Source organism: Chenopodium album, chromosome 21, assembly GCF_948465745.1.
Source record: "Chenopodium album chromosome 21, dcCheAlbu1.1, whole genome shotgun sequence".
NCBI lineage: Eukaryota > Viridiplantae > Streptophyta > Magnoliopsida > Caryophyllales > Amaranthaceae > Chenopodium > Chenopodium album.
The window spans coordinates 31,617,904-31,762,082 of record NC_137854.1 but is presented as its reverse complement, the minus strand read 5'-3'; the positions used below and the strand labels follow the sequence as shown (position 1 = coordinate 31,762,082).

General features: G+C 36.9%; 9 protein-coding genes, 1 non-coding gene and 2 pseudogenes across 13 annotated transcripts; 8 read left to right on the top strand and 4 right to left on the bottom strand.

The window, feature by feature from the left end:
* Positions 1-41,546: 41,546 nt before the first annotated feature.
* Positions 41,547-52,232, top strand: LOC145601637 (protein STRICTOSIDINE SYNTHASE-LIKE 7-like). Its single transcript, XM_081657688.1, has 4 exons — positions 41,547-42,030; positions 50,770-51,077; positions 51,516-51,648; positions 51,853-52,232. Exons 1-4 carry the CDS (start codon positions 41,590-41,592, stop codon positions 52,120-52,122), a joined length of 1,152 nt encoding a protein of 383 aa, XP_081513814.1. The 5' UTR covers positions 41,547-41,589; the 3' UTR covers positions 52,123-52,232.
* Positions 52,233-53,231: 999 nt separating this feature from the next.
* Positions 53,232-55,642, top strand: LOC145601038 (protein STRICTOSIDINE SYNTHASE-LIKE 5-like). The gene is made up of 4 exons (XM_081656952.1): positions 53,232-53,767; positions 54,526-54,833; positions 55,005-55,137; positions 55,229-55,642. The coding sequence occupies exons 1-4, from the start codon at positions 53,318-53,320 to the stop codon at positions 55,511-55,513; spliced, it is 1,176 nt and encodes a 391-aa protein (XP_081513078.1). The 5' UTR covers positions 53,232-53,317; the 3' UTR covers positions 55,514-55,642.
* LOC145601036 (isovalerate--CoA ligase AAE2-like) lies at positions 55,607-60,964 on the bottom strand. 2 transcript variants are annotated; one of them, XM_081656950.1, is made up of 3 exons: positions 60,532-60,964; positions 56,363-57,317; positions 55,607-56,265 (listed from the first exon to the last, which is right to left on the bottom strand). In XM_081656950.1, exons 1-3 carry the CDS (start codon positions 60,910-60,912, stop codon positions 55,784-55,786), a joined length of 1,818 nt encoding a protein of 605 aa, XP_081513076.1. In that variant the 5' UTR covers positions 60,913-60,964; the 3' UTR covers positions 55,607-55,783. The 2 variants fall into 2 exon arrangements, with proteins under 2 accessions (XP_081513076.1, XP_081513077.1); XM_081656951.1 differs by having other exon boundaries at positions 60,528-60,661.
* Positions 60,965-64,531: 3,567 nt separating this feature from the next.
* LOC145601121 (isocitrate dehydrogenase [NAD] regulatory subunit 1, mitochondrial-like) lies at positions 64,532-73,680 on the bottom strand. Of its 2 annotated transcripts, none has more exons than XM_081657063.1 (4): positions 73,023-73,680; positions 71,496-71,723; positions 65,826-65,904; positions 64,532-65,272 (listed from the first exon to the last, which is right to left on the bottom strand). In XM_081657063.1, exons 1-4 carry the CDS (start codon positions 73,569-73,571, stop codon positions 64,998-65,000), a joined length of 1,131 nt encoding a protein of 376 aa, XP_081513189.1. In that variant the 5' UTR covers positions 73,572-73,680; the 3' UTR covers positions 64,532-64,997. The 2 variants fall into 2 exon arrangements, with proteins under 2 accessions (XP_081513189.1, XP_081513188.1); XM_081657062.1 differs by having other exon boundaries at positions 71,496-71,735; positions 73,023-73,673.
* A 7,654-nt stretch (positions 73,681-81,334) lies between these two features.
* Positions 81,335-82,903, bottom strand: LOC145600653 (CASP-like protein 1F2). Its single transcript, XM_081656534.1, has 3 exons — positions 82,695-82,903; positions 82,345-82,468; positions 81,335-81,553 (listed from the first exon to the last, which is right to left on the bottom strand). Exons 1-3 carry the CDS (start codon positions 82,901-82,903, stop codon positions 81,335-81,337), a joined length of 552 nt encoding a protein of 183 aa, XP_081512660.1.
* An 8,777-nt stretch (positions 82,904-91,680) lies between these two features.
* On the top strand, positions 91,681-95,777 carry LOC145600651 (CASP-like protein 1F2). The gene is made up of 4 exons (XM_081656533.1): positions 91,681-91,889; positions 92,345-92,468; positions 94,229-94,321; positions 95,721-95,777. The coding sequence occupies exons 1-4, from the start codon at positions 91,681-91,683 to the stop codon at positions 95,775-95,777; spliced, it is 483 nt and encodes a 160-aa protein (XP_081512659.1).
* A 340-nt stretch (positions 95,778-96,117) lies between these two features.
* Positions 96,118-99,487, top strand: LOC145600650 (beta-amyrin 6-beta-monooxygenase pseudogene; annotated as a pseudogene). Its single transcript, XR_014104305.1, has 3 exons — positions 96,118-97,086; positions 98,427-98,614; positions 99,179-99,487. The product of XR_014104305.1 is annotated as a beta-amyrin 6-beta-monooxygenase pseudogene (transcript).
* A 733-nt stretch (positions 99,488-100,220) lies between these two features.
* LOC145600649 (uncharacterized) lies at positions 100,221-100,841 on the top strand. Its single transcript, XM_081656532.1, has one exon. The coding sequence runs from the start codon at positions 100,221-100,223 to the stop codon at positions 100,839-100,841; it is 621 nt and encodes a 206-aa protein (XP_081512658.1).
* A 7,332-nt stretch (positions 100,842-108,173) lies between these two features.
* Positions 108,174-108,943, top strand: LOC145600648 (uncharacterized). Its single transcript, XM_081656531.1, has 2 exons — positions 108,174-108,189; positions 108,324-108,943. The coding sequence occupies exons 1-2, from the start codon at positions 108,174-108,176 to the stop codon at positions 108,941-108,943; spliced, it is 636 nt and encodes a 211-aa protein (XP_081512657.1).
* Positions 108,944-109,117: 174 nt separating this feature from the next.
* On the top strand, positions 109,118-112,200 carry LOC145600647 (uncharacterized). Its single transcript, XM_081656530.1, has 2 exons — positions 109,118-109,486; positions 110,689-112,200. Exons 1-2 carry the CDS (start codon positions 109,118-109,120, stop codon positions 112,198-112,200), a joined length of 1,881 nt encoding a protein of 626 aa, XP_081512656.1.
* A 6,363-nt stretch (positions 112,201-118,563) lies between these two features.
* Positions 118,564-119,700, bottom strand: LOC145600646 (MLP-like protein 31 pseudogene; annotated as a pseudogene).
* Positions 119,701-136,299: 16,599 nt separating this feature from the next.
* LOC145603249 (small nucleolar RNA R71) lies at positions 136,300-136,405 on the top strand. The gene has a single exon (XR_014104774.1). It is a non-coding gene; the product is annotated as a small nucleolar RNA R71 (small nucleolar RNA).
* Positions 136,406-144,179: the final 7,774 nt, after the last annotated feature.

Below are 144,179 nucleotides of genomic sequence, written 5' to 3'. Positions count from 1 at the left end.
CTGACTGGGACGAGCGTACGTTGTTTCACGCGCCGGTCCACCACCTGTCGGAGAGAGTCCGACGGGGCTTAGCGAGCGGGAGGACCCGTAGTCACGGCTCGGGTAACTCCACCATAGGCTCCTTGTACGACAGCTTTATCAGTCGTGACGAGGAGCTTCGTCATCTTTGGGAGTCATGTGGGTTGACTCCCTTGCTGCAGGCCACCCGGGCCATGTTCTCATACGACGGGGGCAACCTCGTCGTCCGAGCTTTGGTGGAGTTCTTTTGGGACACCACCAACACTTTCCATTTTCCCTGGGGTGAGATGACAGTCACTCCAGCTGACTTTAGCCTCATCACGGGGCTAGATTTTCAGTCCACTCCTCTTCCTTTCGATGCTGGCGTTACCGTTTATTCGCCAGAGGTGCTGGAGTTGTTGGGGCCGATCGTCATTCAGGCCCGGGCTGAGGTTCAGTCGGGACAGCTGAGTTCCTGCTGTATTCGTCGCTGTACACTGGCTGCAGCCTTTGAGGATGATGCGACCACCCGAGAGCAGCGGGTACGCATCTTTGTGCTGATTCTGCTGTCAGGGACATTTTCCCCTGATCGAGGTAGTAGGGTGCTGCTATACTACCTACCCGCCGTCCGCGACCTAGGATTGGTGGGGACATATGATTGGGCCAGCATGGCCTATGCTGATTTTTTACTGGGCTTACGGCGTTCCTGTCGCCACAAAGCCCTGTCTGGAGAGATCGCCCTGTCCAGCTTCTGGAGGGTCGTAGAGGTATGCCTCTGTTCTCATTATTTAGGTTTTGCCTCAGATGTTTAGGAATGTGTTTTCACCATTTCTGCTTTTGTGTAGATCTGGTTCTACGAGTACTTCCCCTCTCTTGCGCCAGCGAGGCCTTCTCCTCGCGGGCTCCCCATTGCTGCCAGTTGGGGAGGCCGCAGGGGTCCGCCAGAGGCGATTCGCCTTCGAGAGATGATTCTTTCGGTGAGATTTTGGCTTTAGCTTTCGCTTAAACTTTATTATTTTTGGCGTTGGTGTCTTACTTAGTGATATTTCAGGAGCCTAGCCCGGTATATTGACCTTGGGCTGGTTTCCCTATCTCTCCACTAGCGGCGCAGTACACAGCTGAGCGTCGCTATTTTCTGGGGACGTACGATGCGGTGGTCTACCTAGGGGAGCGGGTAGCCATCCAGCATTCCTCAGACTTCTTTGTGGTCCCAGCTCCTCCGCCCCGGCACATGTTTCATGATGCCTTGCAGCGGGATCGTGCTGGTGGTCCCTCGCGAGGTACTCATTGGAGGACCTTCATTCTCCTCGAGCAGAGCTATGAGGAGGATCTGTTGCCGCTGCTGGCGCCGGCTCCTGTTCCTACAGAGGAGGCAGCGGTATGTCATTATCTGTTCAGCTTTACTTGTTTTAGGTAGCCCCCAAGCATCTTTTTGACCTTCTGTTTTTTAGCAGGCTGGTCCTAGGGAGTTCATTCCTCCTAGGATGTCCATACGTTACCAGGGTACGTATGGACCGATTGAGGAGCTCATTCCTCCTGCTCCAGAGGGAGAGCGGTTCGTGGAGCGGTCCATCCCTCGTCACCAGACTCGAGTAAGTGCTTAGGCTATTTCATGTGGTTATTGTCCTGGCTTTATGTTTGTTATCTTGACTTGGTCGGTTTTTGGCAGTTTTCACGCGAGGTGGTGACGGCTATGGCTAGGTGCATTGACGCCTTTCGCAGCCAGCTTGTGAGGTTGCGGAACCGTGCTACCTGTCGTAGCAACGACGTCGAGGAGGTATTATTTTACTTTCAGTGTATTTGGGTTTTATTTTTGTTATATTGGCTAACTTTGGATTTATTCTTGCAGGGGAAGCCTATTCCTTCTCCACGCACTCGGTCGAGACCCGAGCCTAGGAGGGAGACTACTAGGTCCGACTCGAGGCGTCGCAGGACTACCTCTAGTGGGCGAGGTGGTCGTTCTGAGGCCGCGGCCGTAGAGGATTCGGCGTCGTCGCCGGAGGATGTTCCGACCGAGCCTACCGTTCGAGGTGGGATGGGTGGTGGGACATACGAGTTCGGGTCATCATCGCAGCAGCCTCAGCCTCTTACTATCGGATTTCAGGGTGAGGTTGGGTGGCCTGGCCCTGAGCTGCAGTTCGCGTCGTCCGGTGTTCGAGGGGATGATGATGGGCGTACTCCGCGGAGTAGAGCATTTTTCGATACATTCGGTATCCCTCGCGATCTGCGACCTCCGGCACCGTAGCTGTACCTGTATTTATTTTATTTGACTTTGTAGGACTTTGTTTTATGTATTTTGTAACTCAGACACTTGTATATATATGCATTTATTTTATTTATGCATTTATTTTATTTATTACTCATTTTGCTCAGTTTTATTTATGCATGCCTTGTGTATATTTGCGCGAAATTTATCCGTCATTTTTAATATTAATGGAGGGTATACCGACTCTCTCCCCCAAAAGAAAAAAGGAAAAATGAGAGCAAGGTTAAAGAAATGGGTTTTATACTTACAATATTGGCAATGATGGTCATAGCAATAATAATACTAATAACAATAATAATAATAATAATAATAATATAATATAATAATAGTAATAATAATGATATTAATAATAATAATAATATGAATAATAATAATAATAAGGGATAATAATAATAATAAAAAAGATAAGAATATAGGATAAAACAGTAAGTCAAGTCAAAGTCGAAGTCATATACGTAAAAACACAGTTTCCTACGCGTACTAGGTAATGCGGTTGAAGGAAAACACTGGCGCCACATCATGTAAGCTGTCGCCACGCGACAGACTCTGTCGCCAGGCGACAACCTCTGTCGCCACGCGACAGACTCTGTCGCCAGGCGACAAACTTGTCGCCTGGCGACAGACTTATTTTCCTATTTCCTTATGGAATGGAAGTCTGTCGTACAGAAAGCATTATAAATAGCCCCCGAATACTCTGTTTACTGCATAATTCGATCAGCTTATCAATTTATTAAATTAATTAGTTATCATGTCTTTAGCTAAGAAAACATTTTGTGGTTACATGGATGATTGGTGTCGTCGTTTGTCTGCTAAAGACAAAAAAGCATTAGAACTTTTGCATATGGGGGGTATATTTGGGATTAGGGGAGTAACTTTTGATACTGATTTTATATACTCTGCTGTAGAGTACTGGGATATTGATACCCATTGTTTTAGATTTTTTCATGATGAAGTTTGTCCTTTACCGGAAGAATTTGGAGCTATTATAGGTTATTATTCTACTGATCTTGCGGTAATGCCTAGAGTCAAAGAGTATTATTATAAAGATTTTGAACTCTTCTTTGATTTGAGAGGGACAGCTTTAAAGAATATAGTGCATGGTAATGTAGTTAATTTGACAGATTTTGCGCATTATTATCATGATAATCCTAATCCTGATTTTCGCACATATAAAAGAAGAGCCTTTCTCTTTTGTTTATTTAATCAATTGTTCTTAGTTAGCGGGAAAGATAACGAAGGACAATCAATAATTGTTTCTGTCATAGAGCAAGTTGAAGCGGGGAGAAATCCCATGCCATTAATTGTTGGAGAAACTATGTTATGGTTGGATTCATTGAGAAAGAACCCGAAAGCACCGTTTAGAGGTTCTCCGATCTTATTACAGGTATAACATAATACTACTATTATTTAATCATTAAAGCATATTATTATTTATACTTGTAACATTAATGCATACAAATATTTTGCAGATATGGCTCATGGAGAGGTTGAAGCTTATCAATCCTCCTGATGACATTCAAACTTATGCTCCTAACTACATCACCCGTCGGAAGAAGCGATTCTTAAAGATCGGCCGCCGTGAATGGAGTAAGGTGTTTGCCGCCGGTGACTTTACCATAAAGTGGGTTGTACCTTGGTGGAGGATTGACGCGATGATCGGTTGTAGTAACCAAGCATATTGTCGTCTCCCTAGTTTGTCAAAATTAACATTTTATTTCCCGTGTAGAGTCTTGAGGCAATATGGTCTTGCACAAACCATCCCTACCGGAGATCTTCGTCGCCCTTATGAATTTCCGGTGTCACAAGAACTTGAGCGTTTTGATATGTATTGGAGTGGTAGGCCCTTATGGGAGGTGATTGCCTATAAGGAACCGCCTCTTCTATCAAACAGAGTAAAACAGTGGCTCGGCGGAAAGTTTCAGAATTCTCAAGAGACCAATGTGAAGGACCGACTGGGTGACAAGAAAATTCCCGCCAAAGAACGTCTAGGGGCAAGAATTGAATTCAAAACACCTATTATGCCTAAGAAAAAGAGCTCTAAGAAAAATAAAGGAAAAAGAAAGGTGGACTCTACTGAAAAGGAAGTTTGGATGGAAAAGAAACATGGGGTCCTAGCAGAGGGAGAGACTGTTGATACCAAAGTAGAATGTAGATCTTCTAATGGTTGTCTCCTAGCAAAAGTAATGGACCAAGAGGAGAAGGAAGACACAAACTGGAAGAGAATGAAGAAAGAGAAAGAAGATTAGAACAAAGCTTGTTTTTGAAATTATTTAGACAAATTATGTTTTGATTAATTTATTTTCAGCTTTATTTCATCAATAATGTACTTTCTTTTATTAATTAATAAAATTCCAGCTTTTATTTTAATTAATCTTTTAATTAAAGCAATGAAAACAACTATAATACATATTTTCGGAAGATAAATTCGAGTACGAAAGTCGAAAAAATTTCCAGAATGTACGGAACTTGTCCAGATGTTTGCAGAAGAGTAGCGCTGCTATCCGGAGTACTGTCGCCGGCGACTGGGCTCTGTCGCCTGGCGACAGAAGCTATCTCCTGGCGCCAGTCTTGAAACTTGGCAGTCGTCGCTCTTTTGTTTCGGGGATACAGAATGTGAATAACTTAAAGGGGCCGCACCCGATTTGGGTTGCCTACGTATCCTTTATCTAAGGAATCAGGCCCAAACGTAGCTCTTTTGAGTGTTTACTCAAATTTTTCATGGGTAGTATTTCTTAAGTTGGTCAAGATTTGTCATATTTGAGAATTCATTACCATCCATGTCAGTTAACTTAGCCGCGCCTCCTGACAGGATTATTTTGACAATGTATGGTCCTGACCAGTTAGGGCGGAATTTGCCTCTTGGATCTAGAACATTTTTCCTTAAGGCTTTTAATACCAAGTCCCCTACCTTGATATTTCTTGTCTTGACTTTTTTATTGAAATGCCTAGCCATGCGGGTTTGATAGCACTGCGTGTGATGTAGAGCTTCTAGTCGTTTTTCATCGAGTAGGATTAGCTCCTCATATCGTGCTCTAGTCCACTCAACTTCATCGAGTTTACTTTCTAATGCAATGCGCAAAGAAGGTATTTCTAATTCTACAGGTTGTACAGCATCCATCCCATATACCAAATTGAATGGTGTATTTCCTGTTGATGTTCGGATCGACGTGCGATATCCCCACAGTGCAAAGTGGAGTTTGTCAGGCCAATCCTTATAATTTTCGGTCATTTTCTCGATGATTGTTTTTAAATTCTTGTTAGCTGCCTCAACTGCCCCATTTGCTTGAGGTCTATACGGAGAGGAATGGTGGTGTTGAACGCCATATTTTTGTAATAATTCTTCACATTCTCCCTGAAAGTGAGTACCATTGTCACTTATCATCTCATGTGGGACTCCATATCGGCAAATTATGTTTCTTTCGATGAAGAGTGCTACATGTTTGGCGGTGAGCTTGGCATATGATTGCGCTTCCACCCACTTTGTGAAATAATCTATAGCAACAAGGATGTATTCATGACCTCCTGTTCCTGGGGGTGTAATCTTTCCAATTATGTCTATTCCCCATGTAGAGAAAGGCCATGGGGAGGTGTAGGTGTAGAGGAGAGATGGTGGAATGTGTTGTAGGTTTGCATAAATTTGACACTTAGGGCATCTTTTTACATATTGATGGCAGTCTTTGTTCATGGTAGTCCAGTAATATCCTTCTCGCATTATCTTTTGGACTAGCATTTTACCATTAATATGCGTTCCGCATATGCCTTCATGGATAACCCTCATGGCCCTTTGGGCATCCTTTTTACCTACACATAATAGAGCTCGTCCATTAGGTACCCTTTTGTGTAGCTCATTTCCTATGAGTACGAATTGGGAAGCTAAAAGTCTTAGTGCCCTTTTTGCTCTTTTATCGGCGTGAGTAGGGTATTCTCCCTTAGTGACATAATTCAATATATCTATGAACCAAGGTTCCTCCTCTGGTTCTTCTTCTTGAATTATTTCATCATCCTCTATAGCTTGGATGTAGGCGGGTTTATGCCTTTTTTCTATGGTTAGAGGCATTTGTTCAATTTCTTTGGGTATTCTAACCATTGAGGCTAACCTTGCCAGGGCGTCGGCGAATTGGTTTTCTTCTCTAGGTAGATAAGTGTATTCTACCTTTTCCAGTTGATCGGTGAGGGTTTCCAAATATGATTGGTAAGGAGCTAAACTCTCACTCCTAACTTTCCATCTCTTGGAAATTTGGTTGATGATTAAAGATGAATCTCCGAATATTCGGAGCTTTTTTACACCTAAGGCTAAAGCGGTTTCGAGGCCCACAACACATGCTTCATATTCAGCTGCGTTGTTAGTGACGTCGAAATCTAACTTGATGGATATTGGAACATGTTCTTCTTTAGGTGATACCAACAAGACTCCTACACCGCACCCCTTTTGGTTCGAGGCTCCGTCAAAGTATAGAGTCCACGTGTCATCTTCTGTCATCATTAAATCTTCGTCTGGAAATTCGTTGTCCTCTAAAGGTGTTGAGTCTTCTATTGGAAATTCTGCTAGAAAATCCGACACCACTGACCCTTTGATCGCTTTTTGAGGCATAAATCTTATGTCGAATTGAGCTAAGTTCACTATCCATCTTGAAATTCGTCCATTAAGTGTAGATCTTTCGAATAGATATTTTAAGGGATCCATTCGTGAGACTACGTAGACCGTGTGCACGAGCATGTAATGTCTTAGTTTAGTTGTGGCCCACACCAAGGCGAGGCACAACTTTTCCAACGGCGTATATCGTGTTTCATACTCGAGCATTTTCTTACTTAGATAGTAAATGGCATTTTCTTTGCTTTCCACCTCTTGTGCGAGCATAGCCCCCATTGTTTCCTTTGTAACCGTTAAGTATAGCCTTAAGGGTATTCCGGGGAGTGCTGGAGCTAATACGGGAGGATTTGCAAGGTAAGCCTTGATCTTTTCAAAGGCTTTTTGGCACTCATCGTCCCATATGACTGGTACATTCTTTTTGAGTTTTTTAAATATTGGTTCACATATCGTAGTCAACTTAGATATGAACCTACTTATGTATTGCAACCGGCCAATAAATCCTCGGATTTGCTTTTCAGTTTTGGGCGGTGGCATGGACATGATTGCTTTTATCTTTGTGGGGTCTATTTCTATCCCTCGAGAACTTATGACATAGCCTAGGAGTTTTCCTGATGTAACACCAAAAGCACACTTAGAAGGGTTTAGCCTCATGTTGTATTTTCTTAGTCTTTCGAAGAATTTCCGTAAGGCTATTGGGTGCCCTTGACGATCTTTTGATTTTACAATCATATCATCTACATAGACTTCCACCTCTTTATGCATCATGTCGTGGAGTAGGGCAGTCGCTGCTCGTTGGTAAGTGGCACCCGCGTTTTTAAGTCCGAATGGCATTACCGTATAGCAATAAGTACCCCACGGTGTTATGAACGTCGTCTTCTCCATGTCTTCTTCGGCCATGAGGATTTGATTATACCCTGCGTACCCATCCATAAACGAGAGAAGTGCATGATTTGCTGTATTATTTACCAAAATATCGATGTGTGGTAAAGGGAAGTCGTCCTTTGGACTTGCCTTGTTTAAATCTCGATAGTCGACACACATTCGAACTCTACCATCTTTTTTTGGAACTGGGACTACATTAGCGACCCATTCGGGGTATTTGGATACCCGGATAAAACCTGCAGTTATTTGTTTTTGTACTTCTTCTTTTATTTTAAGGGCCACGTCGGGTTTCATTCGACGTAACTTTTGTTTTACAGGTTTCATTCCTGGAATTAATGGTATAGTGTGTTGAGCTATTTCTCTATTAATGCCTGGCATATCTTCATATGACCAAGCAAATACATCGATAAAATCTTTTAGTAGATTAATTAAATCGGTTCTTTCTTCTTTATTTAATGTTAGTCCGATTTTAACTTCTCTTTTAATGGTTGGATCTTTCGAGATATCAACCGTTTCTGTTTCCTCAATTATGGGTGTTTTGTTTTCAAGTGTTTCCATTGCTTTAATAATTTCTTTGTCATTTTCATCATTAGCCAAGCAATGTTCATCATCTTTAGATAGAGAAAAACAAGAGAGATAAGGGGAAGAAGACATATTATTGAATTCAGAAATCATTACATCAAACAAAGAAATGTCTGTTGGAACTTGACTACTAACTATCTTAGGAGTAAGAGTAGAAGGGGAAGACACTATAACTGAGGAATTTGAAGACTCGATAGGGGGTGACTCTAATTCAGACTCTGACTCAGACGACTCTTCGAAAATCGGTCCTTGTCTTGTGGTCACTGAGATTTCTTTTCCGCTTGTAGTGATGATTCTCACCGTCTTGCGCCATCCACGCTCTTGATCTTCTACCGGGGTGATAAGTTTGGAAGGATCGAAATTCTCGCTTTGGAGCACTGCTTGAATAAGCGATGAATTATCTTCCGTATATTTTGACTCGTTCTTTTCTCTTCCAAAGAGGAGTCCCATGACATTAAAGTCGAAGCAAGGAGGTGCTTTTTCTTTATATATTGGAACCGGGATCTCGTCTAGGAAATAACAATCCAGGAAGATTTCGAATCCAGGTTGCCTTATGCCATTTACGACGAAAGGTTCGGGAAATTCGAAACAAGGGTAATCCTCTCCTTCTTTTATGAATTGCCCATTTAGAGTGAGAGGGTATTGATCCATGGGTATTTCTCTTCTTTGTATACGGGCATCTCTTCGTGCCTTTAACTTTTTCTGAGCCCATTTGAGATCTTCACGAGTTGGTTCGAAACCAAGTCCGAATGTATCTAATTTAGGAAGGCCAGGAAAAGACATATGCTTGGCTATTCCCTTTTTCTTTCCTAGAGTCATTCCAGGAAAGTGTCCTTGTTTTCTTAAGATAGCATTCGTCACCATGTTTGAGTGGAGGTCATAATGAAGAAGGGTCCTTTCGTCTTCCTCTATTAAGGAGACCTCTTCGCTAAAGCCCCACAGATCTTCGTCGTTTTCGTCATGTTCCACATTAATTAGTGGATTCTCTATTGTTTTAATCCTCATAGACGAAGCGTCAATAGTGATTGGAATACCTCCCACTATAGCCTTTACTTGCTGATGAAGGGATGAAGGGACGGCCTTTAGATCATGTAGCCAAGGGCGTCCTAGCAGTAAGTTGAAGGAAGCTTTAATATCGACTACTTGAAATGTAGTGGCATGCTCAATTGCACCTGCAGTTATATTCATGGTGATTGTCCCCAATGCCTGTCGTCGCGAATTGTCGTAAGCTCTTATCCCTTGGGTTGATGGGGATAAATCCTCATCTCTTATACCCAGCATCCTGGCAGTTCTAAGAGGGCATACGTTAATCGCTGAACCGTTATCAACAAGGGTCATAGGGACGTTCATTCTTTTGCATATAACTGTGAGATTTAGAGCCTTGTTGTGTTTGTCACCTTCCGGGGGTAGATCCTTATCTGAAAAGGTGACTAAATTAATTGGACTTGGGAGGTCACTTGTGAGGAAGTTCGCGAGTCCCTCAGGAGTAGTGTCCGAATCTATGCCTACTTTAGCCAAAGCATCCATAACTGCTATTCTATGCTCTCGAGATGTGGCTAAGAGTTTCCATACATTCATTTCCACTTTAGTCTTCTTCAACTGTTTGACAACGTCGTTGTCTTCTATAATAGGTATGGGAATTTGCTGAATGGAAGGTATGGATTGTGTTGAAATGGGTGGTTGGATCCTCCCGGATCTAGTGAGGACATCTATGGGTGAATCTTCGTCGTCCCAAATCTCACTTACTGGGTAAATTGTCGATAGGGGAGTTTCTTCAATGTCTTTGAGATAAACATCCTCATCATCACTGTCCCACACTCCATTTATTGTGGCATCCTGTGGCAATTGAACTAGCTTTCCCTCATCAATGAAGCGTTGAACCAAATCTTTGAATCTAAAACATTGGTCAATTGTGTGTCCCCCGGATTGGTGATATGCGCAGTAATATTTGTCTGTCCTTTTCAATGATTCAAAGGGCTTTGGCTCTAGAGGTTTGACTCTTCCACTTTCAAAGAGCATCTTGAACATGTTGGTGTATGACATCCCAATTGGAGTGTATTTCCTAGTGCTCTTTTTAGGGGTGTCAATTACTTGGAAAGAGAAGGGTTTCTTTTTCTTGAGCAATTCGTTTTGCTCTTTTATGGCTTCAAAAGTTTGTGATATAAACTCCTTCAATTCCTCGAGTATAAGTGTTAGTGCCACTACTTCCTGTTTAGATGCATATTCTTGAATGGGAAGGTCGAGAGCATCTTCGAAGATTTCTTCTTCGATAGTCTCGATAGGTTCTATAAGATTAGAGGGATCCTCTTGGTTTTCTTCGTCAGAAATGGCTAAAGAATCCGACAGTGGTGCAGTGTTGATGCTTGGCTTTTTACTTGCAGGGGGTAATGGGAGCTTGTTGCTATCAATCAGATCTTGAATGGCTTCCTTTAACCTCCAACAATTTTCAGTGGGATGACCTCTACCCTGGTGATATTTGCAGTGCGCATTTGGGTTCCAGTTAGCGGTTCTCCTTTCGACGGGTGGATCTCCAAATGGTCCAATGGGAGTTATGAGACCTTTTGCATGTAGGCGATCGAACGCGGTGTCATAACTCATACCGATAGGAGTATAGTTCTTCCTAAATGGTTTCTTTTGTCCTTGATTGTTGTTCATGGCTAGTACTTCATTAAGGGGAAAAGTATTGACATTATTTGAGTGGGTAGATTTGGACGAAGAAGGATTGTCGTTCTTCTTGTTCTTCCAGCCACTACTTGTGCTACTATTAGCAAGCTTTTGTTTGGTGAGGTCGTCCTCAATGTTAATCCCAATGTCATATACTGCTTTAAACGTGTTTAGGTTGTTTTGGTATTTTAAGTGTTTGGAATATTTTTCTTGGAGGTTCTTGATGAACATCCTAACGGATTCCTTCTCACTAGGTACTTCAACCATTTTTGCAGTGGTTTCCCTCCATTTATTGAAGAAGGAGGTGAAACCCTCATTTTCTTTTTGTTTCAGCATTTCTAATTCTCTGTGATCGGTCTCAACTTGTATGTTGCATTTATATCTTTCAATGAAAGCGGTCACAATAGATTCCCAACTAGAAGTCTTTTCTTTATCAAGCGAAAAGTACCACTGTTGGCATACAGCTTCTAAAGACAATGAGAATACAGAATGGAAAGCTTTCCTATCTATTCCCTTAATACCCATTACAGTTTCAAAAGCCCTTAACTGAAAATAAGGATTGTCCATAGCCTTGAACTTAGGGATGTCGTTAGGATTGAATTTTTGTGGAAGGAGATCCTTATCCACCGAGACCCCTTGAGAGCTAATCTCTTGAAATCTGAAATCATTAGATAGCTTGCCCAAACTTTCCTGGATTAGGTCCATTTGTTTCTGTTTCTCAGGGTTGTTGATTTGCAGTGATAGGTTTTGCAGCATCTCAGCCAAGTTGGCTACCTGTCCCCTAACTTCATTAAGTTCTTCTTGACTAGCCATTGCCTTCTTAGCCTTTCTTTTTCTACCGATTGGTTTGTCGAAAAGTAAGACTTGAACGAAAGTGTTGTCTTTGATTAGACGCCCTTCCTTTCTTGACCACGCGCTGTAATTTAAACCATATTTGTTTTAATATTTGACTCTAATTGACTTGACTTTATGTTTTTAAAAAAATGATGGGGTACATATTATGTATGTATTATATATATGTTAAGGGAAATTGTATTGGAGGATTAATATCCGACTTACCCCCCCCAAAAAAATGACGGAAAACACGCATTCAAGACTCTCTAATCATGGTTATAATGTGACAATCATGGTATGTGTGTGCTTGATGTGAATGTAAGTGACATGCATTGACTACCAGTGTGTGACCATAAGACTTTTATATGCCTAAATTCAATTAAAAGCTTGAACATGGTTTAAATAACCAACAAATTAATTAACTCGATTAACAGATTTATTAATTCGACTCAAGGTGATGACTCGGGTAAGAAAACTGGACTGTCGCCAAAGCAACAGAACTGTCGCCGCTGTCTAAAGCCTGTCGCCAGACGACAAAATTGTCGCCAGGCGACAGTCACTAGACTGCAGCGCCACAGTCCAAACTCCTGCGCCATTGCTGGAACATTAATCTGGACTGTTTCCAATAATTTTACTCTAAGTGGACATGCCTAAAGTCGTACTAAGTCGAATTGATTAATTTATTAGTCTTTAATTAGTCCAAGATTAATTAATTAATTAGTTAAACAAAGTCCTTTTAGTCATTAGTTCATTTATTAGTCTTGGAAACAAGTCAAACAAACGGTTAGCACACATATAATACATTCAAACAAGAGGTACACATAGTTCACATAGTCACAAGATGAGTTTGCAACCTAACCATGGCTCTAGTTCTCTAAAGTTCGAGGATATGGGTTAAGTCATAAGAAGGTCCATGGTTAAGAATCCATATGCATTGCACACAAGCCTGCCAAGAGGGTTGGAGCGAATGGACAAGATTCCGCGAGCGCGGTAGGAGACCGGACTCGACGCCATGGTTGGATAGGTTCCAAGACATACACGTCCCCAAATCTGAGCGGTGCACAAAATAGTGGGATACTCCATTGGGCAGGCGAAGCAAGGAACCCCCAGAGGGTTATATCCATATGTAGAACACATATGGGTTTCGGAAAAGTGAGAAAATGATTCAATCAATAAGCAAAATCGAGCCAATAACACTAGAAAAGGTCAAAGAAAGAAGACGGAACCCTGGCTCAGTATTGGAAGAACTTGGCGCCAGACAACAGGGACTGTCGCCGCAAAAAAGCCTCTGTCGCCAGGCGACAGAAACTTTTTACGGGCGACAAGCCCTGCCTTCTAGACGCTAGTTCCTACATGCCTCGGCAAGTTCCTATGTTCTTCGAATTTTCCAGTTTTCGTATTACCTTTTCGATTCTAGTCATGAAAGATATTTCCCAAATTTCCTACGTGTAAAATTCCTATGGATTGACTCATGGGGTGCTCCCATGAGGACCTTTTAATGCATATGACAATAATGTTAATCAAATCACGCACATGAAATACTTAGAATTTTTCGAGTCTCATCCGCTCATTCTAAATAATTGCCAAAATTAAATAAATTTCAGGAATATTATTAGAAATCCTCCCCAGTGGAGTCGCCAAAAACTGTAGGGAATATTTCAAGCATTATGATAACCCCAAACTTGAACCCCACTGTGATCATACACTAAAGTACGGTGGCGTTCCAAAGGGAAAGACAAAGAGCTAAAACGAGTCGCCAACAAGTTTTAAGGAACTTGTACCCAAAAGACAATCCAAAGGACCGTCAAATACTCCATAAGGTCTTGAACCAAACAGGGTCCGGGGATGAGGGTACGAATCCAATCTACAAAAGAAAGGACCCGCCCTATAAAATAGGCCTCTACTTTGTTCTGCTCGTATTCATGCGCGCTTTTCGAATAACATACAAACATTATATTAAACCTACCCTGTTTATCTATGTTGGTTGAAATTAATGCACAAATAATACTATTATTGGCGATCACTTGTATTAAAATCACATTAGCCTAAACCAAATTATTAATTATCTTATTAAGCGTGATTTCAAGTACAAATTCCCTTTAAACCTGCATAAAAGGCGTGAACAAGCAATAACAATAATATAAATCAAGCAACAATAATAATAAATAAATAACGATAATAACATGATAAGACATAACAAAGCTTAATAATAGCAAGATCCTAGGCATGATACTAACAAGATTAATAACAATTCCTAGCATGTCACTAAGCAATAAAGATCAAAGCTTTAAACTAACATGGTACTAACATGATATTAGAAATAAGCAAAGGCACCCTAAACATGATACTAGGAAACATTAAAAGCATCCTAACATGATACTAGGAATTAAATACATCCTAACATGATACTAGGAATTATAAACAATAATAAGCATGCAATCTACATTGTGAAAGAAATAGGGAGTAAGCTAATTTACTTACTTTGAAGCCTCGTACCTCTTTCTAATAACAAAATACACAAGTTAGTAAACTTCAATGAAAATAAATAAAGAACTATTAAAGAATTAAATTAAAATCAAATTAAACAAAGTTTAGACTAGTTTTGGACCAAACCCTCAGAAATTATCAAACCTTTCACGTCTAGGGCGAAGGCAACTTCGAACTTGGTTAGATGACTCTAAGTCTAATGTATGCGGAATATTGTAAAACTAGAAAAGAGAGAATGAAAGCATAAAGTTGAAAGTTGATAGTAATTGATAATTGATGATAATTGTTGATTCTGAAAAACAGGAATACGGACGCTATTTATAATGAAAATAATCCGGAAAAACACGGAATTTGATAAGGAATAAAACTCCACGCTGTCGCCAGGACTGGACTCTGTCGCGAGGCGACAGGGTTTGTCGCGCGGCGACAGAGTCTGTCGCGTGGCGACAGACTTGTCGTCTGGCGACAGCCTGTATAAGCGCGTTTTTATCTTTTTACAGAATCCGATCTTTAATCAACTTGATCTACGGAATCCGTACAAAAGATGAAATACGTTTTTAAGATAATAAAATAATACTTTTATTCCAAATAAAAATCCCTTAAGATAATTAATTATTAATCCTATCAACATTAGAATTAAAAAGAACTTTCTAGAAACTTCTAGAAAACTATAATTAATCCTAATGACTTTAGGAATGATAATTAACATTGGGCCCTCCTCTAGATCATTGGGCCGTATTAAAACAAGACTCCGGGCCCAGTTTAGTATTTTGGCCATAACTTCCTCAATATTCATCGGAATTGGGCTTATAATATATCGTTGGAAAGGTCTTTTCAAGCCCCATCCAACTACACTATTATTGGACCTTAATCATGGACCAAAATAAACTGAAATGGACGTTTTCAAATAAATAAAGCCATTTTCGAAAACAGAGAGAAGAGAAATTAATTAAAACTAAACCGCGACACTTGACTTTCGAATCACTTTCACCTTATTCGATTACATCTCGACGTACAAGGCATTCATCACCGGGTTTGGTTTTGGGGAGACACAAATGGGTGTCTACAGAAGCCCCCACTTTGACTGAGTTTGAAGAAACTTATGTTTCGAAAAAACGATAGTCAAAGTATCGATAGGGACGGAGAATGATTCAAAATGCTCTGCAATTCCAAACCACTCTTATAACGCCGATACCTGCAAAACTAATCATTAGCTAAAACAGATAAAAGAGTTAAGAAACGCGTATCTTGCACCGTCGCGCACACGCCTCTGGGGTAACCGTTTTGCTGTTGCTTTTGCTGTTTGTGACAACCTCCACTGTGCCTCGTGAACGCCATCCTTGAAGATAACCATATGTCGCTGTCTTCAATATTCTTGATCCTCCACAGTATTTCGGGAACATCATCGAAAATGACTGTATATCGTCATCTCCTGGGTGTGGCCATACTTTGCCACAGCAGTATGTCGCCGCTATAGACTATCTCTTCTTTACCTTGAAGGATCGCCGAAGGTGACCTTACTTCGCCATCTCCAATTTTATGACATTACCTCGTCTTGACCGTACTTCGTCACTAAACAATCTCCCTCTATGTTGAGACATTGCCAAAGAATCACTTTACCTATCGACTCTTAATATCATTATATCAATGCCGGTACCTCGGTGCCTTTGCTTTTATAACCCATTACTTTGGTGTACTTATTGAACCAATACTTCGGTGCTCTGAACCAATACCTCGGTGCTCTATTTGCTGAACCATTATCTTGGTGCTTTATTATGAGCCAATACTTAGGCGCTTCAAATTAAATGAGACGATTTTTCATCAAATCGATCACTTAGTGTTTTGATCGAACTGACCAAATCATGTCAATTTTGCTTAAAGGGGCTAACTGGCGTACCAAGGAACCCAAATCACTAAACTGGACCCAAAAAATCATAAGGAAGAGCCCAGGACCTCGTCGCCGTACTGTCGCCAGGCAAAAAACGCCTGTCGCCGGCGTTTGGTTCTGTCGCCACGCGACAGAGCCTGTCGCCTCGCGACAAACCTGTCGTTTGGCGACAGAATCGGGGTTTTAAAACCCGATTCTTCTTCCTCATTTCATTTTGCTGCTCTGCTTCAGTTTTTTCACGAAAACTTCATTTGGTTCGTTCTTGCTCATTTCTCAACCGAATTTGCTCAAACTTGTTGCAAATCGAAGCTCTTCTCATCTATTTTCCCGATCTATGTAAGTTTTGCTCAAACTCTACTCGGTTTTTTATGAATTGTCCGTTCTTGTTCGCGTTTTTTCCGAAATTTCGGAACTTATATTGCTCAATTTGCTTTGTTTGTTAAATTTTATGCCTTGAATTTGTTTAATTATGTTTGTATATTGCCTTGGGAGTATTTTGAGACTTGTTTGACTCAATTTGGTGAAGAAATGAACAAATCACCATTGTTGGACCTCTTAAGGTCGTGAAGACAATGTGGGTCGTTCTTGGTGTTTTAACTGCTTTTTCTTGTGCAATTTGTCACAAATATTCATTATATGTTTGCAAGAAATTGTTTGTTTGCTTAAAAGATGATTCCATGCTTGTTTGAAATCTTACTCTGTTTTAGTACTACGTACATTTTTTTTTGCTTGAACATAGTATCATGCGGCTTAGGTGAACTGTAGAAATCATAGAAACCATAGAAACTTAAGTTTTAATCATTTTTACAAACTTTAGCATGGCTAGACGACGTGGTTCGAGTTCTCGGTCGAGGGACACGCGTCGAGAGGACGAGCCCACCAGTGAGGGCGAGGACGTTCCTTCTACTTCGGGGTTGGGCGACATGCCTGACTGGGACGAGCGTACGTTGTTTCACGCGCCGGTCCACCACCTGTCGGAGAGAGTCCGACGGGGCTTAGCGAGCGGGAGGACCCGTAGTCACGGCTCGGGTAACTCCACCATAGGCTCCTTGTACGACAGCTTTATCAGTCGTGACGAGGAGCTTCGTCATCTTTGGGAGTCATGTGGGTTGACTCCCTTGCTGCAGGCCACCCGGGCCATGTTCTCATACGACGGGGGCAACCTCGTCGTCCGAGCTTTGGTGGAGTTCTTTTGGGACACCACCAACACTTTCCATTTTCCCTGGGGTGAGATGACAGTCACTCCAGCTGACTTTAGCCTCATCACGGGGCTAGATTTTCAGTCCACTCCTCTTCCTTTCGATGCTGGCGTTACCGTTTATTCGCCAGAGGTGCTGGAGTTGTTGGGGCCGATCGTCATTCAGGCCCGGGCTGAGGTTCAGTCGGGACAGCTGAGTTCCTGCTGTATTCGTCGCTGTACACTGGCTGCAGCCTTTGAGGATGATGCGACCACCCGAGAGCAGCGGGTACGCATCTTTGTGCTGATTCTGCTGTCAGGGACATTTTCCCCTGATCGAGGTAGTAGGGTGCTGCTATACTACCTACCCGCCGTCCGCGACCTAGGATTGGTGGGGACATATGATTGGGCCAGCATGGCCTATGCTGATTTTTTACTGGGCTTACGGCGTTCCTGTCGCCACAAAGCCCTGTCTGGAGAGATCGCCCTGTCCAGCTTCTGGAGGGTCGTAGAGGTATGCCTCTGTTCTCATTATTTAGGTTTTGCCTCAGATGTTTAGGAATGTGTTTTCACCATTTCTGCTTTTGTGTAGATCTGGTTCTACGAGTACTTCCCCTCTCTTGCGCCAGCGAGGCCTTCTCCTCGCGGGCTCCCCATTGCTGCCAGTTGGGGAGGCCGCAGGGGTCCGCCAGAGGCGATTCGCCTTCGAGAGATGATTCTTTCGGTGAGATTTTGGCTTTAGCTTTCGCTTAAACTTTATTATTTTTGGCGTTGGTGTCTTACTTAGTGATATTTCAGGAGCCTAGCCCGGTATATTGACCTTGGGCTGGTTTCCCTATCTCTCCACTAGCGGCGCAGTACACAGCTGAGCGTCGCTATTTTCTGGGGACGTACGATGCGGTGGTCTACCTAGGGGAGCGGGTAGCCATCCAGCATTCCTCAGACTTCTTTGTGGTCCCAGCTCCTCCGCCCCGGCACATGTTTCATGATGCCTTGCAGCGGGATCGTGCTGGTGGTCCCTCGCGAGGTACTCATTGGAGGACCTTCATTCTCCTCGAGCAGAGCTATGAGGAGGATCTGTTGCCGCTGCTGGCGCCGGCTCCTGTTCCTACAGAGGAGGCAGCGGTATGTCATTATCTGTTCAGCTTTACTTGTTTTAGGTAGCCCCCAAGCATCTTTTTGACCTTCTGTTTTTTAGCAGGCTGGTCCTAGGGAGTTCATTCCTCCTAGGATGTCCATACGTTACCAGGGTACGTATGGACCGATTGAGGAGCTCATTCCTCCTGCTCCAGAGGGAGAGCGGTTCGTGGAGCGGTCCATCCCTCGTCACCAGACTCGAGTAAGTGCTTAGGCTATTTCATGTGGTTATTGTCCTGGCTTTATGTTTGTTATCTTGACTTGGTCGGTTTTTGGCAGTTTTCACGCGAGGTGGTGACGGCTATGGCTAGGTGCATTGACGCCTTTCGCAGCCAGCTTGTGAGGTTGCGGAACCGTGCTACCTGTCGTAGCAACGACGTCGAGGAGGTATTATTTTACTTTCAGTGTATTTGGGTTTTATTTTTGTTATATTGGCTAACTTTGGATTTATTCTTGCAGGGGAAGCCTATTCCTTCTCCACGCACTCGGTCGAGACCCGAGCCTAGGAGGGAGACTACTAGGTCCGACTCGAGGCGTCGCAGGACTACCTCTAGTGGGCGAGGTGGTCGTTCTGAGGCCGCGGCCGTAGAGGATTCGGCGTCGTCGCCGGAGGATGTTCCGACCGAGCCTACCGTTCGAGGTGGGATGGGTGGTGGGACATACGAGTTCGGGTCATCATCGCAGCAGCCTCAGCCTCTTACTGTCGGATTTCAGGGTGAGGTTGGGTGGCCTGGCCCTGAGCTGCAGTTCGCGTCGTCCGGTGTTCGAGGGGATGATGATGGGCGTACTCCGCGGAGTAGAGCATTTTTCGATACATTCGGTATCCCTCGCGATCTGCGACCTCCGGCACCGTAGCTGTACCTGTATTTATTTTATTTGACTTTGTAGGACTTTGTTTTATGTATTTTGTAACTCAGACACTTGTATATATATGCATTTATTTTATTTATGCATTTATTTTATTTATTACTCATTTTGCTCAGTTTTATTTATGCATGCCTTGTGTATATTTGCGCGAAATTTATCCGTCATTTTTAATATTAATGGAGGGTATACCGACTCTCTCCCCCAAAAGAAAAAAGGAAAAATGAGAGCAAGGTTAAAGAAATGGGTTTTATACTTACAATATTGGCAATGATGGTCATAGCAATAATAATACTAATAACAATAATAATAATAATAATATAATATAATAATAGTAATAATAATGATATTAATAATAATAATAATATGAATAATAATAATAATAAGGGATAATAATAATAATAAAAAAGATAAGAATATAGGATAAAACAGTAAGTCAAGTCAAAGTCGAAGTCATATACGTAAAAACACAGTTTCCTACGCGTACTAGGTAATGCGGTTGAAGGAAAACACTGGCGCCACATCATGTAAGTTGTCGCCACGCGACAGACTCTGTCGCCAGGCGACAACCTCTGTCGCCACGCGACAGACTCTGTCGCCACGCGACAGACTCTGTCGCCAGGCGACAAACTTGTCGCCTGGCGACAGACTTATTTTCCTATTTCCTTATGGAATGGAAGTCTGTCGTACAGAAAGCATTATAAATAGCCCCCGAATACTCTGTTTACTGCATAATTCGATCAGCTTATCAATTTATTAAATTAATTAGTTATCATGTCTTTAGCTAAGAAAACATTTTGTGGTTACATGGATGATTGGTGTCGTCGTTTGTCTGCTAAAGACAAAAAAGCATTAGAACTTTTGCATATGGGGGGTATATTTGGGATTAGGGGAGTAACTTTTGATACTGATTTTATATACTCTGCTGTAGAGTACTGGGATATTGATACCCATTGTTTTAGATTTTTTCATGATGAAGTTTGTCCTTTACCGGAAGAATTTGGAGCTATTATAGGTTATTATTCTACTGATCTTGCGGTAATGCCTAGAGTCAAAGAGTATTATTATAAAGATTTTGAACTCTTCTTTGATTTGAGAGGGACAGCTTTAAAGAATATAGTGCATGGTAATGTAGTTAATTTGACAGATTTTGCGCATTATTATCATGATAATCCTAATCCTGATTTTCGCACATATAAAAGAAGAGCCTTTCTCTTTTGTTTATTTAATCAATTGTTCTTAGTTAGCGGGAAAGATAACGAAGGACAATCAATAATTGTTTCTGTCATAGAGCAAGTTGAAGCGGGGAGAAATCCCATGCCATTAATTGTTGGAGAAACTATGTTATGGTTGGATTCATTGAGAAAGAACCCGAAAGCACCGTTTAGAGGTTCTCCGATCTTATTACAGGTATAACATAATACTACTATTATTTAATCATTAAAGCATATTATTATTTATACTTGTAACATTAATGCATACAAATATTTTGCAGATATGGCTCATGGAGAGGTTGAAGCTTATCAATCCTCCTGATGACATTCAAACTTATGCTCCTAACTACATCACCCGTCGGAAGAAGCGATTCTTAAAGATCGGCCGCCGTGAATGGAGTAAGGTGTTTGCCGCCGGTGACTTTACCATAAAGTGGGTTGTACCTTGGTGGAGGATTGACGCGATGATCGGTTGTAGTAACCAAGCATATTGTCGTCTCCCTAGTTTGTCAAAATTAACATTTTATTTCCCGTGTAGAGTCTTGAGGCAATATGGTCTTGCACAAACCATCCCTACCGGAGATCTTCGTCGCCCTTATGAATTTCCGGTGTCACAAGAACTTGAGCGTTTTGATATGTATTGGAGTGGTAGGCCCTTATGGGAGGTGATTGCCTATAAGGAACCGCCTCTTCTATCAAACAGAGTAAAACAGTGGCTCGACGGAAAGTTTCAGAATTCTCAAGAGACCAATGTGAAGGACCGACTGGGTGACAAGAAAATTCCCGCCAAAGAACGTCTAGGGGCAAGAATTGAATTCAAAACACCTATTATGCCTAAGAAAAAGAGCTCTAAGAAAAATAAAGGAAAAAGAAAGGTGGACTCTACTGAAAAGGAAGTTTGGATGGAAAAGAAACATGGGGTCCTAGCAGAGGGAGAGACTGTTGATACCAAAGTAGAATGTAGATCTTCTAATGGTTGTCTCCTAGCAAAAGTAATGGACCAAGAGGAGAAGGAAGACACAAACTGGAAGAGAATGAAGAAAGAGAAAGAAGATTAGAACAAAGCTTGTTTTTGAAATTATTTAGACAAATTATGTTTTGATTAATTTATTTTCAGCTTTATTTCATCAATAATGTACTTTCTTTTATTAATTAATAAAATTCCAGCTTTTATTTTAATTAATCTTTTAATTAAAGCAATGAAAACAACTATAATACATATTTTCGGAAGATAAATTCGAGTACGAAAGTCGAAAAAATTTCCAGAATGTACGGAACTTGTCCAGATGTTTGCAGAAGAGTAGCGCTGCTATCCGGAGTACTGTCGCCGGCGACTGGGCTCTGTCGCCTGGCGACAGCCATTGTCGTCTGGCGACAGAAGCTATCTCCTGGCGCCAGTCTTGAAACTTGGCAGTCGTCGCTCTTTTGTTTCGGGGATACAGAATGTGAATAACTTAAAGGGGCCGCACCCGATTTGGGTTGCCTACGTATCCTTTATCTAAGGAATCAGGCCCAAACGTAGCTCTTTTGAGTGTTTACTCAAATTTTTCATGGGTAGTATTTCTTAAGTTGGTCAAGATTTGTCATATTTGAGAATTCATTACCATCCATGTCAGTTAACTTAGCCGCGCCTCCTGACAGGATTATTTTGACAATGTATGGTCCTGACCAGTTAGGGCGGAATTTGCCTCTTGGATCTAGAACATTTTTCCTTAAGGCTTTTAATACCAAGTCCCCTACCTTGATATTTCTTGTCTTGACTTTTTTATTGAAATGCCTAGCCATGCGGGTTTGATAGCACTGCGTGTGATGTAGAGCTTCTAGTCGTTTTTCATCGAGTAGGATTAGCTCCTCATATCGTGCTCTAGTCCACTCAACTTCATCGAGTTTACTTTCTAATGCAATGCGCAAAGAAGGTATTTCTAATTCTACAGGTTGTACAACATCCATCCCATATACCAAATTGAATGGTGTATTTCCTGTTGATGTTCGGATCGACGTGCGATATCCCCACAGTGCAAAGTGGAGTTTGTCAGGCCAATCCTTATAATTTTCGGTCATTTTCTCGATGATTGTTTTTAAATTCTTGTTAGCTGCCTCAACTGCCCCATTTGCTTGAGGTCTATACGGAGAGGAATGGTGGTGTTGAACGCCATATTTTTGTAATAATTCTTCACATTCTCCCTGAAAGTGAGTACCATTGTCACTTATCATCTCATGTGGGACTCCATATCGGCAAATTATGTTTCTTTCGATGAAGAGTGCTACATGTTTGGCGGTGAGCTTGGCATATGATTGCGCTTCCACCCACTTTGTGAAATAATCTATAGCAACAAGGATGTATTCATGACCTCCTGTTCCTGGGGGTGTAATCTTTCCAATTATGTCTATTCCCCATGTAGAGAAAGGCCATGGGGAGGTGTAGGTGTAGAGGAGAGATGGTGGAATGTGTTGTAGGTTTGCATAAATTTGACACTTAGGGCATCTTTTTACATATTGATGGCAGTCTTTGTTCATGGTAGTCCAGTAATATCCTTCTCGCATTATCTTTTGGACTAGCATTTTACCATTAATATGCGTTCCGCATATGCCTTCATGGATAACCCTCATGGCCCTTTGGGCATCCTTTTTACCTACACATAATAGAGCTCGTCCATTAGGTACCCTTTTGTGTAGCTCATTTCCTATGAGTACGAATTGGGAAGCTAAAAGTCTTAGTGCCCTTTTTGCTCTTTTATCGGCGTGAGTAGGGTATTCTCCCTTAGTGACATAAATCAATATATCTATGAACCAAGGTTCCTCCTCTGGTTCTTCTTCTTGAATTATTTCATCATCCTCTATAGCTTGGATGTAGGCGGGTTTATGCCTTTTTTCTATGGTTAGAGGCATTTGTTCAATTTCTTTGGGTATTCTAACCATTGAGGCTAACCTTGCCAGGGCGTCGGCGAATTGGTTTTCTTCTCTAGGTAGATAAGTGTATTCTACCTTTTCCAGTTGATCGGTGAGGGTTTCCAAATATGATTGGTAAGGAGCTAAACTCTCACTCCTAACTTTCCATCTCTTGGAAATTTGGTTGATGATTAAAGATGAATCTCCGAATATTCGGAGCTTTTTTACACCTAAGGCTAAAGCGGTTTCGAGGCCCACAACACATGCTTCATATTCAGCTGCGTTGTTAGTGACGTCGAAATCTAACTTGATGGATATTGGAACATGTTCTTCTTTAGGCGATACCAACAAGACTCCTACACCGCACCCCTTTTGGTTCGAGGCTCCGTCAAAGTATAGAGTCCACGTGTCATCTTCTGTCATCATTAAATCTTCGTCTGGAAATTCGTTGTCCTCTAAAGGTGTTGAGTCTTCTATTGGAAATTCTGCTAGAAAATCCGACACCACTGACCCTTTGATCGCTTTTTGAGGCATAAATCTTATGTCGAATTGAGCTAAGTTCACTATCCATCTTGAAATTCGTCCATTAAGTGTAGATCTTTCGAATAGATATTTTAAGGGATCCATTCGTGAGACTACGTAGACCGTGTGCACGAGCATGTAATGTCTTAGTTTAGTTGTGGCCCACACCAAGGCGAGGCACAACTTTTCCAACGGCGTATATCGTGTTTCATACTCGAGCATTTTCTTACTTAGATAGTAAATGGCATTTTCTTTGCTTTCCACCTCTTGTGCGAGCATAGCCCCCATTGTTTCCTTTGTAACCGTTAAGTATAGCCTTAAGGGTATTCCGGGGAGTGCTGGAGCTAATACGGGAGGATTTGCAAGGTAAGCCTTGATCTTTTCAAAGGCTTTTTGGCACTCATCGTCCCATATGACTGGTACATTCTTTTTGAGTTTTTTAAATATTGGTTCACATATCGTAGTCAACTTAGATATGAACCTACTTATGTATTGCAACCGGCCAATAAATCCTCGGATTTGCTTTTCAGTTTTGGGCGGTGGCATGGACATGATTGCTTTTATCTTTGTGGGGTCTATTTCTATCCCTCGAGAACTTATGACATAGCCTAGGAGTTTTCCTGATGTAACACCAAAAGCACACTTAGAAGGGTTTAGCCTCATGTTGTATTTTCTTAGTCTTTCGAAGAATTTCCGTAAGGCTATTGGGTGCCCTTGACGATCTTTTGATTTTACAATCATATCATCTACATAGACTTCCACCTCTTTATGCATCATGTCGTGGAGTAGGGCAGTCGCTGCTCGTTGGTAAGTGGCACCCGCGTTTTTAAGTCCGAATGGCATTACCTTATAGCAATAAGTACCCCACGGTGTTATGAACGTCGTCTTCTCCATGTCTTCTTCGGCCATGAGGATTTGATTATACCCTGCGTACCCATCCATAAACGAGAGAAGTGCATGATTTGCTGTATTATCTACCAAAATATCGATGTGTGGTAAAGGGAAGTCGTCCTTTGGACTTGCCTTGTTTAAATCTCGATAGTCGACACACATTCGAACTCTACCATCTTTTTTTGGAACTGGGACTACATTAGCGACCCATTCGGGGTATTTGGATACCCGGATAAAACCTGCAGTTATTTGTTTTTGTACTTCTTCTTTTATTTTAAGGGCCACGTCGGGTTTCATTCGACGTAACTTTTGTTTTACAGGTTTCATTCCTGGAATTAATGGTATAGTGTGTTGAGCTATTTCTCTATTAATGCCTGGCATATCTTCATATGACCAAGCAAATACATCGATAAAATCTTTTAGTAGATTAATTAAATCGGTTCTTTCTTCTTTATTTAATGTTAGTCCGATTTTAACTTCTCTTTTAATGGTTGGATCTTTCGAGATATCAACCGTTTCTGTTTCCTCAATTATGGGTGTTTTGTTTTCAAGTGTTTCCATTGCTTTAATAATTTCTTTGTCATTTTCATCATTAGCCAAGCAATGTTCATCATCTTTAGATAGAGAAAAACAAGAGAGATAAGGGGAAGAAGACATATTATTGAATTCAGAAATCATTACATCAAACAAAGAAATGTCTGTTGGAACTTGACTACTAACTATCTTAGGAGTAAGAGTAGAAGGGGAAGACACTATAACTGAGGAATTTGAAGACTCGATAGGGGGTGACTCTAATTCAGACTCTGACTCAGACGACTCTTCAAAAATCGGTCCTTGTCCTGTGGTCACTGAGATTTCTTTTCCGCTTGTAGTGATGATTCTCACCGTCTTGCGCCATCCACGCTCTTGATCTTCTACCGGGGTGATAAGTTTGGAAGGATCGAAATTCTCGCTTTGGAGCACTGCTTGAATAAGCGATGAATTATCTTCCGTATATTTTGACTCGTTCTTTTCTCTTCCAAAGAGGAGTCCCATGACATTAAAGTCGAAGCAAGGAGGTGCTTTTTCTTTATATATTGGAACCGGGATCTCGTCTAGGAAATAACAATCCAGGAAGATTTCGAATCCAGGTTGCCTTATGCCATTTACGACGAAAGGTTCGGGAAATTCGAAACAAGGGTAATCCTCTCCTTCTTTTATGAATTGCCCATTTAGAGTGAGAGGGTATTGATCCATGGGTATTTCTCTTCTTTGTATACGGGCATCTCTTCGTGCCTTTAACTTTTTCTGAGCCCATTTGAGATCTTCACGAGTTGGTTCGAAACCAAGTCCGAATGTATCTAATTTAGGAAGGCCAGGAAAAGACATATGCTTGGCTATTCCCTTTTTCTTTCCTAGAGTCATTCCAGGAAAGTGTCCTTGTTTTCTTAAGATAGCATTCGTCACCATGTTTGAGTGGAGGTCATAATGAAGAAGGGTCCTTTCGTCTTCCTCTATTAAGGAGACCTCTTCGCTAAAGCCCCACAGATCTTCGTCGTTTTCGTCATGTTCCACATTAATTAGTGGATTCTCTATTGTTTTAATCCTCATAGACGAAGCGTCAATAGTGATTGGAATACCTCCCACTATAGCCTTTACTTGCTGATGAAGGGATGAAGGGACGGCCTTTAGATCATGTAGCCAAGGGCGTCCTAGCAGTAAGTTGAAGGAAGCTTTAATATCGACTACTTGAAATGTAGTGGCATGCTCAATTGCACCTGCAGTTATATTCATGGTGATTGTCCCCAATGCCTGTCGTCGCGAATTGTCGTAAGCTCTTATCCCTTGGGTTGATGGGGATAAATCCTCATCTCTTATACCCAGCATCCTGGCAGTTCTAAGAGGGCATACGTTAATCGCTGAACCGTTATCAACAAGGGTCATAGGGACGTTCATTCTTTTGCATATAACTGTGAGATTTAGAGCCTTGTTGTGTTTGTCACCTTCCGGGGGTAGATCCTTATCTGAAAAGGTGACTAAATTAATTGGACTTGGGAGGTCACTTGTGAGGAAGTTCGCGAGTCCCTCAGGAGTAGTGTCCGAATCTATGCCTACTTTAGCCAAAGCATCCATAACTGCTATTCTATGCTCTCGAGATGTGGCTAAGAGTTTCCATACATTCATTTCCACTTTAGTCTTCTTCAACTGTTTGACAACGTCGTTGTCTTCTATAATAGGTATGGGAATTTGCTGAATGGAAGGTATGGATTGTGTTGAAATGGGTGGTTGGATCCTCCCGGATCTAGTGAGGACATCTATGGGTGAATCTTCGTCGTCCCAAATGTCACTTACTGGGTAAATTGTCGATAGGGGAGTTTCTTCAATGTCTTTGAGATAAACATCCTCATCATCACTGTCCCACACTCCATTTATTGTGGCATCCTGTGGCAATTGAACTAGCTTTCCCTCATCAATGAAGCGTTGAACCAAATCTTTGAATCTAAAACATTGGTCAATTGTGTGTCCCCCGGATTGGTGATATGCGCAGTAATATTTGTCTGTCCTTTTCAATGATTCAAAGGGCTTTGGCTCGAGAGGTTTGACTCTTCCACTTTCAAAGAGCATCTTGAACATGTTGGTGTATGACATCCCAATTGGAGTGTATTTCCTAGTGCTCTTTTTAGGGGTGTCAATTACTTGGAAAGAGAAGGGTTTCTTTTTCTTGAGCAATTCGTTTTGCTCTTTTATGGCTTCAAAAGTTTGTGATATAAACTCCTTCAATTCCTCGAGTATAAGTGTTAGTGCCACTACTTCCTGTTTAGATGCATATTCTTGAATGGGAAGGTCGAGAGCATCTTCGAAGATTTCTTCTTCGATAGTCTCGATAGGTTCTATAAGATTAGAGGGATCCTCTTGGTTTTCTTCGTCAGAAATGGCTAAAGAATCCGACAGTGGTGCAGTGTTGATGCTTGGCTTTTTACTTGCAGGGGGTAATGGGAGCTTGTTGCTATCAATCAGATCTTGAATGGCTTCCTTTAACCTCCAACAATTTTCAGTGGGATGACCTCTACCCTGGTGATATTTGCAGTGCGCATTTGGGTTCCAGTTAGCGGTTCTCCTTTCGACGGGTGGATCTCCAAATGGTCCAATGGGAGTTATGAGACCTTTTGCATGTAGGCGATCGAACGCGGTGTCATAACTCATACCGATAGGAGTATAGTTCTTCCTAAATGGTTTCTTTTGTCCTTGATTGTTGTTCATGGCTAGTACTTCATTAAGGGGAAAAGTATTGACATTATTTGAGTGGGTAGATTTGGACGAAGAAGGATTGTCGTTCTTCTTGTTCTTCCAGCCACTACTTGTGCTACTATTAGCAAGCTTTTGTTTGGTGAGGTCGTCCTCAATGTTAATCCCAATGTCATATACTGCTTTAAACGTGTTTAGGTTGTTTTGGTATTTTAAGTGTTTGGAATATTTTTCTTGGAGGTTCTTGATGAACATCCTAACGGATTCCTTCTCACTAGGTACTTCAACCATTTTTGCAGTGGTTTCCCTCCATTTATTGAAGAAGGAGGTGAAACCCTCATTTTCTTTTTGTTTCAGCATTTCTAATTCTCTGTGATCGGTCTCAACTTGTATGTTGCATTTATATCTTTCAATGAAAGCGGTCACAATAGATTCCCAACTAGAAGTCTTTTCTTTATCAAGCGAAAAGTACCACTGTTGGCATACAGCTTCTAAAGACAATGAGAATACAGAATGGAAAGCTTTCCTATCTATTCCCTTAATACCCATTACAGTTTCAAAAGCCCTTAACTGAAAATAAGGATTGTCCATAGCCTTGAACTTAGGGATGTCGTTAGGATTGAATTTTTGTGGAAGGAGATCCTTATCCACCGAGACCCCTTGAGAGCTAATCTCTTGAAATCTGAAATCATTAGATAGCTTGCCCAAACTTTCCTGGATTAGGTCCATTTGTTTCTGTTTCTCAGGGTTGTTGATTTGCAGTGATAGGTTTTGCAGCATCTCAGCCAAGTTGGCTACCTGTCCCCTAACTTCATTAAGTTCTTCTTGACTAGCCATTGCCTTCTTAGCCTTTCTTTTTCTACCGATTGGTTTGTCGAAAAGTAAGACTTGAACGAAAGTGTTGTCTTTGATTAGACGCCCTTCCTTTCTTGACCACGCGCTGTAATTTAAACCATATTTGTTTTAATATTTGACTCTAATTGACTTGACTTTATGTTTTTAAAAAAATGATGGGGTACATATTATGTATGTATTATATATATGTTAAGGGAAATTGTATTGGAGGATTAATATCCGACTTACCCCCCCCAAAAAAATGACGGAAAACACGCATTCAAGACTCTCTAATCATGGTTATAATGTGACAATCATGGTATGTGTGTGCTTGATGTGAATGTAAGTGACATGCATTGACTACCAGTGTGTGACCATAAGACTTTTATATGCCTAAATTCAATTAAAAGCTTGAACATGGTTTAAATAACCAACAAATTAATTAACTCGATTAACAGATTTATTAATTCGACTCAAGGTGATGACTCGGGTAAGAAAACTGGACTGTCGCCAAAGCAACAGAACTGTCGCCGCTGTCTAAAGCCTGTCGCCAGACGACAAAATTGTCGCCAGGCGACAGTCACTAGACTGCAGCGCCACAGTCCAAACTCCTGCGCCATTGCTGGAACATTAATCTGGACTGTTTCCAATAATTTTACTCTAAGTGGACATGCCTAAAGTCGTACTAAGTCGAATTGATTAATTTATTAGTCTTTAATTAGTCCAAGATTAATTAATTAATTAGTTAAACAAAGTCCTTTTAGTCATTAGTTCATTTATTAGTCTTGGAAACAAGTCAAACAAACGGTTAGCACACATATAATACATTCAAACAAGAGGTACACATAGTTCACATAGTCACAAGATGAGTTTGCAACCTAACCATGGCTCTAGTTCTCTAAAGTTCGAGGATATGGGTTAAGTCATAAGAAGGTCCATGGTTAAGAATCCATATGCATTGCACACAAGCCTGCCAAGAGGGTTGGAGCGAATGGACAAGATTCCGCGAGCGCGGTAGGAGACCGGACTCGACGCCATGGTTGGATAGGTTCCAAGACATACACGTCCCCAAATCTGAGCGGTGCACAAAATAGTGGGATACTCCATTGGGCAGGCGAAGCAAGGAACCCCCAGAGGGTTATATCCATATGTAGAACACATATGGGTTTCGGAAAAGTGAGAAAATGATTCAATCAATAAGCAAAATCGAGCCAATAACACTAGAAAAGGTCAAAGAAAGAAGACGGAACCCTGGCTCAGTATTGGAAGAACTTGGCGCCAGACAACAGGGACTGTCGCCGCAAAAAAGCCTCTGTCGCCAGGCGACAGAAACTTTTTACGGGCGACAAGCCCTGCCTTCTAGACGCTAGTTCCTACATGCCTCGGCAAGTTCCTATGTTCTTCGAATTTTCCAGTTTTCGTATTACCTTTTCGATTCTAGTCATGAAAGATATTTCCCAAATTTCCTACGTGTAAAATTCCTATGGATTGACTCATGGGGTGCTCCCATGAGGACCTTTTAATGCATATGACAATAATGTTAATCAAATCACGCACATGAAATACTTAGAATTTTTCGAGTCTCATCCGCTCATTCTAAATAATTGCCAAAATTAAATAAATTTCAGGAATATTATTAGAAATCCTCCCCAGTGGAGTCGCCAAAAACTGTAGGGAATATTTCAAGCATTATGATAACCCCAAACTTGAACCCCACTGTGATCATACACTAAAGTACGGTGGCGTTCCAAAGGGAAAGACAAAGAGCTAAAACGAGTCGCCAACAAGTTTTAAGGAACTTGTACCCAAAAGACAATCCAAAGGACCGTCAAATACTCCATAAGGTCTTGAACCAAACAGGGTCCGGGGATGAGGGTACGAATCCAATCTACAAAAGAAAGGACCCGCCCTATAAAATAGGCCTCTACTTTGTTCTGCTCGTATTCATGCGCGCTTTTCGAATAACATACAAACATTATATTAAACCTACCCTGTTTATCTATGTTGGTTGAAATTAATGCACAAATAATACTATTATTGGCGATCACTTGTATTAAAATCACATTAGCCTAAACCAAATTATTAATTATCTTATTAAGCGTGATTTCAAGTACAAATTCCCTTTAAACCTGCATAAAAGGCGTGAACAAGCAATAACAATAATATTAATCAAGCAACAATAATAATAAATAAATAACGATAATAACATGATAAGACATAACAAAGCTTAATAATAGCAAGATCCTAGGCATGATACTAACAAGATTAATAACAATTCCTAGCATGTCACTAAGCAATAAAGATCAAAGCTTTAAACTAACATGGTACTAACATGATATTAGAAATAAGCAAAGGCACCCTAAACATGATACTAGGAAACATTAAAAGCATCCTAACATGATACTAGGAATTAAATACATCCTAACATGATACTAGGAATTATAAACAATAATAAGCATGCAATCTACATTGTGAAAGAAATAGGGAGTAAGCTAATTTACTTACTTTGAAGCCTCGTACCTCTTTCTAATAACAAAATACACAAGTTAGTAAACTTCAATGAAAATAAATAAAGAACTATTAAAGAATTAAATTAAAATCAAATTAAACAAAGTTTAGACTAGTTTTGGACCAAACCCTCAGAAATTATCAAACCTTTCACGTCTAGGGCGAAGGCAACTTCGAACTTGGTTAGATGACTCTAAGTCTAATGTATGCGGAATATTGTAAAACTAGAAAAGAGAGAATGAAAGCATAAAGTTGAAAGTTGATAGTAATTGATAATTGATGATAATTGTTGATTCTGAAAAACAGGAATACGGACGCTATTTATAATGAAAATAATCCGGAAAAACACGGAATTTGATAAGGAATAAAACTCCACGCTGTCGCCAGGACTGGACTCTGTCGCGACGCGACAGTGTCTGTCGCGAGGCGACAGGGTTTGTCGCGCGGCGACAGAGTCTGTCGCGTGGCGACAGACTTGTCGTCTGGCGACAGCCTGTATAAGCGCGTTTTTATCTTTTTACAGAATCCGATCTTTAATCAACTTGATCTACGGAATCCGTACAAAAGATGAAATACGTTTTTAAGATAATAAAATAATACTTTTATTCCAAATAAAAATCCCTTAAGATAATTAATTATTAATCCTATCAACATTAGAATTAAAAAGAACTTTCTAGAAACTTCTAGAAAACTATAATTAATCCTAATGACTTTAGGAATGATAATTAACATTGGGCCCTCCTCTAGATCATTGGGCCGTATTAAAACAAGACTCCGGGCCCAGTTTAGTATTTTGGCCATAACTTCCTCAATATTCATCGGAATTGGGCTTATAATATATCGTTGGAAAGGTCTTTTCAAGCCCCATCCAACTACACTATTATTGGACCTTAATCATGGACCAAAATAAACTGAAATGGACGTTTTCAAATAAATAAAGCCATTTTCGAAAACAGAGAGAAGAGAAATTAATTAAAACTAAACCGCGACACTTGACTTTCGAATCACTTTCACCTTATTCGATTACATCTCGACGTACAAGGCATTCATCACCGGGTTTGGTTTTGGGGAGACACAAATGGGTGTCTACACCCATATAAGCAGCAAAAGCAATAAGTAAACGAATGGCTTCTAACCTGGCTAATGGAGCAAATGTTTCTTCATAGTCTATTCCTTCTTGTTGGTTGAAACCCTGTACAACTAGTCTTGCTTTGTTCCTGACAATAATACCATGCTCATCTAGTTTGTTTCTGAACACCCATTTTAAACCAATTGACTTTTTGTCTTTTGGTCTAGGTTCCAGATGCCAAACTTTATTTCTTTCAAATTCATTCAACTCAGCCTGCATAGCATTAATCCAGTCAGCGTCAGTTAAAGCCTCAACATAGTTTTTAGGTTCCATAGAAGAAAGAAATGCATTGAATGCACAGAAGTTCCTAAGCTGAGATCTGGTTTGAGTTCCTTTGGTTATGTCACTCATGATTGCATCTACTGGATGTGATTTCTGATGTTTCCAGGGCCTTGGAGTGAAATCCTTGATTGGATACAATCTCTTTTCATTGTTATTGACTGGTTCTTCTGTAGGAACTTCATACTGGATCTCAGGTTGAACTTCTTCAGGAATTTCCACTTGGTGTTCTTCACCATGATTTTCATTTGGATCTTGATGTGGAGTTCCTGGTGCATTCTCCTGTTCTGGTTCTCCATTTATTTCAGGGTTCGTTACTTCAGCTGTTTCCACTTGCTGCTTCTGCAGTGAGCTGGTTCCTCATCTGGAATTTGCTTGCGCACAAGTCCAATTTCAAAATCATCATCACAATCCTGTACATCAATCAATTGTTCAGTTTCATCAAATATAATATGTACAGACTCCTCAACACACATGGTTCTTTTATTATAGACTCTGTACGCTTTACTATTTGAAGCATATCCTAGGAATACAGCCTCATCACTTCGTTCATCAAACTTTCCCAAGTTCCTCTTACCGTTATTATGAACAAAACATTTACAACGAAAAGATCTAAAGTAAGAAATATTACGTTTTCTTCCTTTCATGAGTTCATATGGAGTTTTGTTAGTAATGGCTCTAACAGATACTCTATTGAGTATATAGCATGCTGTGTTTACTGCCTCTGCCCAGAAGTTCCTAGGCAGTCTGCTTGATATCAGCATAGTTCTTGCCATATCTTCAAGACTCCTATTCTTGCGTTCCACCACTCCATTTTGTTGTGGAGTTCTTGGTGCAGAGAAGTTGTGATCCATTCCATGCTCATTACAGAATTCATCAAATTTAGAATTTTCAAATTCTGTTCCATGATCTGATCTTAGATGTATCAAGTTATTTCCTGTTCTTCTCTGTTCCTTCTTGACAAATGCAACAAACTCATCAAACGTTTCATCTTTGCTTACAAGAAAGAAAACCCAAGTGAATCTAGAGAAATCGTCAACAATAACCATTACATATTTCTTACCACTTCTGCTTTGGATTCTCATTGGACCACAGAGATCCATATGTATAAGTTCCAAAGGTCTTTTGGTACTTACCATCTTTTTGGACTTGAATGAGATCCGAGTCTGCTTTCCTTTGGCACAAGCTTCACACACTTTGTCATATAGAAACTTAATACAAGGTAGTCCTTCTACTAAGTTCTTAGATCTTAATTTATCAAGTAAAGAGAAGCTTGCATGGCCAAATCTTTTGTGCCATAGAAGAGGATCATCCTCAATAACACTAAGACAGGTTAAACTGCTGTTAGGAACTTCGTTGAGGTCCACAACATATGTGTTCCCTTTTCGAGTTCCTTCCAAAATGATGTTCCCAGTGTCATTGTGGATGATTCTGCATTTATTAGAAGTAAAGCTAACAGAGTTACCTTTGTCACAAAATTGTGAAATACTTAACAAGTTGTGTTTGAGGCCCTCGACTAAAAATACATTCTCAATTGCATGGGAATTTGACCTTCCTATTTTACCAATAACAATTATATCTCCTTTCATGTTATCACCAAAGGTCACAGTCCCTCCATAGTAGGCATCCAGTGAGAGAAATCTAGTTTTATCTCCAGTCATATGCTTAGAACAACCACTGTCGAGGTACCAAGTGTTGTTCCCCCTCACTGGAACCTGCAAGAAGAATTAGACGTTAGTATCAGGAACCCAGGTTTCCTTGGGTTCCTGTGTAACAGGAGTTGGTTCAATTTTCTTAACCCACACTTGTTCAATATGTTTGATATTCTTCTGAATGCATGTTTCTTTCTTAGGACATTTAACCTGCTTATGTCCAGTGTTACCACAGAAATAACAAACAATGCTACTGGGTAAATCAACATACTTCTTTTCTTTCTGGAACTTCTTTTTATAGCCTAAGCCTTCAGTTCTCTTAGTCTGAGCTTTAGTGATCCACTCTGGAACTCTGTACTCTACAAGTTGTTTATCTCTCCTTATTCTCTCAAGTTCCCCCTCAAGACGTGCTTTATCCATTTTCAAATTTTCTAAGTCATATTTTAATCTTTCAAAATTTGGATAATTCGTTTGTGAAGGAACTTTAGAGTTAGGAGCATCTACACTTAGCTTTAGTAAAGACAATTCCACATTAAGGAGTATATTATCATGTTTCAGGTTTTCTACAGTTTCTTTTAGAATTTTATTATCATCAAACAAACTGAAAAACCTGTATTGAATATCAAACTTCATGTTATCAACCCACTCACTGTTCTCTTTGTAAGTTTCTAAAGCTTTATCACTCTGCTGTTTGGATCTATAAAGTTCCTTAATATCTTCCTGACTTTCCAAGACAGCATTTATTAGTTTCTCTTTAGACAGATGTTTCAAATCATTGTAAGAATACCATACCTCAGATTCCAGATCCTTCAGTTTGGCAGCTTCATCAGTTTTTGCCATTAAACACAGATGAGCCGTTTCTTCTGACGGTTGGTCCTCATCTTCCTCTGAATCTGTATCTCCCCAGGCAGCTAACATGGCTTTCTTGACATTATCCTTGGTGAAGTAGGGCTTGTAGACTCTTGACTCTTTGGATTGCTCCTTGCCTTTAGTCTTCCCTTTCTCTCCATCCTGTACAGGACAATCTTTGATAAAGTGATCCTTTGACCCGCATTTAAAGCATGTTGTGTTTCTGGAACTTGTAAACTTCTTGTTCCTATCAAACTTCCTATTGTTCATCATTTTCTTAAACTTCCTTACTAGCATGACCATCTCTTCCTCATCAACTTCTGATTCTTCAGAGTCTTGAGCCTTGAGTGCCAGACCCTTATTTCTTGTATTTTCAGTGTTGGAACTCAGATGAAGTTCATGAGTCATTAATGATCCTGCTAGCTGTTCCATGTTGAACTTTGTGAAGTCCTTAGCTTCCTGCATGGCAGTCACCTTAGATCTCCATCGTTCATCTTGTGGAAGGCTTCTCAGAATTTTCCTAGCCTGTTCATCAATAGGAATATGTCTACCAAGGGAGTTTAGTTCATTGATGATATCATTAAATCTAGTAAACATCTCTTCTATAGTTTCTTTAGATTGCATTTCAAACCTTTCATATCTAGACATTAAAAGATCAATTTTAGAACGTTTTACCTCATTTGTACCTTCATGAGTTACCTGTAGTAAATCCCATATCTGCTTGGCAGACTTGCACCCCATAATTCGATTATGTTCATGAGGTCCAAGTCCACAGTGTAAATACTTTATAGCTAAAGCATTCAATTCAAGTTTTTGATAGTCTTCCTTATCATATTCAGAAATGGATTTTGTTACTACCTCATGTTTGTCATTGGTTTGGGTTATTTCAAAATCACCGGTTTCTATGACACGCCAAACCTGGTAATTTTCAGCCTTGATGAAAATCTCCATCCTGTTCTTCCAGTATGCATAGAACTTACCATTGAACATGGGTGGACGTTGGGTTGAGTACCCTTCTTCTAGTTTCTCCTTGCAATTCATCTCTCCAGGAACTTACTCAGCAAAGTTATCTGCAAACACTTGAGAACCTTGCTCTGATACCAATTGTTAGTTGAGACGAACTCTACAAGAGGGGGGGTGAATTGTAGATGAGTTCCTAGTGACTACTTTTGCGGAATAAAAACATAATAAAGCAGGAACTTGTAAAGCACACACAATTTTACGAGGAAACCTTCTAGTGCCCAACTAGAAGTAAAACCTCGACCCTACCTTAGGGATTTCAAACACAAGAAACTTCACTATAATAGGGCAAACACCAAGTTACAACCTACTATAATAAAGACTCTACTCTCAAGTTCCTAACCGAACTCACCACAGAACAACTCTATGTTCTACCCAGTCTAAGTACCACACTCAGACTCTCTCGTACTGCCTAAGTACAATTCTTCCCTTTCTCAACTGAAGGTCATACAAAACTGAATAAATAAAACTCTTTCTACCCAATAACCCAAACCAGATACAAATATATAATTCCTAGTATATGATAGGTAAGCTATGCATGAAACTAATATGACAAGATAATAAGCTTTGGCAAACTTACTCAATGTTAAGCTCTGTAATTCTTCACGCATAAAACTCACAAGAAAAACCAAAACTCAATTCGTTCTCTACTATTTATACAAGTAAGACTTGTATAGAAAGTAGGTTTTCAAAAAGATAAATAAGTTAAACTTAACTTATCTTAAAACACGGTTTTAAAAATAAATCTTATGTGAAGAATATCTTTTCAGAAAATAAGATAGAAATAATTAGTTAAAAAGCATAATATCTTTTTAACGCCAGTTTTAGGAAAATATGATTTTAAGTATAAAATCTTTTTCGAAATCTATCTTTTATATTTTCCGGAATTAATTAATTTGCCAAGCTAACTTGTCACGCTTCTAATAAATTCCATGCATATCAAACTTAACATATTAACAATAAATCTAGAAGATAAAATTCTTAACTAAACTATTGCTGCGCTGATCTTTTGAACTGGTTGAATTGCTTGGGCTTCACGTATGACTAAGTTCCTCCAAAGAACTTAGTCCTTCAACTCCAAATTCCTGTTAGGAAATGTTCCTATTAGGGAACTTAGTTCCTGTGAAAGAACTCTTCTTCGCATTGATTAACTTTCTGAATAAAGAACTTCATCAAGCCTTCTTAGCATCAGTTACTTCTTCCATCTCCAAGATCAATTTCACCTAAGCTAAACAACCACTTGAGAAACCTTTATTAGATGAGTTTGCTTCAGTTTAAGTTCCTCATCATCAAAACCTTTATACATCAACAATCACAAATTGCAGAGTTTCCATTATTCGATTCAAAATATGAATTTCATGTTAACTGGGTTGAATGATTGATCACAAATTGAACTGAATAATGGAAACTTTCGGTAGGAGTAGTTTATTTTTTGGGAAAAAACAGTTAAAAGATTGTAATTAATTTTTTTTAAAGGTAGTTATGTTGGTCAACTTAATCAATGGTACTAGTTTATGTAAAAACAATCAAGGGTGTAGATTTCATTGTTATAATGACTACAATTTTATTGTAGCCATTGCAAAACTATCCCAATAATTATTATTATATCATCTTCATATGAAAATGAAACTTTTTGTTTTCCAAAAAAAAAATCATCGTTCGAAAGTCCAACTCTTTCGCAACCATCATATCTATTCTTTACCCTATTATGAAAACAACCCTTTCAATACTCGAACCTTCTCGGAGAGTCGCATCCAATGCAATTTCTCACCTGCATGTCAACATTGAACAAGATTTGAGATGCGATATCCTAGATCGGTCTTTCATGTCGGTCACCCTTCAGAGGGGTAAAGGATAATGATGACTAAATCACAATTATCGATCATTATAAGTTACTGTTAATAATTTGCGTGATTTCTTGAATTGCTACTTTTCTTTAGGTTGATAGTCAAATATCTCAAAACTTAGCTAAGTACCTAGTCATAATTTGTTGATCTTCAATGCTCCATTCATGTACTATATGTACTCATGCACATATACTCATCTGTTATTTCGGATGATATACTACAAGAGGGGGGGTGAATTGTAGTATGTTCCTAGTGCCTACTTTTCGCGGAATAATTAAACATGTGATTCTTTATGATGGAGTTTGATCTACTATTAGGTTTAATTTATTTGTTTGTTCGTCTGTCAAAGTTTGAAGATTTAGGGTTTCACAATCTCCAAAAGTGTCTAGAAGGCCATATGAGTTTTTTTCACCAAAACAACTATTCATATGTGGATCTCAAGCCGAATTAGTGCTAACTCACAGATTGTATTGCTTCATATGAAGATTTTTATAAAGGCGATCGTTGATCAAATCTGCAATGTAACTAGTTCTAAGGTGAATTGTATTTGTATTGGAATTTTAGATTTCCTCGAAATTGTTTGTAAGTGCCGTTTGGCTATCTTTCATTAATGAATTCCTTTCTCTTCTTGTCCAAAAAAAAAAAAAAAAAAAAAAAAAAAAAAAATTAAACACGTGATAGGTAATTATTCAACCAAGAATTTCAAAGAGGTGTAATCAGTAAAAAGTTTACTCACCTTAAAAAGGTAATGGTTAATGGTAGGGTCAAAGTCCGATTAATTATTGCACGATTAAAGGATCTTGAAATCACTTAATTCAAGTTGGGATCATTAAATTAAATGAATAAAGTGTTTTAAAGTTACCAATTTAGTTCGCGTATGGTACTTTAAATTTTAATAAACATAATTGAATTCAACAATAAATCATTAGTCAATCAAATAATAACCCTAATCACGATACTAGCAAAAAGAGAATAAAAATTAGAGTAATTAAGTGATTAATTACTCACTTTCCGCGTTTCCTTGAATTGCTACACCATGAATAAAATATTAGTAACTTTAATAAAAATATAAATTGAAATTAAATTGAATTAAATAAAAAGTACAGTTGCCTCAAAAAATAACGGAATAAATAAAAAGTAGAGTTGATTTGGTCCAAGTCGTCAGTTAGTTAAACCTTTCACGCCTTGGTTTAAGTGTAGAACTTCAGGTATTATTTGGACTCCTTAGACTGCTTAGAAGGAGTATTATGGAAGAATATGGAGGCTAGTGTTTAAGCTTAAGAGGGGGAAAAGAATGATTTTGTGATCAAGCTTGTTGATGATTGAAAAGGGGGTGATATGACCTCATTTATATTGAAGATCGAATTAAAGTCGGAATAATACTCTTGCGATCAGCAGTTTTTGTGGTTTTTGTTTTTATCATATCTTTTGATCTTGAATCGGAATAAAATAAATAAATTGTCGTTCGAAAAGGTCTTGAAGTCTACTTTCTAACCCAATTAGAGTCAGATTAAAATATTTTGTAGAATAAAAGATATGGCAAAAATAGTGAGACGGTGTCAGTTTTGAATAGAGTTTCGTATTTCGCTTATATCTTTTTCGTTATAGCTCGGAATTAATATTATAATTTCAAGGGCTATCTAACCATAAAATATTTAGATAAAAACTATAAGGTATGAAAATCATATCTGACTATCTTTGAACGTCTTTATTGAATTCGAATAGAATTAGGACTTTCAAAAAGAAGAGTTATATTAAATTTTAAACTCTTTAATCTTATCTTTTCAAAGAGGATGATTAAGATCTTTTAGAAACTTATAGAAGCTTCCAATTAATCCTAATCAATTTAGGAATGGGAGTAAATCCTTTGGACCCTTCACATGATCATTGGGTCGTAGGTAAGGTGGGCTTGGGTTCGGTTTGGGCTCAGTTTAGTATTTTGGCCATAACTTATTCGTTATAACTCGGATTTGGGCTAATACAATATCGTTGGAAAGATTTTTTCAAACCCCATCCAACTATTAAATCGTTGGACCCAGATTATGAACCAAAATAAACTGGTGTACGTAAACGTGTTTATAAAAAGGACACGAAATGAATAATGAGTTATTTTGGGTTTAAAGGCACGAAAAGAGGAAAATAATTTATGGGTTGGGGAAATGGGCTACGAATTGGGTTGGTTTATTAAATGTATTGGGATTGAACATGGATTTAAGCATTCCAAGATTAAATACTCAACCCGATCAATAACGGCAGTGAAAGGTTGGTTATCATTGGATTTGATTTTGGGGAGACATTTTTAGGTGTTTACAGCTAGTTACCTCACTAAATAGGAAGTGGATCGTTATTGTCATGTTTGGAGAATTGGAGCAAAAACACTTGGATTAGCACAGCCTTAGGACTTAGGAGGGTTGTTTGGAGGCAATTAGTATTATGTGCACCATGGTGCACCTAGAAATAGGTGCACCACGTATATACTTTTGAACATTTAGTAAAAATTTGAAGATTTTACAAAAAATGAACATTTTAGTAAAAAATATGAACACGTCACAAAAACTGAACATAAACATGCAATTTTTATGTTCATATTTTAAAAATGTTCATTTTGTATATAGTAAATGTTCAGTTTATATTACAAAACTATTGAATTATTACGAGTTAGACAAGACTCGTGATAATTCAAAATTTGTGATGTTAAGATTTTTTACTAAATGTTCAAAATTCACGATTGTCAGATTTTGTTACTAAATGTTCAAAAGTACAGGCGTGATGCATTGCGATTGTTCAGATTTTTTAACTAAATGTTCAAAATTTGTGATGTTCAGATGTTTTTACTACATGTTCAAAATTTACAATTGTTCAGATTTTTTACTAAATGTTCAAAAGTACAGGCGTGATACATTGCGATTGTTCAGATTTATTACCTAAATGTTCAAAATGTGTGATGTTAAGATATTTTTACTACACATTCAAAATTAGCAATAGTTCAGATTTTTTAACTAAATGTTCAAAAGAATAGTGCATCTTAAAATTTGTGCTTTTGAGGGTAGGGAGTCTAGGGACCACTTGGGTGGGGCCGAGGTTATATGGGGCTATGGGCTTAGCCCTTCTTTGAAAATACGGATAACAAAATCTTGTCTACTTGCTCCTCGGAATGGGCTTGTCCTTGTCCTATGCGTAGTAGGTGTCTACTTGCCACTTGGCCCATGTCCTTTGTGTTGCTCATAAGTCATAACCGCCTTTTGAAGTAGTCGAGATAAGTATAAACTCCTTAAATTATAATAACTGAGGATAGTTCAATATCTGTCTTTTACTCTAACTACTTAAACAGAGTAACTTCATCACAGTAGACAAAAACAATATGGAAGAAGAGACGACGACGTCGTTCAACACCTCAACCCAACCATCTCCTCGAAACTCCACCATGTTAGGCTCATACTATACCTTCATCCTCTTATTCTTATCCCCGGTATTCATTGCAATATTCATGTATCACTTAGACCCACTCGAGCCGGCTGAGTTACCTCTACACAAGGTAACTCAGCCGGAAATGGTCGCGGCCCGAGTGAATAGCAACCTCCTAGAAGGTGCCGAGTTTATCGGTGTTGGAAACCTGGTTGGACCCGAGGATATCGCTTTTGATCCGATTTCAGAGATTATATACACAGGCTGTTCTGATGGGTGGATTAAGCGAGTAAGGGTGAATGATTCGGTGGTTGATGATTGGGTTTTTATTGGTGGTAGACCTCTTGGACTTGCTCTTGGGTTGAATAATGAGCTTATTGTTGCGGATCCTTTTCAGGTACGTTACTCTTAAGCTTATGAGTTATGATAGAGTTATTATTTGCGACGATTAAATATTTTTTAACTCACATTTAATGATAAATCATTACAAATAATTAGAAACGTACATAATATTTAATTTGAATTTTCTGAAAATGAGCTGAAAAATGTTTTAAAAATTATTTTCTCCTCCTTTACTTGATGTTTGCACCGTTTTTATATTTACGGTATCTAAAAGTCATTATTAATGTCCATTTTCTATCATTTATTACTCACATAATATATAGAAAGTAGGCATTAATAAAGAAGTGGAGAGAGTAATGTATTATGAAGTAAATGTTATGGATACTATTGGGACTGTTTTGTACAAGTATAATATTACTGAAAGTTAGAGTTGAATTAAAAGTTAAGTAATGAATTTGAACACTATAAGTGCACGGAATTTCCTATATCATCTAAAAAAGCTACAGTATCTAACAACTACAGAGTATTATGAAATTTTCCAAAACTCGTATGAAATATCGACCAAAAACTTATATCCATTTCACCTTTGAGCTTACACGATACCTTCTCAAAACCAAAAAAAATAATAATAATATTTTAATGTGTTATTAAGGATAAACATTAAATTTCTGAGAAATTATGAAATGAGTTTAGGCAATCCGAACAGAGAGGAGGAGAATTTGTCCACAAACAAGGCTTAGGAGCTTACATAATAAACTAATTGGAGTGCAGTAATTTCTCAATCTTATAAAGTGAAACCATCTCTCCTCTTTCTCCAATGTGGGACTGTCACAAGTGGACTACAATGGGTTTCAACACTATATTAGGATAATTTGATAATTACCACCTACAATAATTAATGCTATTTTAGCAATTACGACCAATTTTTTTAAATTTTACCACTTACTAGTTTCTAAAATATTAAAACTTCTCACCTACTTGACTTTCAACTCAAATGTGACGTCATGTGGGGCCCACTAACTACCTTTTTCCCCCTTTCGTTCTTTCTCACTCGATTTCTCATTCCCCTGTATTGTACACCTCTCAAAATTAGGGAATAAACATCAATTCATGATATAATTAACATGAATATGTAATTTATTTTGAAGTATTCCCCAATTTTGAGAGGAGTAAAATATAAGGGAATGAGAAATTAAGAGAGGAAGAAAAAAAAACGAGGGAAATCAAGTGAGAAGGTAGTTAGTGGGCCCAACATGACATCTCACTTCAATTTAGATCCAAATAAGTGGGAGTTTTGATGTTTTCTAAAATAGTAGGTGGTAAAATTCAAAAAAAAAATAAAAAAATAAAAAATAAACTGTAGGTGGTAATTGCTAAAACAACAATTGTATGTGGCAATTGTAAAATTTTTTTCTACATTATTAACACAACCTCACTTTTTTTTTCCACGTGCTTTGAAAACATAAACATCACTAATTATACACAAAATATCATTTTCTAATCATAAAGATATGTAATGTATGTCCTTTTAGATGATCAACTTAGTAGGCTTGTGCGCAACTGGTGCTTTGAAAACATGAACAACACTAAATTTACACAAGATATCATTTTCTAATCATGAAGATATGTAATGTATGTCCTTGTAGATGATCAACGTCGTAGGCTTGTGCAACTAATGTCTTCATGTCTCGTGAGTGTCGTGACAATTAACTTAAGGACCCTAGAAACTACACTACAACAAATTGACCCTTGTGCCACGGGTTAAATCGTGGCACAGTTTCAATATCCCCGTGGCTATGCAATTTAGCCATAGGGATTTTAAAATTTACTCTCGTGGCACAAGAGGCCGTGTGTCACGGGCCGAGAGTTTGGACCTCGAAACGTGCGGCGCTTTTGGCGGCAAGAACGCAAGCCTTGAGCGGAAGAGGGGCTTGTGATAAGCACAAAGCAACACCAGCGGACAATTAAATCGAAGGAGAACTCACGTCTATTTGGGCGACTGCGTGCGGATGGTCGGGGCTTGTGACGGCCGATACTTCAAGGCGGGCACAAGCGGGTCCGAACCGCTCTTAGTGCATCAAGTTGGTTTGGAGGGGAGTTATTATTCAAGTAAGACACAATATTTATAAAGGTCAACAACAAACAAGCATAAAAGCAAGGTAACACTTGGTAGAAGGCCTAAGATTTCATTAATCATTCACCCTCTAAAGAGCTTAATGTAGTACATGCATAGAATTCCTAGTGAACACTGAACTGACAGTAACACAATAATGGGAATTAAGGAAAAACATATAAAGGAAAACTAATACATCAAAAGGAGTTGGATTCTAACACCGTGACAAGAAATTTGCCACGGAAAAATGAATGTCATGGCAAATTTTGAAATTTATGACACGAGTATTCCCTGGCAAACAAATTCTCTTGCCATGAATACTAACGTGGCTAACAATTTATTTGCCACACATTATACCGTGGCTAACAACTTATTTGCCATACATTATGCCGTGGCGAATAAGCTTATTTGCCACAAATTATATTGTGGCTAATAATAAGTTTTGTTGCCACAAATATTACCATCGCTAATAAGCTTGCTGGCCACAAATAATATCGTGGCAAATAATATATATTTCTACAAATGGGTCACATTTGATATTGTTGACACAAACAGATATATTTCCTAACACAATAAATTTGGAGAAATTTAATTTCCAATTGATGTTTAGTATCCAAACATACAAAAAACCTTGAAAATAATATAGCTCAATGTCTCATGCATCACTGCTCTCTCACACACACCAAAAAAATAATAAATCAAATCCTTCTGCTAAAGAAAAATATAAAAAAAAAATTACATTATATGTGCTTTGATATCTTGTGCCTCCAATCTCTTTTTTACCTACAAGGATGAAAGAAAAAAAATGATAAGTTAAATTATTGTAAGAGTTTAATACAATAAGTATAGTACAATAAGTAAAATACAATAACCAATCTCATCAAAAAAAATATACACAAATCATTTTGTAACTAAGTCTTTTTTTCCCAACACCTTGCAGACAATTGAATATATAAAACGAACTGTGGGAGGCAAAGTCCCTTAAATAAGCTAAATCATTGTGTAAGACTCTCTTCTTAGATAGCTCACTGATGAGTCCACTTTCTCTACTGAGAGTCCTACTTGGATTCTGTACCCACAACCATGGATGTGTCGTGTCGACATTAGTACAACGAGGTTGTGGGCCCAAGTTAGAGCATTAGAGACATATAACACACCAAATCAAGACAATCCACTGATTCAAAACTTACATAATACTTCGTCCGTTTTCTTTTACTTGCAACACTTCTCTTTAAAGGAAATGTCACAATACTTGCAACACACTACAAAAGGAAAGTTATTTTAGGGAAAAACTATACTATATCCCTTATTTAAAACACATGGCCGACTAAATTACACTCCTAACAACCACTCATCCTATTTTAAAGTTTATTATATCATGTAAACCCTACCTTTCTTAATTACTGCGCTAAAGAGTGTGTTGCATCTAAAAGAAAACGGAGGTATAATTTTATTCTACTTAGGGCCAGATCATATTTACTGAACTGAGCTGAACTGAACTGAACTGAATTGAGCTGAAATAAATATTTTATGTGAGAGGGAAATTAAGGGTCTGTTCATATTTACTGAACTGAGTTGAACTGAACTGATTGAAGCTGAACTGAACTGAACTGAACTGATTGGAACTGAATTGAACTGAATTGAGCTGAAATGAATATTTTATGTGAGAGGGAAATTAAGAGCTGAACTGAACTGAACTAATTGGAACTGAACTGAACTGATTGGAGCTGAACTGAACTGAACTGAACTGAAATTAAGTAAATGTGAACAGGACCTAAGAGCTGAACTGAACTGAACTGAACTGATTGGAACTGAACTGAACTGAACTTAAATTAAGTAAATGTGAACAGACCCTTAGTGAGAACTTTCAAAATAAAACTTTCACTTTTTGTAACTTAGAACCTTGTTCAATTATCAATCAAACGTCTATTGTTGAGTGAGTGAGTCTATAACAGTTAGCTATCTGAGTCTATTCACAATTTAGCCATGTAAGCACTAATTTACCTCTATAGAAATATTTACAGAAACCACAACTCCTTTGGAACTCGATTCACTCAAGTCTCATAAAAGAAACAAAGTTAATGTGCAATAATCATGTTGATGCATGTCTAGGGTACACAACAGATTACTGTCAAGTCAAAGCAACAAAGATGACTATACTGATTTTGGAGAAGAGACATTTATACTTGTATTCTTAGGTTAGTGGCTCTCCAGCTTTTATGGATCGAGTAGTTAATAAAATTAAGATAGAAGAGAATGAAAAGAAATTCAATGGAAAAAAGCAAATAGAGAGAAAATGAGAATTAAAAGAGGACGAACCTTCACTTCATAAATCATCATTATTCAACGAACCCCTTGCTCCAATAATATCCAGAAGTTGGCTGAACTTTTCTCCCAAACTACGTTGTTCTCTACAATTTTTCGGTCCACATCATTCCTAACGGTTTCCACTTTTTTTTTTTTTGGCTTGTTCAGCTTCTGTCCTAGCATTTTCAACATCTTTTCTTACTTCTTCAATTGCTTAATCTGCTTTCTTTTTAACTTCAATTACCTCTTGAGCCATCACCAATATGTGGACATCACATGTTCCATAATGGTGATGATAAATCTCCAGAACATGATGGTTTCACTGCAGGATTTTTCAACTCGCACTGGGCAGTGGTGGGTCCGCAAGTCATTGATGCCATTCAGTATTTCTTTGCCCATGGATATTTATTAAAAGAATGGAATCGTACTTTTTTATTTCTTCTGCCTAAAGTGGAACGCCCAGAAACTCCCTCCCAGTTTCGTCCTATTGGTTTATGCAATGTCTTGTATAAGTGCATTGCTAAGTGCTTAGCGAACAGGCTTCGTCGAGTGTTAACATCTCTGATTTCATATTCTCAGACAACTTTTGTTCCAGGTCGGCTGATGGCAGATAATAGTTTACATGCTCACGAACTTCTCTCTTACATGGATACCTCTTCTTCTAAATGGTGTTCTAAATGGTGTTCTGCTGCGTGGGTGGATTCCATGGAGGGCCGGGGAGCGGTTTTGGTGCATGGGTCGTGGTGAGGGGGGAGATTCCAGTGGTTTGGGGGGGGGGTGAAGAAGGGGCTGCCTGCGAGGGTGGCCTGTTTTTTTTGTGTTTTTTTTTTTAAAAAATAAATTAGTTTTGTTTTTAACCAATCACGTAGTGACACATGTTCCCTAAAAAATATGAAAAAAAAACCTCGTTTACACATAAGCGGTCACTTGGGACCCTTAAAAGTGAATTAACCCTAAAGTTTGGATTATTTAATAATAATAATCCGTAGTTAGGATTATATTGACTGAACCAACAAAAGATGGGATTATTTTTACTAAATTTTCCTTTAATTTTTGACATTATCTACAATTTTACTTTTTTTAGCCTTTATAATGAATAGAAAAGTAATAAATACTCCATCCGTCCCTTATTTTTTGCCCTATAGTGTAATGCTACTTAATTAACTTTTGGTTGGAAAATACCCAACTACAATGGTTAGATAGCCATCATCTTTTGGTTGGAAAATAGTAATGAGAGAGAAAAGTGGTGGGGTTAATGTGGTGGTTGTGAGAGTAAGGTCTGATCCTTAAATCCAAAAATAAAATAAACCAGAATTAAAGGAACAGACTAAAAAACAACCGGTATAAAAAATAAATAAGAGACGAGAGATGAGTAGATAAGAAAAATTGTAATATCCAATAGAGAGTATAATTTTTTATAGTTTAGTGATACTTTGTGAACAAAAGTTTGTAAAATATGACTAAAAAATGCAATGGAACAACCTGTCAGATAATATAAACTCCTTAATTAGAGTGATTTTCATTGATCAATATTTATAGGGTTACAATGAGAAACCTAATCATATTAGGTAACTATAAGATATGTACAGATATCAAAGATAATCTTATACAAAATATATCCTAAACCTAAGACGAGAATATTCTATGGATATTCTCTATCACACCCCCGCAGTCAGAGCGGGAGAAAATCGGATGCTCAGACTAGATCTGAATCACGCATCGAGCGGTAAGGATAGTATGGTAACCCATGATCAAAAGAGAAGTACACTACTAGAAAACAACGAAATAACGACGGAAAAAATCCGTCGGAAACTACCTGTTTTCCGTCGGAAAACCTGTTTCCGACGGAATTTCCGTCGGAACTGGTTGTCGGAATACAGCTCGTCGGAAAAACGACCTTTTTCGACGAAAATTCCGTCGGAACCACTTTTCCGACGGAATTTCCGACGGATTTCACGTCGTCGGAACAGATTTTCAGGCCCGAGAGAATCCGTCGGAAAATGTCGACGGATTGTATTCCGTCGGAAATTTCCGACAGAAAATTCTTTTAAAAAAACAAAAAAAAGCCTACCCCCACCAGCAGCCACCACGGCACCACCGCATCGCACCAGCCACCACCATAGCCACCAAACTCGTACTTCACCACCCACCGCCCAACACACCAAAACATCCACCAGAACCAAACCAGATCCCCCTAACCCTACCCACACAGCACCAGCCACCACCTAAGCCCACCTTACCCGTACCACCACCTACTACCTAACCACCAAAACCAAACCAGAACCCACAAACCAAACCAGACCCCCTAACCCTAAACGACCAAACCCACCATCTTAACCTACCCCACCTACCCAAGCCCAGATCTACATCCCAAACCCTCACAAAGTCGGCCGAACCTCCCAACCTAAGCAAACCACCACCACCGTGGCCGCCGAATACCAGAATCACCAACAAAAATTTTAAAAAAAAAAATTAAAGGAAAAAAAATCCCAACCCAACCACTTATATTCGAATTTCAACAGCCACCAACAACAAAAAAAAAATCAAAAAAAATAAATATACCTTAATTTGACCTCACAAAACCTTGAAATTGGGTTTGCAAGGCCAAATTCGACCATGAAAACTCTAGATCTAGAGTTTTCATGGTCGAATTTGACCCGAAAGCCTTTGTTTTCATCACGAGGAGAGATAAAAGGCGAAAACCTTTGGTGTTGTTGTTGGTGTTGTCCGATCCGTGGTGTTGTTGTTGGCGTTGTCCGTGGGAGAAGACAAAGAGGAGAGAGAAGGGGAGAAGGAGAAGACGAACATAGAGGAAGGAGAAGGAAGAGGAGACGAACATAGAGAAGGGGGAAGGAGAAGACGAAGAGGAGAGAGAAGGGGGAAGGAGAAGACGACATAGAGGAAAGAGGAGAAGAGAGAAGGAGAAAGGGGGAAAAAGAAGAGTGGAGGCGGAAGAAAGGTTAGGGTATTAGGGTTTTAAAAAACTTTTCCCTTTTTTTTTTTAATTAGATTCCGACGGAAAATTCCGTCGGAAAGTTCCGACTTCCGACGAACTAAAAATCCGTCGGAAATTGCACTTTCCGACGGAATTTCCGTCGGAAAAGTCCATATATTCCGACGGATTTATTTTCCGTCGGAAAAAAAATCCGTCGGAAATTTCGTTTTTTCCGACGGAATAATGGGTCCGTCGGAAGCAGCCCGTCGCTATTAAGCCGTTTTCTTGTAGTGGTAGTAGACATGTGCCGGTGATGACGATGAGAAGCAACATCCACGACCTACATAGAGTAGAGATAAGCACTGCTAGGCCGGAGGAGAAGGAGAAGAGCCGCACACAGACTTGGGCTAAGTTGCAGATCCAGAGAAGAAAAAGCTAAGGGATCAAACCATCATCGGGGAGAAGACACTACACTACTACGTGAAATCACAATTGAATAAAAACAAATAAAATAGCGCAAGAAAAGATTAAATTTCACCGTTTGAAATTAATCTCAAAAGAGAAACCCAAGTAGCAAGAATCAATACTCCACAAAGATTCCAAGTGATGCAACAATAAGAGGAGCCAACTTGATAGCAAAAAAGATGTGCAAAAGTAGTTGACCTTATTCTGATATACGACCACCAAAACAAAATCTATGTGATTATGTGTAGAAAAACCAATGGGGCAATGTAAGAATCATTGTTGGTCATGAGGAGGTGGAAATAGGATGCGGCACATGGAGAAGGTTGGCAGATGTGGTTACTGCCAGTAGTGGGAGGCGGTAGTGTATGCGATTGCCACCAATGATGGAGGCGGTTTTCCCGGTTGTTACCGTCGGTGGGAGGCGCAAGGTTACATAAAGATTCTAAAATAAAACTTTGAAAAAAGGGGAAAAAAAATCTATATGTGTGTGTTTGCGGACGCATAAAAAATTTGTGTATATCCCGCCGGTGGGTTTACTTTTTAATCCACCGGCAGGGTGAGAATTTTTATATATGATCCCAAGATCTCACCTAAGCTGTGATACCATGTCAGATAATATAAACTCCTTAATTAGAGTGATTTCCATTGATCAATATTTATAGGGTTACAATGAGAAACCTAATCATATTAGGTAACTATAAGATATGTACATATATCAAAAATAATCTTATACAAAATATATACTAAACCTAAGATGAGAATATTCTATAGATATTCTCTATCACAACCAATAAAGACCACGAAAGTAGGCATTGACAATACGAGTACCTTGACTACCTTCTATGCCCTCAAATATAATCTTCATGTCTTCCAACAATTTTTTCCCTATACAAGAATAATAAGATAATAATATTATAAGATTACTCCATAATTAATTAATTATAATCTGCTTAATGTTGTATGTTGTGTGGTAGGGACTATTGAATGTGAGTGCAGAAGGCAATGTGGAGCTATTAACAGATGAAGTAGAGGGCAGAAAATTAAAATTTGTTGATGGAGTTGATGTTGCTAAAGATGGGATTATTTATTTTACTGAAGCTTCCTATAAATATGGCCTGCCCGATTTTATATTCGACGTTTTCGAAGGCAAGCCTCATGGTAGTTTGTTGAGCTATGATCCCATCACCAAAGAAACAAAAGTTCTAGTTCGAGATCTTTACTTTGCTAATGGAGTTCAAATCTCTGCTGATCAAAAGTCGGTCATCTTTTGTGAGACTGTTATGTAAGCCTTTTGGTTTTCCCACCTTTCAGTTTTCCCACCTTTCAGTTTCATTAATATTTAATAATTTCATCGTAGTAAGAGCCTGTTCACATTTACTTAATTTCAGTTCAGTTAAGTTCAGTTCAGCTCTTAATTTCTCCCTCACATAAAATATTCATTTCAGCTCAATTCAGTTCAGCTCCAATCAATTCAGTTCAGTTCAGTTCAGCTCCAATCAGTTCAGTTCAGCTCAGTTCAATAAATGTGAACAGGCCCTAAGATTGTCTCATTTGATTAATTTTTTAAAGAGCTTTTTGGGTTAAAATCAAATGAGACAATATTAGTGAGACATAAAAAGTAACAATGTAACGTACAATTATACTGGTATATAGTATGGAATTAATCATGTGTGCAACTTTAACATGTAACGTGACAACTAAGGTAAAATTGGTATTACAGGAGAAGATGTAAGAAGTACATCCGGGAAGGGAAAACGCAAGGAACAATGGAAAGTTTTGCTGATAATTTGCCTGGTATGCCTGATAACATTCGATACGATGATGAAGGTCACTATTGGATTGCATTTTCTACGGTATTTGATCTTTTTCCTTATGATATAAGACGTGTTAATTGTCTACAATTGAGTTTATGCATTGAAAAACATGATAAAAGACATGTGTTAATTAGATATATATCCATATACGGAGTACTTATTGATTTTATATTCTTTGTTTTCCCATTTTATATACTTTGGTACTATACTAAGTTTTGGTTGCTATTTATAATGTTATAACAGTCACCAAAGCCATATTGGGATATAGCGTTGAGGTACCCTTTTATTAGAAAAGGATTGGGAATTATAACAAGATATATTGGTCGACCACACATGGAGAAAAATGGAGGATTGGGTGCAGTTGATTTGGAAGGAAATCTTGTGGCTCACTATTATGATCCTCAATTATCAATGATCACAGTTGGAAATAAATTTGGAAACTATTTGTATGTTGGTTCGCTTCATGCTCCTCATATCTTACGTCTTAATTTAGCTATACATGCTGCTAAATAGGCTTATATAAAACTATATATTTGTGTAAGATTTTGTTAGATTTATTTTAATGTGTATCTTGAAAATGTTTTAAATATTATAATAATTTTTGCTGATATACTTGTACTATATGTTTTATTTAAAGAGCTTTTTGATATATTTAGAAATATCTACAATTAAATTTTTACATTGAAGAACGTGATACAAGACATTTGTCAACTAGTTTGAAATGGACAATGAATGCGATTCTATTGTAAAATATAAATATATGGTATGGGATACTATAATTTAAGAACTACAATTTCATCTTTGGGTAATATTTTGGAATTCAAATTTTGGAGATTGGATAATGAATATTCGATTTAAACATCCAAAACTTGAGAAGTTTTTAAAAATTTTACTAATATATACTCTCTCTTTTCTAGTTTACTTGCAACAGTTTGTCTGGATACGTTTACTGATGCACATGTTTAACCGTTAACATCTTTTATTATATACTTATATAAGCTGTAACAAGTTTATATCAAGAAACTATATACTAAAATAGACCCAAAAACATATTACATGATTAAATTGGCTTTCATATAATAGATACAAAAGATAGTCAAAGTGAGATGTGTAATTAGTACAAAAAGTCAAAATGTTGCGAATAATTTAGGACGGCGGGAGTATAGTAATATATTATTTTGGGTATTCGGTATTTCTAATCCAAAAAGTATTGGATATGGCATCGAAACGTCATATCCGAAAATTTTTGAATCGGACTAAGATATTCGTACTCCCTTCGTCCACATATGTTCTCATTTTGACTGTATACATTTGACAATGCAAAAGTTTGGTTTTAAATATCATTTATTGCTCATTAGTGAAAAATATAACAATGTAATCTAATAGATGTTATAGATCATTCGGGGCTCCCCCAATAGGAAATTCATTTGGAATTGAATATCCAATCCGTGCTCAGCTTTTTGTAGACGGATATAACTCAAATCAAATTATTAATAGGCTGTTAAATTAAAGCCCCTCTTGAAGAATCAACCTAACCCAATTATTAACATACTTGGCACATAATTAAATGAATCCAAATTGGTGGATGAGAAAAAGTATGTTGCCATTGTCACATTAACTTTGTTGGTGCGTCTTTGTAAACTTTAGTCTTTTTCAGTTAACACTCTTGTTCTTTATTGGACTTTAATATCCTTAGCCTCAACTCATCATGGCCGACTCAAACACTAATCCATTAGGTGCAACAACTGCAGCCACCTCTAGATTATGCTTTACAAGCTTGTGTTCATTCGTCGTTCCTATAGTATTCGCGGTAGCTGTAGTACTAGTGTACCAAGCTGACCCATTTGATCCAGCACCATTCCCTGCACACGAGTCAACCAATAATAATGTACCTACTGCAGCAAAAATCAACAGTGGGATGCTTAAGGAGTCGGAGTTCATCGTGTCTGGTCAAGTCTTTGGCCCTGAGGATGTCGCTTATGAGCCTAGTTCACGGATCATGTATACTGGTTGTGCAGATGGATGGATCAAGCGGATCAAGGTTGGTGAATCGGGTGTTGACTTTGTGGTTGAGGATTGGGTCAACACTGGTGGACGCCCTCTTGGAATTGCTATTCCGAATAATGGGGATCATGTCATTGTTGCTGATGCTTACAAGGTACGTTACTAACTTATGAGCAGGGCAGACTTGACTTATACAAGGGTTATTCGATTAGTGTCTGACTCGGCCTTGAGATATCATGGCCGAGACAGACTATTTTTGTGCACTCGAATCATATTCATAACTAAAAGGGAGTATATAATTTTGCAACGACACAATGTGAATTACAAGGGTTCAAAAACTGAAAAAGCCCTTAAAATACTTCGTGTTTGAAATACAAGCACATATGTACTGCTATACATCAGTACATTTTTTTGGAGGGAAAGCTATACATCAGTACATGGTTTTACATAATTCGTAAGATAATTTGACTTGAATGTTTTTATCCAAAATAAGCAAATTCTAGGACCTTGTTTAGCTAACCACGTTTAAATTTCTGCTTAATAAATTTAAATAATGTCAGATAAGATAAGTTCAGATAAGTGACAATCACATAAAAACACACCTTAAGCTAGTTTGAACATTCAGTTTGGTATGTTAGCAACAATCTATTGAAAATTTGGATGACTTAATCCAAATCAATCCAAACCAGGTTGAAACTTGTTAGTTTCAATGCGGATCAAACTAATTGAAAGTACATTTTCTCATACAACGGTTGTACCACCTGGATTCACATCCCTCTTACATTTCCCAAAAACTGGGAGGTTTATCTGAGAATTGTACTTATAAAATAATGTAATGGTTTTTACTGTATTTGGTTTGAATTGGTTGAAAATCTTTATGGTGTACTCATGATGTGACCTACAATTTCACAGGGCCTGCTGAAAATCACTATGAACAAAGAAATCAGTCTACTAACTAATGAAGCAGAAGGAAAGAAATTCATGTTTACAGATGGTGTTGATATTGCTAAAGATGGTACAATATATTTCACAGATGCTTCGTATAAATACGGGTTCCATAATTACTTGAACGATATCTTAGAATACAGACCATATGGCAGACTGCTGAGCTATGATAACAATACTAGAGAAACTAAAGTTCTACTTGAAGACCTCTACTTCCCCAATGGAGTTACAGTTTCACCTGATCAGAACTCGCTCATCTTTTGTGAAACGCCTTTGTAAGCCTTCAAGTTTTCGCTCTTAAGCTACTACTAATCACAGACTGCACTACTCGTTTTCTTTGATCGAAATTTATCCTCCAAGTCATTAAGCATAAGATGTATATTAGAATGATGTTCAACTATCTGGTGTATGTGACTGACACTCATCAATTCATTCTGAAAATGCAGGAAAAGGTGCAAGACGTATTGGATACAAGGTAGCAGGGAGGGGGAAGTTGATGTATTCATCGATAATCTACCTGGATTTCCAGATAACATCCATAGTGATGGGCAGAACAGATATTGGATCGCGATGTCTTCTGTAAGGCTTTCAAACTTCCTACACTTTTATAGATGATTAAATTGCCTTTACTGAATGGTGTAATTGTCTTGTTTTTTATGATGAATACCAGAGGCTTAATCCGTATTTTGAGCAAGCAAGGCACTACAGATTTGTACGGAAGTCCCTGTTGATAATGGACAGATACATCAGTATACGCCATATACAGAGAGATGGCGGTATTCTTGGTGTAGATCTAGAGGGAATCCCAATAGTGCACGTCTATGATCCAGCTATGTCGGTCATCACAAGCGGGATTAAGATTGAAGATCATCTCTATATTGGTTCTCTAAATTATGACCATATTATTCGCTTCAATTTGAGCAGTTTATTAAATCCACCAGCTGAAAGTTACTGAATTTATAATCTCAGCATCTTCCAGACTTTGTAAACATCAACCTGATATTTTTGACAGTGAAATCTTTCTGCAATCTATAATGTAATAACATGATTTTACAAATCATATTACATATTGCTTGTTTTGCTTCGTTAGGTATTGAATTGTTACAAATCATATTATGTATTGCTTGTTTTGCTTCTACAACATGGGACAAACCTATTTAACAGTCAAACAGATTCTTGTCATCTTAAGTGATAAAGGCCTATAGCCTGTGTGAAGTTCTTCGTCTTATGGAAGACATCCCATAGCCTTGGCCTTTTCTCTAAGAATAAACTTTTGGAACTTACCAGTTGCTGTCTTGGGTATCTCCTCAAAGACAACACACTTAGGAGTCATGTAATGAGGCAAATGATCACGACAAAACTTGATTATTTCTTGCTCAGTAACCTCATAACCATCCTTCAACTTTACAAACGCGCAAGGTATTTCACCCCAGTGATTATCAGGCCTTGCCACAACGGCAGCCTCAAAAACAGCAGGGTGGCTATATAGCACAGTCTCTACCTCCACTGTGCTTATATTCTCTCCACCAGAAATGATTATATCTTTCAAGCGGTCCTTGATTTCTATGTAATTGTCAGGGTGTTTTACAGCAAGGTCTCCAGAATGAAACCAATCTCCTCTGAACGCTTCCTTTGTCGCATTCAAATCCTTCAAGTATCCACTCATCACAGTATTTCCTTTGAACATTATCTCCCCCATTGATTTACCTGTTCAAAATTTTGTCAGAAATCCTCTGTTTTTTTTCCTACTAATTATGTTATGCTAGAAATGCTAGATAAAATGAGAGGCTGTAAATAACATTACCATCTGCTGGAACACTTTCCATGGTGAGAGGATCTCTGACATCGACATCCTCTAACCCAAGATGTTGTACACCTTGTCTAGCTTTCATCTTTGATTTCTCACCGGGAGGCAAAGAGTCCCATTCAGGTTTCCATACACAATAAGTGCCGGGGCCATACGTTTCAGTGAGCCCATAAAGGTGTGCTACTTCAAATCCTAATTCTTCCATCTTCGAAAATACCTGAGGTGGAGGGGGTGATCCTCCTGTGAGCACTTTTACCTTATTTGGTAGGGTCCTCCGGTCACCAAGAGGGGAGTTGACAATCATATTCAAAACAGTAGGAGCGGCACCCATATGAGTTACATTGTGGAGAACAATGTTATCAAATATTGCCTTTGGGGTGACCTTTCGGAGGCAGATGTTTGTGCCCCCTTGAGCTGCCACACCCCAAGGAAGGCACCATCCGCTGCAATGGAACATGGGGACGGTCCAAAGGTAAGTTGGCATGGGACCCATTTCATGAAGCAAAAATGTGGAAATGGCATTGATGTAAGCTCCTCGGTGACTGTAGACAACTCCCTTGGGACGAGAGGTGGTGCCAGAGGTGTAGTTGACACTAATTGGGTCCCACTCATCTGTAGGTAGTAGAGGCTGAAATTGATCATCCCCATTGGCTAAGAGATTCTCGTATTCATAATCATACTCAACATTCTCATGTTCATCAGACTCAGAATCTCTAACGAGGACAAGTAATGGTGGTTTTTCCCCGGTTTTAGACATGAGATGGAGAGCTTCTGAAGCAAGGTTAAGTAATTGATAGTCTACAAATAAGACTTTAGCTTGAGAATGAGAAAGGAGGGTGGAAAGCATAGATGAGTCAAGACGGGTATTAAGGGCACAGAGAGTGGCTCCTGCCATAGGTACTGCAAAATGCAGCTCGTACATAGCAGGCACATTTGGAGCTAGTGTTGCTACCTGCCCACATAATTAAAGAAATCATGAAACTAAATGTATCAAAATAATTATTTGCTACCAATTGTGCATGAAGTGCAACCAATGGTACAATTTTTGTGGGGATTATAGAAAAGGAAAAGGTAATTAAGAAGTGCAAATAATATGATGGGGTACGCATATGCACAATGTTTACTGTGCGTCTGTTGAACATAAGCCTAAGATCAAATAACATGAAGACTAACTCCAATGAGCATAATAAACCCTAGTGAGCATAAGAGCTATAACTAAGATGCATGAATACTATTAGAAATTATTGACCGTCTTATACTAACTTCTCAATGTAATTATTTATTTGCCAAAGATTGTTTAAAAAACTAGACTCGACTTTTACATCAAGGATAACATGTCACAAGTCTAATATTCAATACCATGTACCAATAATATAATAGTTAATTAGTTATTCATATAAACTCTAGTATGACATGAGAAGTGATATGCTCTTTTAAGTCTATATCATTACGTTAAAGCTGATAAAGCCAAGTAAGATAAGAAGGCGTTTGGTGGACTTGACAAGTTGACAAATTATAAATCTATATTTAGTGGATTAGTTTTATAAAGGGCAAGGGAAAAGGTAAGGAAATCTCTGCTATCACCTTTAATTTGGTGCTTCAAGTTATGAGATAGAAATCTAAATTACAAAACAAAATCAAATAAACATCACCCTCGTTTACTTTAAGATAAAATATAATTTAGGTCACTAAGCTTATTAATAAATAATAGCCCACCATATTCGTTTACAGAATTATTGTCAATGCAATGCTATGCTCTAATAATATAACTATTTATTGCATCTAGTGCTGTCAAATTTCAAACCGAAACCGTTTAACTGCCCGAAACCGACCGACCCAAATGAGAACCGAACCGGTTAAAAACCGAATTTTTTGAAACCGAAAACCGACCCGAACCGTATTTTAGTAAACCCGAAACCGAATCGACCCGAGTAATGGTAAACCGTTTAAAAACCGAACCCGTTAACAAACTGAACCGAATATAAACCGAACTGAATGAAAACCGAACTGAAAAAGAACCGAACCGTATCTAAACCGAAACCGGTTCCAACCCGAAACCGTTTGAACTGGCAAAAAAAACCGCTTACACCGAACCGTTAGCAAACTGCTACCCGTTTGCACCGAACCATTTAAAAACCGAACTGATTGTAAAACGAACTGGTTATAAACCGAACCGTTTATGAACCAAACTGCAAATTTCTATTTCACAAGAAGTCAAGAACTCATCAAATCATGATTATGATTGTATGCGTAGTATATAAATGATTAAATAAGAAGCATATAATAACCTAATTGTATAACAATTATACATTAATACACTAACTCTTATAATCTACTTCGTAATAAACTAGTAAAATCAGTATGACTAAACTTGAAACAGGACATAATATGTATTTATAAAATCAATGAGAATTTATTTATAATATGTTGCCTAAATATGAAATGATTCACGACTTGCTGACTTTATATAAAACTTGTGAACGCAAAAGGTTAGCAAGTACTATCAAATTTCAAACCAAAGCCATTTAACTGCCCGAATCCAAACAACTCGATAAACAATTTTTTTTTTGAAACCGAAAACCGACCCGAACCGTAATTTAGTAAACTTAAAATGGAACCGATATGAATAAGTTAAAGTGGTTAAACCATCGAAGAACCGAACCAGTTATAAATTGAACCGAAAAAGAACCGAACCAGTTAAAAACTGAACCAAAAAAAATCCGAACCAGTTATAAACTAAACCCAAAAAGAACCGAACTGTTTCTAACCCGAAACCGTTTCCAACCCGAAACTGTTTGAACCGGGATAAAAACCGTTTACACCGCACCGTTAACAAACCGCAACCCGCCTGCACCGAACCGTTTATTACCCGGACTGTTTACAACCCGAACCGAATTAAAACCGCTTAAGAATAAACCGAAACCGAATCGAACCGATAACTATTTAAACCGAACCAAAACCGACCCGCGAGACAATTAAACCGATTCCAAACCGACCCGATTAACTACCGAACCGATTTCAAACCGAACCGAAACCGAACTGTCAAACCGTTTTGACAGTGCTAGTTATACTCTCTCCGTCTCATGATTGCTTATTTTTCAAAATGGGTGTCCTAAAATTAAGGGTATACATACCCCTACTTTGAAAATTCTAAGGTGAAACTTTGATCACCTTAAGCCATATGACATGGCTTAGTATAGGGCACACATTAAAAAATAAAGTGGGTCCTCCCCTTTTTTTTTTTCAAAAATCTTTTAAATCATTTTAGAAAATTTGTAAATTTGAAATCGGATACATGAAACTGGAACCTAAATGATATTAAATATTCTAGACAATTAGTGTTGGTTTGTTATATTTGAAGTAGTTCACTAAAATTGTAAGCTTTTATTGTGAACGTCCATTTTTAAAAATATAGATTTGTCACAATTTATCAAGTAACTATTAAGCTTACTTTGAAAGACAGGGTACCCTGTTTAGGAACCGGAACCTGCAGGTTCCAGTTCTGGTTCCCAATTCTTAGGAACCTGTTGCAACAGGTTTCGGTTCCGGTTCCTATTTGTAGGAACCTGTTGCAACAGGTTCCAGTTCCGGGTACCGATATTTTTACAGGGTACCCTGCTACGCTCACCCCTAGGTATCATAGTGATAAAGACCGACTAAAGTCGTTGATTTATTTACTATAATAACAGTTAAACAATTTTTCTTTATCCTAGTGATTAAACAATTTATTCATTCGAGATCACGATATACATCATGCTCCAGCACATGATATAATTTTCAAAGGGATATAATACATAAAAATAATAAACATTGAGAATAAATAATCATCAACTACATCAATCTACACGTGTTTTTTTCGTACCATTATTTTAGAAAATGCATCCTATCATTACCAATTTCACAATTTGTTCTTGGAGAGAACATGGTTTGTTTGAAGTGTTAAACCATTTTTCTCATAAATAAATTGTGTCCTTTTACACAATATTTATAAATTTCAAAGAAAAAAATGCAAAGGTAAGAATACCATAAGCCTTAATTTATCACTTTGATAGCAAAATGATTTTTTTTTTTTTTTTTTTTAAAAAAAAAAAAAATTATCCAGTCTACATCTCAATTTTGTAAATATATCACAAAAATTACCATTGAAATGAATTAGAAAAACATACTATATGGCCGGGCGAAATGCAAAGGATGGAAGTGAGAGCGGAAGCAAGTTTGGCGCATCGTCGACGAGTCTCGGTCCAAGTGTACCGTAAACAACCGTAGACGACGGAGCTCCGATGAGGAAACACCTTGGCGGAGCGTTCGAGAAAGGTGATTGGAGTCAAAGGAGCATAATTCGCCGGACATCTCATCAGACCATCCAACTTTTGCCATGGCGCACCACCTCCGCCTTCCTCTTCGCCGGTACTCGTTGTGCTAAAGGTGGCTGATTGTTGAGCACATACATATAAAAACTTAGGCTTATATCTACACTTGAATAACTGGTTTAACAACTGATTTTTCATTGAAATTGGGGTGTTAATTGATTTTATCCAAAGAATCATGGAATGTGGGGTAGAGAAAGACGGGAACTATGATGCAACAAACTACTATTGTTTTTTTTGGTTGTCGCTTTATTTTATCAGCTTGTCAATGCGTTATTTTAACTATTAATATCCCTAATTATTGATAGCGTAGAATTATTAAATGAGAAAATTCAAGTTTATCAATATGGTAATCAAAATTTGTGTATCAAATGTCAAAATTGTAAATAAATTAACAACTTTTTATTAAACATGGGTCCTACTATTGTTGATATATTTACGAAAATGTCATGATTACTAGGTATTTATGTCGTTTTATTTACCATTTTGCCATTTGATAAACAAATTTTGTTTATCAAATAGATTAATTGGAACTTCCTCTTATAAAATTATCACGCTTGTCATCAACACATTATTTTAGAACTGAACTGATTGGAATTGAACTGAACTGAACTAAACTGAATATTTTGTGAAAGGAGGATATTGGGAACGGAACTGAACTGATTGGAGTTGAATTGAACTGAACTAAACTGAATATTTTATGAGAGGAGAATATTAGGAACGGAATGGAACTGAACTGAACTTAAGCTGAATAGAACATGCCTATCTATATCGTAAAATTATTTTTAAAAATAGGTATTAATAAAATACACATTAAGATGATCCAAACAAAATCTTACATGACTATCTTTATATAAATTACAAAAGCTAGTTAAAGTATAACTTATAAATAGTGTAAAAGTCAAATGATGTCAACTAAAAAACAAAGGAAGTAAAAAATAAACTTAGGCTTACATTTGTTTTTTTATTATTTGCAACAAAAGGGTATTAAGACATAGAAAAATTTATTTGTTACAAATAATAAGAAACGAAGGTAATAATTCCCTTTATCATTAGAAATTAGTTTTATAGCTTCATGCCTAATCCTTAGGACGTAACACTATTTTAATACTCCTTCTGTTCCTTTTCTCAATTTCGACCACCTTTTTGTTCCCATTATTACATAAAAGAATATGCTAATATTCTCTCTATGATTTAAGTCTATAATTTTTTAAGTGTTACACTTACCAAATGTAGCCATTTTTTTTAGGTTTTACACTTCGTTATTCGACAAAAAATTACTCGTACTATGTTAATGTCTCTCTCTTCTCATAGCCCCTACTCTTTTTATTCATTTTTTCCTTTCACATTTATTAATTTTTAATAAATTATCTTTTTTTTTTTTTCAATTTTTACTACTCTAATTAACTACCCCATTTACGTCTTTATCTTTTTTAAGTCAAACAAGTTGCCTAAAAATATATGTACCAAATATAAAGTACAACAATTAAATAAACACGGTAGGAGTAAGTTGTTGGATTTATCTTAATATATATTATTGGAATATAAAGATTTTATTAACATTTTTTATTAACAAACATTTAATTTTCTAAAAAAAAAAAATAGTTAAAATGTAATCAAAGTTAATGGAGCAAATTGTTGTTTCACTATGTTCCATCTGGTGTAGGGATGTCAATAGGGAAGGTTGAGGTGAGTTTTGATCAGCCAATCCCCATCTCCACCTCATATTTCTATTTCCATCTTCATTACTATATTACCATCCCCATCTTCATGGCAAGTCTAAAAATTATCTTTATCCTCGTCCTGACGAGTACAACTCCAAACCCTGCCCTACCCCCCTCCCCCCTCCACATGGATATCCATGTCCGCCTCAGCCCCACCTTCCCGCCCCATCACCCACCTAGTCCACACCATAAAACCCACCACAAATAATACAATCCTATTGTAAATCTATAATATAACCCAATAAAAAGATACTCCCTCCATCCCTTAATACAAAGCCTTACTTTCTTTTTGGGTAAACCAAAATACAATGCCTTTGTCTATTTAAAGGTTGCATTTTTTGACATTTTTACCCTCTTTTTTTATGAGTTGTCATCTTTTTCATTTACTTATTTGTACTTTTAACATCAATTTAATTTCCAACACTTTCTCTCTTCATATATATCTTTAATTATTCCCACAACTACCTTTTCTTTTTCTCTATTTCTCTCTAACTCCACATGCACATATGTACTTTTAATCATTAGTTTTAAAAAAATGTTAACTTACTTAATTCTCGCGTAAAAACCAAAAGAGGCTTTATATTAAGGGATGGAAGGAGTATTAATTGTTCAAATACATAATATAATGAAGTACAAAAAAAAAAAAAAAAAGTACTAGTATTTAATGTCACACACTCCAAATTAATAAATCTAACTTCAAAAATTAAACATATGTATAAAAGTACAACAAATATTAAAAATACATGGGACGCGCGGGTACGAGGCAGGTATGGGGTGGGGCAAGCGGGGATGGGGCAGCTTCACCCATGGCGGGTATAGTTTTATCCCCATCCTACCCGCTCTACCAGTCAAACCTAGATCTATCTCTGCCCCATTGAGGTGGGGATGGAGCAGTTATCCTACTTGACTCGCCTCACTTACATTCCTAATTTAGTGTACATTGTATGTATCATGAGGTGGTATAGATTTAGCATGGATGAATCCCATTGTACAGATTATAGCGTTTTTGTCATTTCTTTATTTGTCCATCCCATGGTGTTGTTATCAAAACCATGGTGTCGCTCTAACCAACATTATACCACATTCACCAACTCCTTAAGACTACACCCTTGAATGAGTCAAACCCACATAATAAAGTGGTGAAAGCATTCTTGGAATGCCCCAATATCCCTTACATCATGACCTAAAACCTGTTTCTTGCATGTTTCACTTGCTTGCGTTATTAGTCACCCTACCGTTAGAAAGCATGGAAGGTATGATATTGTACACCAATTTTATCATTATAAACAGGAGTGTTTTCACCAAAACCCACATTTCTTAATCTACTACACAACATGAGTAATGTTACATTGGGTCCATTCTCTCCAAACAATGACCCTAGTATTGTTAATAATGTTGAATTCCATCTCCAACAGGCAGAGGACTGCCTAGGCTCGGCTTCATGTTCCGTGAAATCTTCAACACCTTTGATGAGATCTTCATCTAGCCCTGGTCTCATGCAGATTCCTCCACCTCCATGGCGGGCATTTCAGCCACCACAAAGGGCGTCAATGGTAACGAGACTATGTAAGCCGTGTGATGATCCTTTCCTCATTGCCATGAAAGAATGCACCAAAAGTAGTAAGAGAATTGGTTTCAGATCATTATTTAATATTGGGAAGATTACATTTTCATGCAAGCATGGAAGTGATGTTAGGGAAGATGGTTTAAGGAGATTATCTAAACTTCCATCGATTCCTAGCGAAAGATCAACCAGAAGATCGAAGATATCTTAATGCTTCTCATGCTGCAAAATTTTAGATTTATGTAGTAATCAGTAGTTTAAGCTTCTTGAAGTGCATCTTCATTCTATTGTCTTAGGATTGTAAAATTTCAAGTTATTGTTAATGAAATGGACAAACATGTACTACCCTCATATTTTTATTGGGTAAAGACTAGAGAGATTAGACAACGTTAGATAAACAAATACTCCCTCATCTCCAAACAAAAATCTCATTCGTGTTTTGCACATTAAAAAGGTGAGATTTGATTAATCAAAAGTTAATTAAAAAAAATTAATAGGACATAATTCTAGGTGATACAGAACAGGAAAAACTGCAATATTATTAAATTGAACCTGCTGAATGTTATCTGCAAGTAATTTCTCTAGTTTCATCAGCATTACTAAGATTATATATAGGCACAATAATCAACATGACAGAAATCTCAGCAGCCTTCAGCGCTTAGCTATCAATTAAACAATTACAAAAGAATATACATCAATTTCCAGTCTCCTATGGTCCTTCCACATCTTCAGTGCAAAGCCAATAGAGTCCAGGAAGCTATAATCAGCTTTTTCTTGAACTGATAAAATTTCCTATATCCTCAGAATGCTCGACGTCTTTCAATCTTATGATTCTTTATCTTGAATCATATATTATTAAAACCAAAGTATTTGCCAATTACAAGAAGATCTTGATGGTATGGTTATTCTGCAAGCAGATACCCAAGAAGGTTAGGCCTGTCAACAGGCTTCACAGTCAAAAACCAGGTAGAATGACTTCAGTCCAGATATTGTTTGATTGCATCAACCACCTCCTGGGTGGTGCTGTCACCTCCAAGATCTGGGGTGCGATACTGGCCCTCTGCTATCACTCTTTTCACAGCGGTTTCCAATCGATCAGCAAATGAAGGAAACTGGAGATGTCTCAACATCATTGCAGATGAGAGCAGAAGAGCTACCGGGTTAGCTTTCTTTTCTTTCAATAGTTCATCACTCCCAACATTTCCTGCTGAAGCACCTTGTTCAAACACGGCATTATCTGCTCCCACATTACCTTCAGATGCAAAATATATCAATAATGAGACATTTAATTAGACTCATATTAAACCCAAATTACTAATTACTAAGATTTTCAAAATACAAAATCTTGTTGTACATCATTTCAAAAGTCAAATTACCAACCACATTACATTGTTATATGTTTATCTACACAAATTATATTGCACTGAAACATTGAAATAAAATTGGCATGTTATTAAAGCATAACCACCACTTTTGATCATGAACAAGCATTATTCGACCCAACCAAAGAATAACCCAAAACCTACATAAAATTGCATTTCAAATCAATCTAAACAACTGGAGAGGAAAAAGAAGGCAAACAATGAGTCAAAATCTTTATATAACCGTCAGGCTTATAACCTGATCTTCCCAACAAGTAGGAAAGAAAATATTCATAGCATGTGGTTTCGATAGATAATCCCAACAAGTTATGGAGTGAACACAAATAGCATTAATCTTTAATTTTTGCTCAGCCTGGTTAAATATGTCAGCTTTAAAAGCACAAAACTGAGCTAATTATCAGACAACCATGGAGTAGAATGTACCTCCAGGCATTACTCCAGTACCACCAGCTATACCAGCTGCTGTATTTGCCACAAGATTCCCATACAGATTCGGCGTCACCTAAAAGATCATGATACATAAGCAGGTCGACATACAATCTACAATAGACTTTTAGCACAAAGAGTTGCATACCTTTTTAAAAAGAGCTAACATAACTCACAAAAATAAAATTATCAAAAAACATAAATGAGAAAGTGGAGACATTGAGAATGATGCTTTATTTCTTAAATAATTTCCACGGGATTACCAAAGCTATCAAAGGTACAACTATAAGAATGCACCCTGATGAACAGTAGTATGTATTTTAAGAAGCATATTACAGGCAAAACACCAAACAGATCAAGACACATGTTGATGATTCTTCTTGAACTTCATGTTCCCATACAATACATGGTATCTGAACAACAGCATTATTCATTGATTAATATGGATTCAAGAATCCAGAAGTTTCATTTTAAAGACTCCTTAGAGTTTTTACTGCCCAATGTCAAGCTGTAGAAACTAAAAGATTTTCTTTGGTAATGCAATGTAGAAAAAGTTGGCCCACTGGATTCCCAACGGACAAATAAGCGTTATTTCAATTTGTAGTTGCGTCTCAATTCTCAAACCACTTGTAACTTCAACTTCATAAGCTTTGTCCCGGGAAACTGAATGCTTCTCAATTAGCTATCCACCAAGACTAATGAAGTTTAAACAATTGCTAACAGCAAACATTGGCTGGTATCTTTTCTTAATTAAACTGCTTTGATGGCTAATAACATTACGTTCCATTCAGCATTAGCATACTGCGCAACTACTTCTTGTTTTTTACATTTCCATGAAATCACGAGCAAGTTGAATGAGAAAACACTGCCAAAATTGCTATAGCCTTCACTCAACTACAACTGCCCAGCCTCTGGCAGGATGCTTGAAGTCTCCTGGAACAGTGCCAAAAGTTTGATATTCATCTTATGAATATCTATTGACCTTATGAATATCAGTACTCTTCTCACAGCACTCAGGTGAGAAAACCCGGCCAAGACTGGTTAAGCCTTCACTTGTCATCAACTACAAGCTTACAACTGCCCAGCCCTCAGCAAAATGCTGGAAGTCCTACAACAGTGCCCAAAGTTTGAAATGCATCATAGGAATATAACTACTCTCTTCAAAGAGCTCAAGAAGACTTGATTAACACCAGAACCTTGAAAATAAACTTTCCAAAAGCCTAAATCAGGTCTGGTTACCTGTAAGGAACTAAAAACTTAGCAATGCTCTTGGATTTTGTTAGTTGTTACATCGTCATTTTCTGCAACCATGTTTGGATAACTTCTAATAGGGGTTATTTCAACTTTTCTAAGATGTGAAACAGATCATCCAAAAGAAAATTGTCAAGTTGATGCTGTGCCAAATATGTTTGAGTCCAATGAATACCAAATTGTAGAGCCTTCAATCACCACTATTTCATTGCAATCCAATCTAATTTCAACGTGTGACCTTAACAAGAACTATATGATGAGAGACTTTTCTTCCATTTGGGTCACCAAAATTTATTGATTAAGATGAGCTTAAAAAGCTGGACTATATAAGCAGCCATTTCCTATGAAACTAGCTTGAACACCAAAAGCACTGGATCTAATTTTGGCAGATGCTTGCAAATGCCAAAAGGGAATCCCTTCTAGTAAAAAGTAATTCACCTCATTTATTGATGATTTCAATCAAATAACTAGGTTTATTTTACAAAAGATAGACAAAAGGTATATTTTCCTGAGACATTCTAACTCAAAAACATCAAAGCTAAATTAAAAACCTGAAGTGAGTGGAAAAGATAGATAAGATACAGTAAACTTTATCAAAATTACAATAGTGAAAAGTATGGCATAAACACTGGCTCATAGCCTCATATGAAGTTAACTCCTCAAGAAAATGCACCTTCACTGAGAAAAAGGCAGGAAAAAAAAGTATCATAGAAATGGCAAAGGCATGCTAGCAGAAAAGAACATTCAGAAGAAGTTGTTAAGGAGACTTCTTAACAAGGGTGGTTTGAAAAACAAACATGGCCCCAGCCAAAGACCTCAGTGGTGAAGAATCTGTAGATGGCAACTTTTGTATACCACCAGTTCAAGCTAGATGAGAAAGCTAAAATAATGAAATTTGACTTGAAAAGAAGTCAAACGTGATCAGGTTTTTTATCCAATTCCAATTCCAAAAAAAAAAAAAAAAAAAACCATTATCCAACATCCGCAATACCTCAAAAAGATCTATTGTGGAACATTTCAATTAGGAATTCCATGAAGTCCTTAAGGCACTCACATCTCCATTATATTCCTTATTTCCTTCACTCCTTCAGTGAGCTTCCTTATACAGCAATATCACTTTCTTCCACATAGAATCCACCAAATTAGCCATTTATTTAGTTTGGCCACCATATCAAAAGCCAACACAAATATAAAACAACAACCAAGTTTAGTCCAAAGATTGGGTTAAGATTCTATCTCTTGTACTCACCAACCATGAATTCATGATCCCCTCCCTCCATACCCTTCTGCTTAATGTTATGTGCTCCTGCAAATCTAACTTTCTCATGTCCTTCTCAACTCCTTCCATCCAAGTCATCTTTAGTCTTCCTCGGCCTATTCTGAGATCTTGATCTCAAACCTCTACTTTTCTTACTGGTGAGTCATCTCCGCCTCACATGACCAAACCCACGCAATCGATTCTCCCTTATTGTATCCTCAATGCCCGCAACTCCAACTTTCCTCTGCATATCTTCATTTTCGATTCTATCCTTTACGGTGTTCCCACACATCTAACTTAACATACGCATTTTTGCTACTTTCATCTTCCTAGTATGATCCTTCTTGAATGCCTGATTTGACCCATATAAAAACATTGTGATGATAGTTGTCTGATAAAATTTTACCTTTAACTTCAAAGGTAGACTACAATCATGCAATACTTCAGTTGTTAAGCCATCCAGAACATGGAATTAAAACTCAACCATTCCATTGTAGAACATTGGTTCTGTAACAGAATTTGGATTTGTCATTCCGCAAAACCCCATTATATAACGCCGCAAAAAAAATCACATATCTCGCCCCGCGTTGTCTGATGAATCACAGCATTAGAATCTTTTTTTACATGCTACATCCGTTCTTTTGTTTTAGTAGACCAAAATGTTTTTTGTAATTAATTATGTACTCTATTAAACATGATATTTAGTAAATTTTTGTTCAAAAAATATGTTATCTGCTTCTATTTGACAAATTAACTAAAATTGAAAGAATAATCCCACCTTTGCTCAACCTGCTCAAAACAAGCCAAGCTTTGGAAATTCTGGGAACAAGTCAACCTTTGTCCCCTATTTTCTCAAAACAAGCCTTTTTACCTACTACCTGTTTAAGTAGTTAATTTTTTTTTTTTTTAAAAAAAATTCTTTAATCTTTCTCCTCCCACTCACCAGTCACCACCCTCCACCATGGAAACCAACTTGGAAAACACCACCAGCACTACCCAAGAACCAAACTGACCCACGTCCGAAACCACCACCCTTCACTTCCCCCACCCCAGAAAACCACCCATTCCTACTCCCCCACCCTGAAACTTCCCAAAACCCCAACCTTCAATACCACCTTAAAACCCAAAACCCCACTACCAAAACCACCTTAAAACCCAAAACCCCACTATCAAAACCACCCTTACCAGCACTATGCACCCACCCAATTGAAACCACCCAAAAACACAGTCTAAATAATGAAAACAAAAACAACCCAAAAATCGGATTCAAAAATCCAACCTAACAAAGGGACCAAAATCATTCAATTTTTCATGCTAATGCAGTTCAATTAATTGAAATTCCTACAAAATCTAATTTAATAAGGAAGCAATGAAAGCTTGAAGGCTTCATCCACCCCAAAACCTCTTTATTCACCCCCATAAACAACCTTTGCCATACGAAAACCAACCCCAACCATCACCAAAAACAACCCAAACAACCGGATCTAAAAAAATTTGCAAGAGAGAGGAGAAAGTGGCGGCGCAGCGGCGGTGAGAAGAGCTGGTTCAGTGGGATCGGGGAAGGGCAGGGAAGGGGAACCAGGAAGGAGAGCAGAGGGCTGGTTTTTTTTTTATTATTATTTTTTATTTTTTTCCAAAATAATAATTTTAAGATAAAACCAATTAGAAGGTGACATGTGGCAACTGTTACATAATCCTATAGGTTACATTCTGATTCTGGTACTTTTCTCCGTTCTTTTGCAAAACTTACCATTTAAAACACTCGCTCATGTGCACCTTTTAACCATCCAATGTTACTATATCCCTAGTACTCCACTTACCCTTGTAGTACTAAAGCTAGAGTCTTGGTTTGACTTAGTCTAAAACCAGAAGACTTCTGCCTCAATTTCTTTAATATGGCATCAACCCCAACTCTAGTCTCATCCACTAATACAATAGCATTTTCAAACAGCATACACTAAGGTTTGTCACCTTGGATAGATCTTGTTGATTCATTCAATACTGTTGCAAAGAGGAAAGAAATCAATGTCAATCCAAAGGGTAGTCCAATAGTAATAAAAATTCCTTCATTACTCCCCTACAAGCCCTTACAATTGTTTTGATGTCTGGATAAATATCCTTAACTAGGTCAATACACTCATGAGGAACACCCGTCTTAGTCATAGCCCACCAAAACACATCCCTTGACACCTTGTCCTAAGTCTTATACAGGTCAATGAAAATCACGTGTAAATCCTTTTTCCTAGGCCAATAATACTCCATCATTTTCCTTATCAAATATATAGCTTTCATGGAAGACCACCCTGTCATAGACCCAAATTAGTTCTGTGAACCTCATACATTTCCTGAATCTAAAGTCTATCACTGTGTCCCATAGTTTTGTGGTGGAACTCATGAGCTTTGTAAATTATACCTCGATAATCTTGAGCATGTTGTTAAAAATCCACAATTTCAAATCATCAATGTTCATAAACCTTCTAATACATCCAGACTACTCAGCAGCTCAAATGGGTGGTCTATATTGAAAAACAAAAGGATCACAAATCTTGATAAATTTACATTAGAGGACCTGCTGGTAAAATACATACTATCTCCATCCAGAACAATAAGCCACGTGACTTTGGTACTTAGATCACCAGTCTATTTGAAATTAATTCAGCAAATGTCAATTATTGAAATTGACACAACTATGAACTCAATCCCACCGGAGAGGGAAAAAAAACAGGTCCACTAAAAAAAATACAGAATTATATTATATTAAAGAACCAGTCAATTGAAACTAGATCCACCATAAGAATCAAGAAGGCATTGGTAATGTTGTGTGAAATGGCTTCTATGGTTCGCTTTTCAGGCAGTAGCTGTCTATTAGTATTGCTTAGTCTAGAAGTTGTGTTTTCAAATTATCTACTATAGGTCTATAGGGTATGGAGTAGGTCAGGTCCACAAGTGGTAACTGGTAGTACAAGTATAAGTTGACAAATGCTTGACTAAAGGTAAGGGCTATTGACTCACCAAAAACAAAAGGTAACTGTAATTAACACGTCAAAGATAGTAAGGCCAAAAAATACAGCAAAAGTAATTTTCTTCCAACTAGAATGTAAATGAATGCAAGCAAATCATGACGTTAGAGCAAAGATGCAACTAATGGATCCACATACCATCACATCAAATTGTTCAGGCTTAGATACGAGTTGCATGCAGCAATTGTCCACAATTATCTCATTATACTTGATTCCAGGGTATTTGCTTGCAACTTTTCGACAGGATTCTAAGAAAAGACCATCTGCAAGCTTCATAATGTTCGCTTTGTGCACAGCTGTCACAGTCTTTCTATTATTGAGGTATGCATATTCGAATGCATATTTTGCAATGCGCTCCGAACAAAACTTTGTTATCACCTAGCAAAGACGTGAAGTTAGTCCAAGAAGTATGCCATACCGTACAAACAGTAGAGATATATATATAGAAAAAATCAAGTAATACAACTACTACAGGGGTCCAAAAATCTGCCAAAATAGAGATAAACCTTAAATGTGGCAGCAGTGTAGCACAAAAAGTTCTCTAAAAGACAAAAATTACCCCTTCAATTGCACATAAAAAACTTCCATTGTTCACTTTGGTTAAGACCTAATCTTTACAGCAATTACATTAAATGATTGGAACAGAAAACCAACCTATAACTGATAAAAAATCTGCAGTTCATGAACGATTGACAATCCATATTCAATTTAGGTAAACTAATTGACAATCGATCATGAACTAAAAAATTACCATATTCCACCCCTTTACAAGTTGGGTCAACCCAAGTAATTGACAAGCTAAATAAATCATCACTAATTGACAGAAGGGTCAACCCAAGTGATCCAAATCCAAAAGATCAAGGTCACAACCATAAATTCTCCAACCCAAAATTGAAGAACCTGCCACTGACCCATACCCAAACTTCACAACCTCATGAACATGTTTGTTAGATCAAATCTATACCCACCTAAGTGTTTTTGAAGAGCCTGTGGAGTTCTAGGCAATGATTGTTTTGTGTCAAATGCTGAATTTGGATAAACCCAAAATAAGAAAAGCATTGGTAACAGATTCATGGTTCTTGAACAACCATTTCTGAGAAAACAAGTTGTTCCATCTAATTCTCAATATTGAATACCTTATGAATCCTAAACAATCGATTTGATATAAAATTTCCAGGATTGTCCTGTGTAGGCATGCAATCAACATATATCCACCAATACAACTACTACTTAAATGGGCATCGTCCACAATCTCATTCGACAATCTACAGCTAACAGTCTTGCATCATTAAATCTTAACTGCTTAGCACTCATTTTTTGGTGAAATGATGACGATTGGAGTCAAATATCAAGGCAGATAAAGAAAATTAAGGTTATATTCCTAACACATTGGATTACATGTGTTTTTAATCCAATCACAGTTGTAAAACTAAGCAAAATCACTCCATTTTACTTCCATTCCTCCAAATTCAAAAACATACTCAATCCTCATCAGCTATCACCACAAACAACACAAAATCTCAACAAAATTCCAAAGTCAACATCATCAAAATTCTCAAAATTCCCAATTAAACCAAATCAAAACAAACAAAACCCAAAATCAACAACTAAAAAACAACCCATGAATCAAAAACAACAAATCAAACACCCAAAACATAGAATTACCTTAAGACTCTCGACGACGCCGGGCACAACCTCATGCTCAAGCCCAGAATACTCCCCTTCAGTATTCTCCCTAATAACAACAATATCCACATTCTGATGTCTAGTAGGTAACCCTTTAAGATTAAAGCAATTAACCAAAGAAGCATACAAATCAAGCTCCTTCCTCAATTGCATATTCAACGAACTAACACCACCACCAACAGGAGTCGCCAAACCACCCTTCAAACAAATCTTATTCCTCCGAATCGAATCCAACACTTCTTCTGGAATCTTCTTCATGTTACCTCGTACCTCGTGTTTCTCGAAGTATACCGGCGCGTGCATAGCCTCCATTACTTGCTCAACGGCGCCTGTCACCAGAGGTCCGATACCGTCACCGGGAATTAGGGTGACCTTGCGTGGAGCACCGTCGCCGGGTCGGGGCATGTAGGTGACGGATCTTGAGTGTGACAGCCATGGTTTCGTGAGGTTAGGGTTAGGGTTAGGGTTTAGGCCGGAAGAGGTGTCGATGAGGCGTTTCAGGAGAGTTGGGGCTGATCGCCGAGCCATCGGAGAGAGAATTGCGGTGTTGACTGTGATGGAATTGGGGATGAAGCTTGGAAGACTACAAATGATCAATCAGGGGGATGAGAATTTTATTTTCTCGAGGAAATTATTTTTTTTTTTTTTTTTTTTTTTGGTAATAAAAAATAAATAAAATGGATAAAAGGGGTGTAATGAAATTGGTGTTGTTCGACTTTGTGAGAGGTTGCGTTTACCTTTTTTGGGCAACTTGAAAGCATATGAAGTTCATGACTTATGGGTGTATGGAAAGGAGCAAATCATAACTAAAATTTGGGCTATGTTTTGAATTTTTTTTTTTTGTTGTTTTTGGTTCCACCCTGTTCACCCGGATTAAATTGGATTTGGGTCGCAAATTAATTGAGTTCAAAATTAAAATTTGAGCTATGTTATAAATTAATTGGTGACACGGATTATTAGTGGTTCAATATTTAAGGGCCATGCCTCATGCTCATGCATAAGGATGGTAATAGATCTATACCCGACCCGGATCCGTTGATCAATATCCGTTTTTCATGGATCCTATGCTATAAAACAGGTCTGGATACAAGTCTAACTAAAAAAAAAAAAGTTGTTGTTCGACTTTGTGTGAGGTCGCGTTAAATAATTTGGCCAACTTGAAAGCATATGAAGTTCATATAAGAATTATGAAGAAAGTTGTACTATTCTCATTAAACGATTACATATATATAGTATACAATTGGTATGGGCTTTGGCTAAAATAGGCTATACAAGATTACAATCAATCAATCACTAAGATTAAGGAGTAGATTATGGCTAAATTATATTGACTAATATTCCTAGAAACAAGGTAGAGAATATTTACAAAATAATAGAAGATATTTACTTTGAGAAGATTATTCCTTAACACGCCCCCTCAAAACGGGCGGCCAAGATGAGAGCCCGATTTTGCTTGTTAAAGTAGTGAAAGTTTGTCTTGGTAATGGCTTGGTAAGAGCATCTGCAAGCTGGTCCTTTGTTGAAATGTAAGAAACGCGAAGCTGACCACTTTGAACATTCTCCCTGACAAAATGATAATCAAGAGCTAAGTGTTTCATTTTGGAGTGAAACACCGGGTTTGCACTTACATAGGTGGCTCCGGCATTGTCACAATAGATGACTGGAGCTGCTGTAACTTTATGACCAAGTTCCTGAAACAAATTTCGCACCCATAAGATTTCGGCAGTAGCATTTGCCACAGCACGATACTCGGCTTCGGTGGAGGACCTTGCTCTTGAGCGTTGTTTTCTAGATGACCAAGAGATTGGGTTCTTGCCTAAGTAAACAATATATGCTGTTGTAGAGATATAATCATCCTTATCTCTAGCCCAATCAGAATCGGAGAAAGCATGGATAGTAAGAGGAGAGTTTTTATGCAGAGTTAAACCCATGTTAGATGTGCCATTGAGGTACCGTAGGAGGCGATGCAATGCTTGCATATGTTGTTCAGTTGGTCTTTGCATATATTGGGCTAACTTATTGACTGTGAAGGCAACGTCAGGACGTGTTAGTCCAAGATATTGAAGACTACCAATGAGCTGGCGGTATTGTGTAGGATCCGGCAGTGGCTCTCCATGCATAGACAAAGGAGGATCCGTGACAATAGGTGTGGCAACTGGTTTGGCTTCATCCATGTTGGCTTTGCTCAAAATTTCATTAATATACTTCTTTTGACTTAAGAAAAGGCCATTTGGATGGGGCATGACTTCAACTCCTAAAAAGTATGAGAGATCACCCAAGTCTTTTAAGGAGAAACGAGCAGCAAGTTGTTGAATAAAAGATTCCATGAATGATGATGTATTGCTTGTCACAATAATATCGTCAACGTAGACAATTAAATAAATGATATGACCATTTTTGTTGAGGGTGAACAGAGAGGAGTCAGAGATAGTGTTCCTAAATCCCAAGTGGATCAAATGTTGGCGCAATTCTTTGTACCATGCTCTCGGTGCTTGTTTTAACCCGTAGAGGGCTTTATTTAGCTTGCACACATGTGTAGGATTATTAGGATCACTATAACCCGGGGGTTGAATGGTATAAACATCATCAGTTAAAGTGCCTTGGAGAAAAGCATTATTGATGTCCAATTGGCGAAGAGGCCAACTTTGGCTTACGGCAAGTGAGAGAATAAGACGAACTGTTGCGGGTTTTACAACAGGGCTAAATGTTTCACCATAGTCGATTCCCGGTCTTTGATTAAATCCCCTTGCAACATACCTAGCCTTGTATTGAATGATATTGCCGTCTTTATCTTTCTTAATTCGAAAAATCCATTTGCACCCCACTACATTTTGTGAAGGAGAAGAGGGAACAAGATCCCATGTTTTATTTTTCATCAGAGCATCAATTTCAGCATCCATGGCCTTTCTCCACACCGGACTTTTGAGAGCTTGAGTAATATTTTTCGGAACCTCAACCTCAACAACCTCTGCATTTAAGTTCAATTTGTCAATTGGTTTCCTAATGCCATGTTGAAGTCGGGTGGCCATTTGAGGTGACAAAGGTGCATGGTGGCTCACATTTTGTGGTGACAAGGGAGGAGAAGGTGTGAGAGATGCATGTGTGGAGGGAGTGGAAGGAGGTGTGTGGTCTGATGTTTCGGCAGCGGAAGAAGTAGGAGTGGGGTTATTTGAGGAGTGGGGTGGGTTTGGTGTAGGAATTAGAATGGGTAAGGTAAGAGGTGCCCATTCTTCTACCAGTGATGTATGTGAAGGAAGAGAAATATTTTTCTCAGAGAAAGGGAATTTGTTTTCTACGAAATGAACATGCCTAGAAGTGTAGATACGATTAGAGTTTAGTTCTAGACAATAATAGGCACTTTGTGTGGGTGAATACCCAAGAAAGACACATGGTTTGGATTTTAATTCCAATTTATGAGAATTGTAAGGTTTAAGAAAGGGGTAACAAAGGCAGCCAAAGCTCCTTAGTTTACTATAGTTGGGCTGAACACCAAACAATTTAGTATAGGGTGATTCGTTGTTTAGTGTTGGAGTCGGTAGACGATTAATTAGATAAGTGGCAGTGGAACAAGCATGGGTCCAATATTCAAGAGGCATGTTGGCGTGTGTTAATAAGGAGAGAAATGTTTCAACAACATGACGATGACGGCGTTCAGAATAGCCATTGTGTTGAGGGGTATGAGGAGGTGTAGTTAAATGAGAGATACCATCAATAGAGAGGAATGTTTTAAGGGATTCATATTCACCACCATTATCCGAGTAGAGAGTTTTAAGGGGCAATTGAGAGTACTTTTCAACAAGTGCCTTATATCGGATAAATGTATTTTTGGCTTCGGATTTATTTTTAAGATGATATAGCCAAATGTATTTGGTATAGTGATCCACAAAAATTATGTAGTATTTGAAACCATCATAAGAGTAAATTGGTGAAGTCCATAGGTCAGTATAAATATATTCAAGAGGAGCAGAAGAGGTAATGGAAGATATAGAGAAAGGAAGACGATGACTTTTATTACAAGCACAAGAATTGCATTCTAGAGTAGAAATACTGGATACATTTAGTTTATTTTTAGAGATAATTTGCCTAAAGGCATATTGGGATGGATGTCCTAATCGGTGATGCCAATCAAGAGAACTAGTAATTGTGCTTGTGTAGACCTTAGGAGAAGTGGGTTGGACTTCATAGATGCCAGATTTAATTTGCCCCTGGAAGAGAAATGCCCCCGTTGTAAGATCCTTCACAAGAAAAGAAGTAGATGAGAAAGTGATGGAAATATTATTATCTTGACACAATTGTGATACGGAAATAATATTTTTGGATATAGCAGGAACAACAAGAACATTGTTAAGTTTTAGAGAATTTGAGAAGATAATAGAACCAAAGTGAGTAATTTTTAGGCCTTTACCGTCACCAACAGCTAGTTCTTCACTCCCATCATATGGAGTGTGCATAGAGAGATTGTTCAAGTCTGCTGTTACATGGTGGGAAGCACCACTATCAAGAATCCAGGTGGAAGAGGATGATGAAGCAAGGTTGGCAGTGTTGGCTTGTGGCATAGGAGTTGGACGATTGTTGTGTGGTGGTAGTGTAGCATTAGGAAACTGTTGTTTGAACAAATTGCAATGAGCAACAACATGACCCTGTTCACGGCACCATTGACATTTGCCAAGAAAAGGTCTAGATTGCTTAGTCTGATTGGTGGGAGTTGGAAGAATACCTGAAATATTAGTACGATTGTTGTTGTTACCGTAGGTACGGAAGTGAGGCCTTGTTGACGCTGCAAAGGCAGTGGCTGGAAGTGAGGGATCGTTACGGCTTTGCTGCAATGAGAGCTCCTTGTTGATAAGTTTCTCGTGCAATTCCTCAAATGAGATGGGTGTATCCCTAGCATTCACCGATTCAATGATTGAGTTGTAGGAGTCATCAAGGCCGGAGAGGACTCGATCAATTAAATCCTCGTGTTCAAGCTTCTTTCCCAATGAGGCTAAACGATCAGCACAAGTTTTGAGAGATTGCATATATTCAGTGATGGATTGACCACCCTTGGTGATGCGATTGAGTTGATCTTTGACTTGTTTGATGTGGCCACGAGTAGGAAGGGCATAGGTGCGTTTGAGAATGTCCCACAACTGCTTGGAGGTACGAGCCTCAGAGACCAAGGGAACAAGGTTTGGTGATAATGTGCCGATTAGAGCACCAAAGAGAAGACGATCTTGGCGAGTCCAAAAGACATGATCTGGGTTGGGTTCCTCTTCACCACTAGCAGAGGTGATAATAGAAGGAGGGCATGGAAGAGTGCCATCAATGTATTGAAACAAATCGTGGCCGACGAGTATAGCTTCGATTTGAATTTTCCAGGAAAGGTAGTTTGCAGGGGTGAGTTTGATAGTGGTCTGAATATTGAGAAAAGTGAAGGGTTTGGTAGGGTCATTTCCATTGGGAATTTGGTAAGAAGGAAAGGAGTTTGAGTTGACCATTTTGGTTAGAGAAGAAAGAAAATTGAGTGGAGGTTTGAGATCAGTAGGCTGATACCATATAAGAATTATGAAGAAAGTTGTACTATTCTCATTAAACGATTACATATATATAGTATACAATTGGTATGGGCTTTGGCTAAAATAGGCTATACAAGATTACAATCAATCAATCACTAAGATTAAGGAGTAGATTATGGCTAAATTATATTGACTAATATTCCTAGAAACAAGGTAGAGAATATTTACAAAATAATAGAAGATATTTACTTTGAGAAGATTATTCCTTAACAGTTCATGACTTATGGGTGTATTGAAAGGAGCAAATCAAACTTAAAATTTGGACTATGTATTGAATCGAGTGGTGTCACATATAATTGGGGTACAGTATTTGAGGGTCATGCACTTCAATTCAATGTTCAAACCGAGAAGAACGAGTAAGTGATTTTTTGTATAATGTAGCTATGGCTATGATAATGTGGATTAATAAGATCGGGAAATACTTCAATCAAACCCATTAAAGAAGGAGACAACTACATTCTTAAGGAAAGCTTGAAAGATAGGAGGATTGATATGGAGGTTGGAGATTTAGAAAATAATTGGATGATCTTCCATTGGGAATATCAGGAATAGAGCCCCTCTTTGGGATATTTGTTTCAAAGAAGAAATTAAACATCCAAATCCCTTCAAATGAATGTCCACTTTGCAAAGAGCTAAGCATTGCATTGTGAAATTTGTTTAGAGAATGCTTACTTGTAAAACATTTTTAAAATGCTCGCTAGATATATAATCCTTACACTGGGAAAAGAAAAAAAAATGAACTATAGACAGGAGAAGTCTACAACGGATTCCACTGAAAGGACCCTTGGAGAAAATTCGCTTACTTTTAAATGGTATGCATTGGGGAAACGGTATTAATTAATCTTTCTTCACAAGTATTAATTAATCTTTCTTCACAAGTATTAATTAATTAGTCTACTGTCTACTTGACCTTTCAATGAATGTTAATTAGAAAGGTATATATTGATTGATTAGTATTGATCTTGAGAAACGGTAATTGTATCACTTGCATTCATTTATTAAAGGCATTGCTAGGAAAACCTTTAAACACTTTGTTTGGACAGAAGGAAATGGAAGGAAAAGAAGGGAAGAGAGAGGGAGGGGGGGGACAAACTCTCTTGTTTGGGTAAAGGATTGAGGTAATGAAGGGAAAGGAGATGGAGGGATCCGTTTTCCCTCTCTCTTTAATAAGCATAATCATTTCGTTCAAAATTGAAGAGGTCTGGAGGGAAAATGGAGTTCACCTCCCCCTCCCTTTCTTTCCCCTTCCCTTCCTCCTATTTCTCTCCCCTTCTTTTCCTTCTTTATTTGCTATCCAAACTACTAATAGGGAGTAGGCATTTTTACTGAGTGTCGTCTTCACTCATGGTCACTGCAAGATAAGGATTTTCATCATCCTATCCACTTTGTTTGTCTTATGACAAAGAGCGTAGCAATTGTAGGTACCAAAATTGTGCTTCTCCAACGCAAGCGACATATAGCTGATAAATCAATTAGCTAGCTCTTAATTGGTTCGGGATTGGTTATAGGTGGATGCATTGCTATGACGAGTTAGTTCTAAACCATTTCGAAAGCCGCCTAACAATAATTTCAAATAAAATTCAAACAAAGCTTCACGAGGCATTATTTTAGATAATAGACATCCAGGAGGGAGTGTTATGAAATATTATGTGGATGTCCATATATCATTATATTATTTCAAAATATTCTAAATTTAGGTTTTATTATTGTTGTTCAAGCAAACCCTAGTTACATTGGACGTATATACATCCCTTTATCCTGAATACGAAGAAGTGGATTCTCTTCCCCAATTTCTTTCCTCTCGATCTCATTTTTTCACAACAATATATAACTACTTGTTCGCAACAATTCAAGAAATTGCTCGGGATCAAAAACATATTTTCTACATGAAAGTGCATATAATAAGGGCTTAAAAATTTTTATACCCTCCTACCATATGTGGTTTTTGATGTAAAAAAATTACAAATGAATGTTTAACTTACGTTTCGCTTTTACTAATACTTTCCCTCATCAATCTCATTATTATTTAAGTGCTAATTTTTCTAATTGGGTATTCCAAAATTAAGTGTCTATTTCTATTTTTATATTTATTTTATATATAATTACCTATATATCTACACTTTATACCTTTTAACATACTAAATTTTTCTTCTCTATACAGTATATACCTTTCAAATTAAATTGGTGCTCACATGTACTTCACACACGTTTTTTCATTTTTGTCTCTAGTAGAAAACAAGCAAATTAAAATATTGTACTACGCCGTATTTAAAATTATTTCGAATGTAGATCACACATGCTTTTATACTCCTATCACTTAGATTAAAATTCCTAAAATATAGAAAACAAGCACTTAATTATAAGATGGATTGAGTACAAATTAATTAATGTATTGATGTGAATAGTTTTAGATCAGAGCCTCAAAGGTCCTTGTACGTAATAGAAACTTGTTTGACACCAAAGTGTATCAACATTCATCAAGTTGAATAAATAAAATGTTTACACCTTCTAAATGAGACATAGATTCGAATGTATGTACACACACCCAAGTATATAGTAAAACACATACATACAAATACATATATATTCAATTGAAAACTACAATCAATTTCTTACACGATTCATGTACATGAATTTACAATTATCTTTAACCATGTACTCAGGAAATTGAAATGAAAATAAAATATAGATAAATACAAGTGAAAAAGAAGGCATCAAGTGAAATAGATAAGTTATCTAGGATTTGTTTTCAGCTCGTTTGAAGGCCATGATAGTGAGAACAAAGAGGCAAATGAAAGCCAAATAAGACAAGCCAATAGAAATGGTAATATAATAGCAGAAAACATTGGCATTATCGCATATCTTTGACCATCCTGTTTGTTCTTGCCCATATTTTCCTACGTATCCAATTGCTGTTGCTGCTGCACACCCGGACATCATCAACACCATAGCTATCTGCAAAATAAATTAAACTATTTATTAAATTATAAAAATAAGAGACAACCTTTAACCTTCAAGCTTTTTCAATGCTTAAATTTGACGGTCAATATTTCTATGGAGAAGCCTCATCTTATCACGTTCATAAACAAAATTCGTTTATCAGAAGGCAAATTGTGACAAACTTATATTTTTTTTCTATTCCTAATTACTCTATATATTTTTTTAAATGCATATTAATAATTCAACAACATTAAATTTGATAGCTCTGATTTGAAATCAAACATAATAAGAGAACAATTAGCATCTCAACTAGTAAACTTTTGAACTTTTTTATAATTAACTTTAATCTCATTTAAACCAATGTACATTAAGATTTAAATCATGTTTAAGTATGTAAAGATCCTTTTTTCCAAAAAATAAAAGTATTGGTAGATATGGTTTGATACTTTGATGTAACTTTTCATAAGATTAATTATTTTATACAAAGTAATGGTACGAATTTATTATTAAAGATATGTCTTGGTGACCATAAAATCTATCGTTGCAGCTATAAGAAACTAACCGAAAATGTATAGATACAAAGAATGTACCTTCTTTGAAAAAGAGGTGAGGTATAAATATACTATCTCCGATTCGTATTATATGCAACTTTATTGTAGTATTCGAGAGATATAAAAAGTTTTAAAGTTGTATACAGAGGTATGGCATGCATTATTAAAGCTACAATTTTGTGATTGACCCGTAATAAACAATCATTTACGTAAAAGGCCAATTTCTTAAAAACAGCTGTAGTATTAGCTACTTACCAAATCCTGGATAAATAGAGGAAAGTAGGCCTTCCAATTGGTTTTTAGTGCACAGTATGCAAAAAAAGTGAGTATTGAAAGCACTAAATATGCACATATGACGATATTGGTAACGAGCAAGAACCTGCATATTTATAGCAAGAATATGTTCAACTAACTACTAATAATTGTAACTATTACAAATAAAGAACACTAATACTACCTCTGTTTCATATTATTTGCAACTATTTGATATAAAGTGTGAGTAAAAAATGTATAATCGTTACAAATAATATGAAACGGGTGTAGTAATTTAATTAGCTTTAATTAGTTATCAATTTAAATAAAATTAGAATGGAATAAAATATTACTTGAACGCTGAAGAGTAGCTGTACTTGGCTTGTATTATGATACCAAAAACCTCGGTAGATTGGCCACTATTAAGCATAACACATATAGAAGCTATAGCAGCCATTGCTGCCAAGCTCCTAAGTATAATTTGCGTTAGAAATAGCCTTTTGCACGACGTGTGTGGCAAGGGATTGGCTTCAACAGCGTGTGAAACATCATTCGAACCCATTGCTAAAGTCGCGTAGTACTTTCTTGATGAGGCTAAGAATTTGTTGTTGGGAATACAAAAGTATTAACGTAACTGTCCTTAAGGCTACAAAAATTAGAGAGAAAGAAAGAAATGAGTTAGTACAATTGTACAAGTACGTGAAATGTAAGTTGTAGGCCTAAACTTATATAGTGAAAGGCAATTATAATTAAACTAAGGGTTTATCATGTGCTTGCTTTGCTGGGTTATTCTGGACAAATTAAAATGTTTGCTTAAACTTACGACTTTGGTTTATACAATTATAATTTATCTTATAATCCTATTTAATATTATCCATATCTAATTGAAAATAAGTGCGTGTATGATTTAGTGGGCCTTGCCCTACAAGATCAATCAATCACTATTTTTATAAGGGAAGTTTATTGTTAGGATTTGCTAAATATACATAATTAACTTTACTTCTATATTTTCACAATCTACTAATAGTTATGTAAAAGTTAATAGCTACTCTAACCGCTAACAGCTACTATAACAACTAATCCTGTCACTAACAATTACTCATAGAATTATATACTACTCTAGTAAACAAGGCTTATGGTTAGCTGAAGGACTAACTCTTAGTTTGTCAACTAGTTGTTAGTTGTGAAGATGAATTACTCATAACAACTAATTGAAGTATGAGGATTTAGTAATATATAATATGTAGTAGACAATTTTTGTTTACCTAGAATAAGAAAATACATCGATCAAAATCTTATCCTTCAAAGGCTAATATTATTAACTTTTGAAAAAAAAAAAGTTAGGTGCATCACTAATCACTACCCAAACCAGAGAGTAAGGGATAGCTCTCAATGATTAGAGCTTCCTACGGATCTCAAAAAATCCTGGGATTGATTCTCATCACCCAACCTTATGGCTCTCTAAACACCAAAAAAAAACACTACCCAAACCAAGACATCGGGGACGACGTAGGCCCATAGGGTGTATCATTTTACCTGTTAGTTTTTGGAGTATGTCTCAAGTTTGGGGTTCATGTCTGAAATAATTAATGGGTTTCAAGGCTGAATTTTGGTGCTGTTTGGATCTCATATATCAAGCTTCGAGCCTTGGAGGTTTCACTCTTTTGGCAATTTACCAAACTATGAGTAAAACTTAGTAGGGTTCTTTCACATAAGAATAAAAGTTTTATTTATTTTATTTTTTTACAAAAAAAAATTGTCATCTTTAGGGGTTAATTAATCTCTCTAAATTTTGGGGGGTTTGTGTTTTTAATTTTCATCTTCTACCTTTAGTGGAGTATGATCCCACAACCTCTAGTCTTGATTGTAAGATGCAAATATTTTGGTGTTACATGTCTCACTCAATACCTCTAACGAGTGGCGGAGTGGATATTGCATTACATTAATTAGAAGTTGGATGAAAACCTTATAATATGGAGTATATTGTAATAATTTTCTTCACAAAATACTTCCTTTATTTATTAATTAATGCAATACGTTGATTTTTATTTTAAATTTTTTTTAAAATTATATGTAAATTTGAGAAACAAAGAAAGAATGTATGTACTATGCTTGTTTGCACATGATCATCCTCTAATATTTTACGGAGTATAAAATTATCATAATAGAGAATTAAAGAACAGATGCATAAAAAAAAAAAGAGCGTAGATACTCATTAGCAGTAAATTTGGGTTGATTCGATCATATAAATTTGCTAAGTACTTATAATATGTTTTCACCTTATTAGTAGATAACTCCATTAATATATTCAATTAGGTAGTTTTACCTTAAGATAGGTTGAATAATATCTTTTTGAAAAAAGGTTGAATAAGATTACACATTGATTAAGTGTAAACCCAAACCACTACAAATTTAAATGCATAGCCGATAGTACCTTTATTAGTACAATCAAAGCTATTTCTTTAATTTATTCGTGTGCTGGTACCTGCGGAAAAAAATAACATAATATTGGTTGCACCTTTAAGATACAATATCATTAAACTTGAATCATAAACTTAATCTCCACTCAATAATTAACAAAATCAAAACAAATTGGATGAAATAATTATAAAATGTATCTACCTAGGCAATACTAATACCAAATCTCAAGACTAAAATTGAAGTTCCTATTAAAAAAAAATTAAAAAAAAAAAATAATAAAATAAAACCCTTAGAATAGGTGAAACATGCTAACAATAAAGAAGGGGAAGACATAAAATTGAGATAATAAATCGAATTACCGGAAAAATAAGAAAAATTTAACTAATGAAAATAGAGTTATCATTACCTTTAATATAGCATTATCTTAAAAGTTTCTTGAGATCTCCAATACTAATTATAAATTAATAATAATACTAATGATAAAAGAAAACAATGAGAAGAGGGGCATTAACCCTGAAAATTAACTTTGGGACCATAGAAGAGAATGGCAAGTTATAAAGAATCATGTTGATATCAGTTTGCGTGAATTGTGGAGAGTCAACTAGATTTTGTAGTTTGATGATTTGGTAATTATAACTCGTTTTATTAGAAAATTATCCATAAGGATATGGTAATAATTAGTTGATTTATAAGATAATAATAATCTACAAAGATTTTAATAATAATAATTATCTACAAAGATATGATAACTCCTAATGGGTTACACATAATTTAGGCCAATAGTCAATCAATAATAGCCAGCAATGACTCTTAGTCTTTTTATGGCAAATCCTATATTGTAGTCATACTTTCATACCTTGTAAATGAACATACTACTTGATAATATAAAGGAAAATTTGATTATAATAATCCAACCTTTCACCGATCTTGATATATTAATCCAACCTTTCAATTATAGCTGATTAATACCACCTTTACACCCCATTCTATTTTATCAGCCCAACAGGTCATCCACCTTCTATAATAGGTTGTCAGTCCACGTGTCGTGCTATGATTGGTCTAATTTTTTTTTTTAAAAAAAAAAACTTTTTAATTTCCTCTTTCCTGTTTCCTCTCTCATTCCTTTCCCCCTACCCTACCCTCTTCCCTGCCCCTCAACTCCATGAAAACCGACACTCTCTCAACCACCCCAACCACCTCTATCGTCCGTCCCAAACCACAGTAGCCACCTTGCTACCCTTCCCTACTTCCCTTGCCACCCCAATCACCAACCACGAACAAAATCTCCCCCTGTCCCTCTTTATATCTCGGCGGAAATCCAAAAATCCCACCTAGTTTTCCTTTTCAGTTCGGTGGAAGGGATTTCGAATTTCAAGGGTTTCAATGGGTGAGATTTTGGATTTCAAGGGTTTCAATGGGTGGGGTTTCGGGTTTCAATCGGTGGGATTTCGGGTTTCAAGGGTTTCAAAGGTGGGGTTTCAAATTTCAAGGGGGACCAGTAGGCCGGAAAAGGGAGGTTAGGGGGAAGGGGAGAGAGTGGCCGGAATCCATGGGGGACTTGACGGAAGGTGGGTCATTGGTGGTTGCTGAATTTTACTCCGTATTTTTAATTTCTTTTAATTCTTTTTGTTTTGTTAAAAATTGAAAAAAAAAAAATTACCTACAGAACAGGTAATCGGTCAGTTGGCCTAATAAACTAAGATGACCCCTGAAGGTGGGATTAATCAAGAATAATCAAAAGGTGGGATTATTAGAATAAGACCGGTGAAAGATTGGATTATTATAATCAAATTTTCCTAATATAAAAACATATTATCTCCGTGTCATATTAATGGTAAAGTGATATACTTGGTAACTTATCCAGCATTTGTAAAATTGTACTACGTAAATAGCTTGTAATTTAATGATAATGCTTTCTTTTTCATAATTTACTAGTTTTTAGGCCTCGAGCGATGCCCCAAGTTACTACATAAAATGATAAAATAAAATATAATATGGTATAACTTTGTCTCTAGCAATATTTTTTATAAAACTTGAGGTATTGAGTTCAAACCTTGTCCAATCAATATTTTTAAGTACACAAAATGAAATATCATATACCATATAAAATGCGAGATGAATTTATTCTTGGATGGCGTAATAAGAAGAACACATGTTAAAACTCTATCACTTACCACAAGACTCAAAATTTGGTTTCGCTAAGGTGTCTACAATTTTGAAACTTTTTTGTTTTTGTTTTTTTTTATTTTATTTGTTTCAAGTAGTATTATGCTAATTAAAAGAGTATCATATTTGTACATGTAAGCTTTTGTAACGTAAGAGGTAGTTTCTAACTGATACCGTCGCAACTTGTGTATTGCTGTTAAAGGCTCTTTTGTAATTAGAATTAGCTCTAGAAATATGTTGTAATGCTCTCGTGTTTCAATCATAACTAGCCTTCTGACCCGTTCGATGCACGGGTTGTTACTTAGGTTATTTTTCTTGAAAAGTGTCGGTATTGTTGTGGACGGAATTAGGTTATATATATATATATATATATATATATATATATATATATATATATATATATATATATATATATATATATATATATATATATATATAGAAATTGTAGGGCATGAAATGACATACTGGTTTAAGTTATATTTAAGTTTAGGAGATGAAAAAATTATTTTATTGTTAATGTAATGTAATGAACACTAATTAGTTTAACTTTAATTAATTATGTTGAATATGAAACACTTAATTTTCTTACTTAAATTTGTAAGTTTTAGAATACATAAAGATTAAAGACTGAAACATTATTTTATATAGTTTGTTTTTATATTAAAATGGGAATTTAAAAAGAAAAGATTAAGAGAGGTGACATGTGGCATATGAGTGATTATGGTGACATGTGGCTAAGTATAGATTGTGGTTTGTGTTTTTAAATACTAGGTATAGATAAGCTTTCTTCTATCTCTCACTAATTGAAAAAAGTAAATGATACTGTATCTCTTGTGTTTTGAACCGCATGGGCTTGGGGGCCTTGCCGCTGCCAATTTAAATGGCAAGCTGTTCAAACCGCTTCCCGTTTAGAGGTAATAGGAAGCGCTTTTGGCGCCAGACCGCTACCCATTATGGCTATAAAAAAAATTGGGTCTTTTTTCACTTAAATTGATACACAAAAACTTAGCATATATATAAACATAAATATTTTCATTAATCACTTGTTTTAATATTACACTAGTATGTATCCCGGGCGATGCCCCGGGTTGCTAATTAGTGCACTTAGCTTCTTGATTTAATTTAACAATTATGTTGGACTATTTGTGTAGTTAGTGTGTGTAGTGGTTCGGGCATTGCCTTGGACGTCACCTTTTTTTTTTTTTTTTTTTTTTTTTTTTAAACATCATATGCATTTATATTTTAATCTTGTGAAAAATAAATGAATTATATTACCTCTAATTTACTTAATAAATGAAAGGAATATTATAATATTATGTGAAACTTGAAACATTAATAATAGTTGGTTGAGATGGTAAAAGTATTACCAATCTATATTGGAGGTTATGGGTTCGAATCTTGTTGAAAGCATATTTTATTTTGTTAAATAAAGTGGTTAACTTACGTTGCGCATATACGTTGATTGATGACGTGGCATTGTGACAAAGGCACACATACTTTGAAGAGTGCCACGTGGCACCGTTCCTTTTGAAGGAACACCAACTTGCACCCACACATGTCACCAGCTCGCACCTACGCGCATCACCATCCCCACCCACGCCCACCATAAGCCACCATCCCGCACCCACGTGCACCACCGGTTGTGCACCACTAGCCACCAATCCAGAAAAAAACCATCCATCAACACCAACACTCACCACAAATTATATGAGCAACACATACCTAAGATTCAAACAAGAATACCCAACAACACATATCAACAAGGCAGACCAAAATAATTAAAAAAAAACTCTGTAATTAACAATTTGAAATCAACTAAATTGAACAAACCTTGAAACCGCAACCTCGCCCCTTCAAACCGTATCAACACCAACAAACAAACAAACAAACAATCCACCTCACCCACCACGACCCCCACCAAAACACATACCCAAACCAGATTCGCCTGAAATATCCCAATACAACCACACATCACCATAAAATTTAAAAAAAATCACCAAAAACAAAACAAAACAAAGAACAAAGGGAAAATACCTTGAAGTCCACCAAAACCCCGATTTTGGCTTGAAATTATGGTTTTAATGGTCAAATTCGACCATGAATACTCTAGACCTAGATCGAATTAGACCTAAAAAAGTTGAAAATTGACACGCATGCACCACCACCTGCTAGTGTTCGCATGCACCCGTATCACCACCACCACCAAGCAACTTGAAAAAGCTCGATTTTTGGTTCGGTTTTGCTCGAAAATGAGGGGAGGCTTGATAGATTGAGATTGAGAGAGAGGAGATAGAGAATAGAGTGAGAAATGGAGAGAGGAGAGTCAGAAATGGAGAGAGAATTCTGAGAGGGGAAAGAGGTGTGAAATGAGAGGAGAGAGAGTGAGAAATGGAGGCGTGAGAATGAGAGGAGAGAGAAGGCCTCAGAATTCTTTTGAGGAGGAAAGAGGCGTGGAATGGGTTGGTAGGGTTTTTTTTTAAAGAATGACAAGCGATTCAATGTTCAAACTACTTGCCATTTACATTTTGGCAAGCGGTTCACCCAAAACCAATTGCTTCTTTTTTTTTTTTTTTTTTTTTTTTTTTTTTTGTTTGGTGTGTTTGGAAGCAGAATTCAATAACCGCTTGCCATTTGGGGTTGCCCATTTAGTTTTTTCTACTTGTGTCTTCTTCCTTGTTTTCTGTATTTTGCGTGACATTTATCTCTCTAGCGTATTTAAGCTTTCGTCCAGCATTTTAGCAAAGATCCTACAATATTGGTATCAGAGCCAATCGACTGCCATACTCTACCAATTTCACCATTAATATTGTTGTCAAAGTACTTAAATTCAATTCATGCACATAAGGTGTTTGTTGTAAGGCAACAAATAAAGCCCATATGTCAGTTAGGTTCTCTAATTAACTAGACTACCCTTAATCTTTAAACTTTGTAATTCTAGTTCTTGAAAATCCAAGAAGTTTTCCTTCTCAATTTCAATACCTTATATGGATCAATCTTCAAACAATAACAATAAGTATTATTTCTCTTTCCATCGATCCCCACCCTATCACCCGTCAAACCTCCCTACATCCCCCATTTCCGCTTCACTTTAGCAGGGATGGGGCAGGTTTCCTATTTAACTTGGGCACACAACTAACATCCCTAGCTAAGTACAATTAATATCAAACAATAACTATAGTATTCTTTTTCACATAATTATTTATTGATACTTTCATCATTTCACATCTTAATCAAAATCACACTACTTATCACTAATTGGCCTTCTTGTATAATAATAAGAAAGTAAATTTTCCAATTCCCACTACAACCCTTCATACTTCTCAACTCTAGATACTCTTTTTTAAGAAAATTAAATATTTTGTGCATTATTAGCACAATTACGTTGTAGCACATGAGTAACAATCAGTCTTGTGTTTGGATGGACACACCGTGTGAACAATTATAAAAGAACAAAATAATCCTTATAACACTGACAAGTAACCCTTGTAATATTGACCGAGTAATCCCTATAACACTGACTGAGTAAATAAGTAACCTTATGACACTTATGAAATAACCCCTTTAATATTGAACAAGTAACCCCCTATTACATTAACGAAGTAACCCCTATAATAGCTGGCGGCAGCCGTATATAAGAAATTGTATATGAGTAAAAGCACAAGTTTGAGTAATAATTAAATTGCATTACCATGAACATTATGATGTTACTTTACTAATCAAGATAAAATTATTTTGATTACAGCTATTTCTTAAAACAGTTAACCAAGTTTCCAAATAGGCTAGAAGCGAAAGATAAGATTGATTGATTTACATGTTTACTCTTGTGTATGCCTAAGATCGATGAGGGGATCTTTATAGGCGTATTCGCAAAATATAGCTGTGAAGGTAGCTGTAGCTGTGGGGGTAGTTGTTAGCTGTGTAGGTAGTTGTTAGCTGTCAATAAGCTGTTAGCGGTGAAAATAAATAATTTAGATATGAGTGTTCGGTAAAATAGCAGTTGACTAGCTGTTACACATAAATATTTTATTTTTAAAACTATATATTAAATTTTCAACAGCTACCTCTAATTTCAAAAGTTAATCTTTCTAACTTTTCATATAAGGTACCTCCACCACTAAAAGCTACCCTAACCACTACTTTGTCAAACACTCACATTTTTGGTTAAGTAGTGATTTGACTTTGTCAAACCACTAAAAGCTACTCAAAAGCTAGCGCTGAACTCGCCCTATATTATACTTTTAATATTTTTAATTAATGAAATTGTTTACTCTTTGAGTAATTTTATTTTGGGGTGTTAAGCTAGAGAGCCACAAGAAAAGCTCTTTGAGTATAAAAATTAGGCTATTCTATTCAAAATCACAAAACTGGGTGTTAACCTCATTTCGTGGACCCACCTAAAAACTACAAAAAGAAAAAAAAAATCAAAATTGTTTAAGCACCAATCAAAATCATCAAGATTCCTTTGCATAAAACATAAATTAATAAATAAAATAAAATAAAAATCAAGAGTACTAAGCTAATACGAAGTATGTGCGTATCTGTTAGGCAAGTAACATATCTTGTTGGTTTTCAAAAAAATAAAAGTAACATATCTTGTTTTTGTTGTTACATATTGATAAAAATATTTAACAACCTATAATCACAAGCTTAAACAAAGTTCTGCCACAACAACCGTCCCATTTTTATGTTGACATGCATTAAGCGTACGATATCAAATTACGAGAAGGATACACAAAAACCAGCAACAAAAACATGGTGAAAGTAAAGCAACAAATTCAGTTTCCCCTAGCACCGGAGTGTACGCCTGCTTCGCATCGTTTCGTGGTTGCACAATTTGTGCTCCGTTCTTTGATAGTTGTTTCTACGGTTGTAGCAATTGCTTTGATGGCTACTAGTGAAGAGTCGATTTCGATTTTAGGAATCGAGTTCGTGGCCCGTTACAATGGTTCCTCTGCTTTCAAGTAAACTTACTCATCTTTCTTATATTGATGCATCATATTAATTTTTGTGGTGATTTTGGGTTTATTTAAGTAACATTTTTTAAAATGATTGCTCAAATATAAGCAAAATTAGTAAAAGTTGCACATTTTATGAGTACGGGATGATAAGTTAAATTGCTAACCTCTTTAACAAGGAAAGAGTTAGTCAATTAGGTCTTTTTAAAGACTTAAATTCAACTTGATAGTGTAATTTGAAATAGTTATCAAGATAACACAATTAAATCCAATAAAATAAATAATTTTTATCTAGTGATTATGTTGAAAATATACGACAAAATAGAATGATGGCTTTTTATGAAGATGATATAAAAATGAAGAGGATTATTTAGATCCCAAATACAGATATTAATTAAAACAATTTGTATAATTATGGTTATTATGTTGTTCTAATGGTTCAACATTTATTTTATCAATAGGTTTCTGATGGGTGTAGACGTGGTTGTTGGTGCTCTAGCTTTGTTGTCAATGATTGGTGTTTATTTTGTGTTTGGAAAACCATCAAATGTGGATCACTTATACTTTGTGTTTCTGCATGATCTGGTAAGTGTTACGTTTATCATTTTGATGACATCGTAACACCTTCTTCTTTTTTTATTTTTATTTTTATTTTATTTTTAATTTTTGACATGATCTTAAACAAATGATAATATCTATCATTCATTGAACAGGTTTTACCATAAAGAATTCTAAACTACCGAATTTATGTTTTAATTAAATTCATTGGTTAATATTGCTAGGAGTCATTAACGGTTAAAATTCAATGTTTATTGAAATACTGTTTACAATAGATATTAAGCATTATTTAGTAGAAAGCTAGAAACAATATTAGATGAGAGGGAATTAGAGTCGGGGAGTATATAAACATAATAGAAATATATATATATTTTTTTTAATTTTTTTTTGGCTTATTAAAAGTGTTTTATAAAATATTTACATAACATTTAAACTTTTAGGAATCTTCTGTACAAATAGTATAGTAATGCCAATATAAATAAAAGTCATTTATGTTTTATTGATGCATATCTGTCAGGTTCGATTTGACATAGGTGAATCAGACCTTTTACTCGATTTAAAAGAGTAAATATCAAATATTAGTTAGTGAAAGTAATTGAAATATATTTATTTAACTTATTCAATAACCTATTTATATCAGAGTCATAATAGATTTATAATTACCTTAAAAAAAAATTAAAATACAACTAAAAATTACCCTATAAAACAATTTGATATATCTACGTTAATATTATTGTAGACCGAGTGTACACAATTTTTTTTTTATTTGATGAACAAAATTTGTTTATCAAATGGCAAAATTGTAAATAAATCAACAATTTTGTGTTAAATTTGGTCTCACTGTTGTTGATTTATTTACAAAAATGCCATGATGACCGGACATATATGTTGTTGTATTTACCATTTTGCCATTTGATAAACAAATTTTGTTTATCAAATTGATTAACTGGGACTACCTCTTTTTAAGGCTCACAATTATGTGGCAAGGTATTTACATTTTACATCTAATGTACATCCTTGGCTCACAATCTATGCCGAGTATGGTTTAAAATATCTTCATTCGTGTTCCATCATCCACCAAAGATTCACCCATTCACATTTAAAAGGGAGTTCGAGAGTAGGATTAGCCCAATAACTTCTCTAGTTCTACTTACTTTTACATCTTCGAAGCCATTCCATACTTTTTTTTTATTTTTAGCAATTACCATCTTCTGTTATGTCCATTTTAGCAATTACTACCTTCTATTTTTATTTTTTTTTAAAATTACTACCTCCTATTTTCAAAAACATCAAAAGTTACCACCTTCTTGCCCCTTTGCTACCACGTGACGTCATTTTGGGCTCATTCTTTCCCTTTCCTCCCTATTTTCCTCATATTTCTCATTCCTAACTCGATTCTCATCCCCCCTTTCACTTCTTTTCCCCCAAACAATCAAAAACACTTCAATTCACTCCTCCAAATCAAAATTGACGAACAATTATTGGTGGTTTGGGGGAAAAAAAGTGAAAGGGAAGATGAGAATCCAAATAGGAATGAGAAATGTGAGGCAAATAGAGAGGAAAGGGAAAGAATTGACCCAAAAGGACGTCACATGGTAGTTGGGGGGCAAGAAGATGGTAATTTTTGATGTTTTTGAAAATCAAAGGTGGTAATTTTAAAAAAAAAATAAAAATAGAAGGTGGTATTTGCTAAAGTGGACATAACAAAAGGTGGTAATTGTCAAAATTTTCATTTTTTTATTTATCAAACCTTATAGATTGAACATAGTTTTTCTTTTTTGGGACAGATTTTGATGGTGTTGTTGATATCGGCTTGTGGAGCAGCAACAGCAATTGGATATGTTGCGCTGAATGGACAACAACAAACTTTATGGTTGAAGGTTTGCGATCGAGTTGGGAATTTTTGCATGAAAAATGGGATTTCTGTCGCATTTTCATACGTAGCTTTCCTTTGCCTCTTTACTCTCACTATCATGTCTTCCTACAAGTTATATAAGTCGTAAAATATGGTACATGAGCTACAAATCATGTATTTTACTTGTTATATTACATATTCCATGTCATTAACTAGCTAGTTCAAATTACGTTATCAGTATGATAATTGATTTTTGAATGGAAGAAATAGAAGTTGCATAATTTGTTATATTTTCTCGTTAGTTTATTTTATAAGGAGTATAATTGATATGTATAAATGATTATGAATTGTTATAAATCTTATGTATATAAGGCTCCTAATCTTATAATCTTATATACATATGTAAGATTTATAATGAGAAATTTCTACATATAGTATAAAATAGAGAAAAGAAAATATCAATTTAGTATTTAGCATATCAAAATTATGTGCAATAATAAGTACAAACTACATCTCTATTCTCTATTATACAAGTGAAGGTGGAGAGAGGAGTGAAAATTATTGTCCAAAATATTAGCTACTAACAATACCGTCCTTTATTTATTTTCAATAAAATACTTAAAACAGAATATGCATTTAAGTGGACACCTACTTTATTTAATCGTCACTTGCCTTAATTAAAATAATAATAATTAGTACACAATATCCCTGCTCAATTATTACCTCCGTTTTATCTTAGGCACAATTTTGGGTATTATTTATGAGGCATAAATAATTACAAAGTTGTGAACATTTTAAGGTACAGGCGACTGTACAATGCTTGGTACAGACAAAAAACGTGAAATGAACATGTAGCTGTTTTGTAGAGAACATACAACTGTTTTATAAAGAACATATGCTATTTTGTAAAGAACATTTTTTTAAAAAAAAAAAAAAAATCTAAAGAACATTAGTAATATTAATAAAGAACATGATAATATTATGTAGTGAACATTATTTATATATACCCATCATAATTTAAAGACAAAATTCAAAGAATATTTAACAATAAACAATGAGTATTATGTCACAAATAAAAGCACATTATACTGATAATCAAAGAACATGAACAAATGTTCTTTTCACTCTTTTTGGTGTAAATATGTTTTTTTCACTCTACATATATGTTCATCGCATTTTAATAGTGTGTTCTATTTACTCTAGGTATATATTCATTACATTTTAATAGTATGTTCCTTGACTTAGTTATATGTTCTTCACTTTTCTATATTATGTTCTTTCATGCAAAATGGTTGTACGATGTAGCATACCGGCGCCTGTAGGAACCAATGATTGAAAAAGTTGCATCTAATATGAAACAGATAATGTAGTAGTATTTATAAGGTTTAATTGTTAATAATGAAGGGCTTTTCTTATGTTATTAGGGACAATTGTGCTGGAATACAATCATACAACAACTTGTTGATGCCTTCAATGAATAGAACTTGTTTTTAATGTGTGTGTGTTTTTTTTTTTTATATAATTTAATTAAGCTACTTGATGTAGTAATGTATGGACTAATTTATAATTCTTACATTAGTAAAGTGATATAGTCATATGGATACAGTTTTTTCTCTTAATTATTGGCCCGACAAGATACAAATTTGTTAGTATCCTTTGTTTGAACGACTTTATTCAATAATTGAACATCTTTGATTGATTGAAATAGTATCAGATTAGAACAAGTGAGAATTATATGGCTATAAATACGTCCAACAATTCTTAAGCAATGCATTATCATAGCATATTTGTATCTAGTTTGGGAAAGCTCAAATCCTCTCAAAATGGGTTCAATCTTTCTTCTAGGATTTACCATTGTTCCAATCATCTTCACTTTTCTAACTCTAATAATAACCCACCAACTATCCAAGCCCAAAAATTCCAAAACCACAAAACTTCCTCTAGGAAAAACAGGATGGCCTTTCATAGGTGAAACATTAGCCTATGTAAAATGCCCTCAAAAATTCATACTTGATCGGATGGCCAAGTATTCCCCTAGTGTCTTTCGGACACGTTTAGCCGGGGAGGACATGGCCGTTTTCTGTGGCCCTTTGGCTAACAAATTCCTCTTCTCCAATGAAGGAAATCTCATCACTTATTGGCTACCTCCCTCGGTAGCCAAATCTCTATCCTACAAAAAAATCGAGTCGAGTTTACCATCAGGTAAACCAGCACATGATGTATCATACAAGTTCCTCAAAGTAGACTCAATTCAAAATTATGTAAATGTTGTAAATTCCATGGTCCAAGAACATTTGCATAAATTTTGGAAACCCTTTGATCAAGTGAAGGCCTTTACTCTTGCAAAAGAGCTGACCTTCGCTATGTCATGTCGAGTTTTAGTTAATTGTACTAGCCCTAGCCAGGAGGAAGTAAGACAGCTCGCCGAGCCCTTCTTCCTTCTAGTCCAAGGTATTTTCTCCGCGCCATTTTACTTCCCTGGAACACCTTACTACAAGGCTATCAAGGGAGGTAAACTTGTGAAGGAGAGACTTGTGGAGATAATTACGCGAAGGAGAAGAGAAATGACTACAAAAGGAGACTACGACAATAATTCGAACAGCCAAGATGACTTGTTGGGTCGATTGCTTGTTGATTCACTCAAAACGGGCAACTTCTTGAGCAATGAAGATATTGCTAGTAAGATTATTGGTCTCATGTTTGCGGGATTTTACCCAACAAGTACCACAATTGCTTTCATGATCAAAAATCTTGCAGAGCACCCCCAAGTGTATGAAAAGGTTTTACAAGGTACGTCGTGTTCACCTGCTCTTCACCTCTTGTTACAAGTTATTGTTTTTAATACAAATTGATAGAGTGTTAAACAAAGCCTGTGAACTGTGACGATCTTATTTAACTTTTAAACTTTTAGTTGAGTTGGTCTTTACAAGATATAATAACGTAGGTTAGATTTTTAAATTGTCTTGATCTTAAAAAAAATAACTTAATGTGAAATACTTCAATGCTATAAAATTGACAATTGGATCTAAACTTCGATTATTCATTTATATGTCAAAGAACATCTTAGCTTCCTCATATTAGAGATTGCATGGTCAATTTACAATATTCTAGAGTACTATTAATTAGTTTTCAACCTTTCATTATCTTTACCTCAAATAAATCTAAGATTGGCTTTCAATTTTGAAAATAAACAGCCGCCCTAAAGTTCTATGTCCAAGTATATCAAGTTTTTTTTGCAGTCTCAGTAAATATGCTTGGACATAGAAGTCGTCTCAATAAAAACTTAATATCAAGTTATCAACTCAAATGGTTTAAAAGTCGTCCCAATAAATACTCGTAGCAAAGACAAAAAATTATATGGGGTCTACCCACCTATTACCTACCTCTTTCTTCCTTTCTCTTTCCTTCTTTCGCTCTTTTTAATGTGATTTAACTATGTTTTAATGTTTGTTATGTATTTACAAATACATAACAATACTCCATTTTTACTTCCTCAATAACATGATTTTAATGTTCGAAAAAATTGTACCCAATCTTAATTAGTTAGTTTGTATTTACTAAATACTTGGTAGTACTATTACACCAAATAAAACAAACTAAACAAAACGCTTCATTCATATAAATGAATGTTTGACTCACATATGGTCAAAATATAAAATATTCCCTATAATACGAATAATTATGTTCAATAATAAAAAACATAATCATGTATAATCTGAATATATTCACCTTAATAATGTAAGTTTTCATAATTTTAATTTTTTTTTTTATTTGTACATAATTAAAGATATAATGATTTTAAAGGCACATTAGAGCTACAAAATCTAAGCAAATTGTACTTAAGAAACGAGTTTAAAAAATCATTTTAAAAAATACTAATTATTACAATTTCAAAAATAACTTTTATATTTTCATAATTAATAATGAGTTTTTAAAAAAAGAAAAATTATTTTTAATTAATTTTAATTTGACCAACAAAAACTAAATCAAAATTGAATTAGTGGTAAAATGATCGACTACCATCATAGAAACATCCAAAATTTATACTTGGACAGGAAAAATTTATGAAAATCTAGGATTAATACATTGACTAGCTTTATTTATTGATTTGTTAATGGGGTGGAAAACAGAAAATATGGAGATTGTACAATCAAAAGAAGAAGGAGAAAGCTTGAGTTGGAATGACGTTCAAAAAATGAAGTATTCATGGAATGTGATCTGTGAAACAATGAGGCTGACATCACCTGTACCAGGAAATTTTCGAGAGGTTAAAACTGATTTTAGTTATGCAGGATTTAACATCCCAAAAGGATGGAAGGTAAAATCTTTTTTACTTTGTTTTTTATTCCAGTTTTTTGTGGTATTTTTATTGTTTTTGACGTAAAAAATCATGTTTAATTCATTTAATTTGACCAAATACATATGAAAAAAAAAAAATGTATACATGCATGTATCTATTTGTATCATAGTTCCTAAGCATAATTTTGAACTTTTGTGTTAACGAAGAATTATAACTTTTGTGTTAACATAATTTATTTTTTATAACACGTATAACTACATATTTTAAAACTAGTCCAAACAAGTCTTTAAGTGATGCAATCCTAGTAAAATTCTTTAAGAATTAGATGGAATTATACTATTCTGTAATTCTAAAATTTAATCAAAAAGTAACTTTAATATGGAGTAAAAGAAATTTCAATCTATTATAAAATTAGTAAAAAATGATACGAAGTACTACATAAAATAAGTATAATTATACTCCATATATCATTTTCTTTTTAGTTTGTTTGAATTTGTAAAAATTAGACACTATGTTACAACATTATCATTATTATTATAATTATTAGTTTTTAATGAGTGTGAATTTGTGTTTATTACGTAGGTCCACTGGTCGCTTTATGCAACACATAATAACCCTACATACTTTCCAAATCCGGAAACTTTTGATCCTTCAAGATTTGAAGGGAATGGAATTGCACCTTACACATTCGTACCATTTGGAGCTGGACCTAGAATGTGTGCAGGAAAGGAATTTGCTCGAATTGAAATGCTTGTATTTCTACACAACTTGGTTATGAGCTTTAGATTGAAGAAGGTGAATCCTAATGAGAAGATTATCTATAACCCTGATCCGATTCCAACTGAAGGTCTTTCGATTTACCTTCAGCCTCATGTTAAGTCAATTTATTGAAGGATTGAATCGGACCTGGATCTAATGTTCGCATATTATGGGTTTCCTGTTCTTTTAAGAAAATTATGTGTATCGTAATACCAACTTGATTAAAGTCATGGGGTTTATTAAGATTACTGCTATTGCTATTCATTTTCTATGCTGTATGCTGGCAATATAAGCTGTTATTTGTCTTTGTCGTTTGTGATGCTTAGCTGGCAAATTCTGTTATGCCTTATTTGTCTTTTTCCTTTTCTATTGAGTTCAACATTCAGTGTATGGAATGATTCATGCATTTGAGTTTGTTAGAGATTCCCTTGAGGTCATGTAATAAAGGTGTAGGTGTAATTGTGCCAAGATCAAGCAATCAGAAAATATTCTCCCTTTTCCTCTCATTTCTTTTCACTGAATTCTCTCTGTGATCTAATATTAGATTTCCTCTGCTTTGAGTATTGAATATCATCTCATTACAGTCTTCATGGTATCAGAGCTACTCATTGCAGTGCTGGAAATCTGATACAGCTGATTGCTATTCATTTTCCTTCTCTTATCTCCTTTTTTTTAATTCTAATCTATCTTCTCTTCATCTTTTCTCTTCTTTCTTCTTTCATACTCTAAAATGGCTGCTGATAATGGAAGAATCTCATTCCAGGATATCCTCAATCCTATTTTTCTTCATCCTTCTGACAGTGCTACTTCTGTATAAGTAGAAAAACTGCTAGGATCTGCTGATTACAGATCTTGGCGCAGAACAATGGAAATCAATTTCTCCTCTAAACGCAAGCTTGGTTTTGTTATGGAAACAGTACTCAAACCAACTGATGACGAGCTGAAAGCTGAGCTATGGAACACTTGGAATGATATGGTAATTGGTTGGATCACTCATAATGTCTCTTCTACTTTTATAAAGTCTATCATGTTCATGACTTCTGCTAGGGATATCTGGCTAAACCTTGAAAAACGATTTGCTCTAACAAATGGCTCCAGAAAATATAAACCGAATAAAGATCTATTTGAGATAAAACAAAACTCTATGCCTGTGAATGAATATTTTACTCTATTGAATGTTGTATGGGAAGAGTTGGTCTCAATGAATATGCTTCCTACTACTACTAATCCTACTGCTAAAGTGCAAAATTTGTTAAATGCCTTTAACACTCAGAGAGAAGAGGCAAAACTCTTCCAAATTCTGAATGGATTGGATGAGATTTATAATCCTCAGAGAAGTCAATTGCTTCTCATGATGCCATTACCCTCAGCTGAAACTGCTGCTACTGCTACTACACAGAAGGAGGAGGCTCAGAGAGAAGATTTGAACCTCAATAAGGGTGGAAATGATAATATGGCACTTTACAGCAGAGTTACAGGCCCATGATCTGCACTCCTTGTGGTCTGAGAGGTCACAAGAGTGATAGATGCTGGATTGTAGTTGGATATCCACCCTGGCATTCTAAACACAAATCTACAGCACCTTTGAACAAACCAAAATCTGGTGTTTCTGCTGCTCAGCAAAACTGGAGATCTGGTACAAACAGGTAAGGTTGAGCAAAGATGGCTGCAACTGCTCAGGCAAGCTCTGGATCTAAAAATACTGGTCTGCTGTTTACACCTCAGCAACTTGATCAAATTGCCAAGCTGATGCCCAAATTATGGTCTCAGCCTAAGGAATTTGAAATCGATGATGAACTTGGGCATTTCTCAGGGATGATTTCTTGCAATGCTGTGAACTTGGGTGAGTGGATCATAAATTCAGGTGCCTCAGATCATATGACACCACACTTGCAGCAACTTGATGAATGTAAAATGGCTGTTAATGCTGCAAATATTAATCTTCCTAATGGTGAGAAAGCAAAAATCTCACACATAGGAAGTGTCACTCTTGAATTAGGACTGAAATTGAAGAATGTTCTTTGTGTGCCAACTTTCAAGCACAATATCTTGTCTGTTCAAAAACTTGTCAAAGAAAATCAATGTCAAGTGCAATTTTTCCCTTCACACTATATCATTATTGAAAATTGGACTTAGAAGATAAGAGGCACATGAAAAATGTGCAATGAACTGTACTATCTTGACAGTCATTTCACTAAATTGCAGGTACGGGACAACAGTCTATGCAAGGTGGATGCTGTAAACTCTAATTCTGCTGCTGCTGCAACAAGCAAAATTGATTCTCTCACTCTATGGCACCATAGATTGGGCCATGCCTCTCTCACAAAACTAAACTTGATTCCATGTGTCAAGCCATTCACTTAACACAACTCAAAAGTGTGTGTAACTTGTCCTATGTCAAAATTCACCAAGTTACCATACAATTTGAGTGACTCTCATGCTGCTGAGCCTTTTGTACTAATTCATATAGATATATGGGGGCCATATAGGGTGAGCATCAAGGGAAAATACAGAAATTTCCTAACTATAGTTGATGATCACACAAGAAACACTTGGGTGTATTTAATTCAGCTCAAATCTGATTCTCTGGCAACTTTGGAGACTTTCTATAATTATGCTCAAACTCAATTTGACAAGAGCATCAAGTTCATAAGGTTAGACAATGCCTTGGAATTTGATGATGGACCCTACAAATCTTTCTTTGCAAAACATGGGATAATCCATCAAACATCATGTGTGAAAAGACCACAACAAAATGCTAGAGGGGAAAGAAAACACAAACATGTTCTGGAAGTGTCTAGGGCACTAAGATTTCAGGCTTCATTGCCTTTGTCTTATTAGGGTGACTGTGTCTTAACTGTAGTGCACATTATTAACAGGCTTCCAACTCCTGTTCTCAGCAATAAGACACCATTTGAATGCTTATTCAAAAAGGCACCATATCACAGTCATTTGAAAGTTTTTGGGTGTCTAGCATTTGCCTATAACCCTGATCACTCTGCTGATAAATTTGATGCCAGAGCTGTACCTTGTCTATTCTTGGGTTACCCTGCAATTCAAAAGGGATATAAACTGCGGAACCTAAACACCAAGGTTAATTTTGTCTCAAGAGATGTGGTGTTTCATGAGCATATCTTCCCACTTCACTCTTCCTCTAATAATTTCTATATGCAACCTCTTCCTGAGACTGTCACTTATGATGATCTTGATATTTTTGCTGATCCTGAGCTTGACACTCATAGTGATCATTTAGTCACTCCCTCACCTCCACCTTCCCACAACCTCAATCACTTATATCTCATTCCCCACCATCTACACCTATCACAGCCCCATCTTCTTCTTCAAACTCTTCTCCTTCCCCAACACCAGTCAGAAAATCAACCAGACCACATCAAGTTCCTTTTTGGCATAAAGATTTCCATATTCTTGTCAAACCACCACACATATCAAATCTAGCTGTCACTAAGATCAACCCTAATTTTCAGTGCTTCCTAATTGCTCTAGTCACTATTAGTGATCCTATCTATTTCAAAGATGATGTTAAGCATGATCATTGGGTTCAGGCTATGAATACAGAACTAGATGCACTAGAATTAAAAGACACTTGGGATATTACAATTCTAGCTACCCCCAGGAAAAAGTGCTATTGGTTGCAAATGGTTGTACAAAACAAAGTATAATACAGATGGCACCATTGAAAGACGCAAGTCAAGACTGGTCATACTTGGCTGCAAGAAACAACATGGCATTGATTACTTTGAGACCTTTGCCCCAGTTGCAAAAATGTCAACTGTGAGAACATTACTTGCTGTAGCTGCTATAGAACAGTGGCATGCTATTTAGATGGATGTTACAAATGCTTTTTTTCATGGTGATTTAATGGAAAATGTTTATATGAAGTTGCCACAAGGATACACCGGCCTGGGATGCAGGATTTAGAAATGTGATGATATTTCTCAACTATCTAAAGCTCCCTCCACTCATGTCTGCAAACTTAAAAAATTTGTTTATGGTTTGAAACAGGCACCAAGACAATGGTTTCACAAATTGTCTTACACCTTGATCCAAATGAGCTTCATTCAATCCAAATCTGATTACAGCTTGTTCATTAAGGATACTGATACTTCTATCACCCTTATTCTTACCCTTATTCTTATCTATGTTGATGATTTACTGATCTGTGGGAACAATTTACAAGACATTGACAGCCTCAAATCTCTTTTGTCTAAGGCTTTTCACATGAAAGACCTTGGTCCAGTCAGATACTTCTTAGGAATTGAGATTGATAGAAGTGATGTTGGTTTCTTTTTATCTCAGAAAAAGTATGTCACTGATATCCTAACTGAATTTGGTATGTTGAATACCAAACCTTTGTTGCTTCCCATGGATAGTCATGTTAAATTAACTGCTGCTAAAGGTGATCTTTTACCTGATCCAACCCCTTACCAGAGGCTGTTAGGCAGACTAATTTACTTGACTATTACAAGACCTGATATCACATTCACAATCCACATTCTCACTCAATTCATGCAGTTACCTACTTGTGTTCATATGGAAGCTGCTAAACGTTTGCTTAGGTATCTTGCTGGCCTGGTACTATTTCTCAGGGCATTCTGCTTGCTTCAAGCTCTCCTGCTGTGCTTTTAGCTTATTGTGATAGTGACTGGGGTGGCTGTCCCATGACAAAGAAATCCACAACTGGATACTGCATATTTCTTGGCTCTTCTCCTGTGTCTTGGAAAGCCAAGAAACAAACTGTTATTGTTCTTTCCTCAGCTAAAGCTGAATATATAAAGCTATGTCTTTCACCACCTGTGAAGTAGCTTGGCTCACTGCTCTGCTTCAGGACTTGGGTATCTCTAACTTACCTCATATTGTTCTTCATTGTGATAACCAGGCTGCTCTAGCTATTGCTGCCAATTTAGTGCTTCAAAAACGCACCAAGCATGTAGAAATAGACTGCCATTTTGTTCGAGATCAAGTTCAGAAGGGAACAATCAAGCCCGAGATAATTTCTTCTTCTGACCAAATTGCAGATATCTTTACCAAAGTTCATCCTGTCAAGCTGCATTCTAAGCATATGTCCAAGGTGGGAGCTTCTCCTTGTGCTCGCTCTCCTGCTTGAGGGGGAGTATTAAGTGTAATACCCCGTATTTTCATACGTATTTTCCTAATTATTAATTAGGAATTATTTTATAAAAAGGGTATTTTAGTAAATTTATTATTTAGAGCCAAAATAATATTTGAATTTTGGCGCCAAAAGTATTTTGAAAACTAATCATTATTTTGGATAAGATTTATTATCCATTTATTTATTTATAAATTTATTTATAAATTTCGGATATTTTAATTAAGGCAAAAGCTATATTTTATTATTATTTTAATAAGTCCGAAAATATAATTTATTTAGCTAATAATTTCAGATTTTCTTATGAATAAAATCTGATTTTATAAGTTAAATTATTTGGTAAATATTTGGTATTTTATTATTTAATAATTTATTACAATATATATTATTTACACAATTATTTTTAATTCCTTAAAATTAAACTAGCAAAATATATTCCTAAATACTAAATAGGAAGGCTGAAAATATAAGCTTAGGAAAGCTCAATAATTTCGGCCATCCCATAAAGATTTTGGGAAAATATTTTGGTAATTTGTATTTTTAATTATCTCCCTAAAATCTCCTATTTTCCATAATTCTAATTCTCCATCTTTTTGATATCCAATTATTATATTTTGTTGCCATTCATTCTTCTTAATTATTCCCCAAGCAATTCCAATTTCCTTAATATTTTTCATGACATACATACCTTCCATATTCAATTATACACAATCCCTTCAAATATCAAAACTAAAAAGAGGAATGGTTCCATCTCTCTCTAGAATTCGAGAGTTTATCTCACTAGGATTGTGAGTTTAGTTTTCTGTTCTTGTTTTCGCTGGTTCCCAAGGAGGTTTAGGTTTTCTGCTGCATGCAATTAGCTTTCTAGGTAGCATTCATTGAGTTTAGGGGCTCAAAGATCTTCACCTTTTCTCCTGCTCCAATCAGGGAGAGAGTTTTGAGATTATCAGTGTAAGAAATCTTCAAGGCTGCATTTATTCTGAGGATATCAGATCATCCTTTTTGCCCAACCAATATTGTAGCTTGCTTGTTTGATTATTTTTCAGCAGAAGAGTTGAACGTTAGAATTCAACTCTGACTTCCTTCTACTGCTCTTTTTATTTAAGCAGAAGAACTCCAACTCTTCTTATACTCAACTGAAATTTCTTATTCTTGTTCTACATTCTCTGCTTCACATTAAATTTTCTAGCTACTATGTTTCAAAATCACCCACATTACCCACCTAGTTTTAGAATGGGAACTGTATTAAATTCTCCTGATGAAAGAATTCTAGAAGACATTAACTGGAATAATACCATCATTGCCCGTTTTGTGGGAGATCACCCACCAAACCCAACCCTTATTCAAGGTCTTATTAACACTCAATGGATCAGAAGAGGAGCAATAAGAGTACACTGACTAGACAATTATGTTCTCTTTATTTGCTCAGTTAAACAGGATGCTGATGCTCTTCTTGAGCAGCAAACTACTACTCTAGATGGGAGAGTAGTCAACTTCAGACAAGCATATGTGGGAATGTACCCCCCAAGTGTGAGCTTTGACATCTCTCGTCTATGGGTAAGAGTAGTAGGGCTACCCCTTGGGTACTTGCACAGGGCATGGGCACTCCAAGCACTACGACAGGTGGGATATGTTGAAAGAATGGATGATAACGAGGAAGAAGATATGCCAAATGCTCTGGAATTTAGAGCAAGGGTGCTAGTGAATACATCACACCCACTCATCCCAGGGTGCTACCTTCCCGTTGCAGACAACCAAGTGGTATGGATCCACTTTAGGTATGAAGGAATTTTTAAATTCTGTAAAAATTGTGGGCGTGCTGGCCATTATACTTGTCATTGCTATCTCTCTAGTACTGCTACTGCAAGAAATCTTAGGTACGGGATCTCTCAATAAGAAAGGGAGGGCTTCCGTGTGCTGTATGACCAGCTTCAATACCATATTACTCGAATATGATTGAAGGCTTACCTGATAGATTTAGGTTCATAAATTTCCTCCTAAATTTGCTAGATAATGTTGGGGAAGAACAGGACAACAACCAAGGAGGAGATGAAGGAGGAGATGAAGGAGGAGATGACAGCGATGATGGTGATAATAATAACAATGGTGATGAAGACGATGATGGTCAAGAATACCACCCAGCAAACGACGACTTCAATCAGAGCAATGGAGACACTGATCGTGGCAGCGACAATGAGATGGATCCGGATGACTGGAGGCCTGCACTGACAGACGAAGGTGAACACAACCCGGATGACTTCTATGGGGACGATCCTACAGTGCACGATGCTCTTGAATCACAAGTGTACTTATCACCTGGGAAAAGATTCGGATTTGTGGATGATCCGTACATGGCATACTACAGGACAGGGGATAAGAACACGGAAGCAAATCGAGGTATAAAATCTGATGTTTCAATTGTTAATTCTGGAAAATTGAAACATGCTTTACAGGAAGTAAACCCTAGCTTTGATGCACGTGGGTTGACAAGGAAATGGAATTTCGAAAAGGGGGAATCTTCGCATCAACCTTTCTGCTCCCTTATGAAGAACAGGGTAGAAGCTGTTAGGCCCACTTTCTCGACTTCAATTCAATTACAAAATAGGACCACTCAATCACACATTAAAGAAATATAGGGGAGAGTTGAAAGGTGGGCCTTGGATCTGGTAAATGAGAAGCCAAAAGAAGCTACTGGGCTTCTAGAAGACATACCAAAACAGAGGCTAGCTTCGACAGAGCAAGCAAACAGTCATGGTGGGACGCAAATTCCGGAAGGAGAAGAGGTGGTGTCTACCTACAAATTCCACAGGGACCTCAGATTTTTGATATTGCTCCAATTGGGAGGGAAAGGGGAAGAAGGAGACCATTGAAAGCGCTAAATAGGTTCTGCAACCTGTTAAAGCGCAATAATGGAAGATCGAAAGTACACCCAATGATCGAAATTCCAAGAGAAAGAGCTGGTAATTGTAATGTGTTTCTTAATGATGCAGGTGGTTTTTTAATCCCTCGACAGCAGGGGTTGGGCAATCCGCCCAATTCTCCAATTTCTGATGATAGTAGTGCGGAGATTACGTGCTATGAAACAGATTTCAGCTACTCTGAAAACTCGGAGATGACAGGGTGGGCAAAAAAGAGAATTCCAAACTCGGTGCTACCTCGATCAAGATCCACAGGCAACATACAAGAAAACAACTTCATCACTACAGATTGGGGTTTAAAGAGAAGGAAAATTCAACTGGTCGAATTGCAAGAGAAAGGAGGCTTCAATCTATGGAACAAGGAGACAGGATCGCTTAGCTCAAAGGCGATCTCTGATGTCGAGATGGCAAAGGACCTGGGTGTCGAAGTTGGGGAGGAGGTGAACTCCTTAATTGTTCAGAAGAGGAAATCATCTCCACTAGTCGAAGTCAATCTTGCAAAAAAGATTAGAACTCAGGAAAGGGAAGAAGTTGATATGGACTTGGATTTCAACTCTGACATTGAGGACTCTTTGGTGCTTAACCTGAAATTATCGCTTGGAATCACTACTTGGGGTGCGGATGCTGGCTCTTCACAGCGCCCAACCCTCATATGAAGACAATAGCTTGGAATTGTAAGGGATTCAATGAAGCCGGTTCCCCTAAACTCCCTTATGTGCTATGGCTTAAACAAAAATTTCTACCTATGTTTATTTTTCTTTCGGAAACTAAAATGTCTATCCAAAAAGGTGCTACTATTTTCAAAGTGCACCTAATTTTCTCTTTGGGGTAGATTCGGAAGGGGCTAGTGGGGGTTTAATATTAGTTTTAGTTTGGAGTAACTTTAATGTTTCTTGCACTTTTGCTTCCAAAAATGTTGTAGTTTGTAAGGTTCTTGAGCCTAATGGTAATGAATGGAATGTCATGTTTGTTTATGGTGCGCCCCTAGTAGAAGATAGAGGTGATGTTTGGTCGATGCTTCTATCCTTAGTTAATAACACACCAAATTGTTTTTTAATTGGTGACTTTAACCAAGTAGAGTACTCTTGCGACAAGTTAGGGGGTACTAGAGATATTAGGGGATGGAAGGAGTTTATGGAGTGGAGAATTGGCTCAAGGCTGCAAGAAGTGAGTTATAAAGGTCCAACTTTTACTTGGACGAATAAGAGAGAAAATCACAAGCTTGTTATGGAACGTATTGACAAGGCATTTGTAGATGAAGAGTGGACGGAGAATTATCCAAATGGGAGGTTATACCATCAACCGTTTACAGTTTCAGACCATGGAGCTATTGTGTTTGATAGGAATGGTACTACTACTACTAATAGAAGACCGTATCAAATAGAGAACTGGTGCCTTAAATTTGAGGAAATTGGTTCTCTAATAAAAAGTATATGGGAAAGGAATGGAGTACAAGGCTCGAGTATGTATGTTGTACATCAAAAACTAAGAGAGCTAAGACCACTAATTAGGAAGTGGTGTATCAAGTATAAGAAATTTTAGGGAGTTAACTGGGCGAGCTTATCTGAAACGCTAGAGCAAGAAGCAATGAGGATCAACACACTAGAGGAAGGTAATGAATTTATGCTTATGTTAAATTCTAGCATTAGCAAAATTGATATGGATTTTCTATATTGGAAGCAAAGATTACAAAAACAGTGGGTTAAAAAAGGGAATATGCCGTCCAAAGTAATGTATTCTCAGGTGAAACAAAGACAAAAAAGGAATGAGATTTACATGATTAAAGATAGCAACAATAGGTGGGTTGAAGGGAAGGAAAATGTGACTAGTGTTGTTGTTAACTTCCTAAAACAAGTCTATGAGCCCAATATTAGTAGGAATGGAGCTGAGGAGATTAGTCTTGTGCTGAGGGAACTAGACTTGCCATGTATTAAAGAATCAGAAAAGAGAATTTTTGAGCAGAAATTCTCTCCGGAAGAGATTAAAAATGCCATGTTTAGTATAAATAAGGATAAATCCCCGGGTCCGGATGGGTTTAATGCAGAATTTTTCAAACAACATTGGGACGTTGTTGGGAACTCAGTGGTAAAGGGAATTACGAGTTTTTTTAATAGTGGCTATTTATTAAAATCCTGGAATCATTCCATTCTTGTTATGATTCCAAAAGTGGATAATCCGGAAGAGGTTGGGCACCTAAGACCAATTAGCCTTTGTAATACAATTTACAAATGCTTATCAAAATGTATGGTTAATAGGATGAAACAAGTGTTGCCAAATTTAATTTCGGAATATCAACACGCTTTTGTACCGGGAAGACATATGGCTGATAATACTTTTCTAAGTCATGAACTCCTAAATCTGATTAATAAAAGGAAAATTGGACAAGATCTAGGGGTAATATAAATGGATATGAGCAAGGCTTATGACCGAGTGAGATGGGATTTCTTAGTCATTGTTTTGAGGAATTATAGGTTCTCGGAACATTGGATTGCCTTATGCCACCAATGTTTTTCCACGGTTTCTTTTAAAGTCCTAATTAATGGGAACACGTCGGAGACTTTTAAACCAAAATGTGGACTTCGTCAGGGAGACCCTCTATCCCCGTACCTTTTCCTATTTTGTATGGACATTTTGTCGAGAATACTAAAGATTGGAGAGGAGATTAATCTCTTCAAAGGAATCAAAATGGCAAGGAATGCCCCAAGGATTAGCCATTTGTTCTTTGCAGATGACGCTCTACTATTTTTTCAAGCCTCGAATAAGGCATGCCATGAGGTAGGGTCGATTATTCAAAGATTTTGCAGAATTTCAGGGGAGCAACTAAACCTAAACAAATCTTTTGTAAAGTTTAGCCCGAGTACCTCAAATCAGAATAAGGTGGAGTTTAAGAATATTTTAAGAATTAGGTATATGGAGAAACTAGAAACTCATCTAGGGGTTCCTGTTGATATGCAAGGTAGCAAAAGCTCAAATTTTTTGTATATTGTAGACAAGATTACTGCAAGAATTATGGCTTGGAACTCTAATAATCTCTCCTTATCCTCCAAGATAATTTTGGTAAACACAGTGTTAATAGCAATGGCTGCTCATGTGATGAACAGCTTTAAGCTCCCTTTGAGTATTGTGTCAAAAATAGAGAGCTTAATCAGCAATTTTCTGTGGGGAAATAAAGGCAACAAAGGTATATACATTGGGTTAGGAAGAGCATTGTGTAACTCCCTCGTGGAATGGGGGGCTTGGGGGTTCGAAATATTGCTATACTAAATGACACATTGCTGATGAAACAGTCGTGGAGAATGCATAACAACCCCCAGCTACTTATGGCAAGAGTGTTCTCTACAAAGGATGGTTCGATTCTAAAATCTGGAAAGCTACACACGAGCTATAAGGGCAATATGTCTTGGGGAATGAGGGGGATTCGTAATAGTGAAAATCTATTTTCGAAAGGGAATGCTTGGAAAGTAGGAAATGGAGGAAAAATAGGAGTCTTTAGAGATAAATGGGTGAATGGTAGAATTCCAGAAGCACACTCTGAGGTTACTCTGAGAAAAGCAATGACCTGGAAGGTGGACAGATTCATTGACAAGAATTCTTGGACATGGAAAGAAGGGGAGCTTAGGAAAGCCTTCTGTGAGAAGGATGTTGTAGAGATAGGTGCTTTGGAGTTACCAGGGAGGGATAGAGAGGACGCTCTTCATTGGCATTACACGAGTTCAGGGAATTTTACTACAAAATCAGGGTATGCTTACCTTATGAGTCAGCGTTCAACCAATAACAGGATCACAGACTCGAAGACAAAATTTATAAAATTTCTGTGGAGTCAAAAAATTTTGCCAAAATGGAAAATCATTGTGTGGAAAATTCTCTATAATGGACTAGCGATTAAAAGTAATCTCTACTTTAGGAACATTGGTTATAGTGGAGCTTGTGAGGTGTGTGGGGAGGAGGAAAGTATAAACCATACTCTAAGACTATGTACAGTAGCAAGAAGAGTATGGCAATGTGGGAGTCTAGGGATTATTTCTTCTTTAAGCCCGAGCATTCCTATCAAAGATTGGTTAATTTGGTATATCCAGCAATTTTATAGCTTGGATGGAAAAGGTAGTACTCGAATTACTACCTTCCTAGCTACACTTTGGGAGATTTGGTTGGCTAGGAATGAGTTTTGCTTTAAGGGTACTAGAACTCATATTGCTAGAATTCTTGAGAAGGTGAAAGATAGCATACAAAATCAAAGGGATTTCGAAAATATCGACCCTCAAGAATTGGAATTTCTTCACCCACCGGAGGAAGAGACTTGCAGTCCACCAGGTTACAAGATTGCTAGTATTGGACAACAACTCATAGGCTCAACCAGAATAACGATACAAACTGATGGGGCTTGGAATAAGTTGACTAGAAGAAGAGGAGCAGGATGGGTGCTAGAGTTTGAAGGTATTGTAACTAATATTCAGGGTTGTTCTTATGGGGTTGCAAACTCGGCTCTACAAGCAGAAGCTATTGCTTGCTTACAGGTAATCAAATGGTGCTGGGAAGCGGGACTCAAAAGCATAGTAATTAAGACGGATGCTAGCAAACTGGTTGATTTGTTACAAGGGAAGGAACAACAGGACAAAACGATAAATTGGACAATCAAGGAAATAAGCAGGATAGGCCATAATATGGAGTGGTGTATAATCAGGAAAGAACAAAGATCTCAAGTTGAAGAAGCACACCAAATTGCAAAAATGGCTGCTGCGAACGCTATCACTTCAACCCCTGATTTTGCTATGCTGTCTAGTTGCATTATGTTAGATTAATTCTCTTGTTTTATTCAGTGTGAAAAAAAAAAACAAATATCAAAACTTTCCTGAAATCTTTGCTTACTTCTCCAAGTAATCTCTTAAACCCTAATTACCATAATTACTCCTACATTTTCCTACCATAATTCATGCACATACTAGCCTATAAATACCCCTTCATACCTCTCACATTCTTCACACAAATTCTCTTCTTTTCTTCTCCTCAATTTTACACAAATCATCCCATTCATCTTTGAAGCCAATTTTCGGGCACTTTTGGTCAGTTTTTGGGGTAGTGACGTTTCACAGAAAGTTGTTCCTCTCGAAAAATCCTTGAGGTTAGGCTCAAGAATCACTCAATTCGGAGCTATATTGAAGGAGTTATAGCCTCTGAAAGTTCTGCCTATTATTTCCTGCGCAAATCCAATTCTTTTCTTCTCCTTTTCTTCTATTCAATTATTATTATTATTATTATGGGAGATTAATATGAAATTATTATGAGTAGTTTTAATTATATAAAATCATGTTTTAATAATATTCATGTTGAATTAATTTAAGAGGTTCATGTACATATAGTTGGGAGGGTTTAATTTAATTATTTGTGATTATTTGTTAACCTTATATTGATTAAGGTTATATTTATTTGTAGGGTGTTTTTGATCAAGCTACTTGAGAGTTCTTTTGAAGTGTTGTTGGCTAAGTGGAGATCAAGGTACGTTAGGTGGCTAGATACCTTGAAAGTGATCGATTTGAATAACATGTTTGAATGATTTTATGATGAATTGAATTAAATTGAATTGATTTATGGTTTATGAATTAAAAGTATGTTTAAATGATTGGTTTTAATAATTAAATTGGAGTATGGATTTTTATAACATGTTTTGATTAATTAATTTATTATTCATGTTTAAAAAGGATTGATTTTAAAAGCATGTTGAATTTATTAAAAGAAGTTTGAATTATTATTATTAAAGGTTGAATTATTGGATTTAAAAGAGGATTTATAGAATCGTGGATTTATTATTATTTATGCTTATAATCATGTTAGTAATCCCACTATGTGGATTTGGTTTATTGATAAGACTATGGACTTTGTATGACCTAGTCTTTCCTCAAGAATAGCCTTGTAATATAAGGAGACTAGCTTGGGGGGTGTGCACACTTGGGAGAGGAATTGGTTTTAATATAAGGAATTGGTTTTAAATAATTGGAATTGGTTTTATTGATTATTGATATTGGAATTATTGAGAATTGGTTTTAAACCATGAGTTTGGAATTATTGGATTATTTATTGGAAATTGGTTTTAAACATGTTTGCGAATAAATTGAGTTTAATTATCTTGCACTTATCGTACTTCGCATATTTTTCTAACCCGTACTTCTTATTTGTTTTGGTTCGCCCTGTTTACCGTAATGGTAAGGAGTGTTGCTTATTTTCAGGTTGGAGTCAATAAATGATGCATTGGAGTCCCGGGATTGGCTTTCACTAAATTAGGAATTTAGTCTTGTATCTATTTTAAGTACTCATAACTTTGGTTACTATTTATGGTTATTATTAATAAAGAAGAGTATTGAAGTTTCCGCTGCAAAGTATTGTTATTTTTAGAAAGTTGAGTAGCCTTGCGTAATCACGCGGCGGTAATACGCCTAAGTCTATCTCTACGGTATAATTATACGTATTATACTAGTATTTCCGTAGAGGGAGATTTGGGGGTGTTACATTAAGATTACTGCTATTGGTATTCATTTTCTATGCTGTATGCTGGCAATATAGTCTGTTATTTGTCTTTGTCGTTTGTGCTGCTTAGCTGGCAAATTCCGTTATGCCTTATTTGTCTTTTTCCTTTTCTGTTGGGCTCAACATTCAGTGTATGGAATGATTCATGCATTTGAGTTTGTAAGAGATTCCCTTGAGGTCATGTAATAAAGGTGTAGGTGTAATTGTGCTGAGATCAAGCAATCATAAAATATTCTTTCTCTTCCTCTCATTTCTTTTCTCTGAATTCTCTCTTAGGCCCTGTTTGATTCACCTTAATTTTGCTGAACTGAAATTATTTTTACTGAACAGATTTTATTTTTACTGAACTGAACTTAATTTTACTGAATTGAAATTATTTTTACTGAACTGAAATTATTTTTACTGATTTTCTATTATAATTCTTCTTTAAGAAAACTGAATTTTACTGAACTGAACTTATTTTTACTGAACTGAAATTATTTTTACTGAACTGAAATTAATTTTACTGAACTGAAATTATTTTTACTTAATATTATTTTTTTAAGGTGAATCAAACAGGGCCTTAATCTAATCTTAGATTTCCTCTACTTTGAGTATAGAATATCATCTCATTACAGTCTTCAGGGTTACAACTGATTTATTCTTGTTTACAATATTTGCCTTTTTGGGCGTCTATAATAATAATTAAAATTGTATAATAAGTTTTTACAAGTTCTTACAATTTATTTATACATGTCAACAACTTAACTATATATGTATAAATAAATTGTAATGTTATACAGATTTACATAGTCGAATTGACCACTTGAACTATGAACGAAGGTGACGAACGAGAAAAAGGAACCCGAAAATCCAAATTGAAAGAGAATGCGGTTGGATATTGTGTGTGAATTGAAGAGGAGTAAGAAAGAGGAGGAGTGAGAAGGAGTAGGGCCGGTCTTGATTGAAACCATTAGAAGAATGAGAACATATATGTGAGAAGAGAGAAAGGAAAGAGAAGAAAGAGGGTTTCTCGATTTAATTTTTTTTTTTAAGTCAAAGATTTAATTTCCTTTTTTAATTCAATGGAAATTTCATTACCTTCTGATTTACACAAAGCTTCATATGTGGCTGACCGCACCGTACAGCCAGCTATAATTTAATTATTTTTTTTTATTTTTTAATTCTTCTTCTCTCTCTTCTCTATCTCCTCTTTCTCTTTCCTCTTTTAATTTCTTCTTCTCCAGTTAGCCCACCCATATCACTCCCTTCACCAAGCTATCTCCTCTTTTGGTTTCCTTCTTTCTCGAAAAAAGGGCAGCATACTTGCAAAACAAACCACCTGCAATTTCAAAGGAAGAACATATGTCCTCCACCAACCCGTCGTCAGAAAACAACTTAAAGGTTTTTAAGGCCAAATTCGGCCATAAAATTCTAGATTTAGAGTTTTCATGGTCGAATTTGGCCTTTTTAACCATATTTGAAGTGAAATTCGAAGCCATTGTTAATTTTAAAGGTATTTGTTTGATTAAATTTTTTTTTTTTAAGGATTTGGTTGTGAGTTCGGTTGGATCTTTGGTATATGGTGGTGGTGGCATGGCGTATTAGGGGTGGGGCTAATGGCGTTTTGGGGGTGGTGGTGGGTCAAGTGTTACTAGGTCGGGAGTTACTTAAGGGGTTACTAGATGGTTAGGTCGGGGGTTATTTAAGGGGATACTAGATAAGTTACTTAAGTGAGGTTACTTGAAGGGGTTACTAAGGGTTACTTGGTAGGCTATTTAAGTGAGGGTACTTGATGGGTTACTTAATTGGGGTTACCTAAGGGGTTTACTTGAGGGGTTACTGACGTGGCACCTTACCGCAACCGTTTGGTGGCCGCACCAAAAACGCGCTGTCGAATTTATGTGGCAGGCCCGGCCCTGAGGGTAGGCCCCGAGTGCGGCCGCCTAGGGTCCACACCAACAGGGGGCCCACAAGTAAAAAAAACAGCTTCAATATTTGTAGAATGCTGCTCGTACTTTTACTTGTTTTAAGAAAACAACTACTGTAGTTTTTAAAAAGATAATTATTGCCTTTTTTTTTTTAGCAATCAACATTAAATTAGTATTAATTAGCTGTTAATTTAGGGGGAATTTACAATGCAACGCTTCACTTCTTCTTCTTCTTCTATGAGAATTTGCTCCAGAATTTCAATCTTTTCCAAATACACCGTTTTAGATTTATTCCATTACCGAAATTCAAGCCTTATATAATTTATTGAAATTGTGAAGGATAATGATATCATCAATATCAATATCCCTTGATTTAATCCTTGATTTATATAATTAGTTGATTGTCAAAGATTTCCCTTAATATTAGCTAATGTACCTAGTCATATTGTATCTAGTCATAGTTTGGAATGTTCAGTGCTTTAATCTTGTACTATATATACTCTTGTATATTCATCAATATAATTAAGCTTTCCAACATTCTCTTTCTCATAACTCTATCATGGTATCATGAGCTTTTGATCCATCATTTCTTGCTTCCGCTACTACCATGGTTACACCATCAAAACCCCCTTTGTCGATGTTGACGAATTATGATGACCATATCAAAATTCTTTTCGGAAAGCTTCAAACCCAATAATTTCCCTCCAAAACCCATATGGACTATGGGAAAACAATTATTTCTCTCCAACATTTCGTATTATCATATACCAAGAGATGCTAAGCAATCATCATTTTATTTTCTTCTCCGAACCCCTTTATGGAGCTAGCAACAACCCCTTTATTTTTGGCACCATGTATTTTATATACCAAGAGATATCAGATATAATTTTTTTTTTTTTTTTTCTCCAAACATCTTACGGAGAAACAATCTTGTTTTTTGGCACCCCGTAGTTAATCTACCAAGTGTTGCCAACCATTAAACTTTCTTTCTCCAAAACCATAACGGAGAAACATATAATTCCCTTCTAAAACAACACCATGAAATTTTTCTATCTCACCTTCAATGGTGGTGAACTGGTGAAGGAACCTCTATATCTTTTTCATTTTACCCAAAAAAAAAAAAAAAAAAAAAAAAAAATAAATAAATAAATAAATAAATTTCCAATACAAAACCCTCTCCAAACCATCTCGGAGAATTACAATGCAACCTTTTTCACATACACTCCAATTCCTACATTGAATAAGTGTTTGTGATATTATATTCAAGATCGGCCTCTTGTTCCGGACGTCCATCTTGCGGGGGCGTGTGAAGGATAATGATATCATCAATATCAATATCCCTTGATTTAATCCTTGATTTATATAATTAGTTGATTGTCAAAGATTTCCCTTAATATTAGCTAATGTACCTAGTCATATTGTATCTAGTCATAGTTTGGTATGTTCAGTGCTTTAATCTTGTACTATATATACTCTTGTATATTCATCAATATAATTAAGCTTTCCAACATTCTCTTTCTCATAACTCTATCAGAAATGGTTAAAATATCAAACAAGATAAATAGCAACAAAAATGATTCATCTATCACCAAATATTCAACTCTCATCTTCTTATTGTTAGTTGTTTATGATGAATTTCATGGCATCATTGGCAAATTGATCTTTTTCTTTGGTTACCGATTAGGCAAAGGTATACAATTATTAAATTCATCCTCTGTTTTTTTTTTTAATCAAATTTATCATGTTTCAATTATTCAAACTTCTAATTTCTGTTTTGAATAGTAACAGGTTATCTATCAGTTAATTGTGTATTTTAGAGCTGTGGAAATTTGAGATTGCTGCCAATTGCATATGCTCACTTCTGATTCTACATTCTACAATTTTTTTTTTTTTGTACAAATCTATATTTTACATGTGCTATTGTTCTTAATCTAGCTCTAATTTTTTTAAAAAAAATATACGAATATGATATGTTGCCTAAAAAAGCAAACAGAGGAAGAATTAAAAAAAAAAAAAAAAAAAAATTATAGTCATGTGATGATAATGAGTTACAAGAATGCCGTGTTAGATTTCACACTACCTTTTCTCATGGCGACTTATCGGACGTTGATGTAGATCATTATTGTGTATCGATACTTACGATTTAAATAATCCTTTTTTTTTTTTGAAATAACTAATTAAATAATACTTGTATAAGGTATTTTCATCGTGTTTTTATTTAAATCTATTGCGTATAAAAAAAAATTTTGTTTATGTAAGGGGCCCTTTTCTTATATTATGCCTAGGGCCCATAAATTTCCAGGAACGGGGCTGTTATGTGGCAGTAAATTTATTTTTCCTTTATATTTGCAAAGAATTATCTGTTATAGGTCATAACTTGTTTGAGTACGTACCTTGTTTGCTTTACTCCAAACTTCATTACCTCATCTGCAACTACATGCAAAGTTAAATACCTTGTATTTTTGTTTACTCGTCTGCCACCCGCTACTATAATTAACATTTTACAAAGTATGAGCTCAATCATGGTACTAGTCTTATTTAGTTTTAAACTTGATGCAAACAACAACTTAAAAAGCATACAACTTCTTACACATATCATTACCGGAAACACACTCTAATAGGCAGTAAATGATCACATATAATTTAAATACATAATAATATAGACTTCATAAATAGGAAGTGTCACACTAAACGGCGTTTCACTTCCTATTGTTATTCGATGACATTTTTTGTTTACTTCTTTACACCATGGTGATGATCGTCGATGTCTTTGGCTGCACAAAGCAAAGAATCGAGCAGAGCGGTTGGTTCAGGGATACCAGGATGCAATTTCTCGTACTCGATAATCCACTTCACTATGCAAGTATCATTGTCCTTTGGTATCACCTGGCATGTCCCAATAATGGTCTTATACTCTTCCAAGGCATCACCTTCAATACATCGTTGCCTTATCAACTTTTTCTCCTTGTCAATTTCTTCGATTATATTCTTTGCTACAAGTGACTTTCCACCTATATATATCAACAAAAAAAAAAACATTAAAAAGGCGCGACGTGTAGTAAATGAATAAGTTTAGGCTACATATCACGATCCCTAAAAAGCAGTTAAAACTGATAATTAATTGAAACAATTATTGTTTTTCACTTATCTTAACTTAATTGAAATTATCTTAACTTATCTTAACATCTGAACTTATTATAGTTGTAATTTGAACTTGGATAACCCTTATCAGAACTTATTTTCCATGAACTGAACTTATTTTTCCTGATCTGAACTTATCAAAACTTGTCTGAACTTAATTGAACTTGTTAGACCTAAAATAAGTGAAAATAAAGTGAATAAAGCGAACCCTAAAACTGATTAAGTCGGTGCTGAATGAATAAGGTAACAGATTACATAAGATGTTTGGTAGCACTAATTTTCTTAAGTATCAAAAATTTCTCAAATAGCTTCTTTTTTTTTTTTTTTTTTTTTTTTTTTTTTTTTTTTTTTACTTATGATGATTAAAAAATATATACTTTTTATTCTTTCAACTTTTGTTATTGCTCATTAAAATAATTTCAATCAAACAAAATTGCAAACATATAAAGGACAACAAATCGAGAATATATAGCTAGGTAATATTAAGTACACAGTAGTCAGTACATAATTCTAAACACGAAGTATATGACAATATTTACCTGTTTTGTACGTCCAAACGATGATCGAGCCGGGCTTACCAAGTTCGCCCTGATGCAAGTCACAACTTTGGATGAAATGGGGTGCGGCATGGGATACATGATGAGGTCTACTCTCATATATCTCATGGTATACATCTCCAGCTCCAGCTCTAATCTCAATTTCACCCTCAATTTTACGTTTAAGACCCATAATAATCGTTATAATCTTCTAATTATAAATTATAATTATTATTTGCCATTATTGCCTCATTTTTATAGGGAACGAACCACTCTAATAATTTAGACCAGATGACATGACATGAATAATCACGTGAATTATGCTTACTATGAGATATTTATATTTTATTTGTTCCATCATAAATCTTTTGGAGATAAAAATAGATTTTATTCATCATCATTGTATATCTTCTTTGACATTGCTCACCTAAGTAAATTATTGATGCAATCATCATGTACCTAATTCAACAGTTATGTATGCTAATAATGTTGACCTGGCCTTATGCATGTTGTCATTATTATTATTTTTTTATTTTTATTTTTTTAATTATTTTTGAGAGTGAATAGATATGAATATATAGTGAATTTAGGAATAGGGGACTTATATTAACAGATATTAAATTTTTTTTTTTTTTGACAAAGGATACAAACAACTACATACAACTACAGATATTAAATTTATTGTTGGATGAAGTGAAAAAAAATATTACTTTAAAAAAGTTTGTCAGTGTTTTTTTTTGATGTGGCTCCATGCAGCAAGCTGATAGTAACCCTTAGTCTCTTACCGACCAAGTAACCCCTGACCAATCGAGTAATCCTAAACCAACTGAGTAATCCTTGATCAACCGAGTAACTTCGGCCACACCTTGTGGCCATGCATCCACATACATATAGATATTTATGTTGTTATATATCTGGTATAATAACACTATAGCACACATCACACATGCACGATTTTAAAATCAAACTAATGCCTCCGTTACACATTATTTGCAACGATTTGACATAAAGTAGAGAGGAAAAATGTCTAATCGTTACAAATAATATGTAACGGATGTAGTATTATAGTTTTAAACATGAGTAGTACGTAGTTGTAAATTGTAATACATTTTGATTCTGTCTTTTCCCGTCAAATGTCTAAATTAACTTTAATTCTGTAAATTTGCTTTAATTTTTCCTATGCGGAAAAAAAAAAAGAAAATTAAAAGAGACAATGTTTAGAAAATGAAAGGCCAATTAAAGTTATATTTATATTCAAGGATATCTAGATTATTTATTATTTTTTTGTTTTTTCAAGACAGCATTTTGGCTTAACATTTAGTATTTGGCAAGGTGTATAACAACCGGTAGAATTAATTTTATTTTTTCTCTTAACTTGACGAGTTTGTAAATCATTGACGAAGTAAATATTAGTTAGATATTATGAGTTATTTAATTTGTGCACCTAATGAAGAATTTGTGTTGTTATAGCTACTACTTAAAGTTCATGTTGCTACTTGCATCTTATTAAAAGTTCAAGCTGTTGTCGTTTAGTCATTACGATTTTTTTTTTTTTTTTTTTTTTTTTTTTTTGACGAGATACAATGTTTTTACTATACCTATTACCAATTACCATGCAATGTAATACGGAGTATTAATTAGGCATTATGAATTTTACAGTGCATGTATTGTCATCATTATGATGTAAGGCCCTGTTTGATTCACTTTAATTTTGCTGATCTGAAATTATTTTTACTGATTTTCTATTATAATTCTTCTTTAAGAAAACTGAATTTTACTGAACCGAACTTATTTTTACTGAACTGAAATTAATTTTACTGAACTGAACTGAACTTATTTTTACTGAATTGAAATTATTTTTACTTAATATTATTTTTATAAGGTGAAAAGAACAGGGCCTAATTACAATAAATTTTATTTAAAAGTAATATCATGCACAATATGTGAATGAAAATAATCCTTATTCTAACTAAGACTACTACACACATTAATACATTATATATAGTAGCTAGAAGTCTAGAACTAGAATAACATATACATTAACTTAACCAAATTAATATTCTTCATCCAGAAAATAACTCCACGCATTGACGCATATAACTTAAAAATATCATGCATAATTTTGTGATCGAAATATTTCCTTCCTTACTTTAAATAAAAAAAGATCGTTTAATTTATTCGTTATTGTAGAGTATTCTTTACACTAACTAAATCAAATATGTATTCTTTATAAAAAAGAAATCAATAAGCAATATTGAGTTACTTGCGCATATTTTTGGTAAATTGACCATGATATGGAAGACCTCCCCATTCTCAAAACTACACATGCATACTTCATTATACGACTATCTTATTAAATGTTTTCGTATTATATGATTACTAAATTGAAATAACCCAATTTTTATTATGATTGAATAACACTATATAAATATATGAATACATGCGTAGTAGAGCCCCAAACACTCTTAATTTTACCAAAATTAAAGGTTGGTATCCAATCTAAGCTACTTAAAAATTAAGAATGATTCCTGTGCAAAAAAAAATTTAAGAATGATTATAGGCTTGTGCGCTAGGCATGGGCATCAACGTTCGATATATTTTTTGTATTTATAACGCTCTATAAGATTTTGATGAATAAACTTGACAAAGATTAGATTTGTGGACTATTTATCATAGAGTCCTAATTAGCATCATACATATTTTTTTTTAAATCAAACATATTGCTATCTCTAATTTATATTCGTTAAACTAGCGATTAAATTTATTTTTAACCTGGCTATTACATTTGTTCTTTTACTTCAAATATTAACGACTAATGATGAATGTAAATCAGTCAAATGTATTTTTTTTTTACTAGACAACAATTGGAGTTACTGAGAAGGGTTAAATGTAGCTGACATCATTTCAAGTCGTGGATTCTCTAAGTCTATAAAAGTTAAAATACTCAACGAAATACATTAGATGAATGAAATATAATAATCGTAAAACGATTAGTGGTTAACTACCTTTGTTCATCATTCTACTTTATTTATATTTTTATTCAATTTAATAATTTTATTTATTACGTTTTGTTATTCATAAATTAAATAGGTCTCTGATAATTTGTTTCATATCTTTAATAGATTTTAATCATATTTTGTTTGTTGTATAATGGAAAGAAAAATCCAACCTATGCACTTTCTTCTCCTAAAAATCAAACCTCCATTTTATTCCTCAAAAATCCAACCTTTATACCCTACCTTCTCCAACAGATCCATTATTTTTTGATGTTTTGTAAGTTACATATACGACACGTGTCAGCTATTAATATATCAATTATTTCTTTAATTATTAAAAAACAAAAATAATGATAAGAAAAAAAATCAAGCAACCCGGCCAGCCCCACCCTTCTTCCTGACCACCCTGTCCCCACCGGCCACCGAAACCCATCGCCCTATCCCATTTCCCCCTTGCCTATACGAATTTATCCACGTTATTCGGCCAAATTCAATGGTTAGATACATAATCGGCATGGAATTTTCCAATGAATTCAAAATCGCATGAGAAACGGAAAATTATAGAATACTACGAACATCATTACCTAGGGTTTTCCTCGGAAAAGTTGAGGATTTAAAGAAGATCATACGACTATTATGCGACGAAGCTTGAAGATTGATGAAGATCAATGACCTTACTTTGTCGCTGAGATGGTTGGGAAGGGGTGGAAACAAGGCTACAAAACAGTTGGGTGGAATAGGGAATGGTTGGTGCCTTGGCCAGGAAGGGGAGGGGGCGGTTCTTGCGGTGGGGATAGGACAGGAGTGATGTAGTGGTGGCGGAAATAGGTGGAGCACTGGTGGTGTTAGGGGGAAGCAGATCGAGAGAAAAGAAAAAAATAAAAAATTTTATTGTGGGTGAAACGAACTGTGTGGTGGCGGAATTGTTGTTGCGTGAGCGGAGGCGCGGCACGGTGCGTTCACGAGGGTTGTTGTGTGGTGGTGGAATTGGTGGCGAGGCAACTGCTTGTTGTTTTCGTTTTTTAGGAGAGATGAGGGAGGTCAAATGGATCTGTTGGAGAAGGTGGGGTATAAAGGTTGGATTTTTTAGGAATAAAATAAAGACTAAATTTTTAGGAGAATAAAGTAAAAAGGTAAGATTTTTAATTTCCATTGTTCCTATATAATTAGGTTATTAATGTATAGTTTGTTTAATTTTGGATTTATTGTGCGTGCACGAGTCCTAAACTAGTGATATAGCTAGTTATATGCCCAGGCGAGATTGTTGATAAAATTTTAAGATTAACATTTTGGGTTGAACATTAAATTTTATCACATACAGAGTACTTTATAAAGGTCATATAATGTATCCCATTGTCAGTACTCCTTAGGGCCTGTTTTAATTGACTTAACTTAATTGAGTTGAAATGAAGTGAATATTTTATAAGAGGAGGATATTAGGAACTGAACTGAACTGAATGTTTAGGAGAAACTCTATTGTTTAGGATTTAAAAATCATTATAAACTTGACAAGAGGAAAATGCATGCCGTTTCCTACCCTTTCCCCAAGCCAAACTAAATTTGTAAACACCTAACCAACCTTATATGAATATAGGGTAAGTTAAGGGTCGGTCCCAAGGGAATGCAATGATGAAAACTAAAGTCTAAGTCAAGCTACCTCAGAGTCGAAAATGAGATATTGGTTGGTACTAAATGAACTAGATCAAATTCAACAAATAATCAAAGGTCTAAACACTAGGGATATGGGTTCCACATGCAAAATCAATGATAATGCTAGACTAAAACTCAATCAATTAATTCAAGTATTGCAATGGACAAACAATAGTAGCAATCAAGAGAGTTCAAATATTATCTCCTATAGGCCAATCTAGTGGTCACTATGAAAGGCAAACCAAGAAGAATCATAAGCAAACTCAATCAATTAGAGCAACCTTTAAATCAATTGGTCATGTCATTAAGAGTTGCAATGCAATCTAGATTAATCTTATAGGGTGATCAATCCTAATCTAATCAATCTCATGCAAAACTATGTCAACCAAATTAATTGCAACAAATCAACCAATCAAAGAGCATCAACTAGCATTTCCATTAATCAAACATGCTTCCCCCTATCCCTAGCAACTAATCTACTCACTAATCATGGTGAATTTCAAGAACAAATAACTAGAAATTGCATTGATCATCATTCTATATCAAAATCTAGTAGAAATCAAAGTATTCAATATTATCAAACTCAAATTCAAGAAAAACAAACATCAAGCAAAAGAAGCAAATAACAAGTAAGTAAAAGATGAAAGAAAGAAGAGAATCTCACTAAAATTGATGAAGGAATCCAAACTTGATTGATCAAATGTTGAGTTACAAATCCAAAACCAAGAACTTCTCTCTAACTTCTCTCTAACTTCTCTCTCTAAAACTAAGCTAATGAAAATTATCAAAAAGTTCGATTCAAAAAGGAAATACAATTCTATTTATAGGCAAAGAAGAAAACGGCAGCTCCCGCGGTCTCTCTCGATAAGCCCGCGCCCGCGTAAAAATGGGTACGGAACCCTCCGCGGGCTGCCTGGGCAACAACCGCGCCCGCGGCCTCAGAGGCCTGCGCCCGCGGCTTGATGACCCGCGCCCGCGGCGAAGTCCCCTGCTCCCAAAGGCTAATCAGGGGAGCCGCGGTCTCTCTTAGCGGAGAGACCTCTCCAAATTGCCCGCGCCCGCGGAGAGACCGCGGGGCAACCGCGGCTAGTTCCTGCCAACTTTTGGCATTTTTGAACAGTATGAGCCCGCGCTCGCGGCTTGAAGTCCCGCGTCCGCGGCCCTGAGAAAAGCCATGAAGACCTCTCCGAGGTCTCTCCAAGACCTCTCTAAGCCCTCTCTAGCCAAATGCTTCTTCCTTACTTGATCATTGAGTTCCCGAATTGCATCCTTTGCCAAGGTGAATCTCACAATACCTACACAAGTAAACAAAGGAAGGAAATAAAAGGGAAAAAGAGCAAAATAAAGGAAAAACACGATAAAAACACGAGAAACATAAAGAAAGAGGAAAAAGGAGAAACTAAAGGAAAAAGGGCCAAAACTAAAAGAAGAAAGCAACAAAAAGGGAAAGAAATAACCTAAAAGACTACTTTATGAGTGCCATAAATGACACTCATCGAATTCCCCCAAGCTAGACTTTTGCTCGTCCCGAGCAAAACAAAGGCCAAGAAGGAATAAGAAGGGAAAAATAAAAAGAAAAGGAGGGGTAAGAATTTACACTAGGACTCACTGTCGTGGGAATCACGGTTGTTTTTAGCTACAACAAGACATTTTGAACCCCTAGATCGCTCAAGAGGACGAGTGATGCTCTCGTAAGGGTTTCCTAAGAGTTTACCCATAACTCTCCACCAAACCCCCAAGAGGCAAACCAAAGAAAAAGCAGAAGGAGGAAAAAGGAAACAAATACTTTACGAAATGGACTTTACAAAGAGACTATAATTCAAATGAATAAAAACCTTTCTAAAGTGAATTATGGTATGCACGTTAAAAGATACCTAAGGTTGATTGAAACATAAATATGCTAAGCATAGGAACTAGTTATCACACTCCACCTTCATCCCAAATAGTCTTACCGCGTTCCCCCTACTAATCTCATATCTCCCCTTAGTGAGCATCTCATAGATTCCGCGAAGGAACCGGAAAAAGATCAAAGTTTTAGGCTACTCGACATCTTGATTTCGCATCCCCTTTCCTTAGTCCACAACCTATGATTCCCTCCACCGATGAAAGACTCAACTCCTAGGTCCAAAGGTCTTTCCCCAAGGTTGTAACGTAAGGCAAGAAGGGTTAAGGTAGGCTAAAAATTTTAAAAAAATTTGGTGGTTATCCTAAAATGTGAAGCAAAGACCGGCCAAATCTCAACACCAAACTTAAGTAATCACCAAACAAAAATGTTTAAACACCCCCAAGCTTATTCAACGCTATACTCTACTAAAATAAGACCAAAAAGCGTGAAGAAATAACGCTTTCCCCCCCCAAGCTAAAGGAAGCATTGTCCTCAATGCTTAGAAGGAGAAAAGATTACAACAAAATATTTTTGAATTTTTACTTTTTTCAAAAAAAAAATTTTCTTTTTTTTACTTAAACTTGCAATGTCCTTGCCTTTTTCTACTTTGGACGACTTTTTCAATTATGCAATTTATTAGTCCATGCCTTTTATGATTTAGGACGGCTTTTACACGAACACTTGCCATTATTCACAAAGCAAACTTAACACAATCTTGCACTCATAAAAACCCAACATCCAACTTCACCACCACAAACTCCATCAAATATGATCAATTTGCTTCACAAAAACAAGAAAAGAAAAAAAATGAAACAAAAGGCCAAAGATCTAAAGATGTGGCTTGAAAAGAAGGGATAAGGCTCAAATGGTTGCAAGAAGGCAAATGTAAACCCAAAAATAAAGAAAATGAATAAAACTATCCTAAAAATGAAAAATACCACCCCAAAAAAGCTGCCTTTGTCCTTCCTAGGTAGTTCGGTCACGGTCTTAGGAATCATATGCTAAGATTCTAGATTAGGTTTGCGAAAATCAAGGATCCATGCCGCTCATGCAAGAATTTGATGAAAGCTTGAACAAATATACACCTCACATGGTTGTAGCAAAAACTCACTAAGGGTGTCAAATTGGAGATAGGGAGCAACTACCAAACATGCCACAAACAAGTAGAATCCGGCTTCATGATCCCTCTAGTTCTAGACAACTACCTTAGCATGCTTTATCCTAGAATCAACCAAACGTAATCTCAAACCGTGCATACCATAATTACCTAGGAAGACTATTATTCAAGAGCAAGAGTCCATTGCATACAAGTCCGACTTTCAAAAAGAGAAATAGTAAAAAGAAAGCCTCAAAAAGATATGCACACCAAAGAAGAACAAAAGATAAGAAAAGAAAGGAAAAGATGGAAAACTAAGACAAAGATAAGAGAGGGAAAGAGGAAAGGGCAAAGATGCAATCATAACACATTTATCCCAATCGACATACAAGTGGTCTAATGGCCACATCGCCAAAGACCCCAAACACACTAGGTGTTAAATTCATACATCCTCGAACCGTTCAACTTCCCCTAAGTCTAATTTTAATCTAAGCAACCAAGAAAACAAAGAAGTGAAAATAAAAAGGAGTAAAATAAGAAAGGCCTCACCAAGCGTCCGTGCTAGACTAAAGTACCCAAAGAGTGAGAACGAGCTTCTCCAAAGGGCTCCGCAATCCAAAGCATGAGCTACGAACAAGGTGAGTAAAAGAAAAGAAAGCTATATATACAAAGTCAAATTGTTAGTAACTTCCAAACAAAAGCAAACAATAAAGAAAAACTAAAACACTAACTATATACAAAGACCTAGAAGAACCCATCATTATCGACACCAAAAAAAAAATTTCTTTGATTTTTTTTTTTAGAAAGTTCCCAAAAACCATCATCCGAAGAAACAATCAATCAACAAGCAACAAAACAACAAGACCAATAACCAAGATCCACCAAAAACCTTATCAAAAACTTCCCACCGAGCCCAAGGTGCCGTCCCCATGCTAACACATCCTTTTTTACCCTCCCCCCTCACAAAATGAAAGCATCGACCCCGACGCCGACAAACATGCAAAAATAGGGAAAAAGGGGAGAACAAAAAGGGAGACAAATATGCAAAGAGGGGACTAATGGCCACTCGGGCCGGCACCATCATCACCTCCAAAACCATCACCCTCATCCCATCCTCCGGTGAAACCGGGAGGAAAACCATAATGACCCTTAAATAGGTCTTGTTGGGATGGGGTCAATTGGTCAAAGGGCTCTTGTTGAACGAGGGGCTCGGGGTGACGGTGGTCAACATAATAATAAGCGGGGTCACCCCTGTAATCACTCCCCCCCGGGACCCTATAATCATAAGGCGGGAAGTTGCGCCTTGGCACATCGGGGGTCTCAACCCCTTGCCAATAAGGGTACGTAGGGAGGCCGTCACCACCCCGGGAAGGTACCGGCCCTTGTTGGGGCGGCACATAAGGGTAGTTGACCGGGGGTGCGACCTCCCCCTTACGTACACTAGCGTCATACAAGGCGCTAGTTTGATAAGAAAGAGTTTGGTGGTCAGAATACATACCTTGCATGGAAAGTCTCATGCGTTCCATTTGCGCCCACATAGCGCCATATCTTGTTCAAAATCGGGTGGCGGTTGTTGTTGTTGTAGTTGTTGTTGTTGTTGTTGTCTTCTTCTTCTTCCTTGTTGTTGTTGTTGTTGTTGTTGAAACGGTTGTTGTTGTTGTTCCTCTTGTTCTTCTCCTCTTCCTTCCTCTTCCTCCTCATTCACATCCTCCAACCCGGCTCCCTCAACAAAATCAGCATCTTCCTCCATCTCATCCTCATCGATCCTACCATTATCCCTAGGGATCATCCAAACATTCCTAGCTTGGCGAAAAATGGAGGTAGCGGCCGGGTTAGGGAGAAGGCAATGATGGGTATTCCTCACTAACCAAGAGTAGGTACCGGCTCTCTTAGTACTAGTTATGAAACAGAGGGTGTTAACCTGCCTCAAACTAATCCAAATGTCTTCACTCCCTCCAACCGGAGTGCAGACTCTAAGAACCGTTCTTGGTTGAAATACCTCACCAAACGGGTCACCATGCCCCCACAATGAACCTCCCCCGTCTTCACCCCATGCATGATCTCCTTGCACCCTTCCATGAAAATGTACCCAAAATTAATCCTTGATCCCAATTCCGGCTTAGTAGCCATCCACAAAACCATGATCTCCTCTCGAGACAACTTACCCAAATCTTGCTTACTATAAACCGAGTACCCGAGAATTCTATGGAGGATCCTAAGGGCCGGATGAATTATCTCACTAGCAAGGGAAGTTTTAGAATCAAATTTCTTTTTGTGGGCTATGGTTCTCCACCAAGCAACCTCATTGTACTCACTTTGGGCAAGGGAGATAAGGGGCTCGAAGATATCACCATTCGGGTTGAAACCTAGGGCCACATTAAACTCGGCTAGGTTCATGGTGTGTTTAACATTGAAGAGTTGGAAGGAGATGATGTAGTCGGTTTCCCCTACCCTATTGAATTCAAAGGTGGAGAAAAAATCAATGGAAGGCTCCAAGTAGGTACGGGGGTTAAATTTCAAGAACTCGCCTAAACTTAGGTTATTGAGAAGCCCATCAAGATCATTATCTACCCCTAGCTTGGCCATATCGTCACGAAAATAATGGCGGGTGGGTCTAAACCTTCGGTCCTTCATTTTGTTATAAATGGGCAATTGTTTAGACCGGTTCCACAATTTTAGAGGTGGTAGAGGAGGAGGGGCGTCATCTTGGGTGGAAGAGTGAGTTTGGGGGTTAGGGTTTGAGGACTGGCCTTGAGAAGATTGGCCGGGAGATTGGGTCGAGCGGTTCTTGCTACTCTTGGATCGTCTCAACAAATTCATTTTTGTTTTTTTTTTTACCAAACAAATTCACAAAAGAAAATCACCAAGAATAATTCAACTCCCTCAATCAAGCAATAAACACCTCAAACACTCACAATCCTTCTTCAAATCCAACTAAACCCCCAAAAACTACAAAGTACCTGTTTCAATCAACACAACAACCAAAATTCCACAACAAATACCAATATCAACAAACATCCATCAAATATATGCAAGATTTATCAAGAAAAACAATCATCACTCAAAAATACCAAATTTCACAAAAAATAGCCATGAAACACAAAATCATGCTCAAAATCAAGATAATACCGACCAATGTAAAGAAATCAAGTGAAATTGACAAGAATAATACAAAGGTTAGAAGTATACCAAGATTGGAGACACAAATCAAGCATTAAACACCACACTCTACCGAAATTTGCCGAAAAACCACGAGAAACTTGAGTAGAAATGATGCTAATGGAGAAATAAGGTAGATTTTGTGAAAATTTGATGGAAATTTGAAGAAAGGAGTAAGGATATGATGATTTGGGGTTAGGGTTTGAGAGTTTATAGAGAGAGAAAGGGGAAAATTAGAGAGAGTATGAGAAAAATAAGAGAGGAGAGAGAGAGGAAGGTGGTACCGGGTTAAAGAAGACCCAGGGACCCGCGCCCTCTCCCGATAAAGCCGCGGTCTCGGGAACTCTCCCGCGCCCGCGGGGAGTTCCTGCCCAAAATTTGCGATTTTCATACCTGATGGGTGCCGCGCCCTCTCCAAAATAGCCGTGCCCTCTCCAAAACATCCCGCGCCCGCGGAGAGACCGCGGGGCAACCGCGGGAAGTTCCTGATCCAAATTCTTGAATTTAGCTGAAATAAGGGCCGCGCCCTCTCCAATTTGCCAAGACCTCTCCAAACTCCCCTGCGCCCGCGGAGAGACCGCGGGGCAACCGCGGGGAGTTCCTGATTGTAATTCCCTTTGAAAGCTGGAGAAGCCCCCGAGGTCTCTCCATGCCCTCGGGGAGCCCTCTCCCCTGTACTCTAAACTCTTCATAAAACCCCTTCTTTCCAACAAGTGATGAGAATGGGCAACCTACAAAACAAACACAAAACCAACACTAAATAAGATCAAAACTAAACAAGGAAAATGAAAAGGAAGGAAAAGAAAAAGAGATGAGAATCCGGGTTGCCTCCCGTAAGCGCTTTTGGTTAACGTCGTTAGCTCGACGTGCATCACCCCACTCAAGGTGGTTGAAAAATAATCATTTTGTGGACAAGACCAACAAACACTTTGTCAAAGTACTTCTTAAGCCGATGACCATTACCCTTAAATGATGATGAGGAATCCAAAGGAGAAATTTCCACGGCACCATTACCAAAAACATCCTTCACCAAGAACGGACCACTCCATCTTGACATGAGTTTTCCGGGGTACAACTTCATTCTAGAATTATAGAGGAGGACTTTGTCACCTATACAAAACTCCTTTTTCTCAATCAACTTGTCATGAACCTCCTTGGATCGAGCTTTGTAGGTGCTAGCACAATCGTAAGCATCAAGTCGAAGTTCCTCTAATTCATGAAGGTCCAACCACCTCTTCTCTCCCGCACTTGCTAAGTCAAAATTTATCTTCTTGATGGCACAGATGGCACGATGTTCAAGCTCAACCTGGAGATGGCATGATTTTCCATAGACAAGGCGATATGGAGTGGTACCAATGGGTGTCTTAAAAGCCGTCCTATAAGCCCATAGAGCATCATCCAATTTGTCCGCCCAATCCTTTCTATTACGAGCAACCGTCTTTTCAAGAATAAGCTTGAGTTGACGATTTGAAACCTCAAGTTGGCCACTCGTTTGAGGATGATAGGGAAGCCCAAATCGTTGATGCACACCATGTTTCCTCAACATCTTTTGAAAGGCATTATAAACAAAGTGAGATCCATTATCACTTATCACAGCTTTTGGGACACCAAACCTTGGAAAGATAATCTTCTTGAACAACTTCAATACAACCTTGTGATCATTTGTTGGAGAGGCAATGGCCTCAACCCACTTAGAAACATAGTCCACCGCCACAAGAATATATTGATTCCCGTATGAAGAGGGAAATGGTCCCATGAAGTCAATTCCCCACACATCGAACACCTCCAATTCAAGGATAGGTTGTTGAGGCATCTCATTTCGCTTGGAAATGTTCCCAACTCGTTGACATCGGTCACATGACTTAACAAAGCCCCATGAATCCTTGAAGAGATGTGGCCACCAAAAACCACTTTGAAGAACCTTGGTAGCGGTCTTGGACACACCCATGTGTCCACCACTAGGATCCGAGTGACACATTTTTAAAACACTAGGCACCTCTTCGTTTGGAACACAACGCCTAAGTAAGCCATCAACCCCACGTTTGTATAAGATAGGGTCATCCCACAAATAGTGCCTTGCCTCTCTTTTGATCTTCTTCTTTTGGTTCTTGGAGAAAGAGGGTGGAAACTCCCCACAAGCTAGAAAATTGACCAAATCGGCATACCATGGGAGTTCCTTCACCTCTATGGCATATAACAAATCATCAAGCATTCTATCTTCTATTGGTAGACCATCATCATGAATTTGATCCCCTTCAAGGCGAGAAAGATGGTCCGCCACAATATTCTCCGCACCCTTCTTGTCCCTAATCTCAATCTCAAAAGCTTGCAATTCAAGTACCCATCGAATCAACCTTGGCTTGGACTCTTTTTTAGCAAAGAGATACTTGAGGGCCGCATGATCCGTGAAGACTATGGTCTTGGAACCCAACAAGTAACATCGGAATTTTTCAAAAGAGTGTACAATTGCCAAAAATTCCTTTTCCGTTGTTGTGTAGTTCTTTTGAGCCCCATTGAGAGTCTTGGACATATAGTAAATCACATGAAGTTTCTTGTCTACCCGTTGTCCCAAAACACCTCCAATTGCCCAATCACTCGCATCACACATCAACTCAAAAGGAAGATCCCACCTTGGGCCTTGAACAATAGGGGTAGAGATTAGGGCCTTCTTCAATGTATCAAATGCCTTCAAGCATTTGTCATCAAAATTGAACTCAACATCTTTTTGAAGAAGGTCATTTAGGGGCTTAGCAATGAGTGAAAAGTCCTTAATGAATCTCCTATAAAAACCCGCATGACCAAGGAACGATCTCACTCCCTTGACATTTATCGGAGGTGGAAGTTTTTCTATCACATCAATCTTTGCCTTATCTACCTCAATGCCCTTATTTGAAATCTTGTGCCCAAGCACTATCCCTTCCTCCACCATGAAGTGGCACTTCTCCCAATTAAGCACCAAGTTGACCTTTTCACATCTCTCTAGGCATCTCTCAAGATTTTTGAGGCAATCCTCAAATGAAACACCTCCCACAGAAAAATCATCCATGAAAACTTCCATTTCCTCTTCAAGCATGTCCCCAAAAATGCTCATCATACACCTTTGAAAGGTCGCCGGAGCATTACACAATCCAAAGGGCATTCTTCTATATGCAAAAGTACCATAGGGGCATGTGAAGGTTGTCTTTTCTTGATCCTCGGGATAAATAGGAATTTGAAAGAATCCCGAATATCCATCAAGGAAGCAATAGAATTTGTGCCTAGTCAACCTTTCAAGCATTTGGTCAATAAAAGGGAGAGGGAAGTGATCCTTTTTGGTTGATGTGTTTAGACGTCTATAGTCTATACACATCCTCCAATCGGTGACCGTTCTAGTTGGAATGAGCTCACCTTTCTCATTCTCAACTACGGTAATACCCCCCTTTTTAGGAACGACATGCACGGGGGAAACCCACCTTGAGCTTGAGATGGGGAATATGATTCCCGCATTCAAAAGCTTGGTGATCTCTTTCTTGACTACTTCTCCCATTTGGGGATGTAGTTTCCGTTTTCGTTCAATAGAAGGAAGGGCGCCTTCCTCAAGCGTTATGTGGTGTTGGCACAAAGCGGGGCTTATACCTTTAAGGTCATCAATTGTGTACCCCAAAGCACTTTGGTGTTTTCTCAAAACACCACATAACGCTTGAGCTTGGCTTTTGCTCAAGGATGCACTAACTATCACGGGGTAAGTAGAATGAGGGCCCAAGAATTCATACCTAAGGTGTGATGGTAGAGGTTTGAGCTCTACCATAGGCACACCATTACTTTCTTGTGATGTGGTCGCTTGCAAAGCTTCATTGCTTGAGATTCCAAAACATGTTTGCTCATCCACATCCTCTACACTTCCATCAAGTAACTCCTCATAGAAAGTCATCTCCTTGCATGAAGCACCTACCTTGTCTTTGTTCAACAAAACATTCTCAAGAGCATCGTTAGAAGTGAGCAAGTGCTCATGCATGGAAGACACAACAATATCAAGTGAATCAATCATCATACAATTTTCCAAAGAAGAACATGGATATTTCATGCTTTCATTCAAATCAAATTCTATAACCTCTTCTCCCACCTTAAGGGAGATCTTAGCATTTCTCACATCAATCATGGCTCCCGAGGTAGCAAGAAAGGGTCTACCTAAAATGATCGGAATGGTGGCATCCTCATCCATTTCAAGAACAACAAAATCCACTGGAAACACAAACTTCCCCACCCTCAAAGGGACATCTTCTACCTTACCTTTTGGAAATTTGATAGACCTATCCGCTAATTGCAAGGTAATGTTAGAAGGTAAGAGTTCCCCTAGCTCAAGTCTTTGATAAACCGAATATGGCATTAAGCTCACACTAGCTCCCAAGTCACATAAGGCATTATCAATTTGCATCTTGTTGATTGCACAAGGGATGGAGAAGTTTCTGGGGTCCTTCAACTTGGGTGGCATTTTGTTCATGATGATAGCACTACAATTTTCGGTCAAATTGATGGTCTCCACAACCTCACAAGTTCTTCTCCCACTCAAAATGTCCTTGAGGAATTTGGCATAGTTTGGCATTTGGTTGATCACATCGGTAAAAGGTAGAGAAAGGTGGAGTTGTTTTAGCATCTCAATGAATCTCCCAAATTGTTCATCCAATTTGTGTCTCATGAATTTTTGTGGGTAGGGGAGTTTGGGTCTCACAATCTCTTTCTCTACTTTCACCTCTCTATGTGTCTCAACAACTACCTCATCCAATGATGCTCTTTTTTCCTCATCCTCAACCAAAACCTCCCTAGGAATCTCCTTATCTACAACCTTCCTAGGCAATACCTCCTCAAGAACCGTTCCACTCCTAGTAACAATAGCATTCACGGGTTTCTTGGGGTCAAGGCCTTGGGAAGGTAAAGAAGAAGGGCTTGCATGATCTTTCAAGGCATTAGCAAGTTGAGAAATTTGGTTTTCAAGCATTTTATTGTGGGTCATCATTTCATTGAATTTTTTATCGCTCACGGCCATGTATGTGTTCAATAACTTGGTTTGATTCTCAATTATCTCCTCCAAATTAGTCCTAGGTGAAGAGGGTTGATAATAGGAACTTTCACCTTGAGTTTTTGGAACAAACCCGGGTGGGGGACCTCTTTGAGAATTATTTTGAAAATTACCCCGTCCTTGATTGTTCCAATTACTCATATTTTGACTTTGGCCATAATTTTGATTATGGTTTCCACCACCTTGATTATGGTTACCACTACCTTGGTTATGATTTCCATAACCTTGGTTTTGGTTACCATAATTTTGGCCTTGATTACCATAATATTGGCCTTGATTTTGGCCACTATAACCTTGATTATTATAGCTACCACGAGAACCTTGGTTCCCTTGGGTTCTATAACCACCGCCTTAATTGGTTATAGTTGTCAAAATTGCCTTGGCCTTCGAAGTTCCTATTCCATTGACCCCTTTGATTATCAAACCGTTGACCATTATTATTCGACACATAATTCACATGTTCACTCTCATGGTTATCAAACTCATCAACACATTCATTAGGACAAGCACTAGAGTCATGATCATACGATCCACATGCATCACAAAACAAGCAACCCAAAGGCATATTATGTGAAGAGGGAAGGGGTTGAGAGTTAGAAGGAGTACCTCTCCCCTTAAATTGGGAGGGAAGATTCGAAGCTTGAGAAGGGGAAAAAGTGCTCTCCAACTTAGCTTTGATTGCGGTGACCTCCTTTCCTAAGTTTGTCATTTGGGAGGAAAGGTTGTTGATTGCATTTAGATGGTCCACCGAGTACAATGAAGATTGCTTGCTTGAAGAGTCCCTCTCCCCATCTTGCCAATCCCTATAATATGTCACCACGTCCTCAATGATGTCCACAACTTCTTCTTCGGTTTTGTTCATGATAGGGCCCCCGGCCCCTCCATCAAGGCATGACTTGCCTTGGGGACTTAAACCGCCATAGAAGATTTGGATCACTTGGTATGTGGGGATTCCATGGTGAGGGCACTCCCTTTGATATTCTTTGAATCTCTCCCATGCTTCGTAAAGGCTTTCACTCGGCCTTTGCTTGAACCCTTGAATCAAGGCTCTTGCCTCCGCCGTCTTCTTTTGGGGGTAGAAGCGAGACAAGAAAGCCTTTGTGACATCGTCCCAAGTTCTCAAGGAGTTGGGCTTCACCTCCTTGTCTAGCCACTCCAAAGATCTTCCTATTAGAGAGAAAGGGAACAACTTGAGGCGGATAAATTCTTGAGCCCCATTGACTTTGATGGTGTTGCAATATTTTTCAAATTCTTTTAGATGGTTCAATGGGCTCTCATTCTTAGCCCCACTATATTGCCTTCTCTCAATCAAGGTGATCATTGCCGGCCGGATTTCGAAGTCATTTGCCGGGGTAGTAGGTGGAGCTATTCCGCTCTCAAACCTATATGCCCCGGGCACTCCAAGCTCCTTCAAGGCTATTCTAGGATTTTCACCCATTCCTTGCTCTTCTTGAATTTCTTCTTCACTTGAAGAGCTATAACCCAAGGATCTATTATCCACTCTTCTTCTTGAAAGAGTCCTCTCAATTTCCGGATCAAGGGGAACAAGGGAACGATCACGGGTTCTATGCATGCAAAACTCAAACAAAAATATTAGTAGCACGGCTACAAGTGTAGCCTAAAGAAACAAAATCTTTTTGTATTTTTTTATAAAATGAAGTAGACTCAACAACAAAAGCTAAGCACCAATAGCATTCCCCGGCAACGGTGCCATTTTGACAAGAGGAAAATGCATGTCGTTTCCTACCCTTTCCCCAAGCCAAACTAAATTTGTAAACACCTAACCAACCTTATATGAATATAGGGTAAGTTAAGGGTCGGTCCCAAGGGAATGCAATGATGAAAACTAAAGTCTAAGTCAAGCTACCTCGGAGTCAAAAATGAGATATTGGTTGGTACTAAATGAACTAGATCAAATTCAACAAATAATCAAAGGTCTAAACACTAGGGATATGGGTTCCACATGCAAAATCAATGATAATGCTAGACTAAAACTCAATCAATTAATTCAAGTATTGCAATGGACAAACAATAGTAGCAATCAAGAGAGTTCAAATACTATCTCCTATAAGCCAATGTAGTGGTCACTACGAAAGGCAAACCAAGAAGAATCATAAGCAAACTCAATCAATTAGAGCAACCTTTAAATCAATTGGTCATGTCATTAAGAGTTGCAATGCAATCTAGATTAATCTTATAGGGTGATCAATCCTAATCTAATCAATCTCATGCAAAACTATGTCAACCAAATTAATTGCAACAAATCAACCAATCAAAGAGCATCAACTAGCATTTCCATTAATCAAACATGCTTCCCCCTATCCCTAGCAACTAATCTACTCACTAATCATGGTGAATTTCAAGAACAAATAACTAGAAATTGCATTGATCATCATTCTATATCAAAATCTAGTAGAAATCAAAGTATTCAATATTATCAAACTCAAATCCAAGAAAAACAAACATCAAGCAAAAGAATCAAATAACAAGTAAGTAAAAGATGAAAGAAAGAAGAGAATCTCACTAAAATTGATGAAGGAATCCAAACTTGATTGATCAAATGTTGAGTTACAAATCCAAAACCAAGAACTTCTCTCTAACTTCTCTCTAACTTCTCTCTCTAAAACTAAGCTAATGAAAATTATCAAAAAGTTCGAATCAAAAAGGAAATACAATTCTATTTATAGGCAAAGAAGAAAACGGCAGCTCCCGCGGTCTCTCTCGATAAGCCCGCGCCCGCGGAAAAATGGGTACGGAACCCTCCGCGGGCTGCCTGGGCAGCACCCGCGCCCGCGGCCTCAGAGGCCTGCGCCCGCGGCTTGATGACCTGTGCCCGCGGCGAAGTCCCCTACTCCCAAAGGCTAATCAGGGGAGCCGCGGTCTCTCTGAGCGGAGAGACCTCTCCAAATTGCCCGCGCCCGCGGAGAGACCGCGGGGCAACCGCGGCTAGTTCCTGCCAACTTTTGGCATTTTTGAACAGTATGAGCCCGCGCTCGCGGCTTGAAGTCCCGCGCCCGCGGCCCTGAGAAAAGCCATGGAGACCTTGCCGAGGTCTCTCCAAGACCTTTCTAAGCCCTCTCTAGCCAAATGCTTCTTCCTTGCTTGATCATTGAGGTCCCGAATTACATCCTTTGCCAAGGTGAATCTCACAATACCTACACAAGTAAACAAAGGAAGGAAATAAAAAGGAAAAAGAGCAAAATAAAGGAAAAACACGATAAAAACACGAGAAACATAAAGAAAGAGGAAAAAAGAGAAACTAAAGGAAAAAGGGTCAAAACTAAAAGAAGAAAGCAACAAAAAGGGAAAGAAATAACCTAAAATACTACCTTATGAGTGCCATAAATGACACTCATCAAAACTCCTAATTCTATTATGTTTAGGATGAATTATATTGTAAAGGATTTAAAAATCATTTTAAATTTAGATAGGTATTATTTAAAAATATAATAATTTTGTAAAATTAGAAAATTAAATTTCATACATTTGTTTTCTATCTACTTTGTTAAGTTGAAATAAAGTACTTACAGTTGGTTAAAATAAATCACAAATAAATCTCGTTTTAAAGTATTTTTTTTAAAATGAATTTTATGATGCAAAAATTACAATTTTATAAGATAGGAAAATTTAACAAGAACAATCCAACATCTAGCTCCATTTGACCCCAGAAACCGGCGCTGGATCGGAGTTGGTTGTGATTGTGTTAATTATTGGGCGGTGGAGTTGGTCGCGGTTGTGTTAATTATTGGGCTGTGGAGTTGGTTGTGGTTTGTGGTGAAAATGTGTAGGTTATTTTGGTTTTCCGGCGAGGAGGGAGGGAAGGGAAGGGTGATTTGATGTTGACAATCACAATTGGTGGTCGAAATTGAAAATGTGGTGAATTGAGGTTATTGGAGGTCGATGAATTGTTGTTTCGTGGTGGTTGAATTGTTGGAGCAATTGGTAGCTACTGTGTAGGCGTCGCTGCGATGTGTGAGGAGCAATCGGTGACTGGATTTTGTGCGTGTAGTTGCTGTTGTTGTTGTTGTTGTGGCAACTAGGCGTCGAGCGATTAGGGGTTGGTGTGGGGTGGATCGTGGCTGATGGTTTATTTGGAGGTTAGGAGGACCTGTCGGCCATTTTGTTTTGTTTTTTTTTTTTGGGGGGGGGGTGGGGGTGGGGAGGGAAGTGGCCGATCGGTTTTCAGTGGATGGGGGTTAGCCTAGGGTTTCACGGTGGGTTAAGGTGGGAGGAAGGGGTGGCTGGGATGATTTTTGTTTTTTTTTTCCTTTTTAAAATTTTGGGAAATTCTCAATGGTACTCTCCAATTTTATAAAATTCTCAATGGTGAACAAAGTTTTATGAAATTATATTTGGTACTCACTAATTAACATTTCTAATTCAATGGTAACAACAATAATAAAAATATGCATTTATAAGATAACCCTAGTTAAATAAAGCATAATGACCTACTTAACCCTATTAATTAAATAAAAAAAAAAAAAAAAAACCAGGCCACCCCAACCCACTGCCAGCCCTTCCCTACCAGCGGCGCCGGCGCCCGGCGACCCTCTCTCTCCCTACCCCTAGCGCCGGCAACCCTCTCCATCCCCGATTCCCTCTAATCTCCTTGGGGTTTAATTTCTCCTAATGATTTACCTGGGTACTTGAATAATAAAATTAGGGGGATAAATCCTTCAAATGCTATGCTCCTGGGTTCATTCTGCATCAATTCAAGGTTTCCAAGAGTTTTATAGATGGTGGGGTCATCGCCGGCGTCGGCGTCGTTGGTAGGGTCATGGGTAGACAGTGGCTAGCTGGGTTGGGGAGGGGGGAAGAAGTGTGTGTGTGTGTGTGTGTTTTTTTTTTGTTTTTTTTTAATTTTTATATAGGGACATTTTAGACATTTCTCTTTTCCCTCCCTTTTAATACATTAACCATGGTTAATATTTCCCTAAAATACTTAACTAATGCTACCACTGAATTATTGTTACAAATTATAGATTATTAAAGATAATTTGATATTTTAATGTTTACGATTGAAAAAAATAAAAAGTTGAAGAGTACTATTAAGAATTTCCCTAAAAAATTTTGTAGAATTAGGCCAATCATGTGCTGACATGTGGCGTTTAATTTAAGAAACAAAAAAATAAATTCTCCCTTTCAGCAGGTAACCGGTTTTTGGGACGATTGAAGGCAAAGTCAGGGCATAATTAGGATTATTAAAAATTCTACTTTAGTTGGGATTATTAGAAGTAAATCGACAATAGTTAGGATATTAAATTGTATTTTTCCTTTAATTTATTCTCATTTTAAATCACTTACAATTAAATATTTTTCACTGCTATTTTAATTATTGTAAGGGTAATAAATTAGGGATAAATTGTAGATTTTAAATCTTTTGCAAATTCGAATGATTTCAAACATGTATAAATATATTGATGGTTTCAATTGGTGTGGGCGGAGAAGAGTGTAGAAGTAAGTATATTAGGCAAAAAGAAAGTTGACAAAGTCGCTATTGAAGGTAACATTTGTAAGAAAATACAAGTTAATCAGGTTGATATATCAAGTCATTTCAGTTTTTATTTTTTGGTGTTACACTCGGGTCACCCTTTGGGCTAATCCAGATTTGGGGATTAGTTCTGGGTGGTTGGGTTCTAGTCCCCTCCCAATTGTTGTTGGGGGGGATCGAACACGAGTTCTCTCTACCAAGTGTATTCCCAATCACCACTACACCAACAGGAAAAAGCCAATTAGTATATCAAGTAATTTCATCAATTAGTTGGTAATATCAAGGGGTATTATAGTAATTTCAACATTTAGTTTGTGGGCAACATAATGCTTTCTTCCTATTCCAAATCCCAAATTTCCTTCCTTCTTGGCTCTTCCGTCCGCTAGCAGTCTACCTACCTCCATCATCGCCTCCTCCCTTTCCACCATGTACCTAAGGTGGTTAAAATTGATGTTGCGAAGAAGATGCTTCTCCTAAGGGTTGATACGGCCCTAATTAACAATATTTGTTACTAGGGTTTCGTACTGTTCCGTCGTGAAACGACATTGAGGGCTTGAGGAAGAAAAAGAAGAAAAGGAGATCGACAAGAAGATGAAGAGATGGTGGTAGTTGTTGTTGTTTCAATTAATACTACATGAAAAGGGGGTTGAATTGTAGTATGAGAGTTCAGCCAAAATTTTTTGCAGAATTAAAATTAAGTAAACTAAAGGAACAAAAAGATAAACTGAAGGAACTAAAAGTACAAGAGAGAATTTTACGTGGAAAACTCCTTGGCCCTAATCAAGGAGAAAAACCACGACCACTTAGGATTTTAGGAAAAGAATCTTCAGTAGAATAGGGCAATAAATCCTATTACAAACTAAAGACTCTAACTTCAAGTTCCTCAATGAACTTGAAGCCCCGAGGAACAAGTCACCCAACTTGTTACTCTTCTTTTCTCTTGCTCTCTTCTCACTTCTCTTTCTCATCTCTTTCTTTTCTCTTTCTCACATCTCTTTCTCTCACACAGAAGTTCACTCAAACTTCCCAATTCCCCAAACTACAACTCGAAAGAAAATAACTCTAGTATAAGAACACTCTATATCACTTATGTGGAATTGGACTCTTAACTCAAATTTAAAAAGCAAAAGCTTGAAAACTTATGTGAGCAATGGTGAGTTTTTCCACTAGAAATCAAAGACTATTTATAGAGCAATAAACACATTGGAAAAACTTCTTTGTGCATCATCTCCATTATGCCACTACTCCAACCCACACAGATGAACATGTTCCTAAATTCAAGGAAGCATATGTACTTCTCAATGTGCTTGACCATGACATGAAAGAGATCATGGGGAGTAGGCCGCAAGTTTTGGAAAACATGGAATAAGATGTAATACCCCGTATTTTTAAGTCGTTTAATAATTATTTAATATAGATTTTACGATATACGTTATTGTACAAATTAATAATATGATAATTTTATACCTATATTTGATGATGATTTTAATTATACAAGTCAATTTGAAACTTGTCGTATCGAAATCAGATTTTCAACCATTAATAGTTTGTACCCGATTCAGTCGGCAAAGTACAAAATTCGCTATTTCAATATATATGTAGTACACTAGTACTACACAAAATTTGTACGTTAATTTGCCTAGCATTCTACTTCAATATACATATTTACATATATATATACATATATATATATATTTAAAAAAAAAAAAAAAAAAAAAAAAAAAAAAAAAAAACTATGTCGGCAAGGGGGGAACTACCCACCGACTTGCCTACTACATTAAAGAGTATGGTTGAAGTAGTACCAAACACCTCTCTATAAATAGCCATACACATATGGCTACTTCACTCCACCTTCTTCTCTAATATCTTCTCCATACCTCTCTTTCCTACTAGCTTTTCCCCTCTACACCACCATCCCCTGGTCGTGCACCACTAGCTGGTCGGCGACCCTCCGTCGCCCTGCCGCATCCACCCACGGCAGCCCATCCCCTCCTTCCTCCTCTATTCTTCCTTCGTGCTCCTACTTCAAACAAAGACCAAGTAAAATTTTTTACTCCTTGCTGGTAATAAATAAAACATAAGTTGAACTATTCATCTATATAGCTTGATACTTCATATTCTTATGTTTTTACTATTAATAATATGATTACTATAGTTATTAGTGCTACTTACAACTACTACTAAAACTATTTACTACTACTACTACTCTTATTCTACGTACTACTATTACTACCTTTCCATTTATCATTATCATTATTATTATTATTATTATTATTATTATCATTATTATTATTATTATTGATGTTAATATTGTAGTTGTTGTTGCTGAGTTGCTACTACTACAATTACCACTATCATACTACTACTTACCTACGTATCACTACTACTACTCATATTATTATTAATAGTATAATTTTTATTATTACAGATAGTTAAAGATTATTTTATAAATACAAGTGTTAATTTTAAAAGGGTTATGATAACAAATTGGTCATGCACAACTAGTCAAAGTCGGTATGTTAAGTCATCGTGTCCATGGGTTGAAAATTATTTGATTAGGATTATTGGTTTGTTATAGGAGGAATTTCGGGTTCGTAATTAGGAGCTCCGTAATTGTGTGCAAAGATCGAGGTACGTACATGTGGCTAGATCTTTTATAAAGTGACTTTTATATGCAACGTGATTTACATGTTAAGTGATTTCGAACCATGTTTAAATGATTGTGAAATAAATTTCGGTGAAGCATGTTTTAATCGCTTAATCTCAAATGTTTGAATATTTTATATGGTTGATTATAAACTTATATTGATATTCAAGAAGTTTTATTGTTTAAATTATCCCGAGTATGGGATATTGGAAAGTTTATTTATCAAGATTTATTCCTTGGATCTTTGAATTTTTAACTCCCACTATGCGGAGTAAGTTGAAGACTATGGACTTTATATGACCTAGTCTTTCCCCTTAATAGCACTATGTAAAGGAGTTACTAGCTTGGGGGGTGTGCACACTTAGGTGGTAAAATGATTTACGAAAATGAGGATTGATCCATTCTATTCGGAATTATCTTTGGAAAGTTGGTTATTTCGGAAATTGGTTCTTTGACAACTTTTTATATATGAATTTCTATTCATCAATGGTTTGGATAAAGTATGATTTATTAAAGTTGAATCTATTCGAAAGCATGTTTAATTAAATAAAATGATTTTACATGTCTACCATTTGTATGTACTTAGCATTTTGGCTAATGCGTATTTGTTTTGTTTTGGCTTGGCCCTACTTATCATTTTGATGAGTAGATAGGTGATGGCGATCGGACAACGTGAACTACGTGCTGCATAG

Coding starts and splice junctions, on each gene's coding strand:
- LOC145601036 (XM_081656950.1), bottom strand. CDS start 60,912: ATGATTCTTTGGATAAAATCAATTAACACCCCAATTTCAATGAAAAAT. Junction 57,318..60,531: donor GCATTTCGCCCGGCCATATA/GTATGTTTTTCT, acceptor TTATGTGGGCAG/GTAGCAACACTAGCTCCAAA. Junction 56,266..56,362: donor GGAAAGTGTTCCAGCAGATG/GTAATGTTATTT, acceptor AATTTTGAACAG/GTAAATCAATGGGGGAGATA.
- LOC145600649 (XM_081656532.1), top strand. CDS start 100,221: ATGGAAATCAATTTCTCCTCTAAACGCAAGCTTGGTTTTGTTATGGAA.
- LOC145600653 (XM_081656534.1), bottom strand. CDS start 82,903: ATGGGTTCGAATGATGTTTCACACGCTGTTGAAGCCAATCCCTTGCCA. Junction 82,469..82,694: donor AGCTACTCTTCAGCGTTCAA/GTAATATTTTAT, acceptor ATAAATATGCAG/GTTCTTGCTCGTTACCAATA. Junction 81,554..82,344: donor CTCTATTTATCCAGGATTTG/GTAAGTAGCTAA, acceptor TTTATTTTGCAG/ATAGCTATGGTGTTGATGAT.
- LOC145600647 (XM_081656530.1), top strand. CDS start 109,118: ATGCCGTCCAAAGTAATGTATTCTCAGGTGAAACAAAGACAAAAAAGG. Junction 109,487..110,688: donor ACGTTGTTGGGAACTCAGTG/GTAAAGGGAATT, acceptor CTGATGAAACAG/TCGTGGAGAATGCATAACAA.
- LOC145601121 (XM_081657062.1), bottom strand. CDS start 73,571: ATGGCTCGGCGATCAGCCCCAACTCTCCTGAAACGCCTCATCGACACC. Junction 65,905..71,495: donor CTGAACAATTTGATGTGATG/GTATGTGGATCC, acceptor ATGATCTTTTAG/GTGACGCCGAATCTGTATGG. Junction 65,273..65,825: donor TACTGGAGTAATGCCTGGAG/GTACATTCTACT, acceptor TTGCATCTGAAG/GTAATGTGGGAGCAGATAAT.
- LOC145600651 (XM_081656533.1), top strand. CDS start 91,681: ATGGTGAAAGTAAAGCAACAAATTCAGTTTCCCCTAGCACCGGAGTGT. Junction 91,890..92,344: donor AATGGTTCCTCTGCTTTCAA/GTAAACTTACTC, acceptor TTTTATCAATAG/GTTTCTGATGGGTGTAGACG. Junction 92,469..94,228: donor TTGTGTTTCTGCATGATCTG/GTAAGTGTTACG, acceptor TTTTTGGGACAG/ATTTTGATGGTGTTGTTGAT.
- LOC145601637 (XM_081657688.1), top strand. CDS start 41,590: ATGGAAGAAGAGACGACGACGTCGTTCAACACCTCAACCCAACCATCT. Junction 42,031..50,769: donor TTGTTGCGGATCCTTTTCAG/GTACGTTACTCT, acceptor GTTGTGTGGTAG/GGACTATTGAATGTGAGTGC. Junction 51,078..51,515: donor ATCTTTTGTGAGACTGTTAT/GTAAGCCTTTTG, acceptor TTGGTATTACAG/GAGAAGATGTAAGAAGTACA.
- LOC145601038 (XM_081656952.1), top strand. CDS start 53,318: ATGGCCGACTCAAACACTAATCCATTAGGTGCAACAACTGCAGCCACC. Junction 53,768..54,525: donor TTGTTGCTGATGCTTACAAG/GTACGTTACTAA, acceptor ACAATTTCACAG/GGCCTGCTGAAAATCACTAT. Junction 54,834..55,004: donor ATCTTTTGTGAAACGCCTTT/GTAAGCCTTCAA, acceptor CTGAAAATGCAG/GAAAAGGTGCAAGACGTATT.